Consider the following 111,977-nt stretch of genomic DNA (forward strand, 5'->3'; position numbering starts at 1 on the left):
CGGCCGCGTCTCCCTTTCCCCCCCAGCCCCTTCCCAAACGCAGCGCGGAATTAGGCTCGGCCCCGGTCGCTGCAGCCCGACCTTTTGTTTTTAAAACCGATGCGCATCTGCCCGGGAGCCCCCCTACATACGGAAACGGCGGCAATGCGGAAAAATAAAATAAAAACATAAATAAAAGAAAAAAAAAGAAATAGGAAAACTAGAAAACAATTCAAAATTACCTTGACGGCCCGTTTTCGTGGCCCTTATATAATTCCTCAAGGTTACCGCCGTTGCCAGGGGACGCGAAATGGAAATGAAAACAGGCGCTGAATAATCGCGGGAGCAAAACTAAAAGTTCAGTGCCTCCGCCCGGGCGGAGAGAGGGCCAGATCGAAAGCAAAACAAGGAGAGGAAGCGGCGAGGCCGCCGGCGCTTGGAAATCCCCCCGCCTCTCCGCCGGGCCGGGCCGGCCGCGCAGGCGGCGGGGGCAGGGCTGCGGTGGCGGGCGCGGAAGCGCTGCGCCCGTCACGGCCGCGCCGGGCACGGCACGGCACGGCACAGAGCGGCGCGGCACGGGCCGCCACGGCGCTCCGCCACCGCCCCCGGGCAGCCACGATCGGGGGGCACTGTTCCGAGACGCGCAAGCCCCCCGCTCAAAAGCGGGCTTTCCCGGAGACCGGGAAACAATCCCTGCCGCGCAGCTCCACCAGCACCGGCTGAATCGCACCCTGCCTCTCTGCCCTCTCTGCTGCGGTGGGAGCCGTGGTCTCGGACTGGTACACACGCGTGCTGTCTTTGCCTTTGGACAGTTCCACAACGAGGACAGTTTCAGCTCAGGTCCTTTGAACCCAGCGAGTCTCGAGCGGCTGGGTTACTTCAAGAGAGAGCTCTTGGATTCCGACATATTTTGTAAACTGCTGTTGGTCGTGGAGTCTGTGCAGAGACTAAGAGTGTTCTGCAGAATTTTGATAATCCCGATTCAAACTACAGTATATAAAATTGACTGAGGAGATGTTGCAATGTGCCATTCCTAGCCCTAGCCATAAATGCTAAAGAAAAGGCCCCAGCACCCGGGGACTGGAGGAGAAATGGAATGTAGTCATTACAAGAGGTCATATATGGAGACACAGAGGGGTATGCGTGTTTCTCATATCCACACGTGTCTATACATATGCTATATGCATGTACATACAGACATTTGGGTAAGCCAGTGATATAGCTACACATGCAGCCACATGATGCACGGCCATCAGTGGTAGGAGGAACGCTGGGACACAAGGGGTTTGCAGGGGGTGGCACAACGGGGTGGTTAAGGAGCTGTGTACTCTCCAGCTGGACAGCAAATGGAGTGGGATGTGTTGACCGGGTGCTGTGAGTTGTGAGGACCCTCTGTGGTAGCAGCCCTGGCCATGCAGAGGACCACTGAGTTAATGACAAGGCAGGGAGTCCAGCATTGTGGGTGACCAGTCCTCCTGTTTTGAAAAGGCTCTCCTTGCACTGAGGAGAACATAACCACAAAATAATTTAGGAATCTACCACCCCCCAAAAATCACTGGGGCCTAGAAGGCAGCTGTGGTCCATGTGTGCACCAGGCAAGTAGAAAAGGGCAAGAAAGAGGTTTTGGAAGCAATATGTAACGTGCCAGGCCAGACAGTAAAATCAACCATCTCCTTCAAAACTTCTCTAGAAACATTCCCAGCAGTATGGAGAGGTCCACACTGATGCGGAGGGACACAGTTTCCCAGAGCAGCTGCGCAGGAGAAGCAAGGAAATGTCATATTCATATGGCAGATACTCCCAGATACTTCCAGAAGAGAAGAGACCAGAGGGACTGATTTCCACGAAGCCACAGTGGAACGAGAAAGAGGGACACGGGACACCTGGCTTCAGATTGGCATGCTGACTGAAGAGAGGTGCAGGGAAAGGAGATAATCAGCAGGACATGGTAATGACAGGACACAGTGTGTATAGGAGGGTCAGACTAGGCTGTGGCTATAGGGAAAGGTGCTACGTACTTCATGCCTATAAAAGGAGCAAAATCAGCAAACTCCAGCAACTAAAGACAAATTGTTATAGACTTAAGGTCTAACTAGGAAAACAGTAGCATGTTGATGCCCTCTGATCAGGATGGAGACAGTTACTATGCCAAGGTTAATTAGACAGCAGTAAAGTGATTGAAAATTAGAAATTTCTAACCAACTTGTTGCCACTCAGAAGTACAATCTTGCAGTCATAAAAACTCATGGAAGAATTGGTTCAACATTTGAAAACTGTCACAAAGCCGGTGGAACATGCCAGGATGGAACACAAAGAACAGAACGGGAAGGGCTGCAATATGCCTCCCAATGATGACTCTGGCCCACATGTAACAGAAACAGCAAAGATTCAGAGAAGAGCAACAAACACAACAAAAAATATGGAGTGACCCCGATGTTAGAGTGATTCAAGAATTCATGTGACCAGGATTATTTAGGATGGAGAAGTGATAAACAACGGAAAACAGTCAGACCAGAGAGAATACGCAATCCTGAGTAGAGAGGAGTAGGGGTGGATTATTTACTTTCTTTTCAAATATAAGAGAGCATCAAAGGAAATTAGCAGGTGGCATATTTAAAGCAAACTGAGGAAGGTGGATCTTCATGCAGCAGGTAATTAAACAGTGGGACATCCTGCTTTGAGGTGCCAGTAGTTCACGAGGGATCCAAAAAAAAGCACATGTACACATTCACAGAAGGAAAAAAACCCATGGGATCTATTAAATGTAAAGACACTGACTCTGCCTAAAGTAGCTCCTAAAGCCACAAATTTCTAGGAGCTAGAAGCTCTTTGGTAGCCTTGAAAAAGGCCTGTCTGGAAATGCCTGCAAATGGCTCATGGCAGGGCAGGTGTCCAATGCTGATCCAACACCTCCCTCCGAGCAAAGAGAAGAGCATCTGAGGCTGGCTCTTGCGATGCTCAGTGACTGTTGTTTCTAGTATGTCCTTCTAATTTGTTCACAGAATGAGCCAGCTGTGAAAAAGACTGTAGTTTATGTATCACTAGATTGTGTGGAAAAAATGCTTACCATCAATTAAATAAATTAATATGACACTCAGAGGACTGCTTATTCATAAAATAGCACTTTCATGAATGACATTAATTGGTTTTGGTCGAAGAAAACACAGTTTGCTTCCCTGAGAAACACTAGCCAAATCACTAAGCAGAATTTGCCACTTATTCTTGCCATTTCCTCCTAACCTTCACCTGATCTCAGTGGAGCATGTTCAAGGGTCTTGATGGGCTGCATTCTGTGCATTAACAAAGGCATCTCCTTCCACATCTTCTAGCGTCATAAGTTCAGAGGATATACAAGAAGTTTAATCTCCTATTGTGATTTCTTTTTCAATGTTGAATGGTAATGGGGAAATGGGCAACTTTTGTTTTCTAAACTTAACTTTCGGCAAGCAGTGACCCATTCCCTCCAAAAAGAGACTTTTACCTCTTGTGACTTGACTGTTTCAGTAAGACCTGGCAGCTTTAAAATTAGAAAAATTAACCCAGAAGCATCATATATCCACAGCTTTTTCTCTGCAGAACTGCCAAAATTTGCAACTCACTTTTAACCACCGTCCTTAGGGATTCAGCTACTCGAATCAGTTGTTTGCATTAGCATCCTGCTTTCCCTTCTATTCTATTCTATTCTATTCTATCATTATTCTGGCCAGGCTTTCATTTCTGTGAGAAAAAAAAACCTTGAAACTGGAAATTCCTTCAGTTCCAGAAGGTAAATTAATAAGCCATCCATCTTAAAGTTTAATAATATTTTTGAAAAGGTTAATAACATTTACGACATTTTCTCTTTTTGCTGTTGTTGTGGTTTTGCCCTGTCTTTATGTGGAGCTTACTATACCATCATTTTGGTTCTTAAAACCACTGTCACAGGCATTGGGACTATTCACACGTACAATTGGAGCAGTTGAATTTTCTAATGGAGCTGGGCCCCAAACTTACCTACTCACATACAGCTGACCTGTTTATTTTTCTAGTATGTTAAAGTGGGAAAGCTAATTTGCTTCACAAGCCAGTACCAAGAAAATAAATCAGTTGCAAGAGTCCTATAATTCTTACTTTAATAGTATTACCCACATCATCCTGAGTGCCTATACCCATTTTTAAACATAATGCACAGTTATATTTATTTCCAGTTTTAATTTGTCCTGTCAAAAACATTCTGATGCTGATGTAATCTCCTGCACTGACATTTTAGACACTAGATAGTAATGACACCTTTCTAATTAAAAAAAAAAAAACAAAAAGCCCCATGAGATTTCTGAATACAGTTAAGAATTTGAAGTAGTTGTATATTACTGTAATACAAATAATCATTACTATTATTCCATTATACTAAGTATCATGGAAGAGTGTTGGCTAACCCTTTAACAACTTGTAATAGTTTCTTCTCTGAAAAAAGTTTTATTTGTTGGAGGGTTTCTTGTGGTTGTTTTTTTTTTCATTTACTCTGTGTTTATACTGTTGTAAATAAAAGGATTGTCTGGGCTTTGGTGTTTCTGCAGTATTCTAGAAGTATTTATTCTCATGTTAAAATTCATAGAAACTAAAGCTTGTTGCTTTTTGGCTGCTTTTGTGCCCCACCCTTACCAAGGGAAAGGGAATGGGCAGAGCAGTGGACATCAGGAAGCATTTGCAAACTGTTGAAGGTGGAGACCTGGAGATACAGTTGGGTCTCTTCTTCCTCACCCATCCTCTGAGGGAAAAAAATACTTAAGTCCAAACTGAGGAAATAGGCCCTTAAATTCAAGGACATGAGCAATTCCTCTTGAGTTCAGAGAGAGCTTTCATGCATCTGAAGTTCCATATGCATGCAGGAGTGTGTATAGAGAGAGCCTCCTGCCTTTCCCCCTTTGCCTTCATTTTGCCCAGGTTTCTTAACTCAGACTTTTTATGGTCTTTCCCTCTTTTTTTCTCCCACTCTAATGGCTGCAGGGTAGTGTGTAGCTTGCTCAGGCTGCTCCTATGGGATGTGGACCCCTGACTCTTCCTGGTGGGGCTCAGCCATGTCATCTCAGGGGTCAGAAGCATGGGCTGTGGGCCTCATGGCCAGCTGCAGCAGGGCCTCATCAACAGTGGCAGTGTTCTGTGCCCGCGGCACCACCCCAATGCTATTCAGGCAGCACAAAGAGGGAATTTCCTCAACGCCTTTCTGAGCAAATCCACCCGTGGGATAATTCCTTTGTCTTTGGTTGGGCTATGCCTGCAGGGACATCTACCCCTGAGAGGTTTAACTGGGTGTCTAAATTAGTGGATACTACTCAGCTCTCATATTCCAGCTGTGCTGTTCTTCTGATTGCTAAGAAATGAGGTGGTAGGAGGGTTGCTTTGTTTTCACTGGTAGTAATTAAAGTAGTAATTACATAAAACTGTTCCAGGATGGAAAAATCTATTTGCTCAGACCAGATCTCTGAACAGTAGTTTCTCTAGACTGCAAAATAAAACTTTTCCATCGCAACTCAAAGCCTCAGACACTTTCAGGAAAGCCGTGTCCTCATTAAGGTACTGCTTTACCCAGCCCTTAGTGAACTTGGTCAGAAAGAGGCAAGAGATAAAATAATAACCTGTGACAAAAATCTCTTCTACTAAGGAATTTTTATACCTTCCCAGTCGTATTGGTCTGGCGACAGCCAGATCCTCTAAGAGGATGGATAGGTGGGAAGAGCTTGTCTCCTGAGCCAAAAACATATATACAAGAGAGAAGAACACTACTGAGAGCTATAACACCTATTCACGTTATCTGTCATTGCTTTTATTTGGCTGCAGTACTTCAGCCCATACCTCTACCAGCTCAGCTGCTGTACACCATTTGTTTTCTTTAGTAGGAGAGAAGAAAGGGTACAAGGAATTTGCTTAACATCAGCCTTGTGAGGCAGTTTTGGCTACTCATGTCTTTTGGCCCTCACAGCAGAATTTAGGGAGGAAAGAAGTCCTTTAAAATCGTGTACAGCATCTTGACATTTCAGGACTGGACTGGAGTTTGGCAGAGAAAACTTGGATGGGAGTCAGGCTGCCTCAGCAGATCATACCTGAAAGTGATCCTGCTTAGCCCTGCTTTAATAGAGTGTTCTGCTGAAATGGAAGCTTTTATGGCAATTTTCCCAATGAAACTGAGGTAGAATATAAAGATAAGTGATATGTCACCTATTGGCTTGACAAAGCAGAACAAATACTTCTTCTTCAGGATAATAATGAGATATTAAGAGCTTTGCTTCTTATCATGTGTAAACACATGATTTATTAATTCAAAACTTGTTTATTGTTAAAGTCAAGTCAGTTCTCTTTATTGAGGGGAAAGAGACTTTTTTCTTTTCACCTTCCTGTTTGTAGTGCATTTTCACATGTAAAGAAAATTTTCCAGGGATACTCATTGCAGAAATGCTCACCAGGCACATTCCCCCATCAATCACTGTCTAAAGCAGATGACAGCCTTCCTTAAATCCCGCCAAGGCTCATGGCTTTGTGGGGAGGAAGGCCCCACTCCATGCTAGGGGTGTTTTCCTAGGGGTGTTTTCCTCTCCTCCAAAACTAAGGAGGACAGAGGAGCCAACCCACCCATGCAACTTTCTCCAGATTGCCCTGGGCATCCCCTGACAGATGTGCCCACGTGCATGAACCAGCACCCTACCTCCCATCCCCACATCTCACAGTCCAAGCCAGTGCACTCCTGTGCTGGGCAATAGGAATTGGCAGGGAGGTGATGGGACATGGACACTTTACCAATCCCTCAAGGGTGGTAGAGGCAGAGGGATGCCAGTAAGGGGAGGTCCTCCTCAGGAGGTCTCCTGCTGACAAAACAGGCAGTGCTCTGTGTGCCCACCAGCTTGTCTGACCCTGCAGCAGCCTCTAATGCTACATGTTTGGGGGACTGTTTAAATATAGCTTGAGCCTCTCCTCTTTGGTGCATTTCCCCGCTCATACAGTAACACAGCCCAATGTGACCCCAAAAAGAAAAAAAAAAAGGGGGAGGTGATTATAAGCATTCAATTTAAGGCTCTTCTCCCCGGTGTTAAGATGGTGACTACAAGTTACAAATCCGTTTCCAAGTCAGCACCCTCTTTAAAGCTTTGGCTCTTTCATCTTTCCTAATCAGTGTTTAATTATTAATAGAAAAGTAATTTTTGAATGAGTCCTGTCTGCTGACTGCCTTCATTGTATGTGGCAATACTGATCTCCAGAGAGCTTCATCATAGCCTCTGCACATCCAACTGACCATCCACTCAAAGCAAGAGCAGATACAGCATCTTCTGAATGCACTGGACTAGCTGAAGCTGAGCTCCTCTGCTACAGAAGGAGGCTCCAGTACTAGCCTGTTGAGTCCAGCAAGTTCATTTTCTGAAAGGCAGCAGCTGGCCCTGCTGAGCTGTTTCTGGAGTGCAGCTCTCCCATGACTCATCTATCCTGCAGCCCATCTTGCTGCATTTCTCTTTTGACAAGTCATTTCTGCCACTCTGGTCGTTGCCCTGGTCTCAGGTTTGCTAAGCCCATGTAACTGGGGAGAGGCTCTTTCAGAGCCAAGTGGATAATCACTGTCAGGGGGTGAACAGGAAAACCTTTCATGGCATAGTAAAAGCTGACATCAATTTTAAGTCATCTATTCCCAGAATCTGCTGTTGTAGTGCGATCTTGTTAGGATTACTGGGGTGTTATGTGGCAATTTTTTGAGGAAACTGCCTTGAGTTCCCAAGGAACTGCTGTAATGCAGCTGGAAAGATGCTGAGTTGGTATGTAAGTGCGAGACATCTCAAAATTCTCAAAACCCTGGACAGGGTTGCTTTATCACTGTGAAAGAAAGAGGTCTTGGGAGGGGAGGGAGGAGGGAAGCTGTTGGCTATTAATAGCGAACATGAGTAGGAGCTTTATTTTGAATAGCTTCTTTAACTAGTGACATGTAATGCAGAAGCAAGGCCTGTGATATACTCTACCTGCTGACTTCCCAAGCACAGATCAGACAGAGGCAGACAGATAAAAGACCATTGCTGTTCAGGGGAGTTTTAAATGGGTGGAGCTAAAATGCCCAAGCTGAAAAATAACCAGGAGATCAATCAATCTTGGTCTTCAGAGGGACTGTCTCTGAAGGTATACTAGTGGAGTCAGTGCCAACTCAGACTCAGGAAATTTAAGTTACCTTCCTAGTCTTACCTGCCTGCTGTGAGGTTTCCTCATTACTCTTATTTTTCTCAGACTTTGTCTTTTATGTCCATGTCGATGCTAAGTTCCCAGAGATAACAGCTGTCTCTTCTTACTCAGTGTTACAGTGCCTGGTACAAATGTGTCTTGCTTTCTCAGGAACCCTGCTCTTGTACAGCACTACAAGAAGTAATATTTCTCTGTATAGTGGTTCTCCAGTAGCACAATTTATTTGTACTCGTGTTTTCAATATCTTAAATAAATCAACAACAACCAGAAGCAACTATTTAGGCAATTTAAAGCTAGAAGGCTTGCTTCCTTAGTTCTGTAAGTCATGGCATGACACTTGGACCCATGAACTCAACTGGACTTCAGTACTACGTTACAATAGTGGGACTGTTTTGAAAAAACTGAGATACTTGTCGTTACTATTTGCACCTTGCTTTCAATAATTTCATGTGGGGTGGCAAATCCTCCTTCTAATGAAAGGAGTACTCCACAGGTATGCATGTTATGGTGCTTATAAGCAGTAACCAACCTTGCAGGAAAGTTTTAGTAAGCAGATACCAAAAGCAGAGGCAAGGACAAACAGCTGCCAGGCTGAGGCAGAGCTCCTCTTTTCACAGTAAAGTAGCTCTACGGGAATGCTGACTCACCTGCTCCCTGTACAAATAGAGGTGAAGAAAAAGCAATTATGTATCATTTTGCTGCATTTCTTTTCCTCCCGCACTGCCATTTCACTTGTGAAGTGGATCTGGCTGAAGAGTCAAGAGTTCTCTGTGTGGGAAAGCTTTGTAAAATTATACCTTGGGCTATATGTAAGAGTCTGATAAGCAGGTGTTAATAGTTCTCAGTCAGCTTCAAAGAAAGGATAATGTTTCACTGCTTGGCAAGCCAACACTTAATGCACATAAACCAGTTGTAAATAGTTTGTGGAATAGTTGCAGAGAACATTTACACAAAAGCTGTTACCAGATCTGCTGGTGGTGGTTGCACAGGCTTCCCCTCTTTTTTTCTGACTGTACTGTGTATTTAAGGTTTTCATCACAGTATCTCCCCTCTCTTCCCAACTTGGGGGGAGAGATGAATCTCATTCCTTAAGAGGAACATTTCAACTCATCTGCAAGTACTTGCTTCTCTGCTAGTGCTGGTCCATGACCAGTTGCGCAAAGCAGTGTGATTTGTAGCACCTGCCCCTCTCAGCACCATTTCACTTTGCCAATCAAGAAGTCACAGCCTATCCAATCTTCTTCTGGCTTCTTCTCCTTGGCCAGAGCCAAATGTCACTGCATTAAATGGTTTTATGTGCAAAAGGGAACAGACATGGCAGATAGCTCTGAGAAGAACTTCATTACATGGCTTGTCATCCCATCTGATTACTCATTTCAAGTACTTTAACTTCACCATTGTTCTTCTGTCCCTTGACCTGACAGCACAGCTAAATTTTAATATCAACCAAAAACATATTTTCTCCTTAAGTCGCAGGCTCTGGGTTCACAGAATCAATTGAAAGGCTCGGGTTGGAAGGGACTGTAAAAATTATCTAGTTCCAACTCCCCCTGCTGCTGTGGACAGGAACACCTTTCACTAGACAGGTTGCTCAGGGCCCCATACAAGCTGGCTTTAACACTTTCAGAGGTGGGGTATCCGCAGTTTCTCTGGTCAACCTGGTGCTTCACTACCCTCACAGCAAAGAATTTCTTCCTTACATCTAATCTAAACCTACTCTCTTTCAGTTTGAAGGCATTCCTTGTTGTCCTGTCACTACATGTCCTTGTAAAAAGTTTCTCTCCATCTTTCTCATAGACTCCCTTCAAGGTACTGAAAGGCCTCAATTGGATTACCTCAATCCCAACTCTCTCAGCCTTTCCATTCCTCTAATAATCCTGGTGGTCCTCCTCTAGACTTGCTCCATCTGGTTGATGTCCTTCCTGTGCTGGGGACCCCAGAAATGAATGCAGTACTCCAAGTGGGGTCTCACCAGAGCAGAGTAGAGGGGCAGAATCACCTCCCCTGACCTGCTGGACAGGCTTCTTTTGATGCAATAGTTGCAGTAGTCCTGATGAGCTGAGGATATGACAAAGGCAAAAAAGACAAGTTGCTCAAAATGCCCCTTTCTCCCACTTTATTAGTGGTTCCGGTGAAAGACATGACCTCTCTCTATAAGCTTGGTGATGAGAGGTTGCTCTTAATATTCTCATCTCCCACTCTATACCAGAACTCATATGCTGTTGCTTGCACACTAAGCTGCTGTTTAATTTGCTGACTTGAAGGAAGTGCCTAAAAGACAAAACCCATGGAGCTTGGAGGGCTTGTTGAGTGTCCATCATCACAGGACTCCTTCTGTCCACCTGCCATTTCTGTTACTCCATGTTTATGAATAGCTGGAATCAGTGGATGCACAACTGGCAGCCCACATGACCCAATATGGCTGTCTTGATTTTGACAGATCACAGCCAGCTAATGCCTGCTGGAAGTTAAACTTCTGGAATACAGTAAGCCCTGATACACTGCATGGCACTAAGAGGTGGCAGTAAGACCTCTCCTCACTGCTCAACACCATGCTGTTGAGGCTGGCAGGGTCTGTGCCTTAAAACAACGTTGAAAATCCTGGACTCTTAATTCTCTTTGATGTTTCCCCCCCTGCCCCTGCCTCAGGATCTCACTTTATCTCATTAGATCTGAGTTTCAGTTTTGTCATTTCCCAATCAAATCCCCATGGGACCTCTGCAAGTTGAGTTGCAGAGTTTGGCCGTGGCTGTGCTGTCTCCCATATACGCCTCTGAGACGTGTAGCTAAAGCAGCCTGGACATGGGTGGCACCTGCAATGCTGTTGACTTAGGCCTGCAATCAGTGTTTGGAGTGTTTTGCAACATTTTACAAGATGGCAAAACCAAACTATCCTCTGTTTTAGAAAGGAAGCAAATAGTGAACTCCAATGCAAATATCTTATCTCTTGCAGTTATGGAGAGATCAGGACACAGGTGAAACAAGAACCCCGAGGCAGAGGAAGCTTGCTCTGTATTTTTACAGTTTTTCAGCTCTTATCTTTGGGTTCCAGAGGTTTGTGGCATTTTGCTCCAGTCTTTTGCAGGGCCCTTGCACAGAAATGTCTTGTTACTCAGTGCCACACCTGCATGTATGTCCATGTTGGAATCTCGTTTCCCACCTAACGCATGATGCCACCATGGTTTTATTCCCCTGCTATCCAGCTGCAGGTGTGACTACAAGGGACACAGCTTATAGCTTAAACCCAGAGTAAGGCAAATGAGTGAAGTGGCTCCCAACGAATCTCCCCAGTGCTTCGTACTTGTAACCTAAATGCTACATATCAGCAGATTTAGTGGGGTTACTATCAGTCCTGTGAAATGCAGATTTGGTTTTCTTTTTAAATTATCTCCAGCACTAAAATTAAGGAATCCTAGAAGGTTGTGATTTCTTTTCACTGCTTTCACTCTGCTCAGCTGCACATAGGTTTCAACACTGTGTTAATCTCTGGGGTGCTAGAGACCCCTGTGATGATCAGTGTAAGAACAAATCACCCACTGCAGCTGCCACTGTCACCTTCTCCCCGGTGAAGAAATGTGCACAGGAGTCATTTGCCACAACCACAGGTACCCAAAAAACCCCGAGGAGAGCTCGCCCCTTCGTACATGTGGCATGAAAGGAACATAAACAGGAAGCATAAAGCCACAGGAAATTCAATAACTGAAGTTCCTCTGTTCATAGAAGCATTGTATTTTTTTTCTCTAGCTCTATTGCTATGTCTTATGTCAGTAAAAAGCATTCAGTTTCTCACTCTGCTCAGACCTTGGGTAGGAAAAATACTGAAGGTATTATCCCTTTAGGTTATGGATTGCTTTACGTTCTATTCTGCTTCCCACAGTGTTACAACCTGGTAACACCGAGCTCTAAAAATTCACACCAGGGGATGCTGAAATCCAGCTGTAGGCACACAGCTCCAGCCAGAATTTGGGAAGACAGTATCCATGGGAATATTGTATTTATTTAAATGGATTTGTAGCATTTGCCATATGTGGATGTTGCTACTGTCACACTGTGCATGCACTCACGCCAATATCAAGATATCCTTCAGTTGCTCTATATGTTTCAGTCACTAGGACAAGGCTGGTAACTACTATTTTGTTTTGAAGTAAGGGGGAGAAAGTAATGTGCTTTGTAGCATCCCTCGGAGCAGTCCTTTTAACCCTTCACAACACTTCTTTTGCTGCTTCTCTCAGTAAAATTCTCCCATCTATCATTTACACAGATGATCAGTTTTTCTCCCAAATACTCCAACTTTCAGCAGTGAATGAGGGGCACTCCATACTTAACTCCTCCTCTTGTCCTGACTCACTTCTCCTCAGGAATTTCTTCATCCACAGACACACCCCCCATTCCATCCCTCGTGCTGCTGATCCACTCTCTGCTCCAGCAAAAGTGTCCTGTCAAACTGAAAACCAGGTTGTACTCAGAGGCAGGACACAGAGAAACCTGAAACTTCCAGGTCAGTCTGTCCTGAATAATCTCTCTGTCTGCCTTCACTGTGACCTGGTAGGGAAGCAGCATGGGGAGACCTCAGCGCCTTTCCAAAAGTGGAAGCAGCCTGTGACTGACACTGGCAGAGCTCACCTTACCTATACACTAGCCTGCAGAGGATCCAGTGACCTGGCTTTTCCAGTGTATCCACACAGCTACAACTCTTGCTCAAGAGCTCCACATCTTGGCCACCGCCAATGCTTTGCTGGGGCCTCCTGCAGGTGGTTTTCCCATGGACAATTTCCTGGAGATGGCTGTACTGGTGGTTTTCCCAGTCCACCATTGGTCATCACTCTGTTGCTCTTGCATCACTTCACTGTCCTCTTCCAAACAGTTTTCTAACATAGCCTGTTTGTCTGCTTCCAAGGCTTTTCCTGGTCCCCCTTGCCCACCAAAGCCATCCTTGTTCTGCTGACGAGCAAGTGCTCCTCTGCTTTCTTCCCAGCTGCCACCCCCATTTGGACAATGCTCTAGAGTGGAATCATACACAGCTCCTGGCATGTCTCCAATTACTCTTTACAATTTTTCTATAGTAACTTCAGAAAAATCCATAGCAGGTTGATACCACCTCTTTCTACACTGCCAAGCACCACCTCCTTGGCTCCTTTTCTGCCCAGCTGGTCCTGCCTGCTGTTTCTTTCCCTGTCCTTTGCTCATGAAGTCACAGAATAACAGAATCATTTAAGTTGGAAAAGACCTCTAAGATCATCGAGTCTAATGCTTGAAAGATCACCATCTTGTCAACTAGACCATAGCACTAAGTGCCACATTCAGTCATTTCTTGAACAACTCCAAAATCTTTGAGGCTGTAAAGTTTGAGGCTGTAAAGTTTGGGGCTTTCCAGGTGGCAGTAGCTTTCCTCTACTCTCCGAGGCAGCACAGGTCTCGCAGCAACTCCTGCTCAAACTCATGGCTGATACAATCAGCTGTTCCTAGGAACATTTTGTGCCCATCTCATAGTGCTGTTGCAGCTCTCACCTAGAGCAGGTGCCCTGACCTTCTGGGTCACTCACATCTTGCACTTCTCCTTCCCCACTTCCTTTTCATTCTCTTTCTGCCAAGTTCCATCAGATGCTGCCATCTGAACACAAATTAGCACCAATGGTTTACCTGGAGGTTTTTACTTCTGCTCTTTAGGGCATTCCCTTGCTTTAGGGTTTTGCTGATTTAGTCTTTTTTATTGCAGGTCATTGTTGTATTTTAGCTCTAAGGTAAGTCTGCCCCATGCCCGGACTGTGATCCTTTGCAGTGACTGTCCTCCCTCCTCCTTAATTTTCTCTGCTCCCTGGTCTGTTCCCTCTTGTTTCTCACCCCGTTTTGTAAGCCAGGCTACTTCCTCTTTCTCCCCTTCTCTGGGACCATTTTTTGAGTATTTTTTTAGCACTTCCCCTTTTCAGACTTGCTGTGCAGCAGTAGGTGATGGGGGTACAGCATCCTGAGCACACACTGGAGTAACCCTCTGCTTCCAACTGCCTGCTGCAGCACATTTTAATTTCATCAACAACTGCACAAACTATTTATAATCAGCTCTCTGATTACATTCCTAAGGTCAACAACCAAGTTAAAAGACTCAGCATAGCTGATACACTGCTTCAAAACCTCCTCTCTGCCAGAGGTTTCCAGAGCTGGTGGCTGGTATTTAAAGGCTGCAGACAGAGGTGCCACCTTCTGAACTCCTGCTCAGGTCTCCCACCTCACTGCTGCCCCTCATGCTTACCCTGTGCTCCCCACTGCCTCCCACAGTGGTATCTTTGGGGAAAGCTGATCAAAAAGTGCCTATGTCAACATGCCTCAGCTGGTCAAGCCTGCATGCCTTATTCCCCAGCAGGGTCTCCCAAGTTCACCCAACCTGTGTCCGGCCTCGAGGGGAAATGGATCTTGCAGCGCCCAGCTGGTGACCAGAGACACAGATGACAATGTTCACCATGCTGCTGTCCCTCCACCTCCCACAACAGGAGGTGGCTGTTGTTCTGCCACCATCACAGGGCCATATCACTTTGGGCAGCTAAGCCACCTGTCAGTTTTGAACTGATTTCAGCATGACCCATATTCCCACTCTTTTTCTGTGACTTACTTAGAAAAGTAAGCCAGCACCATCCTTTGGACTTGCCTACAGAAACCTGGAGTCCTGTGGGCCACTGAGCCCTGCAGGCCACCGAGCCCTGTACAGTGCTGGCCCTTAAAGCTGGTCTACAAGGAAGCCCCACCAGAGCAGGGTGCCAGCCAGGAAGGTTTATACATCACATGCAGCCCCTGGAAGACAGCAGGCATAAAACATGGGGACTAGTTAAAGAGGTGGAAGAATCTGGTTTTCCTTTTGCCTCTGGATGTGGGTTGGTTGCCCTGGAGAAAGGAATGGTCTGGGATGACCTTACTGTGGCCTTTTAGTACCTGAAAGGGGCCTACAAAAATTGTGGAGAGGAACTTTTTACAAGGGCATGTAGTGATAGGACAAAGTCTTTCAGACGGAAAGAGAGTATGTTTAGATTAAATATTAGGAAGAAATTCTCTACTGTCCAGAAACGTTGTGGATGTACCATCCCTGGATGTGTTCAAGGCCAGGTTGGGGATTTGAGCAACCTGGTCTAGCAGAAGGTGTTCCTGTTCACGGCAGGGAGCTTGGAACTAGATGGTCTTTAAGGTCCCTTCCAACACAAAACATTCTATGATTCTGTATTTTCACTCAGTAGCATTTCCGCAAACAGAAACTACTAAGCATAAGGCAGAGTTGGTACCAGCTCTTGGCATGCTGCTAGAGACTAGGTAAAGCTGGATCCTTCTGATGCTTCTCCCATCTTCCATAGATCTCAGGAGACAATTTAATCATAATAGTGCATGCATTATAATTTAATCATAATAGTGCATGCATATATATATATACTGCCCCATCCTGGATAAGAAAAGGTTAACCAAGAATTATGGACTATTATGTGAACCTGCATCTCCCTTAAATGCCAAGCCTGAAGGGCAGGGAGACAATAGCCCACTTGGGGTTATTTATTGGCTTCCTGAGGTCTTAATAACAGGCAGGCTGAATGGAGAAAGCTACACCCATGGGGTCACCAGTCTTACCAGCAATCTGGGCAACAGGACTAGATTTCAGGTGGGGAAGCCACAGTCCTCAGACTGCATGTCCAGGCTCAGGCCTTCCTGCAGCAGCAGTGTCATCCCCAACACCTGAAGGTCAACCCTCACCCAGAAAGCTCATAGCCTCAGCTGAGGTGAGGTGGGAGAGCTGAGCATGGGGAACCAGCTGAGGATGAAGAGGCAAAGAAGGGTGAAGGGGCTCTGCAGGAGAATCACTCTATGCCAAGAAGGTTACTTCTGCCTTTAGCCAGTCTTTCTGCATTGCATCATGCAGGAGAGGTATGGGCTGTGCAGTTGAGGAAGTGGGTTTTAGCTGAATGGGATAAAAGGGAAACACAAAATGTTCTGGGTTTAGTACCAGAAGTAGACAGAAGGAGAAAGAGGAAATGCTTGTGTCTGTTAAGAAGGATCTTACAAATATAAATCACACAGTTAGTGTTTACTATTAATCATGGTTTTGTGCAGATGAGTGTAAATTGCACAGTGATGGTTTGTCCCCACTGCTTTTTTTAAAGGTCTTGTGGTTAAATAAATAGAACCATTATTTTCTTAATGGTCATGGAGTACTGCGGTAGTACTCTTCATCCACAGGTAAATCTTTGTACATCAGATGCTCTCAAACCACTCAGATACTATAGCTTTAGGCATATGCAGGAAAACCGGTTACCTGGTCATTTTTCAAAGGTAGTGAGATGGTTTTGTATGGCCCCTTTCTTTATACAATTTGAAGCCAGGAGGACCTATAAATCATGGTCTTCTATATACCCCATTCTACAGAATTTCAGTGGGTAAGTCCCTGCGAAGCTCACCATGTTCAACCTGACAGAAATACTCCGGTCTTGTGCACAGCAGGCAGAGGCAGAGCAGCGTCACTGGTCCTCTGACACTGGGGGCAGCAGTGGTGAGCTATTGAATCTAATGCCAAATCTTGCCTGCCAACACCAAACAACAAACACTTTTGGAAAATGACTGCTGTGTTTCTTGTTTTCTTTTGAGGCACTTCAATTGAAATTGTCTTCAATTGATTGTCTTCATGATACAACATCTTGGTCTCTAGGAAGAAAAGAACATTGTTTCATTTGTTTGGAAAAGTCAGGTCTTAATTTTTTGTTTTGTGCTTATCTAGGAAAGTCCAAACTTCAAAATTTGATTTTAAGACATAAAAATAAAATTTAGGAGCTTACCAGGCAAGTTCTTTTCTTTGTTTCCACTAATTGACTGTCATGATGCAGGCAAAGCAAGCTATTGCACCACTCTTCTGTTTAAAGACCATCACCACAGGTATGACAGAAGCCTGTTTAAGGAGATGCTGTGGATTTTTTTCTATTAAACATTACAGAAATATCAATGATATGACAGGGATCTGCATGGGGAGATGCTGCATAGTTGGAAGTGTTCTCTGGGTAGGTTTAGGACAGCAGAGACAAGCCTTTTTGCCTCAAAATCAGCTGATTCTGGTGTATTCTGATACGGAATAAGACAGGAAAGTATTTTTGGGAAACAGCAATGTGATGTTCTTGCATACCTTGGGATGCAAGTCCCAGGATGTAATAAACACGCAAGCTGACAGACAGCGAGCAACCACTGAGAGCTGAGAAAGGGTTGCTTCATTCATGAGGTTTTGATCTTGAATGACTCATTAATATGAGTTTTGGAGATTATTGTGCTGTCTGCAGTGACACCCTGTGGTGATGAAGCAGTGGTTTATCTCTGACCCCTGTTATCTGAGAAAGCCAGAGTTCTGCTGTGACTGTCCTGCTGCCTGCAGCCAAGAGCAGGAGGAAATATATAGCTGAAAGGCAGTTTTTCCTAGTAATGAGATTCCTTATAGGATAAGAGGTGACAAGTCTTTTGGTATTACTGTTATAATTTAGCCATTATTATTCATATCGTTAATACTTCTAATCACTACTAGTGATTTCATATGCATACTGCCTGGCTTCAGCACAAAATAAATAACTGAAATTATAGTTAAAAATACAGATTGCATATGAATGCATAGTAAACCAGCTTAAAATTTAAGGAGAAACCATAGAGACTTCCAAGAGGAATGCATCACGTATAAAGAGATCTAGTGCTTGTTAACAACTGTATCATCATAGAAGCAAAGAATGGTTTGGGTAGGAAGGGACCTTCACAGGTCATCTACTCCAACCTCCCTGCAACAAGCAGTTACAACTTCCACTAGATCAGGTTGCTTAGAGCCCCATCCAATCTGACACGGAGTGTTTCCAGGGATGGGGCATCCACCACCTCTTTGGGCAACCTGTTCGTGTTTCACCACCCTTATCATAAAAAAAACTTCTTCCTCAAATCCAGTTTGAATTGACCCTCTTTTATTTAAAGCCATTACTCATTGTCCTGTTGCAACAGGTCCTGCTAAAAAGTCTGTCCCCATCTTTCTTATAGGCCCCCTTTAGGTACTGAAAGGCTGCTATAAGGTCTCCCTGAAGCCTTCTCTTCTCCAACCTGAGCAATCCCAAATTTGTATTTTGAGTAAATCACATGGGTTTTCTTCTGTTATGGAGCAGAGTACCCAAAGTGTGGATTCTTTTTTCAAGGATGGATTGTTTCCACAGGACTTACCAGCATTAGTGTCTGACATGCCTTTTTCTTTCTTTTTTGTTTTAACAAAACCCTGTTTGAAATATGTACTCTCAGAGGTTGTTGTGGGAATAAGACAGACAGACTGCATTCAACATAAGGATTTGATTAGCTAGAAGGGAGTACTTGACCTGGTGTAAACTAGGCAGCATGAACTGCCTCCCCAATTTCAGCCCAGGTCTATTTTCTTCATCCTTCCATTGTTTAGCATCAAATGCATTTAGTAACAAAAAAATAAAATTGGTTTTGGGTTTTTTTTCAGTTTTACTAGAAACAGTAAAAATTGTTAGGCATCTCATATGTCATCTTTGTTAATTTCATAATTGATTTTTGAAAAGTTCATTGTTCTGTTGGCTTTTCAAATCAGAAAAATAGTAAGGTCAAGCTTTTTAGAAGTCTGCTGGACATGACTTAACTGATGATCCAGTTAGCCATGCAAATATATGTATCTGCAGGTGAAAACAGAGCTCTGTGCTTTCCAGCTCAGTTTGGAAACTGCAACCACACTTGGCCTGAAAGCCTCTCCCAGGGAGGTGATGGTGTGTTCCCCTCAGTGTAGTATATTCAAAAGTGTGTAACACTTCCATAAAGTGTTTTCAACCAGCCTTCCACTACTGGTGACTTTGTTTGGCAAGGAGGTCTGACTAGAGGTGGTGAGCTAAGCTCATGGTAATTGGGAAAACATGATCTAGTTGAAAGGTTGAATTTGGGTAAGAGGCAGTGGGATAGAATATTGTAATAGAGTAAGTGTTTAAGAAAGTCATGAGGAGAACGGGACAATGAGACAAGACATGAGGAAAAAGGACATTATTACCTCACCCTCTGCCTTCTCTAACAGGCTTCATCTCTACCTGCAAGTCCCACCGACTGGAACACTAGCCCTGAGCTAGAAATATATAGATGCCTTCTTGGCACCATGAAGGAATTTACTGACTTGGAGTAAAATGCAGCTCTTGTCCTGAAAGGAATTGATGTGAATATTACCCCTTTCCCTAAGCCCTAACTCTGTGTCTTCCTAAACGACAAGTGTTAAGAGTGTAGAATTTGGCAGAAAATAAACTCCCATGCTTTCCAGCTCCTCCTCAGAGATTTAGAGGGGCTGGGTGTGGCTAGGTTTAATTTCTGACTATAACCAATTTGGCACTGTCAGTCTGGTTGTGTTCAGTAAGATTCCCAAATGCATGTTATACTGTAAGTCTGGTCTCATTTGCAACCACAGTCACAAATTGTGCAGTTTATTGGAGCAAGTGATCAATTCACTAGGCCTACAAAATCTAAGTGTATATTGGTAGGTACAAGTGTTCCCAGGTATGCTACAGCACAGGTGGAGGTGCAAATCTTACTGAAGAGACATCCCTGCTTTAGGGAGGAGAGAGGAGCAAGCCCACTGACTGGTCTTGCATGGTAGTTGTACTCTCATCCTCTGCCACAGAGGATTTCAAATGCCAATTTATACTTTTGGGAGAAGTGTTATTGCCATCATAAATGGTGGGGTGGAACAGCCACTTTGTATGTAAAAGAGGAACATCAAGAGTTAAAAAGTGAGACTACAAAGGCTGTGGGTCTTCCTCAAGGGAGGCACTTCCACTTGACCAATTGCAGAGATAAAGGTTAATCTGGCTTCTACCTGGTTACCCATCACCCCCGTCACGAGGCCATCATGCCCACTGTAATCCCTCCACCACATATCTACTGACATATCTCATGGAAATCCCTTTACCACGTATCTCATGGCTGTAGGCCTCATTCCTACAACTGGCGACTCATCGTAGCTTAGCTTTGATTTTGTTTTGCTGTACGTTAAAGACTATTGGAAAAGTTGTACAGTAATATTCCTTTAAAGGACCAAGAAGAATCAAGACCAGAACCTATTAAATCTAAGGGAAGAGCAAACTCTGTGACAGAACTTTTTCACAGCAAAATAACCAAGAACTCCAGGAACATCCCTATCCCCCATTGCTTTGAAGCAGATTAATGGCAGTCTAGTCAGTCATTTACAAAATATAACTGTGCAGATGCTGTAATTCACAACCTACAGGAAGAAGAGGCCTTTTTAATTTTTCAACAGAAGCACGAGCGATAAATCTACCTGGAACTGCAATTTCAATGAGCTAAAACAGACCAATCCTCTCTCACAAAACATTTCTACAAGAGGGTGAAAAGATTCTTCCTATCCAGCATGCAGTCATCAGAGAACTCACCTGTTTAAATTTGCCTCCTCTGCATCCCTTTTGAACTGGCATTAGCCAGGTCTCAATCACTACTATACTCTTATGACCTGGCTATATGGCACAGAATGCTTTAAAGGGGCTTCTTTTCAACTTCAGGTGGTAAGGAGAGAAAAGGGACAAGAAAAAGGGGGAAAAGGGACATAAAGTTAAAATTATTTTGCAAAAGCTATCAGATCCTAAACAAATAACATACATAGAAAAGCCTGATACAATTTAGGAAACAGTATTTAATTTTAAAAAAAGTACCAAATGCCTCTGGAAGTGAACATCAATTTGCTAACATTGTTTATGCTACACAATCTGAAGAGTTTCAAGTCTTGTTTTGCAAGCACCCTATAGTCATTTAGTATTCTGTCTTCCTCTGATCTTAAAGAGACTGCTACAAGCTGAAACATAAGCAGAAATGTTTTACAATTTTGTAGAAGTCTGTTTTACAAAATTCAGTCGAGAAATTTACTATTTGTTAACATATTTTAGCTAAAGTTTTGTTATTAACTCAAATTGGTATTAAAGAAGTTAAATTTCTCCAGTACAACAAATCTAGGTTTTCACACAGATTACATATGGTATACATGTAGCACAGAGCAAACCCACTCTTATTTAAGGCCAGAAAGGTGAAAGCAGACTATTCAGAATGCAGACTTCCTTTTGCATTGATACAGCCCCAAATATGCCCCAACAGCTCTACCCTTTAGGGAGCTGCAGAAAAAGAAATTTTGGAAGACTGGTCCCTTAGGCACTCAGCTTCAAGGTCAGAATACAAAATTTATTTTGAAACAGCTACCGTGTTGATATAATTGCTTTATCAAATATTCCATGCACAAAATTAAAAAATTATCAGGAAAAACTGACTGTATTCTAAACATGCTTCCTACTTGTATGTAAAAAAGTGAAATGGCTGTTTTCCACAGTTTATGCCCAAAATTATAAAAATAGTTTAGGTTAATTTATAACCTAAACTTCTAGAACTTGAGTTAAGGAGAAACGTGTGACAATGCTATCATATAATCATAATTAATACACAAAGCACATTCTGAATCTTCTTTGTAAGATATGAAACCAAACTATTTACAAGAACTGTTTTTCTCTGCCCCTTCAGCAAAGAGCAATGTAGCACCAAATAGTTCTGATAAACGATGTGATCTTTCTTCAGTCTCCCCTTCCTAATTGTTTGCAATACTCAGAGCACTACTTTGAAATCTGCCTGCGCTTCAGCTACTCAAGTTTGCATTTCTAACATAGCCATAATACTCTTTACTTCTAACCTTGAGATAGTTCATTGTGCCACACACAGTAGTAAACAGTTATTCAGATTTAAAAGTGTTATTTTGTACTAACACTGCATATAAATTGCAGATAAAAACATGAACTGAAAAATTGTTTTAGGAAGGGAAATAAAATTCTTTGGTGAGCATAGAGACAATACATGGAATCTGTTTCTTTGCATTAAAATCTTGTCGAGTTGAGCAGGACTCATACTCTGCCACTCTGCGATTTACACGAGTTAGAATCTGCATGAGTTCAAGCTTCCTTGCATGTTCCTTCAGCATTTTACACAGTGACTGAATAAACCAGGAGCCTTCAGCTGAATTCCTCCAGGAGTAATAGCCTGTGGAAGAGAGCAATGTCAAAGTGATCAGATGTAGCAGCCTTTGATACAGGACAGGTTAGCAATTAGGGGAACAACGCATTGTTTCCAATAGCAGTCAATGTTGTAAAATAAAAACTCAAAACCACCAACAAATAAAATTTAGGTTCTTCAAATTTCAACTCAAAAGATTTTTCTAATCCTCTCATGTTTTATAATCTAAGAAAACTTTAAGTAGGTAGAAAATCAAAAGGCAGGAAAACTATCTTCTGCTGCAACAATCTTAGCCATTGATCACTTACTACTTCACAGAGTACATGAACACAAAGGAGAGGTGACAGTACAGATGGAGCCAAGATGCAAAATGGATTTCAGTGTCACTGTCTTCAGGACTATGCGCATGAATTAAAGACTGAAACCTACTTCTGCTAACTGGTAATGTAAAGGGCATACCAAAGGCTCTGCCTCTACTGATTTTGCTTAAGGATGCAATGTAAATAGAGATGATATGGAAATAATATGCTGGTGTTTATCATCCACTTCTGGACATCTGATTGCTTTGTTTTCTCAGAATAATACCTTTTCCTCCTGCTGTAAATTATTTGTACAACCCTGATTAACTCAATTTCCAGCATATGAATATTTGAGGATTTGCTAGGGAGAAAGATGTATATTCAGGGTTTGGTGGGGGTTTTGTAGGAACTGAGAGTAGCAACTACCTCAAAAAGAAATCAAATCAGTGTAAAAAAAGTGATTGAGAGAAGAAAATCCATATTTCCATGAAAGAGTGTATTGGGTCTGTCTGAGATGGAGTTCATTTCCCCACAGCAGCCCTCACAGTGCTGTGCTTTGCACTGGTAGCTAGAAAGTGTTGATAACACAACACGGTTCTGGTTACTGCTGAGCAGTGCTGGCACAGCATCAGCACTGTCTCCCCAACATCCCTCCTGCCCCATCATTGAGATTGGGGTGGACAAAATCTTGAGAAAGGACACAACTAGTACAGCTGACCCAAACTGAGCGAAGGGATATCCCATACTAGTGAAATCACCCACTGACTGGATACAACTAAATATTTTAATTTTTAGCATCAATAGAGGCTCACATATAGACATAATCTCTCACCTGGAGCTGTAGAATATGCATACAGAAAGTCTGCTTCTACAGGTATTTTTTGACACATTGTTTCTTCTGATCCACTGTCTGTCTCAATACCGCAATCTAATTCGGTCCCTCTACAAGCCTATTTGGTGGAAGAAGAATGGAAAATAAAGGCAGGGATAACGATCAGAATACTGATTTATTTTTTTTTCAGGTTTTCAGATGATAATATTCTGACTAAAAAACTGCAAAAATAAAAAGAATTTACATGTCACATTTCCATTAGACTGACTCAGAAGAAAAGTAGCTAGCATTTATTTAAATCAACTACACATTTTGGATAAGATAGATATTCATTCAAAATTATATTCAGAAACTCTTTAAAATATTGGCTAAGTTTTTACTTAATCCATAGAATCAAGATAATGCAATCTCATCTATTACGAATACTGCCTACCTACTAGGGCAGATTGTGCCACTTTTAGACCCAAAAAGAATCTTATTCCAAAAGTAATTCCATTTAAATCAATTCTAGAAAGAATTAACTTTTTTGCACTAATAATTAGTGGGAAATGGTATTTTTTTAAGTATCTGACTGATTTGATGATAATTGTTCAGCTGTACATCACCTGAATGAAAAAGAGCTTGGGTTTTCCTGCTAAACTTCGGCACCTGTCACCTCTGAAAAGGCTTGTTAGTGCTTTCAGTTCAAGAGGGCCATCTGTACCATAGATTAGTCCTTCATCACCATGGCTTAGCAACACACAAACAAAACTGCTTCGCTTGCTGTGATCTTCTTCAGAAACTTGAAAGAAAAAAGAGAATTACCTTAACTTCCCGCATTCCCTAAAAATTTTGAACATTTGATCCTTCCTATGTGACAGAAGTCTTTAAGAACTAATTCCCACATTTAGAAACATCCAACCAGTTTTCACTTCTGAACAAAATAAGTCTGCCTACTTTGCTTACGGACGTTGGACACAGAAAACCCCAAATTAAAGGCCAACCCTACCCATTCCAAGACGTGGTCACAGAACTAGGCCAGGAATACCATGAGGAAACAAAGAGAGTGTTTTGAAGACAAACCTCACTCATTCAGTAATGGTCGGTCTTGTGATCTGCGATGGGATTGATGGAAAATTCTGAGTTTTGGGAAAGGATGGAGAAGTCCGATATCTCTCTCCTTCCAATTGGAGATGCTTCAACTGCTTGGATTACATGGGAATTGAATGCAGCACGGAAGTTGCTGCTGCTGCAGGGACCTAGGTACTGGCAGTACCCCTCTCCTCTCACTTTTGACCTGTAGCGAGGTCTAGAACGATTTTTCAAGCTCTTTAAGTAAAAAATTAAGACATTTAAGCTTGATATAAAGTGTCTGTAGATTTATATCTTTATTCCCCTTCATCTTGTGGTAGACAAAGAGCATAAAATAGATATTCTTCAATGTCTTTTATTGCCTGACTTTGTGGGAATTGTACTTGAGGGCCAAGATGATTCTTTTGAATTTATGAAAAGATACAAATGTGGTTTAAAGGAAAGGATCTAAAAGGAACTCTGAGTGGTAACTCAATAAGATGCAAGAGTTTGTACATGAAAAATGTAACAGTCTGTACAGCTGAAGTCTTACTGTTTATTGCTTACCAAAACACTGAATCTCTATTCTGGAAAAAATCAACTATTTATATTTTTCTCAAGTGATGCACACTCAGGCATTTCTACAATCTATGGACAAGCACTGCATTTAGAAGAGTCACACTTTCAGCTACTGTCAATAGACTGGTTGCAACTATACTAACAACTTAACCATGCCTGGGAACATTCTCTGGCATAAACATTAACCAGCACCAAAGAACCTACATCTATGTTAATAAACATTTCCATTAAAAAAAAACAAAAAACCAAGACCAGGATTGCTGCAAGCTAACTGGCTGTTGGGAATTATCACTGGATCACTTTTACTGTTGAACTGTGACCTGAAATAGTCTGGGAAAGCACTAGTAGGCATGAGTCACAGTCACAGCAGAGAACCTTCCAACACAACAGAATAGGTTGTGTTTCAGGGCTACCAATACCTCCAGGCACCATTTAATTTAAGGGTCTAGAGGTAGCCAAGTTCAAACAAAGCAGGATTAACACAGTAGTATAAAACTCTCACTTGGGAGAAGGGTGTTTTGTTTCACAAGTTAAACAAAACTTGAGTTGTTTCTCTAGAAGAGTAATTCACTCCACACACCTGCAGTTCTGGTCCCTCAATCAGAACCTCTCTTGGGCCACACCACTAAGCATGTAGCACAGACCCCCTCTACCCAGTCAAGCAGGTTTCTTTCCAACTCACAGAGCTTCAGTGATCCCAGGGTCAGAATATAAATCAGTCTGCATTTAAGGGTCAGCCTTTTTTCCAGCCTTCTTTAGAAGACGAGATAGAATACGGAGACAACAGTCATGGCACAAAAGATGGAGAGACAGCAAAGATGAATAAACATAGAAACTATGATGTACATGTCATCCTAGCAATAAATCACTGGAAGGTGTGAAATGTCATCTAAGGGAACAATGGAAGAAGAGATGTGAGGGCTAGAGATGTATTTGGAAACAGTTGCTGATTTAATACACACACTGAACATATTATTACTTACCTTTTTTCAATAGTTTAAAAATGTCGTCACATGAAAGATCATTGTTGATCTTTATTTTATATCCCAACTTCATAAAAACCTCTCTGACACTTGCAGCATCCGCATCTGTACCTGAACGGGGTAGCATCCCTATACATAAAAGAAATGTGTTATTTTTTTATATGATACAGATGGCATGGTCTGATTGAGCCAAATTCTTTTCTCACTTATACGGTATCAGTCTGAAATATTCTATTATTCCAGATCCACTCAAACAGAAAAAACATTGTACTGTTACACATGCACACCATCTCCCACTCTCTGTACCTGTATTGTAGATTTATCTACATCTTATTTTTATATCTACCTATCTATGTAAGGACATAAAAAGAATTTTATTTGCAAAATAGAATTCATGACTTAAAGGTAAAGCAGACTTGTACTGCTTATCAATTTTTCTCCTTGTTACTGCTATACCCTAATATGTTCCCTCTCGGCACATTTGGAAGAATGCACCAAAACTAATCATACCCATTCAAACGACCTAATTTTTTAATGCAATCAAAATTGGTCTGCATATTTAGTTTTGAAGAATAACACATGGCACTAATTTATCTAAATTAAGGAAAAAAATTAAAAACTTGAAAGTAGTACCAGTACATCTGTGGAAGTTCTTATTGTTTATTATTATACATTCCCCCATTTCTGGATAATCCATTCTGTAACTGTAGTCTGGCAGAATTCCAGAGTCCATAGACTTGCTAGCAGGTAGGTTCCTTCTGCACAGAAACCAGACAAAATGTAGGCGTTAATTCCTGATCTCTCAATTTTCAAAATAGTAACAACAATAGGTTATTTTAGCAAATCCAATGAAACTGGTAATGTTTGCTACTTTTTCTCTAGAAGTTCCCTCAGCAAGTTTGCTGATGACACCAAGATGAGTCAGTGTGGTTGATACCCTAGAGGGAAGGGATGTCAACTAGGCTTGAGAGGTGGGCCTGTGCCAACTTCATGAAGTTCAACAAAGCCCAGTGCAAGATCCTGCACCTGGGTCGGGGCAATCCCAAACATGGATACAGGCTGAATAATGAGCGGATTGAGAGCAGCCCTGAGGAGAACTGGGAGGTACTAGTCAAAGAAAAAATGAATGAGCTATCAATGTGCACTTGCAATCCAGAAAGCAAATTGCACCGTTGGCTGCATCAAAAGGAGAGTGGACAGCAGGTCAAGGGAGGTGATTCTGCCCCTCTGCTGTGCTCTGGTGATACTCTACCTGGAGCACTGCATCCAGCTCTGGGGTCCCCAGAATAAGAAGGACATGGAGCTGTTGGACTGAATCCAGAGGAATCCATGATGAAGATGACTGGGGGGCTGGAGTACCTCTCCTAGGATAGGCTGAGAGAGGTAGGGTTGTTCAGCCTGGAGAGGAGAAGGCTCTGGGGAGACCTTTTAGTGGCTTTTCAGTACCTAAAGGGGGCTACAGGAAAGACAGGAGGGGCTTCTGACAAGGACGGGTAGTCATAAAACAAAGGGGAATGGCTTTAAACTGAAAGAGAGTAAGTTTAGACTAGATATTAGGAAAAAATTCTTTACTGTGAGAGTGGTGAGGCACTGCAACAGGTGGCCCAGAGAAGTTGCACATGCCCTACCTCTGGAAGTGTTCAAAGCCAGGTTGGATGGAGCTTTAAGCAACCTGGTCTAGTGAAAGGTGTCCCTGCCCATGCCAGAAAGGTTGGAACTAGAGGATTTTTTAGGTCACTTCCAACTCAAATCAGCCTATGATTCTAAGTTACATCTGTGAAATCAGTTGGTAGATTTAAGTGAAGACTATACTTGCCCAGAGGTTAAAATGAATGAAACTGCTTTGTACAGTTATGCTCCCAAATAAAACTTTTGTTTCGGTTAAAATGTGCACATACACAATGAATTTTAATAAAAAAGTGAAGTGTCATCTGTATTTGTAGTAGCCTTCTATGCAACCTGTAACAAGCTTAAAATTTAGAATCAAGGAAGAACCGTGTTAAAATTATAATGCCTTTGCACAGAAGAATATGAAAACTTAGTTTAAGGATGCCAGCTATTATATCAACAAGGAAGCAGTTGGGTTTTCTTACTATCATGTTTTGAAAGCCATGTACCTGGAGCCAAGGTTAGCTCTGAGCATGCAAATCTGTTCTGAATTCTAACCGAAAGTCATATTACCATTGGATTTTCAAAAGTAAACATTCAAAACCTAGAAAGATGTGGCAGATATGTGCTCCTTTTCTGCTTAAGCAATAGCCACCAGTAGTATTCATGATGGCTGCATCTGGATGAAGTTGGACTTTGGGGAGACAGATAACACAATAGCTAAGGGCCACAAATCTTCCTCAACATCTAAGGGCTAGCTGAGCATGCACCATCCCAAAACATGGCTGGTATGCAAATACAACTGTAAGTCAATTATCTTACTCCATATATAGCATAAAGCCCAGGGCCCCCTGAGCTCTCCTGCATGGCAGTGGGCTGCACACCAGGATCTCCCCTTGAACAGGGATGCCTCTCAAGATTACTCCTTGAGGCTGAGAGATTCCTTGCTGCAATAGATTCTTGGTAAGTAACTGATAGCATGCTAAACTTTAAAAGTCTCATTTGAGCACATGGGTAAGTGGTTACAAGACTGGGGGCCTATCATACTGTATTTTACAAATAAAAAGTCTGTAATACTCTTAAACCTGATTTTCATTGAAATATTAAAAAGAATGACTTCAGAACCAAATTAATTTCCCAAAGAGAGCATAATCTGATGACAGTGCTAGAGCAGTGTAACAACCAGCTGGCATCAGGAAGAACAGGCCTGTGTTTCCTCCCCTCGACCCCATAAGTTCTTCTTGCACTTCTGCTTACACACACACAGCCCCTACAGCAGGTCAGCTCAACCAGCTGGACTGTCTGCCACAGGTTCAGGTCAGCTCTAAAAGCAGTTCAAGGAAAGGGGTGAACATTTAGTCTAGGGTGAGACACAGATGTCTCTTTTCAAGAAGAGCTAACCACTTCATAATCCTTTTAAGCCCAGTCTAGCTGCACCTCAAGTATTTTGCTTTTTAGTTCCTTGTACATGCATGTGGCCTGTTCTGTCAGACACTGTACATTTTCGAAGTCAGTACAACTCTGATAGTTGTTTATTATTATAACAATTTACCATAATTGAAACTTTTCTTCTTAGCATTATTTCTTCTATGGCTCTCGCCTTCAGTTACAGCACAAGATTCTTCAAGACTTAAATTGAAGACTTAAACCAAAAGTATCTCACTTACCCTTTGAAACCTGGAATAGATTTTGCATCTGTCAGATCTTCCCCCAAATGTGGTCCATCTCCAATGTCTGCCATTATGGCTTTCAATTATCAGCTTGAAAATGTAAGAAAATAGAAATGTTATGACAATTCACTGAATAACTTTAGCCTAGAAGTATTAGCAGACAAAAAAATAGCATCTCGGAGTAATTCCTACATATTTTATCTTTGAAAGAAGAACATGAAATATTTTTCTAAATTATTGCATTCTAAAAGAACTCTGGGAAAAAGTCAGACCAAATCATTGAAAAGGCCTACAAAAAGCAGGCTAAGAGACAAACAAATGAAAAACAATCTTTAAAATATTGCAATGTTCCTACATGCACTAGAAATTGAGAACCAAAAATCAAGCAGTACAAATTATTGGATACGTGCAAAAATTAACACAGAAGATTAGATTTTGGGTCATAGTATTTTGAGAAATGAGTAATTTCTCTGCATTCTGTTTGAAATGAAACATCACTGCATCCCATTCTAGTTGGTGTATGTGAAGGCAATTGCAATATAAATTACATAAAACCACAACAATATAACTTCAAATAGTTGATGAAATGAACCCTATGCTGTGGGCTGCTATTTACTTTTATTAGAACATAGGACAATAAATTACGATGGATACCAAGCCAGAAATCAATTTAAAAGCATTAAACCTCCCCCACAATTACTCTGTGTGTATTCATGGAACACATTATCAAAAGTTACCTTAAGCTCAAGTTTTGTAAAACAATTAACCATCATAATTAAATCACCAGATAGGACAAAGTGATAAATGCTTAGAAGTGCTTAGACCTCAAGAAACAAACAAGGCACTAAAAGGCAAGAATTTAACAAGAACCTACTTAGCAGATATATTTATGGTAAAGAGAAATGCATAAACAACCAGATCAAGTAGTAAGGTTTGCTGGTCAGATATGATGAAGATTCTTATTTAAGGCTTAAGTTCTTTAGTGGCAAACTATATTTGCCATCTTACATCATCATAGTATTATTATATTAAGTCTCAACTTCGTATCTACAGAACATCAGAAACATCCATTTTCTGTGGCAACCATTACTGATGCATCAGAAGCACTAATCTGGTGATGTATAACCTTCTGTCTTTCCTTGTTTCTTAAGAAGACATTTACTTACGTTTTTAGTGACTTCAAAAGACCTTCAGGGTTACTCTGAATACTATTTCTTTGTATATTGGAGCACTGATGTAATCAAGAAATCTTCCTCACCAAATTATTCCAGACTTGAGAACTGTATTATGTAATGCAGCAAACAGGAAATTTCCTGAAAACCAAATTGCACAAGTATTAAATGAGCTCAGTATTTTAGAAATAAAATGTCTAAAATACATTCTAGAAATTTAGAAATTTACTTTACAGACAGTATCATGGGGCAGGAACTAAAGCAACAATGATAAACTTGACTGCATAGCACCATGATCTGGATTCATTCATCCTAACGTCAAAGTCTAATTCATTAAAAGTTCCCTATGAGGAAAAAAGACAAGCAATTCCAAAGGTTACCTATGACCTGTGGCCTGGCAGTGATCCAACCCTACGCCTTATAACTGTGCACTGCCAATAAAGTCTAGTTTACAGTGACAACTGGTGTGTCCACGCAGCTCTAACTGAAGAGTAGACCTTCTGATCCCTGGGAAGCAGAAATAATGGCTTCCATTGACAAGAATACTAGAGTTCCCCTGCTCCTGCACAGCCCAGCTTCCAGGAGTTTCTCTGCTTCTTTCAACCCTCTCCCTACCACAATCATCCTTGGCTTTGGTTTCCAGCTTTCCTGAGGTCTCAGCCTGAAACTTTTGAGCAAAATTTTATTTGTAGGAAAACATCCAACCAGATCGACCCACAATTCTGATGCAACTCAATGCTGTTCGTTCTTCTGGAGAAGCACTATGTGCAAAAGCACAACCCAAAAGCACAATCCCAAAGAATGGGATTAATAGGAGAGACAAGGAAAAGGTTTATTTCATTCCTCACTCGTTCTTTGTCTACCAACAGTAATAAACAACTATACCACATAAAAAAACACAGCATCGTGTACCATCTCTATCATCGAAACTTGCCAGCAGGTGTACTGACAGCAGTGTAGCCATGTCAGCACAGAAATCAACTTCTGCTAAAACCCCAGGTGTTTATCCCAGCTTTTTGATACTGTGAAGATCTGCAAGTACCTCAACCACAGGGTGTAAACTAGTAAATGTGTGCCTACATGAGCTGTGGCCAGCTCCTCTCCATCATATGAGCCAGCCTGGGCTACCAAGAGCTACTTGGAGAAAGACTCACCCAAAGTATATGGCAAGCTAAGAGCTCTGGCCAACAGATCAGATCTTGCAATCATTAGGTAGGGTAAGTGGATCACTAGGCTGTCTTGAGTTCACATCAGGTGTGCTCCAACCAAAATGCTACATCCCTTTAGGGACTGGTTTTAGTAAGCTGGTTTAGTAATGGTGAGAACACCACTGGTGAACAGCAGCAGACTTAAGTAAGCAAACTGGAGACCTAACTGGCTGCAAGCACTGAGCGCTTCTACAACATAAATGATAAAGCATGCTGCAAGCACTAAGAGAGATCTTCAACATTTAAGTGACCTTAAATTATGACTAAAACTGCTGTAATTGATCCAATGCCAAAGAAACAATGAAATTGGAAAAAGTAGCTAGCAAAACCCACAATTACAACAAACTATAGTACTTTGTTTCTGAAAAATGTAAAACACATTTTGTAATACCATATCATAAAAACATTTCTTATTAAAGCCTCTGCAAGCCTAGCTCACAGCCTACAATTTCAATTGTTTAATGAAGTGTTAGAGCTCACTGCATTCCACTTCATCACAATTGGAGCTTGTCTAAGAGACTTTACAGAAGCTAGAGAGATTGTCTAGAAAGGCTGGTTAGAACACGTTAGGTATGGAAATTCTCATGCTTTATCTTCAGAACAGAATCTGTAATTCATCTTTAATATTCATCAATTTCTGAGCACCTTAAGGCACCAAGTCATCTGCACTTGTTTAAAGAACAAAAGACATCCACAAGGAGGTATCTCTTGTTGCTAGGCACTCAAAAGCAGGTTTTAACCAGCAGCATGTTTTCTGCTCTAAAGCACTGGTCAGGGTAACAGCAGTGCTCTCTGGAGGATGATGCTGATTCTAACAGACTAAGAATTGCCTCATCTTGGTTTAGGTAATGCAGTGATGCCATGCTCTTTCAAGCAGAATACACATTTCCCTGTGGAGGATGATCTCATCCTATTAGGGATGGAGGGGGTGGGGGAAGGGGTGAGGGGAGTAGGAATCATGACAGTGCATTAAGAATTTGATGAAAAAATGTTATTCTTCACCTTGATACTATTTTCTGTTATGTAAGATGAACTTTCAACTATAAGGAAACACAAAAACAAGTAGCTGAAAAGAGCAACAGCATTTTTGTAACCCAGCAGAATATATTCTATAGGTTTTAGGAAGTTTATTTTCCAATACTTTATCTAAAAAAAATACAGGTTGTTAAAAATGCTATGACACAGAGACAATGAATATAAAGATGATGCTGCAATGATCTTTACAGGTACTAAGTAGTAAAAAACAAAGTGGTTCAAAAAGGTCCAAAGCTACACTTAGCAAGCTAACAAAAAACGACCAATGTCTCTCTGTATAGCAGTAAGAGAAAAAATATTTTTCCTTCTATAAATGCAGTTGTTACAATGCTTTTTTTTGATAGGAAAATTATATATAAAACAATTTTTTATCCCTTCCAGCCTGGATTTACTTATTCTTCCTGGACCTAATGAAAAGAAATTCACATCATCATGTATCACCACCGCCATACAAACCATCAGGTTTCTTTTTAAAGATATTTATTTGAAATGAGAACCAAAAAGACAAATGAATGACACAGTGATAAAAATAATACCAAAGCTTCTCAGATACAGAAGGAAGCAAATAACTGATTTGCAAACCAGGAGAGACAAGACAACACACCTTGAGTATATGTCTGCTGCTACAAAGCAATGATTGTAGCAGTATTAAAACACACGTCCAAAACAGACATCAGTATTGTAAAACATGTCCTTAAAGATTACAAAAGGGCAGTTTTCCACCTCACATGACTGCAAGAGAAAATGTCAAGCATTCAAAGAAGATATTTTATGTACAGAAACATATATATGGCATATTGCAATAATTTGCATGCAGACATGCAATTAAAATGCTTCCATTCTACAATGTACAATGCTAAACAATAATTATCTGACTAATAACATAAGGAAAAAATAGACTATATGAAAAACTGAAAAACATTTGAAATATACCATTATATTTTCCATATGACAATATCCCCCTACTAAATACTGCTACCACTGATGGAAGCATGCCAGTTCTGTGACAGCCTTTCCCATTACTTCTGGTCTGGATGTGGTAGTTGGAAAGCCCAGACACCGGGTCAGCACTCTGATCTTCCAAAAGCAAACAGACTTCTAGTCAGTCAGCATTAAGATGCAAAATTAGCAAGAGCTGAAATTATTCCGAGTGTAGATGGGACCCTTGCTTATTAATTCACCAATACCAATTAAAACACGTCACCAATGCAATAAGCAATAGCCTTATCGGGCTCCTTAACATCAACGGCATGATGTGTTAGTTTGAAACCTACCATCTGACACGCAGATAACTGAAGGAGGGAACTATGAGTCAAAGGGTAAAAGACTAGATTAGAAAAGGTTAGTCACAGTGTCTGTGAGAGTTTCAAACTAATTTCCTCCAGCACTGGCACGGCCGGTACACACGAGGTTTAACTCGCTTTGTTTTGGTCGATCCAGATGCAGATTCTGACCCTGCGCTTCCGGTTAGTTAATGGTCCACCGGGGGGGACACCAGAGAGCAGCTTAGAATTAAAGTGCTTTTTTTTTTTTTCCTTTCTCTTTTCTCCTATTTTTTGTTTGTTTGTTTGCTTGTTCGTTTGTTTCGGCAGCTTCTCGACCAAAGCAGGCTGAAACGGAGCAAACTGTCTACCTTAAGCTTCTGGAAAACTCATAGCCGAGGTCCCGCGCCCTGCCCCGGGCAGGGGGAAGCGGCGGGCGCCGGGAGAGCACCGCGGCCGCTCTGCCGCCTCGCCCGCGGGCAGGGCGGGACGGACCCCTGCCCGCAGCACTGCCGGACCCGCCGTGCCGGGAGCCCCGCGGGGCCCCGGGGCAGCGGCGAGGCGGCGCTCTGAGCCCCAGGCCCGCCTCCGGCGATACGCGACTGCCCTCCTGCCCCCCGCAGCCGACCTCCTCTGGAGGAGATGCGGGCGGCCACGCGGAGCTGGAGAGCTACAGCCTGGTCTACCCCACCCCCGCCGCTTTGTTTGGCCCCACCACCGCCGCGCCCGCATCCCTGCCGCCGCCAGCACCCACCGCCTCGGCCGCCCGCCCGCTCTCGGCGCTGCGCTCCAACCTGCCTTCCCCTGCGCTCGGCTGGGCTGCGCTGGGCACGGCTCGGCGCTGAGGGAACCCCGCGGCCGTGGGCCCGCCCGACGCGGCACTGGCTCCTCCCCGCGTAGGGCGGGCAGGCCGCCCCAATGGCGGCAGCGAGCGGCGGGGGAGGTGAGTTGGTGCCGGCGGGGAGCGGCCTCGGGGGGTCGGGGAAGGCGGTCTCGGGGAAGGCGTTCTCGACGTGCGGGGCGGCTCCCGGAGCCGAGGGGAGGCGGTGCGAGGCCAGGATGAGCCAAGGGGCTGCCGGTCCGAGGCCAGGATGAGCCAAGGGGCTGCCGGTCCGGGCCCCACGGGTGCGCTCCGGGACACCCTCCGGGAGGACGCTGAACCGCCGTGCCCTGCGGGGTCTGAGCGCTGAGCCGGGAACTGCTGCACTCGCTGCTCTTCGGTTTGAGTGGTGTCACCTAAACCCCGTTAGGTTTGGCCTGTTGTTTCAGTTCCTCTGCCTGCTGAGAGAAATGTAGCATTCTGGTACATTTGCACCATGCCGGTGTGGCCTCATCTTGAATACTGTGTGCAGTTTTGGGCACCACAATATAAGAAAGATATTGAGCTGTTAGCGTCCAAAGGAGGGCAGCGAAGATTGTGAAGGGCCTTGAGGGGAAGCCATATGAGGAGCCACTGAGGTCACTTGGTCTGTTCAGCCTCATCTGAACAGATGGAAAAGATTTCTCACCCAGAGGGTGGTTGGGCACTGGAACAGGCTTCCCAGGGAAGTGGTCACAGCACCAAGCCCGACAAAGTTCAAGAAGTATTTAGCTGATACTCTCAGGCACGTGGTGTCATTCTTGTGTCTGGTCCTGTGCAGGCTTAAGGGTTGGATGTGATGATTCTTAGGGGCTTCTTCAAACACAATATTCTGTGATTCTGACAGAATGGTGGTTTGTTAAGTCAGTAATCTGTGGGGACGATTACCAAACAAGCTGCCACCTTCCAGACCCTGGCGTGTGAGATCCCCACGGCTGTGCTGGCCTGTACCACAGCAGAACCTGCCCCTTGGGTGAGGTTATTGCCCACCATGCACAGTCAGAGCCTCAGGCTTATAAAATCAACAGACAGGTACACTCTGAATGTCCCTGCCTGCCTGCTGATCTGCCTTGCACAACAGCTCTCTAAAGCTGAGGGCTGGTTTTGGCTTCACTATCAACTTTCAGGTCAGTTAGTTTCATATTTGTACAGTGACCTTCCATAGCAGACGTCAGAGTAAGATAACATTGGAAACTACGTATTCCAGCTTCTCACAACAGATACTAACCTACTTTTTGAGGTCTTATATACCTGGTCTAAAATACTGAGTTTTGCACAGAAGTCCTCAAATCTTAATTTGAGGAACAGATTGCCCAGAGAGATTGTGGAGTCTCCCTCACTGAAGATATTCAGGAACCATCTGGATGCAATCCTGTGCTTAAGTGGAGGGGTTGGACCAGATGACCCACTGTAGTCCCTTCCAACCTGACCCATTCTCTGATTCTGTGATTGTACAGGCCACTTCCTCTCTTAGGAGGGCAAGATGAAAATTGGTGCTCCTTGTTGTTGTTGTTGAGGGAAGATGAGTAGTGTTTGTTGGTATGCCACAGGTCAGCTCAACATAAGGATAACTCAGCTAATTTTCACTAACATTAAGAAATTTGACAATAGAGGCATCATTATTTATTATGTTCTTCTAAGGCTGGAATCAGTAGCTGGGAGAAAATCTCATGGATTTATTTGTGTCAAGGACCATGAATTCTGCCATAGAGCTATGTTGCATGATACATACTGGCCAGGAAACAACTGTAATTACGTTATTTTGAGTAGCAATTGATTTGCATGTCTCAGCTTCAGTTCTCAGCAGGTGTGGATAGTGTGTTTTATCATAATCATTACAGATTTTTGAGCGTTTTTTTTAAACATTTTTAAAACCATTTCAGAAATCCCTCATGCTACAGGGGAAAGACAAACATAGATGTGTGATTTCATCATATGTGTCCCTACATTTTAGTAAAAAAAAAAAAATACAACCAACAAAGGAAAAAAATCTCAAACCAACCATATAACCTGGTATAAAAATACAGGATGTCAACTGTGCTCAGCAGTAACCAGACGAGTAGTCCTCCATCAAACAGAGAAACTGAAATAGCAAGTTCTTCAAGTCATCTCTCAGGAGACATTTTCCCAGGCTCTCCATCCTGCTCAGTCAATAACACTGAAGTCCAAACATGTTGGGGACAAAATTTCTTTCTGTCAAGTAAAATAAAAATAAGTACTCCCCTTACTTTTGGTGGGACAGAAGAGAGGAAGATGAAGCGTGAATTCCCCAGTGAATTCAGAAGGTTAGTCTGTAAGTGTAAATTGTACATGCTCTAAATGGATGTGCTGTGTTATAGTTCATGCAGGAACTGAAGTTACCTTGAAAAGACTGACATGTTGGACTGCTGAGAATCTGAGAGTGTTTGGACTGCAAAGAACAGTGATAGGTTTAAGTTTTAAAGTAAGGGTCATCAACCTTCTCCCAGGTTCAGATATCCTCCCAGCTGTGTTTCTCCAAAAATATAGCCTAATATAACTAGAAACTTTAAAATGAATAGAGAACTACAGAAATTCTCTTTCACTTTCCTTTTTTAATGGTCACCTTGTGGGAAAGTGCTGATGTAGGGAATGTCCTCTGTACCCATTAATTTACAACAGAGCCAACAACATGAAAATGAAATGAGGGTTTTACTAGCAATTCTGAGAAATGCTGATTGCTGTCTGTAATTTAACTTTTCATTCCCCAGGAAGAAACTAATTGCACAAAAAGGGAGTGGAGGAAGTGCATAGGTCAGAAGACTGACAAGATCTATAGAGATAATATTTTTGACCCCTGTTAGAGAAAAAACATTGACATAGGCACTTGACATAGGCACTAAACTATCAAAACACAGGCAGGCTTAGAAGTACAGTGGGCAGAAATGTAAGTGTCCAGTAACTTTTGCTGTGGAAAACTTAGAGGGGGAATTCAGAGGATCTAAAATCTGGGCTTTGGGGCCTCACAAGAATACTTAAATACTTAAACTCACCTTGTGGATCGAGCTTGTTAAAGGTTTGAATACTTTTGAGTACAGTCAGTTTCATTTTTATCTTTCATGAGAACCATGGGCAAAACAAGATTCCCCTTCATGTTTGTTCCTTCTTGCCCCTCTTCCTCTGTTTCACCGTTTCTTAGCAATACTTTTCTCTGATTTGCAGGTGTTCAACTTACAAATATTTGTACATATGTGTGTGCTTTACTACACTACTCTGTACCATTTGAATTACTTTATGGAACTAGTAGTTTAAAGGTTACAAGATAAGCAAGTGTTACTGTAGGGTGCTATTTCTTGAAAAGAGATAAGGTTGCTGTCTTGAGACTGGGAGAAAGTACATGAGATTTTAAAGCAGGTGAACGTATCACTGATCAGTAGCAAAGGTCAGCAGTGGAGAATGGAGCCCTCGTTTTAGATTTCAGTTCTTTTATTTTGAGACATAGAGCTCAGAGCTAGAGTCACTGAAATCTTAATTCTTCTGAGGAACTCAAGTGCTGTACTACCCACACAAATTAATGATCTCATTTGTCTCCCCAACCATAAAACAGAAATAATACTATTTTTTCATCATTACTGATGTTGTGTGGCTAGTTGGCAGAGTTTGTATACTTTTTGAGGAGGAATGTAATACCATTCTGTAGATAGAAAGGAAACTTCCTAGGCTTTCCCTTATTGTGATTTTTCTGTTGTGTTTATTTTTGATAGCATTAATATGAAGCTCTTGTACTTCCAAAACAGCGTAGATAGATTTAATTAAAATGAGTATCATAGCAAGGTTGGGTGTTGATTTGAATATCAGCTCCTCCCGGTTAATTGATAAATTACATTCAACAAAACAAGAATCAAAAGCAGTGATGATTAAAATTAAAATTGTCGTGCAAACAGAAATTGAAACTAATTTGACTATTTGTAATTGCTTTAGGAGACATGAAGAGAAAATGGGAAGAAAGACTGAAGAAAGTGGAAGAACGAGCATCCTACTATGAAAGAAACCCTCTTCCTACAGTTTATAGACCAAGACTGTCCAAACCCTTTCAGCCATCTTCTGTTTGGAAAATATTTTCTCGACAGGCTGAAGCTTTTAATTATGTAAAAATCTGCAAAGAGGTATATTATGTTTTAGGTGAACTACTCTTTATGTACTTTCAAGGTTGAACATCACTTAAAATCTTGGTTGACAGTGAAGTCTTTATCAGATTTATTTTTTTTTTTTCTTCCCAATCCTGAAACAGCAAGTTTAGGTTTTTTGTCTTTGTAGGAGATCATGTTGCACTGGAGGTATCTCTAAGAAGTACTAGCTCTAATTCTACCATACACATATCACAGTGATATGTGATGTTAACATCTAACAGTAAAGTGCTTTTTGGTAACATTGTAGTGCTAGGTTTCTTCCCTCTGAAGATAAGCAAGCTGCCGGGGTTGGCAGGAGAAAGGGAAGGTAGTGAGAACTGAGCAGGAAGAAAGAAAAGGAAGAAAAAGAGAGAAACAGGAGACAGAGACAAAATAAAAACAATACAACTCTCCAGTGGCATCAGAGTAGCAAGTTCAGACCATAAGAAGTGTTGAACCAAATAAATATTATGCAAAAGTATCCTCTGCTTTCAGTTTAATACTTTTCAAATTGACTGCTCTTTTTAAAGAAAGTACTGTGTTTTTCTCGACGCTGTTTTAGGTGTTCAAGTAATCTTGGCAGCCTGTTTTCCAAAATGCACTCTCACTGGCTTGGCAGTACTTTTTTGGGGGTTTTCTTCTCAGATTTCTATTTTTTAATTTAAATAACATAATGTCTGAAAAATATTTGCCATAAAGCCATATGCTGCCATCATATCCATGAGGCCGATCCTTTGAGAACATTGTTCCTCCTCCCGTTAGATGCACTTGCCGCTGACCAGAAAAAAGAAGACTTTACAGAGAAAGCAGAGGTTATGTTCATGCACAGCAAAGAAATGCTTCAAAGTTTCACCTTTGTAACTTATATCAGAATGATGTTCTACATTAAAACCAGGTGCTACTTAGCTTGAAAAAGGATAAGTGATCTGCTTATAGTTCTCTAGTCTTTACTAGCCTTTGATTAATGTCAAATAGGAAGATTTTAAATGGTTCTATGCAAAACTAAACCAAAAAACCTTCAATGTTTTTATTTAAAAAGGATGTTCATGTATTTGCTTTGGAAAAGAACACACAGAGTGGACAGAGGTTTTACCTTGTGACAACATATAAAGAGCTTTGGTTTTATTACACGTGAGTATGGGAAAAGGTGCCGCTGTATGTCGCTAAAAGATAGTAGTGTACTGGATATCCTGTGACCTAGTAAGAGGTATGACTGGAGGAGCTGCCTGCTGCTCTGACTAGGACAGACCTCTAATGAGTTGCCTGAGGTTTCATCTTGGCCGTGGGAAAAATGATGTGGTTCCAAGTATTGACAATTTGATCATGTACTGAACTTTTTTCCCCATTTGGCTGTTTTACAATAAGACATCCAGTTATGAAGTAAAAGAAATCTGAGTCAATTTTTATATGAAAAGCCTGATTTTTTTTCTCAAATTCAAAATGAGATTATTTTTTAATTTAGTTAGACAAACTCTGTATAATCTCATTGTTCGTGTTTAAGACATATGTGTGATAACTTCATTTTTTTACTGTAGTTTTCATAGTTCCTTAAATGCTCAACAGCCTAGAGTGTGCATTGTAAGACTTATGGGGGCATGGGGAAAGGAATATTTTACAAAATTAAATTTTAGGCCAGACAAATAATCTTTGTTGATATTTGATGCTGAAGTTAGTTACAAATTTTTTCAAAGCACTATAGGGCTGATACATTTTTTAATATGGGTGGTTGATTGAAAAATAAAAAAAATATTTAGGACTTGTGGAATTCTTGTTTGCAACTGAAAAGCATGTATAATGTTTATTGTGAGAGGTTGTGATTTGTTTTTGTTTTTCCTTAGCAAAGGTTACAAAACAAGTCTTATGCATTGCTATGAAGTAATTCCTGAAAAAGATGCTTGCAAACTTTATTTTGATTTGGAGTTCTACAAACCAGCAAATCCTGGTGCAGATGGCAAGAGTATGGTTGCAAAGCTAATTGAGGTAAACTGGATCAAAGCCGTGTTGTAGATGAATATGAATTTCTTGTTGATTTAATATGAAACAAAAGAATTTACTACTTTACAGCAGGTTTTTAGAAGAATATCTTCTAATAAAATCTCTTAGTAAGTGGACATTTATTTGTGAGACTTCTGTCACCTGCTTTTGTACCTGTTACAAATATTGTCATTGTGGGTGTGAACTACTTTGTGGAGGAAAAAACCCTAGATGATAAAGCCACTAAATCAGACTTTGACCTGAAAAACTGAAAGTCTGCTCAGGTTATCAGTGGTAGTATAATTAGTGACTTGCACATTTAATTAAATATGGTCTATGTCAAATTTGGTTAAAACTTGATATGAGTTAGTTTGGAATAACTTAATTGTATACTTAAAATGAGAAAAAAATCCCAAAAAGAAACCTTGAGAAAACGTAGAATCTGCGTTTTTGTTAGGTTTTATAGGTACCACTACTAAAAATGCTAGAGAAAATAACGTAATTAATGTTTATGATTTCAGCTTGTCAGCCAAAAATTAAAAGAACTTTATGATGTAAATTGTTCAGCTAAAGATGTCTTGAATTTAGATTCCAGTACCGATGAAAAATTTAGTCGGCACTTAATATTTCTACCCCAAAAGACTGTATTTAAGGATAATATTCATGTTGGTAAGTGTGTTCTTTTCTCTTACACCTAGAAATAAAAGATGAAGTTTTGTCTTCATACAGTGCCATCTGACATTTGAATATTTATTTTAATGGAATTATATGTGGAAACAAATATGTAATCCCAGCAGAAATTACTATCAGTTTCATCAAGCGTCATTTTTTCTCATCTTCTACTTCCTTTTCCCATAATTAGCATGTTTCTTTTATTTATAAAAGTATGGACAAGACTGACTTCTGTGAAACTGGCAAGTCTATGACTCCTTAATTTGCAGGTTAATGTCAGTCTTAACAATTAAAGCTACCATTATGTGCTCTAAATACAGTTCATTTGTGCTCAGCATAGGGTCAGGAAGGCAGGACAAAGATGATTTCAAGCCAGCTGTGCATAAGCGTGATTAAGAGGAAGCTGAAAGCAATTTTAATTGTTGATGTAGGTTGGTATTTCTTGGGATATGGCAACTCTTAACACAAAGAGTTGCCAGTTCAGGATTGTCATGACTCCATTTTTAAAATAAGTAGAATAATACCTCCTCACTTAACAGAAGTATTTTGAATATACTTTTAAAATACTGCCTCTGAAGCACTGAAGTGCTAGTGGTGAACAGTAAGAAAAGTTAATGTTGAAATTCATAATTTCTTTTTCTTGTATGTATATTCTCTGTAGTGTGCAGTAAAGCAGTCTTATAGACATACTTTGACCAATGAGGGCACGGTAGAATATCAGCTAAATTTTGTCTGAGTGGAGCAGGAACTCATGGAAAACAACTTGCCGAGCGGTGGAATTAAAGTCTGTATCAACCTACAAATGCAGAACTCTGGGTTCATTAACATTGATTGCACCTGCAACCTTGATTTTGTAGTATCTTAATATTTGAGTGTTTATTTTTGTAACCTTTGTTCCTTATTGTGTTTTTTTTCAAATAAACAAAAAAGATGAGGGAAAATAAGCAGAAATGCTGTTATACAGAGATTAGTATCTCAGGGGTTATTAGAAGGGATGAAATTTAGATTTGTGACATTTAGCTCTACTGTTTGTGTTCAGGAAGAACTGTGACAACAGCAGTAGGATTACAAGAAATTATGTGCATTGTTACTGGGTTTCCCCCGGCAGTAGAATAGGAAGAGTTCAGGATGTTTGGTTCAAAATTTTGATCCCACTCAGTTTCCCACTTTTATTCTGCTGTCTACTTGTCACAATCTGACTGTCTTCATGCCCAGTCCTCCCTTTCTCACCCTTACCTCTTTTTCTAGCTCTGCACCCTCCTTCATTCCAGTCTTGAGTAAAGTTTATACTGTATTTCTTATTTTTTTAATACCTCCTGTGTTTTTAAGTAGATTCTTACTAGGCTCTGTATGACCTAGCAGAGTCTTGTAGAGAGTACAGGAAAGATGATCTCTTTGCTTTTAGTACTTAATGACTGCACAGTGATGCTGTTATTAATGACAAAGTGCTGGAGTTCTGTCTAGCCCAGTACAGCATTAGAGAAAATCTTATTTCCCTTTTGAATTTGTCTAGTTATTTCATGGAGACAACACATGTACTCCTGGATTGAAGTGTTATTGGGTTGACACGTTTTGTGTTGCTCTGAGGAATCATTTACGGAAGGTCTTGTCAGCATGAACATCTGGAGGAATAGAGCAAACTGTAAGGACAGGATGGATATTGTAAGCCTGCATTTACATATAAGTTTTTTTCCCAAGTATTTTTAGTGTAAGCATTTGGTCCATGGCCTAAGCACCACTTCAGGCCAAAATTCAGGTCCTAACTCTAACACAAAGAGGACTGAGTATTACCAGAACAGAGGATTTTTTTTTCCAGCTTTTTTTAACATTAAAAAAACCCAGTTTCTCATTCTTGGGAGTAGTGGAATCTGTGTCCCTAAATCTTTTGAGGAGTAGCTCGAGGAAAGCCGAGCAGATTGTCTTGGTTATAAGCAAACGCTGCCTGTACTATTGGCTCCCAAATCTAAGTGTGACACAGAGCAGTAATTTCTTACTTGACACCGTGGTAGCAGTTACAAACCATGAAGCCTTAAATGAGAGTACTGCAATTTTTAGTTCAGAAGTATGGCCTTTTAACTTCTCTGCCAGTATAAACACCTAAGTGCTTATGTACATGGATGATAAATAATATGGTATGACAGCAATTTTAGCCTCTGATCTTGATAGCTAAATTACATTAGTCAGTTCTTTCAGTAGAAACTGGAATTGTTTATTCTGGCCCATTGGTTTAAATGTTCTGTGTCTCCACTGTGACGTGAATTTGACCTGTTTACAAACTGCCAGATTTAAAAATACATTTCTAGGTTGTGTATTCATATTCCAGCTTTGCCTTTACAACAAGATATTGAAGTCACAATAAAAATCAAATTTTTATAACTGTAAATGCCAGTGTTAAATTCATGCATGTTACCAATAATATTATACTCGAGACTTTTCATTAGTGCATGTTGGTAACCTGCTTAACAAACTTGTGCTAAGGTGTATTAGATTTGTACTTTGTGCAAAATACTCTGCTGTAGTAAAGAAGTAAAAATGCAGATAACTACATAAAGTAATTTCCCAAAACCTATATGAAAAAAAATATTTCTGATGTGATGGAAAGATTTTGTCTAATATTAAACTTGAAGGGATTAATATATTTTTCAAACATATGCAAGTGATGGCTTTTTTTGTATTCAGCACTGTGGTGTTCTGCCTCATACAAAACGTTCTTTCAGATGAGTTAGTGGTATTATGTGGGATAAACTAGAATACGAAGTATCACATCTTGGATGATATTGTATCATAAGCATTTTATGTCAGGAGTCATGCACAAAGTGCATGGGCTTAAAATTAAATATGATTTAAAACTTCTAGTATATAATATTGGGAATTAGTTACTAGCTAGAATTAAAATACAGGGGCTGAGTTCATAGCTCACGTAAGAGAGAGATCATGTAATGTCCACAGGAAAGCTGTGGCGATCAATGAATTTGCATTGATCAACTCAGATGACAGATCCCACATACAAAAAATACATTCAAGGATCAAAAGTATGAAATGTACGCTTTGTTTCCCACATCTGACCAGTTAGAAGACATTGGAAGAGAGAAAACAAAGGCATGTGTGAATGATAAAGAAATAAGTCCCAAAATAATCTTTCACTAACAGAACCCTTGCTATTCTGACACCAGAGCGATTGTTACTCAGTTACAGACACAAAAAAGTGAAGTGGTCAACCAGGACTTCTACAGGTACTCTAACTTTTATCATAATTGAAATAAACTTCAGTTCTGAAATAGGTCCATTTTCTCCCTGAACTGAAGATCCAAGTAACTGTTGTTATAAAACTAAGAATTTCTCTGTGCGTATTTGGACACACAGGGTTAAAACGCTGTCTGTGACTGTGACTCATTTGTGTGCCTCAGTAGTCCTGTAATGAATTATGAGGCTAATGATGATATTGATGCTTGATATGCTGAGTCACTCTGTTGATATGTAGCATAGGAGGACTTATATTTCATATTCTTTCATGTTCCCCACTGAAGGTTCGTCCAACAACTGCAGAATTCTCCTTGCCAGTATTCCTTTGACTTCATAGTTTTTTTCCCACATGTGTATTTATTCTGTTCTCCGCTTTCTTCCTGGAAATATTATGGCCATGGTTTTTATTTGTTTGTCTTTAGTTACCATCTAGCAGAGCCTGGAGGTACAATGGATTTGAATTACAATAGTGGGAGTTTGAAAAGTCATTACAAAATACTTTTGTAAAAATAATTTGTTGTTTGAGTATCTTTTTGATCAAACTCTTAGAGCAGTGAGCACACTATGAAACTGCAACTAAACATTTTCAGTCATTCTGGAAATTATATTAGGGAAAGCAGCAGTGAGAGGGACAATCACAAGCTTTTCAGAATCCTAAATCTGAGCTTTTTCGTGTCTTTGGGGTTTTTTTTAAAGAAGCTTAATACAAATTCTTGCCAAGCATTGGTTTCTCATTATTGGCCAGAACCATTTTGTACAGTGGGCTGACCAAAAGGTTTTTTTAAAAATGCAGGAGGGCTAAAAAGACTCCAAACTCCAACCACTTCCATCTTGGCTATTTTAAAAAATGTTTGCACAGAAACTCTTTCTTTCTTGACTCATAAACAACGTTATCTGCTTTTGGCCTTTTTTGTTTGTTTTTAAGGTAACTTTGTGAGAACCATTTTGCAGCCTGCCATAAGATTAATGGAGAGTGAGGCTGCTGCTGCTGTGATTCCAGAAGAAGAAGCAGGATGTGTTTTCCAGTCTTCTGCAGAAGCAGTTGGATTAGATGGTTCTCTTAGAAACCTCACAGCTGTCGAAGATGCTTCCAAAGGCTGGCCAACCATTGCTCACAAAACAAAGGATACGGAAATGTCACACCAGGGAGAAAATTTGGAGTTTTCTTTTCTAATAGTAAATGATACAAAAGGCAACAAGCAACTTTTTGTGGATCTAGGTAAATATAAGTGCTTTTAAACTTCTTTGGGATGCAACAAAGTTAAGAAATTAGATGTTTCTTAATCTCCTGTTACAGACAGTAAGAATTGTGGTGTTCTTACTGTTGTCCCTATGGTCAGAATTTAAATGAAATACAATACATGCTGAAACTGTGATCGTAAGTGCTATCCTTTAAAGGAACCTTAGATTCTTGGTCTATGGAACTTCTTATATTACTACATTTAATTATTTTTTTTCTGAAATTTGAAGAAATTCTTGCCACACAAGACTCTAATAATTTTTTTTCATCTAATACTTAGTGCTCCCATTTGAATTAAAAGAGAATAGCATATATTGCATTTTTTTGTTATTTCAGTTGAATTAGAAGCTGCTTAATTATGGAATAAGTCTTACAGGCGTGGCCTTCTGAATTGTTCTACGTGTATGAATTGAGCCTTCTTTCTCTGTTTGGAATGGCAGCTGTTAGGTTTGTGATGGAATAATAGAAATTTTGGGTTGGGCACTTCATGGCCCAGCTGGGCTTAGCCTGTTGAAGGTATTAAAATGTTACTAATCTCCAGGAGCACAACACCCATAGTCAAACTAAAGTTTGAAAGTTCCACCCTTCTTCATTCCTGTATCTTTTTTCTGCTTTTTGCCTCGTCTCAGTGAAATGAAAATAGCTGAGCACACTTTTGCACAGCAATGTGTTATGTACTTCAAGACTTTACTGTCTTTTTTTTCTCAGACTTCTGTGAAGAACCCCCATTCCTTCAGATTCTTCTCATGGAATTCAGGATCACTTTCATTGCAGGCCTCCTCAATATGTCTGATCTATTGAAATGTAATCCCAGAGTGGGCCCTACAGTAGGCTTCTCCATTACTAATTCAGAAGGATTACTTTCACATAATCACAAAATTCCTTCAAGCATATTCATACACGGAAATTAAATAAAACCATATTTTTTGACTGTGTCACCTTCTAAGAATTCGATGATAAATGTGCAGCTTTTTGTCCTCAGTTGTATTTCACAAAATTAATTTGAAATCATGGGTTTCTTATACTGAAGTGAAACTTTTAGCAATTATAATGTCAGAATCATTAAGATGCCTGTGTAGGGCTGTTGAGTGTTTGTCTTAATTCTTCTATGACATAAAAATGTACATGCGTTACGATCTTGCTTTGTTGCATTTCAGCTATGGGGTGTGAACTGAAGTCAGTAATAGTATTTGTCCATTCATTAGACTCTTAGCTGGGTGTAAGGAAAATTGTTTAATTTACAAGTGCTAAGTAGCCTAAATCCTAGCCAGCATTGTTATGTTACGAAATATTTGTTTTCCTGTAGGAGTTTATACAAAGAATAGAAACTTCCGGATGTATAAATCATCAAAAGCAGGAAAAAATGTGATTCTGAAGATAGCAGAGGATAATAAGTTTATCCCTCGCTATGAAAAGGATGTTTCCTTGGAAGAAGCATATTTTCTTTCCTCTTTAATCTGCAACATTAGGTAATTATTTAATTCCAGTGGAATTTACAATATTTTTAAATATGTATTTTAATGATAATTCTCCCGCAGCAGTTACAAAAAGCTACTTCGAATGAGCAGTTATTCCATTAACATTGTTACAGTGTAATTTTGGAGTTCCTAGTAGAATTTCTTGGTTTTGAAGAAAAAACAAGAACAAAACTCTTGAGAGTCTTGGTTTTTGTTTTTTTTTGTTTTTTTTTGAACCTACCTTCAAGTGTTTAAAGGACACAGAACACGTGGTACGGCTCCTGAGTTGTGCCTCATTTCTCTGTATGCACTCAAAATGCCAAAACTTAACCATTATTAAGTTTGGTCAGATTCTGTATCTGAAAACAAAAATTACAGATTTCCAGTCAGTTAAATATGAAGAGTCTGAATATTTTCCAAAGTAGGATAAGAAATATCCTGTACGTGTTTACTTGCATACCAGATTCCCCATTTGGTACAAATACCTCCTTACGTTGGGTACTCGTATATACAATAACCAAGTTTTCTGTAGCTAATCTCAACTTCTGATATATCATATGCTGTACTAAGAAGATCCTAATCATTGCTGCAGCAGAAAGAGGGTTAAAATGGTATAATATTTTTATTCAAAACGTGGATTTGTTCTGACTTCAGGTTTTATATCCTGAAATATTCATTATCCTGAACTGATGCCAGCAACCCCGTAGCATAAATCATGTAGTGTATTCAGATCATAGGCATCAGCTGAGTCTGTCATAAATATGGCTGAGAAATTCTGCTGTGTTGAATTTAGACTTCTTTGATCATCTGGCTTCAGCTAGCAACATGGCAAAAAAAAGTAGTTCATTTTAGAGAGACAAAAAAATTGAAACCTTTCAAAGGGTATATTTACATAAATACGCTGTAGGAGTGTGGACCAGCAGTCGTTAAATTGCTGGGTCCTGGGACTTCCACCAGGAACCAAATGTTGCTGCTGAGGAGGAGGAACCTCTGCCCTTGGTGCCAGTCAGGGAAACTGCCAAAGTGAGAAGAGAGAGTGCTCCAGGGATAGGGAATGGTGCACACTGAATCATGGGCTGGTTGAGGTTGGCAGGGACCTCTGGAGGTCTCCTGGCCACCCCCTTGTTCCAGCTGGGCTCCCTGGAGCCAGTGGCCCAGGGCTTTGTCATGTTATGTTATGCCATACTGTGGTAACTTATATGCTACTGTGTTATGCTGTAAGAATCACACATTTTCCTTTGTATTCTTTTCTTTCTTCAGAGTGAGTGATGACACAAAAGTTCTGTCATCTGGCTTTTCAGAGGAGGAGAGAAAAATGTCTGCTTTTTTAAACAGTAAAACAACCAGAAGCAGCCAAGGTACCTCACGCCTTATCTCCTGTATAGAAAAAAAAGTTCTCTTTAATTATATGTACTGTGACTTGTACACCTGATAACCTCTAGGAGGGCTCTTCTTCAGCTACCCTTCAGCTACCCTTCTGCAGGAGGCAGAGTACATCTGTACTGAAGGATGCTCTGCAGCCCCTGAATGCCATTTACCTTCTCCTCTTGAGGGTGGGAGTAGCAGTTTAAAGATCTACAAGAACGTAACAGTGGATTTATCCCTGGTTTCACATTTGAGGGTGCGATGTGATTCATGTGCATTTTCAGTCTATATAATGTGTAATGTGTGATAATTACATGTTGCCATGGCAAAGCCACTAACAGTATGTATATGTGGCCTTTGTTTTAGATTCCATGGAAGGCTATCAGGGTTCACCATATCCAGAAATTGATAATTTTGTTCATTCTTTGGTTAATAAAGATGGGCTACAAGGAGGTAAAGAGACCACTTGATTATTCACAAATGAGTGTTCTGCATCACTAGTTTTAAATAATTTAAAGAATTAATTTTTTTTCCCTCAGGGATACGGCAGTGGAATTACTTCTCTCTCAAAGAAATACTTGTATATGATATTTCTGGTTACCGCTGGTGTGAAAATATTGGAAGAGCTCACAAAAGTAACAACATAATGTGTGTTTTTTATTCAGTTTTAAACAGCTTTTTCTTATTCTCCTGCTCAACTGTTATTCTCTAAAAATGCTGAAAAATCTCTTATGGATAGAATTAGCACCTATTACAATTTCTGTTGTCTTGCTCTGTGAGGATACAATGCTTCAATTAAAAAAAAAAACAAAACACCAAATCCAAAAAAACCCAGACAAAACCAAACTTTTTCCCTCAAGTTTACTTTGTGATAACCGGGCTTGTATTTCTAACAGTTCTATGAAGTAGGTATTCATGGTATTTAAAATATGTGCCTAAAGATGCTAACATAAAAGTCAGAATACGTTAAAGCTATTAAGCAGTACTATGCATTTATACTTTACAGCTAGGAAGCTGAAAAATCACAAAAAGAAAGCAGACCACTTTTAAATTAATTTACAGTGCACCTTAAATTACGTTATTATGTTATTAAAATGACTTTGTCATTTTAATAATTGAGAATTACCATTTTAGAAGGGTAATTCCTGCTGCCGCTTTAGTCAAGATGAGTTTTGCCAGTGACTCTGGAAGGAGTTGGACTTTGTGTAGTTTCAGCAAAATAAGTGATGGAAAATCAGGTGTTTTAGATTACATTAAAATTCCAGTATATCATTAGTAGAAATATTTTAACTTAAAAATAACTCTGTGTAACATTTAAAGTCACTGAAACATAAGGAGTAGGGTTTTGAGAAACAAGGATGCTCAAAAAAACCTACAGCCACTACACTAGATGGTGTTTCCCAAGCACATTGCTTGAAGTTTGGTGTTCGTAAAGCACAGCTGAAAAAGCTGGGTGGTCTAATCAGCTGACAGGAAATAGTGATTTTATGTGGCTTTTATATTGAAATTATCTGTAACAGCAGCAGCAACAAAATCTTATCTTACAGTTAAATCCCATATGCTAACCTTATTTTAATGACTGTCTTCCAAGCTTAATTTAATGAAGTTAACTAAATTTCACTTCCAGATGTTAGTCTTAAAAATTTATTTCTTTTAACTTATGAAGCTAGAAGTTTATCAGAAATTGTACAAAACATGTAATTAGTATGTCAGAGTATGAAAGCAATGTCCATAGTTGAGGATAAACAACACCTGTTCATTTAGTGTCAGAGTTTCCTACTGTATGAATTCATTTCATTTACTTACTGTTACTGAAAAAAACTAAGTGATTTCATTCTTAGGATTCTGGTAGATCTGAAGAACGAAGTCTGGTATCAAAAGTGTCATGATCCTGTCTGCAGAGAACAAAACTTCAAATCACAAAGTATGTAGTCTGTCATCTCAAAGCAATTATACTTAATACTTTTTTGAATGTTAATTTTAATGCCATATATTTGATTTAGGTTTTCCATTACCACCAGGGATATGTCTCCCGTCTCTTTTCAAAGAGGTATGTTTTTGTCCTATCGATATGCTAAGGTTCTTGTGAGCCATGTTGTCTCTGGAAATCACTGAACATGCCCACTGACACAGTCTGTTGAGCTCCATGCACTAGTTAGAGTGGTATAGAAGAGGTTCTGGTAGCACCATATACTCATTTTTAAGTTACTGGAATCACCTAACTTCACATGGGACTAAAGACTTCCTTCTGTTTTGATCTGAACAGCAGTTCCCAGTGCATAAGCCACAGGGACACTGCAGGGTTAAGTAGAATGGAAAAACTGCCCGAGTTTGATTTCATGCTGGGCAAGCCAAAGTGGAACTGCTCCTGGAACACTTGAGTCAATCAGAGTCAAATGTAGGTCAGTGACCCTCATATTTGAAGTTCATTTATCTCCATTTTAGTGTATCAACACAGTTACCTTTCCCCTAAACAGGTAGAATATTTAAGCCAACCTAATACTGCACCTAGATTCTAAGGCCTGAACATACTAGTTTTTCCACTGCTTAGGCAATAAGAGTTGGCATTTTTGCGACTTTTAAATTTAACTTGACAGCTTTAAAGGCCATACTGCAGCATGGCACGTTGAGCTCTACTTAAGCAGAGCATCAATAGCTATTAGTACTATTTCATAGAAAGTGCAATTTAAGTGCACTTTCAGATCCTGACGGTATCTTTAAACGGACCTTAAAATCAGTTTTAACCTTGTATTACTTTAAGAAGCTGTATACAACAGACTGCTTGTAGGTTGCTAGAAAAACAGCAAATTTCTTCTCCTATTGAAATAGACTTCCAGAGGTTAAATGGTTATAAATTAACATTCTGGAAAATCTGTCTTGTTGGCCAGCTTTCTGTAGTATCCATTATGTGTGACAGTACAAGTTTCAAACTTGCAGAGCAGTTAAAGGTATGAAGACCATTTTCATATGGAGTAAGTAGTACTCTTGTTTCTCAAAGGAAGAAGAGTATACACCAATGGATGAAAGGGGGAACACAGAAGAAAAGGTGAAACCACATTTTAATGCATCAGACTTGTCAGAAAGCTCAGGATCTCTGGCAAACAGCTTGTCTCAAGACTTCTTGCTGTCAGACAGTGAGTGGGAAAATGCAAGCGACGATGCCTGTTTCCTGGAAGCTGCCGAAGATGTGGAACTCGCTGAAGCTGCAAATGATAGTCTGAATTATGCCATGGAAGAAATCCCAGATGAAGCTCTTTTGGAAGCTTTAAGGAAAGAAGACTCTTGAAATAGAGAAGGCAGCTAACCACTGGCTTGGCCAGCACACAGACTGCCAGCAGTGACACCTGCGTGCTTTGTGCCTCTGGAAAGATACTGCGATGTAGTTCAAAAGCACTATTCCAGAGGTGTAGGACAAAGAGCAGATTAGCTGGATGATCCTGAACAGGCAGGAGGAGATCATGGAAGATTACGTCGAGTCTGAAGAGTGCTGGACTGAAACACTCATCATGAATGCTGCTCCGAGCTTACCACTTTTAACGCTCTCTGCTGTACAGTTTCTATTTTGCTAGTTTTATGTCCAAGTTTTACTGATAAACCAAGTTAAACAGACTTCTTTAGTTCCAGAAATGGGATGAAATTATTTATTTAAAATACAAATTTAATAAAAAGATGTCTATGAATAGTTCAGCCAAAGTCTCTGTGTTCTCTTTAAAAGTGTATGTTGCTGTCAAGATCACATTACTTTAATAGCACAAGTTTAAAACCCAACATTGTTCCCAAGCACAGAAAAGTTTTATTACTTTAAGTGGGATTGCTATTTCAGTCATTTCACTGACATTGAGACTATTTGACAATAGAAAGATACATCTCAATCAAGTCATTGACTTTTTAACATTGAAACAAAAAAGAGCAACAGTGACTAATCATGCTTTAAACACTACCATTCTAATAACTGTTTTTAACAAATGTTAAAAAGTCTTAAAAAACACTTAGTCTTTCTTTGATAACCTCTCTCTTTGTACAGCCAGAGCCTCTTCCAGTTTCAAATTAATATTCTGAAAGTGTCTTTCTGCTCCTAGAATTCTCCGTGACTCCATCAGAAGAGCAGGGAGGCTGGAAGTTCCATACTGTTGATATGGAAATAAAATTACAAGGCAACATTTTTAACTCTTGGAAAGATCACTTACATGTCTGTAGTTATTTTTCCTTTATCTGGAATGGCACAACATGATTTTTAAAAGTGAAGAACGGTCAAAATTAATAAGAGTGTCTTATGAAATGCGAGGATTTCCCTTACACATGGCAGGCATGTACCTTTGTCAACAGAAAATACCACTCCAGGTCCTGGGTAAAACGGGAAAGAGTTCTAAGGCTACAGGAGAAGTTGCTCTGGCCATGTAATAAAAGCACTGTTCTTAGCATTAAATACCTTACAGAACAGGCATGGAAATACCAGAGCTTTTCCTTTCTTTGAACAATAACAACAAAAGAAATTAATTACTTGTTTCTCAGTGTTAATATTTCTTCAATTTCTATAAAAAAGTTACAACTGAGAACAACTGTTAGGCTTTTATGTCCTTTCAACTCCTGGACATAGAGAGCAAGGCAGCAGAATCCTCTCTGAAATACTTTAGCTTTTAACATGAGACCAAAAAGAGTGAGATACTACAGTGCAGTTACAGCAGTGATTCTCAAGTTGCTTCCACAAAGACAATTAACAAAATATTGCTATTTAATATAACTTAAACATTAATACAAGTGCCCAGCAGTCCAGGAAAGAAAAAATGGGGAGGAGAGTTGTGACCCAGAACTGTTCAGAAATACATGCAAAATTTGTACTTACTACCACTTTTTCTTTTGGGTTTTCTTCTCTAAAATCCAAACAGTCTTGCTGTAGCTCCTTTAAATCAGTAAGTAATTCAATTGTTTGCCTCAAGGAAGATTTCCTTTCCTTTATCTCATCATATTCTCTTTGTAGTTGTGTCAGTTGTGGTTCAGCTCTGAAAAAGAATCAAGGCTTTGATGTTTGTATCTGCATGTTTTTTGCATGAATAACTATGAACATATTTCCTCTGAAGAAGACTTGAAGGAAAGGTTGCTCAGAAACACAAAACATAGGTTAGTATAGCATACTGTTTAATTAGAACAACTAGCATGTTACTTAAATAGGAGCATGAGTCCAAATCCACCAAAAAACCCCAAACCTCTCTTTCTCAAAGAGAAACTCTTTTTGAGAACTCTTTTTTAATTCTCAAAAAGAACATTCTTTTGTCAGACTCAAAATTGTCTTTTGAATCTGACAATGTAGCTCCTCTCTCTTAAGCATTTAAGTTTTCCAAATATAGTTTCTTTAGGTGTTCTCCTTCTGCACACGCCTGTCTGCAGGCTGAGGTGTTCAAGTGCTTATGCTGAAGCATACTCAGGATCTACAAACTACCTACACCTCTGCCTAAGTAAACTGGAGGGCTCAATCCATTACAATAGCACTCCAAAAACTGAACACCAACAGCCATTTTCATTCAACAGAAAAAAAGCTTTCTTAAAATGACCAAAGGATTACAACAGAACACATAAAAAATGCGAAGACAGCTTTCAGTCTGTGAGGGGGGTTCAAACCATATTGAGGGATTAGTTCTTTGAGCATAATTTGTCCATAGTACTGCAAAGTTACACAAGCTCTCATGGCCATAGAGAAAAGGCTTTTACACTGTTCTTGTCGATCCAAGGCCCTGGTTCCCTACAGAATTAACTTATGGAGTGACGTTATACACAGCTTCAGTATAAAACTTGTCACTAGCAACCAATGGGATGTGGGGAAGCCTAATGGTTCTTCCAAATAACATGATTTCTATGTTGTTTATCTAAATGACTCTTAAGATTAATGCCAAGTTAGAGATGGGGAATTGCATGGCCACATGAGATGAAAGCAAATCAGGTACTGAGAGGAACGCTTGTCAAATTGCAGAGGTGAAATACAATCTCCCACCTCAAAACCAAAAAAGTCCTATGTATTACCTTTGTAAATTTATGATACAGCACCTTTGCAATTCAAATTGTAACATTAGTATTTTTCTTATGAACACATGGTGTGAAACACCATCCTAGTAACTATTTAGCTAAGAGAACTTGCAAGAATGACTATCTAGGCAACTGATATATGTAAAGGAGAGGTCATCACAAGCTTTTGTAAAAACAGAAAGCAAGACAACAAATAAAATGAAAAAAAACAAAAAAAGTTACTTTCCCTTCTGAACTACAACATACAGATTCTTTAAGCTCTTCAGGCTATTATTGTGCATCATTAGAAACATACCCAATTAGCTCTTCTCTGAGTTGCACCAGTCGCTGCCTTTTCTTTTTGATGTTTGTTACTGCCTGAAACAAATAGTGAGCAAAGTCTCTGAAACAGTTTCTGCAATTTCAAAGGCAAACAACTCATATTTGATTGGCTTTTTTTCTCTGGGATTTTATGCTTCTGATTCTCCTGGAACATTCCAAGATATCCTTATAAACTGCCATATTTTACATTTGCATTTTAAACACTTCAAAGCTATTTAAAATGTCAAACTTTTATCTCCATCCAAAATTTCTCCTAAGGAACACTCAATTTACAAGCATACAAAAGGAGTTTGTGACATTTTGAACACAAACATGACCAACTCTAGGAGTTGACTCTAGGTCAAAATGAAAACTAACATGAAGCTATGTTCAGTATAATTGCCATAACTAAGCTTTCTTTAATATAACATCCAATTTAAAAAAAAAAAAAGCAACACCCAAAACTGATCCTAAAATTAAATTCAGCAACTAAAAATCTGATTTTAAACAAATGTATATGAGTCAAAGTAAGGATAAATGTGAGTGTCTGTGAATTCTATATGTGTATTATTTTACATGCTGAGTAGCTTGCCATATCACCTCAAATCAACAAGACTTTAGCATATTAATTGCTACATCCCAGAATAAGCCTCATGTTGACCTTATTTGTTGAAAGCTATTTTGTCCTTGAAAAGTTTGCAGAAGATGTTAATCTGGGCAGAAAGCCAGACAGTGCCTATGCTTCTCTTAAATCTCTCTGCTCTAGGGCATTCACCTCTCCTTGCTAAAACCACTGCAACGTTTTTCTGCTCTTACACTCATTCCTCCTCCTGTCAACATTCCCCAACTGCATTTTCAGTAAATTACTACTCACTCTGAATGAACAGAGGAACTGCCTTCTTCTGAACAAAAATTCTGCATATATTTAGGGAATGCAGTTCCCATAGACTTCTTTAAACTAAGAAATCCAATTCTATCCTCACAGGTCACCATCTTTGCTGCTCTCCTAGATTTTTATATTCATTTGTGTTTCTTGAAGGTTAGCACTCAATATTTAATTAGCTCTCCAGAGGCCTCACAAGTACTCATTAAAAAAAACCCCACCTAACTCCAAAAAACCAAACGAGTACTTCACATGCATAGACACCTACACATCCTAATGTGCATTCCTTCTTTTTACCCCCTATAGCAGTAGATGTATGGAGTTTGCATTCCATCATATTTACTCAGATCTTTTCCAAAAATACTCTGGTGGTTCCCTATCCCCTATTTGTGCAGTTGATTCTGTAGTACAGTACACCTTTTTGTCAATTATTTTATTTCTTCCAGTCAACTTCTTGAAATTTCAATGCCCACTACTGTATGCCATACAATCTACTGATATATATGTATTTACCTTAGCATTTTTCCTCTTCATATTCTTTAATTCCTGGACTCCTGCTATCTACAGAGGAAAAGAAGAATTACAGATTGACTATGGATCTTGAATTCATCACTATCCTCCTAAAATCATGGCTGCAAGAATTACTTGGGAATAACATAAAAAGCTATTTAAAAAACCAACACTGTTTCAAAGTGAGATTACAAGTGTATCACTTGCGTATCGAGTCTTTCCTCTCTCCTCATGCCAGAGAAAGACTGTTGCACAAAATTAGTGCAAGTAATACTCGTACCAATTACTGTAATACTACCTAGCTTAAGTTTTCTATAACTTTATATATATAAGTATAAATCTAGTCTTTTTAAAACTTATTCCTTCTCATGAAACACTTAGAACTATAGTTTTAGTACCTATCCATTGTACTTATCACAAGTCCTACAAAGTTCTGAGTTCATTTAGCTCCTTACAATTAGTGAGAATAAATCTTAGTCTTCCTAACCAATAAGCTTGTTACAGAATCCCAGAATCGGTCAGGCTGGAAGGGACCACAGTGGGTCGTCTGGTACAGCCTCCCTGCTCAAGCAGGGTCATCCTAGAGCACATGGCACAGGACTGTGTCCAGATCGCTCTTGAATATCTTACAGTTATGTTCAAACTGCTAATTAAAAGAGGATGATTTTCCCTGGACTATGTTAGAGGCCTTACTCAGGCCTCTAAACAAGAGTCACTGAGATGCAGTATAAAAGTTAAATCATTGGCCTTTTAAAACTCTAGTCCATGAGGTTTTAAAACAGTGTTTGACACAGCTGTTATGCTCATTCAAATTATGCAGCCCTCCAGTTTTCCTACATAATGATTTAGATACGACAAACACTTCAGGATTATTAGATGCTCCCCTATTCTCAAAAGCTGGCAATTTTGCCAAGTACCTGCATGACAGCAGTGTTGTGTCTGGAGGCAATTCTTATGAAAGCCTGCACACAGGCAGCAAATCATAACCTGCACGCAACAGACTCTGTTTTTGTATTATTTATACTGACAATAGATTGGAAAATTTTATGTACTGTAAAATAAGTGTGTAATGGACAATATAAAACCATAGGCATTTCTGACCACAAAACTTGATTTTATGTCTGGTGTACTTACAAGATCGGTGATTTGGCCCTTGAAAGCAGAACAGAAGTCATTGACAGCCTTTCTGCAAATGTTTGATTCTATGCTTTGTCTGGAGAAGTCAGAGGGACAAAACACAACCCACTTAGTTCAGTAAAGGGGAAATCTCATCCCAAAACATTTCTTTAAGTAATGAATAAAACCCAGCATTAAGCAGCTAGGCAACTGCAGATCTTTCATATACTAGCAATAGTTTAATTTCTACCTTGAAAAATGTCAGCTGAGATGTGGCATTGTTTGAAAAAATATCAAATCCCTGCAGACCACATCAAGATCACATATGAAAAAACATTTGTATCACAGAAACTGAACAATCATTAAAATAACATTACAATGTAACCATGCAATACTGCATTCCCCAAAGGACAGCCCACTAGCAAAAACACAGGTAAATCCTTTTTAAAACTTTGAATATTCAATCATAGGAAAGCAGAATATTTACCTGTAATTTGCTGCTATCTTCTCAACTTCAGCCAGAACAACATCCAGTTCTGTAATATCTCTAGGAGATCTCTCCAGCTCTTTGGGACACCAAACCTGTACAGAACGTGGGCTGTCCACTGAAACAACAGAATAAACATAAGTCTTGCATAACTCAGGTACATGGTCTAAAACAATTATTGTTCCCACGATCAAAATAACCATCCAAAAGTTATGAATATTTTAATATTAAATCTGAGAAGAGTGATATATTATTTCATCTGTCTTTGGCTGAACAACTATGACATTTATCCAGAAGCCCTTTAAAATTGGGATGATCAATTATATACAACTTACTCTTAATCATTTCAAGCAAGTCCAGAAACACATTAAAAAATAAACTACACACTGACTGTAGACATAATTTTTTGTCTTGTAAAAACTATTAGTCTGAGTTTGAGCAAAGAATCATGAGCTTTTATATTTGTATTTTATTTATATTTATATAATTACATTTATTTCATATTTGTATACATTTTGCATTGATACCATATATGCTTCAAAAAACCCTATATACATATACATTTCCTTAGATTTTGCAACAGTATTATTAACTGATTAAACAAAAAGTTAAACCATGTTTCTTCACACACTCTCAAATGTCAGTCTAGTACTAAAATATGATGGGTTCAAAGGAAGCAAGATGACACAAGGGGCATTCCAAGTTCTGCCCCAGCTGCTGCTCCAGGCTTCCAGACCAAGGAATGTACTGACACCTCTTACAGCTTCACATCCACGGCCCCAGACTTCCCTCCAAAGGGAACCAGTCTGCCTTAGAGGGATAATGCACACATGTTTTACCCCTTCAGGAGTGGAATAGGCAAACCATGGGGATCAAATGTGGGTCTATGACAAAACTGAAACTAAACCCTTCCATTTCTTGAAGCAATATCGCAGAATCACAGAACATGCTGAGTTGGAAGGGACCCACAAGGATCATTAAGCCCAACTCTCGGCCCTGCATAGGACCACCCCCAAGAGTCACACCATGTGCTTGAGAGTACAATCCAAACGCTTCTTGAACTCTGTCAGACTTGGTGCTGTGACCACTTCCCTGGGGAGCCTGTTCCAGTGCCCAACCACCCTCAGGGCGAAGAATCTTTTTCTGATATCCAATGTCAACCTCCTCTGACACAACTTCAGGCCATTCCCTCAGGTCCCGTCACTGGTCACCACAGAGAAGAGATCAGTGCCTGCCCCTCCTCTTCCCCTCACAAGGAAGTTGTAGACTGCAATGAGGTCTCGCTTCAGTCTCTTCCAGGCTGAACAGACCACGTGCCCTCAGCCGCTCCTCACACGACTTCCCCTCAAGGCCCTTCACCATCTTTACTGCCCTCCTTTGGATGCTCTCTAATAGCTGAATATCTTTACTATATTGTGGTGCCCAAAACTGCACACAATATTCAAGGTGAGGCCACCCCATTGCAGAGCAGAGCAGGACAATCCCCTCCCTCGACCAGCTGGTGATGCTTTGCCTGATGCCCCCCTGGACACGGTTGGCCCTCCTGGCTGCCAGGGCACTGCTGACTCATATTCAACTTGCCATCGACCAGGATCTCCAGGTCCCTTTCCTTGGCACTGCTTTCCAGCCTCTTGTCCCCCAGTCTGTACAAACATCCGGGGTTGCCCCATCCCAGGTGCAGAATCCGGCACTTCCCTTGTTGAATTTCATATGGTTGGTGATTGCCCAGCCCTCTAATTTGTCGAGGTCTCTCTGCAGGGCCTCCCTGCCTTCGAGGGAGTCAACAGCTCCTCCCAGTTTTGTGTCATCTGCAAACTTGCTTAATATCCCTTCCAGTCCTGCATCCAAATGATTTATGAAGATGTGGAAGAGCACAGGGCCCAAGATGGAGCCCTGTGGAACCCCACTAGTGACAGGTCACCAGTCTGATGTTGCCCCATTTCATTATTACCCTCTGTGTTCCACTCGTGAGCCAATTGCTCACCCACTGCATGATGTGTTTATCCAGCTGTGTGCTGGACATTTTGTCCAGAAGGGTCCTGTGAGAGACTGTATTGAAAGCTTTACTGAAATCCAGAAAGACTACACCAACTGGCTTCCCTTGATCAACTGGGTGGGTTACTTTGTCATAAAAGGAAATCAGGTTTGATAAGCAGGACTTCCTCTCATGAAATCGTGCTGGTTGTGACCAATGACTGCATTATCTTTCAGGTTTCTTTCAATACCTCCCAGAATAATCTTCTCCATAACTTTATCAGGCACTGAAGTGAGACTGATGGGTCTGTAATTTCCGGGGTCCTCCTTCTTGCCCTTCTTGAAAATCAGGACAACATTCACCAGCTTCCAGGCAGCTGGGACCTCTCCGGATTCCCAAGACCACTCAAAAATCATCAAGAGAGGTTTTGCAATGACATCAGCCAGCTCTTTGAGGATTCCTGGATGAATCCCATCAGGCCCCATAGATTTGTAGGGGTCCAGCTGGAGCAGCAGGTCCTGCACAATTTCAGGGAGTTGGTCATTCTCACAGTCATGGTCCTCAAGCTAGGGGAACTGAGACCCCCTTTGTCCATCATCTGAGTTGAAGACAGAGGCAAAGAATGCATTAAACACCTCTGCCTTGTCTCTGTCCCTGTTTGTGAGGTGACCATCCTCATCCTGTAACAGGCTGATGATATTTCTGTATTGCCTATTGCCATTAATGTATTTGAAAAAACTTTTTATTGTCCCTCTCATTTCTGGCAGCTTCAACTCCAGCTGAGCTTTGGCTGCACAAATTTTCTCCCTACAGTGGCAAGCAGCATCTCTGAGTTCTTCCTCTGTCTCCTGACCTTGCTTCCACTGGGCATACACCTTCCTAATTTGCCTTATCTCCAAGAGTTTGTTGCTAGATACCAGAAATTAAAAGCATGGAAAAGCATTCATCTTGAATGAGGAAAAGTTATATGAGAGTTTTGAAAAGTCTACTTTACCAGAAGGGTCTGATGTGCTCTCCTCTGAAGGCTGCTTCTTTTTCGCCTGGAACTGAGTAGCATTCAGACCCTTCTGTGATACAAAAAGCAGATTAACTTCCAAAATAAACCCTTATTATTAATTTAAAATGGCAATTAGGCAAAATGCATTTCCTGACTGAAACATCTGTAACATTTACACAGGCTCGTTTCACCAGAATCCCAGCACAGTGACCACACTGCTGCAGGACAGCAGCTGCCTGACTGAACTGACCAACTGACCCGTTGGCCACTGGCCGTGCAGCAGGACTAGGAACACGTTAAGGAGCATAAGGACCCTCAGTTCAGCACAGTCATTGCCCAGTATTAACATTTCTCTGATCAACACTGCCTGCTCACCTTCCTTTTCACCCACATTCTGTCCCCATTCTTTCTCTACTTTGACTACTTTGTGACACCAACAGCACTCCTACAAAAGTGCTGCATACATCCAGTTTAACATTCTGTATTGAATTTCACAGCATCATTTTCAGCAATTCCAATAAATTTCAATATGTAAAAAACCTTTTATACAAACTACTGCACAGCTTCTTTTATCACAGGTCTACTTTTGAGCCTGCAGATGATTAACTTCCTCTGTATGTCTGGAAGTGGGCCAAGAGTATTTTACACTAGTTGTGGAGTAGGTGTGGAAAAACACTCATTCAAAACTGGATGGCTTTTAATTCTAATACACATTCAAAATTAATTTTATCAGTATTCTTTTCTCTCATAAATTTGTTTCAATACTGAAAAGGCACAAAGGATTCATATTCCATCTGGTATGCCATTCTTCAAGCACATGTATTCTAGATACAAAGAAGATATTTGAAAGAAGGAAAGAACATATTCCCAAATGAAAAAGAGAACAGGCTACAGGATCCAGAACATCTGCCTATTATATTATATTCCATGCTGACATGATGACTGTAGCTTTAAGCATTTCACTTGGCTATCTCTCAGGAATACTTTGAGGATTGATTATTTTGGATACAATTAAATACTATGGCAGTACTAAGAAACAAATGGAAGGTCTTCCTCTCACCCCACCCTCTAATGCAAGCATGGCAAGAAGTAAGCTAAAATTAAATTGACTGATAATACTTAGGCAACTTTTTGTGTACCACAGTCTCCTTAAGAGGTCCATCTCCAGCACCAGCTGTTTTGAGTGTCTGCTTATCACCATTAGATGTCTTTGATAGATGCGTTTTTTTACTAGGAAAAGAAAAACATACACTGCAATACACAGAGAAAGAATGATCTACACAACAAAACAAAAATCAAAGTAACAATATTCTCACAACATACTCTCATACAAGCACTATTACTGTCTTGCTATTTAATTCAAATTAGAACTATTTCAGATTTAAACCAAATTTGATTAAACAAATGAGAAACATACAAAAATTTGAATTAAAATATTTTAAAATAACTTTCTCTGTTATATATAAATTAACTGGCTTCTACCCATTTTTCAATTTTTCCATCTTTTAACTTTAGACACCAGTATTTAGAGAACTAATTAATACCTCACAGAGACATTTTAAAATCCTTTCAATATAAAAACTGCAGTAAGTACTGTACTGCTTACAAAAGGCAGACTCAGATTTACTCTACCATTTGTTTTCTGCAATCCTCAACCTCACTCTTTTGGTTTCTGATCTTGGGAATTTTAAGTTAGAGCATCTGGTTAATAAGCAGCTAGGGAAACTTGACAAATAGAACGTTTTTCCCACTTAAACTAAAAATCTAAAGATTAAATGCTGGCAATTCTATATTTTTTTTTTACCAGACCTTCTTTCTGTATTTTGCCTTTGCAGTGCTGAAACATGACCAAGTGACTCGTTTTGTGAGTGTTCCTCTCCATAAGCATCCACAGCAGTACTGTGCAAAGGGTGATCTATAAAGAACAGAAAACAAATTGCATGAAAACTGCTCCCATCTCTTAAGGCAAGGAGCACTGCTTGCCATTAAGCATTTAGTTAGGGTATTTGTGGTTTGCTAGCTATTAAAAAGGAAGTTCTTGTTAAAAGTATTATTTGAGGATTAGAAAAAAATATGTAGTGAAAAGTTTTACATACCCATCCACCTGCTATTTCTTTACAAACTCAAAACAAACGTGCAGGAAAGCTGGGCACGTACATATGGCACATAGCAGGCAAAATATTTTGTACAGTGTCTTTAAAGTCTCTCTTTGCTATGGCATACATAAACCTTCTACATATTCAAACAACTACTTTCTAATTTTTGTTAATATAGACTTTAAGCTGCTTTATTGGATGCTATAAGAAGACAGTTACAGCTGCTACAGAATATTTGTAAATGTAGAATTCTTAAAGGTAGCTACCAAAATAGATTAGAACTCTGGTAACTTTGGGTTTTAGCATGCCCTCTGTAGTACAAGTTTTTTTTTCAAGCACATTGCCACATAAATTTTGTCTTAGTTTACATTAGTGTCAGTGGGCATCATTTTTATAGTCTAAATATGTAGAACAGAAGTGAGGAAAAGAAGAGCTTTTCATCTTTCTGTCTCGCCCTTATAACAACCCTCTTGCTAAATTATTTATAGCTCATTTTCAATGCTCTTTCTAGTAGTCACATGTATATTTCCATGATTTTCTTAGACTAATAACAATTACAGTTGAGAAATAACTCTTAGCATTTTCTCTACAACTTCAAATCACGCAGTTTTTCAATTATTTATATATATATATAACACAATAATAGAGGACTTCACTCAGGAGCACCTACTTCATCTAAATTGATTCTCTGCCTCTATACTGAGGCCTCATTACAGAAGGACAATACAAAGCATGGAAATGGTTTTAATCCTTCACCAAAAATTGTATGGTTTTATGTTATTTTTTTAAATAAGATTTGAAACTGGCACAACAACACCCCTGTGAATGTCCAAATTTGCTGCCATGAATACTCTTACAATAGCAAAAATTTCACTTCATAATTTCTGTATCTTAATAGAGAATAACTTAAGATATTGAACTTAGGGTTTTAAATGTAAATTCTTACACATCTGCAATATTATAATGTGTGAAATTCTACCATTCAGATATAAAACCTGAATAGCCAGTATTTTTCTGTTACCTTTTACTTGTACATATTACAGCATTATTCTTGTTACTTCCTAAATTATAAAAAATAACATAAAAAACTCTCTGTCTCTCCTGTCCATTACTTTCTCTGCCCTTGTGGTTTGTTTGTGAAAATCATATATTAAATGACATTCAAGTTAATACTAACCAAAGGAATCATCAAGCTCCTCCAGGTGTTTTGTTTCCGCTACCTTCAATATCCTTGAGACATCAGGTTCCTCAAGCAGAAGTGATTTCCAGCGAAGATTGGAATTGGCTTTGTGTTCCTGGATGGGTATGAAATTAGCAGCCAGTTTATCCAGCTTTTTGAATGCACAACAGATTAAATATGACAATGAATTTCAAGAACATTTGACTCGAAATACATTTAACCAGGACCATCTTAACTACTGAGCCATGGCATAAAGTATTTGAAGCATGTTTTTTCCTCAGGCTATGGGTTTTCTCCTCTAAGAGAAGTAATAGTATAAAACGTGTACGTTGCACTATTTGATACTGTACTCTAGTGTGAGCTTTGTCTTATTTCATAAAAATAAGTATGCAAGCTTAGAAGTCTTATAACAGTCTAGTATCTGATTTCTATGATCTGTGTCCTTTTTCTTCTCAGGCATTAAAGTATTTCTTCTTTCATCTCTATAATACATAAATTTCCATCCTTGTTCAATTTAATTATTGTCACTTTAAAAAATTGAAGTTATAGTGTAGCCTTATAAAAAGGGGAATTTTTAAATCAAGGATTACATAGACACTTCTGTAAAACAGAAGAGTAAAGGGAATGACACTGGTTTATGAAACAGTTGTGTGTCACTCTTACCACGTGAGAGTGAATTTCTCACTGATTTGTGTGAGTGCATGGAGAGTGAATTAGAAGCAGAAAACACCAACTTCCTGAGCTTTTTAATTTTACTAGTGCTTAGCAGTGCCCCACAAGTTCTGTTATGGTACAAAATACAGACACATTAACTCTTTCCTCTACAAATTGTTTTCTTTTCTTTTATGAGACTGTTTTTAAACTTTTGCCTGTTTGAAAGTCACTGGTCCATTTTGTACTACTCCCAGAAGGAAAAAAAGAAAACCGCACGCACGCACCCCCAGCCTGCCCCAGCGGGGACTGCACAGCAGTTCCCAGTGCCTGTGCAAAGCAAGCCCTGCATTAACTCCTGTGCATCCACCTCCAGAGACAATGCCCTGACTGCACGATAACACAACACAGAATCACAGAATATCCTGTGTTGGAAGGGACCTAAAAGGATCATTGAAATCTGACCCCTGACTCTGCATAGGACCATCCCCAAGAGTCACACCATGAGCTTCAGAGAATCATCCAAATGCTTCTTGAGCTCTGTCAGGCTTGGTGCTGTGACCACTTGCCTGGGGAGCCTGTTCCAGTGCCCAGCAGCCTTCTGGGTGAAGAATCTTTTTCTAATATCTGACCTAAACCTCCCTGATGCAACTTCAGGCCATTCCCTCGGGTCTTGTCACTGATCACCACAGAGAAGAGATCAGTGTCTGCCCCTCCTCTTCCCCTTGAGAGGAAGCTGAGACCACGATGTGGTCTTCCCTCAGTCTCCTCTTCTCCACCTGTACAAGCCAAGTAACCTCAGCTGCTCCTTTTATGGCTTTCCCTCTACACTCTTCACCATCTTCTTTAGCCTCCTTCGGATGCTCTGAACAAAAACAAAACACCGGCTTGTTTGAATTCTGCCCAACCTAGCAAAACCTACCTCTAATTTATAGCTTGTATGAGTCTTCTTTATTTTCTTCTTCGAGGACATTTCACTATTCAGTATATGCTGAGGATAAAGTCAGTGAAAAATTGTCCCCGACACAAATCAGCTTTCTCTGTGTCAGTACCTGGGAGAGAACGGGAAATCTTTGTTACTTCAATTTATTAAGCTCAGCTCACTCTAAAAGCAGTAAAACCCACTTCATTAGCCTAGACCGACGTATAAGTTCTAAATAGCATGCATCAGTTAGTAACGAGCCAGGCACATAAAAGAGATAAATCGCGACGATGCCGTTCAGGACCGTACCTTCGCTCCGCCGCTGCAGTTCCCCTCACGCAGGAGGTCCCAGCCCGCCTCGCCGAGCGCCCCAAGGCGGGCAGGGCAGACCCTCGTCCCGCCCTCCCGGCCCCGTCTCCCCGCGAACACCAGCGCCCCCCGGCCCGACCCCTCAGGGCACACTCCTGCTTTTCCCGCCGCCGTTCGAACCGGGCGCGCCGCCGCCGGGAAGGAAGGAAGGAAGGGAAGGCGCGGGGAGGAGCCGCCGCGCCGGAACAGGAACAGGGACAGGGACAGGGACAGCGCCGCCACAGCCCAGCTCCGACGGCGCTCGGGGCCGAGGAAGGGAGGGGGTCCGCGCCGTTCATTCCGTGTTTAAAGAATTCACACAACCATCACTCTGCTGAGTGTTTTTCCATTAATTAGTCTGACTAAAAAAAAAAAGACCAAACAACCACAAAACTCCACGTTTTCTTCTCCCCGCCCCCCTTCCCTGAACTGATGCTGTGCATCTGGAAAAACAAGTGGACGAGATTACTTCTGTAACGATAACCTGAAATGTAAGATCAAAAACTTGTGATAATTTATAACACACAAAACCAGTACTTACTATAATACCGTGCAAAAAAAAAAAAAAAAAAAGGTAGGCTTTACCTTGAACACTTAATTCCATCTCTGGCATTTAAATTAACAATTTAATTGTTAATAAGGGATTTAGCAATTCATCAAAAGTCTCACTAGTTGAGAGGGGCCCTTTTGATGTCACATCTCTTCATCCACAGTCAGAGTGTTCTTCTAAAGATCATCTGCCCAGCTACCCATTGTTACCTAACCCAATAAGCTAAAACACAGTGAAATAATGACTTTAGAATTAACTAGTGGCAAGGTCTCTTTAGACTTCTAAGTTGCTGGCTATAACATCCAGCCTCACTTAGCAGTCCCTGAGGCAAGGCTAATACAGCACAGCTTTGTTTCAGTAGTCATATGTGGCTCTTCCAGGAAGCTTTCTTTGATATAATGTGTTATGAACCTAAACCTTAGATCCAGCTGTCATCCATCTCTCAGCTATCTCCATTAGTGACACTTCAGTCTGTCTTTCCAAGCAGCATACACATACTTGGTTATTGAATAAGTAACAAAAATTTGGTTTAGATTTTTTTCAGTACGGAAGAAATGTATAAAGGAACATACAGGATCACTTTGAGGAGAAAGTCTACAATGGCTAGGAACAGAAGTGTGCTTAGTATCTCACAATGACATCTGTATTCACATTGAGCTCTAAGTAGTGTCCTGGTAGTGATGCTTCATCTACCCTGGAGTGGTAACGGCCCATGAAATCTTTCACACCATACCCCTGGCTGAACCCAGATGCACAGTGTAAGGGCAGGAAGAAGGAAAACTACTACCACCCACAAGCTACATAAGAGTTTTCTTAAACTCCAGCTTTCATTCAAGTTATTTATGATGATGGTAAGAACACAACTGTCAGAAACTATACTGAAAACAGACAAACAATACAAGATTTGTTTGTTTAGGAATATACTGAAAGAGCAAGTTACATTAGCAGCATCCCTTTCTTACATATATTGGCCAAAAACTTTAACATAAGAAGTTACTTTCCAAAAGTAAAAGTGTAAACAACCAGCCTTTATACTCTATTAAGTATGTTTATAGCAGTGGAGTTTTACAGCATGTCAGTTCCCAAATTATACCTGGGCTTGTTAGTCAGCAGCATTTCTTTGATAAACAAACAAGTCAAGGAGTTGAAATGCAGAAATATTTATTTTGGTTTCCTTCATTGGTTTTGAAAATTGTTTTGGTTTTATAAAACATAGAAATAGCCAACACTAAGCAAACATTTGAATTCCAATGTAACAAACTACTGCTCTAACAGTTGACTTGGATTTGTGTACCTTAATTGCACACATGTATGAAATTATGCTACAGAGTAGTGCATTACAATCACACACAAATCTTAGTGCAAACCTTGTTGTGCTTGTATTTTACATATATCCATGTTTTCAAAAAAACAGCAATGAATGCTAATGCAAAACCAATTCTATTAAGGATAGCAAAAGACTTATGCTGTAATAAGGCTTATTTCTGCTGATTTCTCAAACAAAAGGTAACTAGTTATTTTGCAATTTATCTGGGAATTAGGTTTTTATCCCTGAACAAATACCTATCCTGGGCCAACACACAGTTCTGTTGGCATATATAAATACTTCCAATTGCTGCAAAGCATCAGGCAAAAACATTCTACCTGACCTATTTTGCTATTCAGTGAAGAATACTCAGTGGCTCATACATAAAGCATGGAAAACAGAGGTTATGTCAGAAGCTCTTCCACTTAGAGGACCTGGCACATTTTTTAAAAATGCATTTTAAATACAAGGTCATTACAGAGAAACAAGTGGCTAGTACAGGTGCAGTGTTTACCCTGACTGTTAGCATAGCCCAGCCTCTGAATGGTTTGGTTTTTAAGTCTCTAGTGTTCTTGCCAGAGTTAGGATCAGCTCATTTGCAGGGCTGGCACCATGTAGCGAGGCTACACCTGCTGATTTAACCACATCCACACTTCCGGTGCAGAACCACATCTGTAGACTTATTCTGACGAACTTCTATTCATCAGTCTCCTTTGAGTGGAGTGCTGACTTCTACCTTATGAAAGTACATCTCAGAACTGGATGCAGATATAGAAGGGAGATACAACTCAGATGCCTTGCCCCAGTTAATATTAGGACTAATGAAAGATGTGATACCAGCTATACAACTGTAAGGGCTTGGGCTTTTTTGGTGGTTGGGTGGTGGGGTTTTTTTGAACAGACTAAGTCATTTTTCTGAAGATGCAAGATACTTAGAGGCATTTTCATAGCTGCCAAATCCTTTGTGGAATTGACAACTGCAAAACACACTGCAGACAGCAAACATGCTGGCAATAAAACCTTAGCTCCTTGGTGAAGGCAAGTCCCATTTTTGGCCAAGGAAATATTAAATAACTTACATTAGAGTTACCATTTATAGTTAAGGCTCTTTTTGGAAATTGTAGGTCACCATAAAAACAGTATGCAACACAACTTGACAGTAAGGCAGTGTTCCATTTCTTCAATGTTCCTATGGCAAGTACCCATTTTTGTACAAGTTAATGATTGCACAGTTTCCTTCCCTATGTTTGCTGTAGTCAAAATACAGATATGAAGACCAACAGTAGACATCATATGCGTGCCACTTTCCTCATTCCATTTGCAGTTACATTTTGGCATTAGCATAGAGTTCATCTATCTGTGACTGGAAGTATTTTCGCAGTTCTGGTCTCTTCGCCTTCAGTGTTGGTGTCAACAGGCCATTCTCAATAGAAAACATTTCACTGTGCAGGACAATGTCTTTCACCTGGAAAATAAGAAGTTACTAGCCAAGCTGCATTCCTTGAAATAGGAAAGGCTTTTAAAAACTTGCCCAGATATCATAAAGCCCATCACTTTAAAAGTTTTCCAGATGCAAATTAAAAGCAGTTTCTGGAGAATCAGATTATATTGGTATTGAGAAGTTTAAAGAATTAGGTGTTTGGTTCTCACAAGTGTCTTACCTGTTCAAATGACTTCAAACCAGATTCTTTCCCAACTCTCACCATGTCTTCCAGAATGTATTTTTTGACATCCTGTGGATACAGGAATACGTTGTATAGCTTCATGCTTGTATAAGCATCAACTTGAAAAAGTTTATGCAGAACAGCTGTTTAGTTAGATATGTCTCACCTTGTTTTTGCATAGCTCTTGATAGGAGCCTTCAATTCCCTTTTTCTTGGCCCATTTGTGAAGAGAATCAGGATCAGGTACCACAATAGCTACTAAGAAGGCCTAAAAAGGAATTTTTTTCGAGTTTTTTTTCTTTACGCCAACACTTTAGTTCCTACGCATTTCTTACTAGTCAGGTTTTGGAGTGAGTTTCTGATCCTGCTGTACAGTCAGCAGCTTTCTGCTACCTGAACACAGGACTGCAGTTCAGAAGCTTGCACTTGAGAGAATTACTCTTAAAGACCCACACTTCTATTTACACTTGAAAGAACCTGGGTTTTTTGTATTTTTTTTTCCCCCTGCATACTCTGAGCAAATTTATACAGTCATTAATACCCAATTAAATTAGTTCAGCTCCCCTACCAGGTCTGAAACTAAATACAGAAACATGCTATGTAACTGCTGAAATCCATTCAGAACCAAAATGTACAATGATAAAAATTTAAGATAAAAATTTAAGATTTCAGTCCCAAAGCTTGGGGGGGGAGGAAGGAAGAAAAACTTTTCTGCAATCTCCTTTTGTAGTAATTTTTTAAATTACCTGAAAAATGCTTACCTGCAAGCTCTCTCCATGAACAAATACCTGTGCAAGTGCTTCACATCTCAGATACACATTCTCTATTTTCTCTGGTGCTATGTACTCTCCCTGGGCTAGTTTAAATATGTGTTTTTTCCGGTCAATGATTTTCAACGTACCATTCTGTTGACAGAAATAACGTTCACTCAGAAGAGGCACTTCAAGTGGAAAACCAACCTATACAGCTTAAGCATGCTCAGTAAAACTGCGCTAGAGCCAGAATACTGTCAAACTAATGGTAGAAGGGAACAGGTTACACATCCATCTAATCTAAACTAGGGAAAGCCTCAGGACTGATACTGCCAATACTTTTTTAGCCTCAGGCATACAGATTTAGCTACAACAGTAACTATCCTCCTCCTCAAATTACTTATCTTTCACCTAATTCACTCTGTTCAATACCAAATGTTTTCAATTTTATTTGTTAAATTACTGCTGACAGCTATAGAACTTACTGGCAGCCACTTCCCAATGTCTCCCGTATGAAGCCAGCCATCTTTGTCCAGAGCTTCTGCCGTTTTTTCTGGATCTTTCAGATAGCCACGGAACACAATTGGCCCTTTTACACACACCTGAAAATAGCAGTTTGTAAATGTATGAAGCAAAGTTAATAATCACTATTTGCAACAAATGCTTTCTCTGACGGTTCTCAAAAAACCCCACTAAAAAGACAAGATGAAGCTCCTGTGTTTGTGCAGATCTCTACTTACGGGTTTTGGAGACCTAACATTTTCCATTACTATGAAGTATACTAAGAAGTCATTGGAAGCATCTGTTCTCTTACATTCTAGCAGCAGTGTTCCTACCTGCTATTTGAAAAATCTCAACTCATCAGAAAAAAAAAATGTTTTTATTTATGTGAAGAAATTCTGCTGGATCCAGAAATACTACCCCTCAGCCTGGCAACATGTTCATTTCAGCTTTTTGTGCATTGTTTGCTAAAACTAGTGGGAAAACAAACAACAAAAAGTTGTGTGTGAAGCAAATGACATTTGTTGTCCAAAAGTAAACCAGTTAACACCTAAGGACTTAGAGCACTCAAGATTTTTCTATAAAGAAACCCAGCCATTTCAATTAATTGAAGTTTGTATGTGTGTACCAAGCAGAAAACCAAGAACAACATCTCTGAATATAACTGGATGCATGGGAATTGTTAGGATCAAAAAATGTGTCTATAAGATATGAGAAAAGGATCAACATAATTAAAAGTTTATAGGTGAAGAGGTTGCCACAATTAGGTCAGACCTTACACACTAAATTAAAACAATAGAATATGTGTCAGTAAGAGAACATAAAAATAAAACAATTATTCAGGAACATGGAATAGAGCCTGAAGCATCCAGAGACACTCCCAGATTTAAGTATTTTCTTCGCATATATAACACCCAAGGTTGTAAGTCTTCTTTCGTGGGGAGAGGGGGGACACAGTATACAACTCTTACTATATAAGGAACGGCAGGACTATAGAAAACCTTCCCTAAGAATGAGAACACAGAGATAGGCAAGATTAACAAGATTGAAGCAAAACTTAAAGTGCCCACTGCACACAACTGTTGAGGAATCAGGAGTCCAAAAAACTCCAAAGCTCTACAAAATAGTCCTCAGAAGCAACAAAGGATTCAAACCATCACACTAGCATGGGAGTGACTTGGCACACATGATGATAGGAGACAGTAAGAAGGGTCTGGTCTGGGGAATAATATCAGAACTCGAGAACAAAATCTAGAAGATATGGGATAGAAAATGCAGTTTTAAGTTAAGCACAAATGGAGAATAAATATCAATTAAGGCCAATACTAGGCCAACTATTATTCTAGGGGATTAGTACAATTGTTAAATGGGCAAGAAACTGGCTAAAAAGTCTTCAGGCACTAATATAGATTCTCAGACTAGAAGAAATTACTAATGTAGTTCAGCAACCAATTCTTGAAAAACTCATCCTAAGTATTTCTGTGCTTACTGCAGCATGCTGGTCAACTGTAGTACAATGAACATGAGATGTTGACAGGAGGGAGATCAGTGTTAGTGAGGGTTATGATGACCTTGTAGAGACAGTACCAAACTTGGAACCAAACCAATATCCCAGTAAATTCCAAAGACTGACCAATCCAATGTTTAATTTTTCATGGCTCCTACTACCCCAGGAAGGCAGTAGGTGACAGCTTTTCCCAGTAGAAACAGCAAACCATTTATCTGTATCCTGCTAACTAGCACCAAGACCTCATTTTCATATGATCATATATAACTCTATTCACAAATTTAGCCTTCTTGAACATGGATAACTGACAAAAGTGAAAGCAAGGCTGACAGAGCAGAGAATATAGAAAGCTTACTCTCAGAAAGGAAGACTAGGAGTATTTAATCCTCCCTACTGTTGGCTTTTCAGCTGTAAGACTTATTTTAGGCAAATGGATAAGTAGAGCTAGTTCCATAGCCATGGGCTTCAAGTTTTGTGAAACAAGTTGAAACACTTTTTTATATTCAGGATAGTTCACACTGAGGAAGTTTGTCTTTCAGGCCTAAGACAGTACCTAATATATTAAGGGGCTACCATTTTTATTCTGGTCCAAAGTAACTCCTAATGCAGCAAACTTTTACAGCAAGTGGAAGCAAAATATATTTAAGAATTAAAAAAAAAAAAAACAAAAAAAAACCAACAAAACACCAAACAAAAACAAAACAAAAGCAACACACACCAAAAAAAAACCCAAACCAACAAAAAAAACCAACCAAACAAACAAAAAACCCACAAAAAAAACCCCAGAAAACCCCACAACTTAACTGTTTCTTATTATAAGAATTTATACTCAATTCCTCTAGCAGACCAGGCTTTAAAAGCATGCCTAAAGTGAAGTAAAAATTGCTGATCAAGACTAAATATGAGGTGATATGCAAGACAGTAAAGAATTTTGACATTGCTCTCCACTTGCAAACAGTTTCTCACTACAAAGTTCAATAAAATCCTTGAGTATTTCTCTCTCTAGTCGCATACAAACTACAACCAAAACAAAGATTATAAATTGTTTGTAGCCACAAAGCAGTCAATTTCTCAAGCTACTTTTTTAATTTCTCAAGCTACTTTTTAACTTATTAATTTCTCACTCCCTAGCTGCCCTCACAGTTTCTCAAAAGCATATGAAAGACACCACAGTTCATTTGCTTTCACAGCTTGGGGAAAGTAAATTACTACATAGACATCTGTTCAAAGTATATACACAAAGTTCAATCTGTATTTATTTTACTTGGAAAAAATATTTTAAATGACAGTCTATAGCATTACATACAAAGCTGAGTCCTGAAAGTGCAATTTGTAAAACATGTTCAATTTGTGCAGGCTGCATTAAAAAAATGCAGAAAAATGTGCAGGCACTCATCACAAATCATCAGCAGCCTTCATGGCATTTTATCTCCATTTCTCTTAGAAGTGTTGCAGCCATTTTAAATTACCTCATCTCACACATCAAATGCTAGGTAACCAGCTACATGCATCAGCTGCTCTCCAGCACTTGGCAGTAGCGTGGCAGGGAAGTTCTCTGCTAGCGTTCTGCTGAAGTATAAATGCAGTATGAGATAGCTACTTCTACCTTCTCAGCTATCCTACACAGCTGGAAGACAGTATGGTGGTCACACAACCATTACTATGTAAGCTGCTTCTTCTCCCCTCCAATATACTATTTCTGGGTTCGCTTCTGTGAGTCATTAACTGGTATTGCACACAGGCATCTTAGATTTTAGGTAACAGGCCATGTTTAGCACTTTTACTAAACTTACTTGTTATTTCAGTAACAAAAAACATTTTCCAAGATTTCACAAGAGGCTCATGTTGACCTTCTGAAATTACTTACCTCACCCTCTCCTTTGGAAGCCAAGTAATTCATTTCTTGTACATCAACAAGCTTGATGATACTGCATGGCATTGGTGCTCCAACATGACCTATTAAATAGAGTAACACCTCCACAGTCTGAACTGCTTTTTAGCCAGATTCTTAAAAAAATAAGCTGGTTTCACACTGAAGAAAGATGGAAAACTGATTTCTGGTAGCTTAAGACTGCTGGCACTGAAACATTAAATATCCAGATATCCCTAGAATGTTACAAGTTGAACCATCTACTTGGGCCTGCTTTTTCTTATAATCAGGATCCTCACTCTACATACATATTTAAGCAGCAGAAGCCTCATTATAGTTTCGATTATCAATATTATTTCAGTTAGGGAGGTAGAGATGTAACAGCTGACAGAAGTGCAGACTCTTCATTCCAACACCAAAAACTGCCATTTAGATTTCCAGCACAGTCATTTTCCAGAACATTCATAGCTATTTAGGAGTAGAAACTTCAAGAGATGCCTTCAAAACTTTTTATTTCATTTCAAGAAAACTAATCTTCTCCTTCATGATAGGTGTTACTGAAGATTAAATAATATCAGGGACCTCTGAAAAATTTCAGCACCCTGAAATTTAACAGATAGGCGGACTATTAAACATCATACCTGCTGTCCAGTCACCAGGCAATGACAGGGAGCATCCAGCTGTGCATTCAGTCTGTCCATAACCTTCATAGAACTAGAATGTGGAATCAAAATATTATCAAAATATTATCTAAATTAAACATACAGTTTCTTCATTAAAATGAAATTAATATTTTGTTTCTTTTTTCTAGTTGTTTAAATTTGAGTGTAACAAGATTCCCAGCATCTTCTAAAAAGAATATTAGTTTTATCACAATACATAATTTTAAGTGCTTATATTCCACCTTCAGTTCCAATATTTACTCAAAGTCTCCCTCAATTTCACATAGTTTATGACACCTGTTTAGATTAAAACAGAAAGCACCAGAGGAAGCAAGAAAAAGAAATAAAGAACCATAGCACTAGCAGTGACTTCCTTCACATCATTTAAAGACAGGTTTGTCCAAGACAGCCAGGAATGGAATCCCTACACCCCATCACAGCTCTGTGATTATTATATACAAGACAGGCTTTTCTATGCAAAATGCATTGCTACACCAGCACACCACTGAGAAACTTTAAGTTACAGAAGCCTGATATTTTACAGTATTTTTGTTTTCTATCCTTGAAATTTATTTCAACACATTTGTTCCATTCTGTACCATTGTTACTCAGGTTTCACCTCCAAAACATGCTCTGAAAAGGCTTTGAAGATAAATGCAATGTGTGCAAACCGATTCACCCCAACCTCATCTTCAAAGAAACAATACTACCAATATCATCACATGGATTATTAGATTCTCTAAAGCTGCAAATACTTCTGTAAGCAAGGCAAACCCCAGAAACTTAATCCAGATGTGTAATTTATTGCTTGCAGCAGCCCCCTTGAAAAAAAAAAAAAAATCTTCCCTTTAAGACAGGTCAGTTGGTTACTTCATTTAAAAGATTTTGGGATAAATGCAGAAATTTCAGAGGACTGAGAGAAACTCAGAAAAAAAGAGTATGAACTTGTGTAATCTCCAAGAATATCCGAGAGTTATCCATATAATCAGACTACTGGAAATGCTCTAACATCAAAGCTGGAACCAGGCATTAAAATCTTTATGTTTTAGGATTAAGGCCAAGCAACTCACCTGACAACCAAGAGCTGTTCTCAGGAAGGTCAGTACACTTGCAGATACAGGTGCTGCTCCTGTAACCATCAGCCTTACTTTTCCTCCCAAACTTGCCTACAACAGACACAAGATACTGTGGACACCAAAAGCATTTTAGAGATATTTCCAGAGTCGCCTCCTATTCCACCCTCAGCCACTGTTCACCTACAGTGCCACCCACAAATGTTAGAGAATAAAGTTTAGTCTACTATTGCAAGCTGTCTTTCTTGCGGTGTTTTTACTCTCATTAATGGCTGGAAGACATGATATCTCAAACAAACAGTATCAATACAGACTATGCTGTGGTGTCGCTGCAATGCAGACTCGGCCAAAAGTTTGAAGAGCTTAAGCCATGGCCTTACAGAGATGGCTTTATTTTTAACTGCCTTCTATCAGCTTCTCATACATACTGAATGCTATAAAAAGCAGCCAGGAGTATGTTGTACAACCAAGGTTAAGGCCATAGCAAGTGAGTGTCAGATATAACAGCAGGCATAATGTACTAGTAACCAACAGGGAGGAGACAGTAGGGGCTACAGGTGGCACTGTATCATATTTAGCATTCCTCCTTCAGGAGGACAGTGTTTGCTTTCAAAGCGATAAGAAAGAAGCACCAGACTGTTTTAGAGTAACTTCCTTAATACAGTTAGCTGATACTATGAGAAGTAAGGGAATTGAAAAAATGAGGTTGAAAATAAAGACAGCTCTGATTTTCATTCTGAGTAGCCACGTAGTCTTTAGTCAGTGATGAAAGCCATACCAGATTATAAACATTCATATGAAATTCAGTAACTGCAAACTTCAACTCAGAGGCTTTCAAGCATACCTGTATTTTGCGGAAGATGACTTTATCCCAGAAACTGTTATTTCTAACTATACCACTTCTGAGTTCTGCTTCTTTCCTCTTGGAAGCAAAATCCAGCAGCCACCTCTTCAATGAAGTATCTGCCTGTCCAAAAATCTATTAAGAAAGATGAACTACTGTTAGAAGCCTGGCAGACTACCTACTATTCCCTTTTACTTACAGATGCATGCATAGAGACTATTAACAGTGAAAACCAAGGGAATTAAAACAACCTTTATTGGTAGGCATCTTAATTCTAGTAAGAAATACTTGAGTATTTTTATTTTAACCTCTACCTCAGTTCAAGAGTTGAAATAAGCACTTAACTAATTCTTGATATCCAAACTGTGTGATGCTGTTTCAATGTATAATTTCTTCATTAAAATGTATGAATGAAAACGGATGGCTTACTTTTCTATTCTAGTATCATCAAAATTCAAATTGAGCATAATCAGTCAATGCTGAGGCACTTTCTGAAAAGCACCCTATCATAACATGTAAAGTAACGCGTGGTGTTCCGAGGAGATGCAGGTAACTTCAGAGACAACAAATGGAGATCTGTCTTGCATTCACAAACTTGCACTTTAGATCACTTGTCAAAGGCTCCTTCTAGTTGTTCTCAGGAAGCCACAGAGCAGACTCAACAGCAAACCACACATTAGTATATTCATTTGGAAATAGGAAGACCCAGCCACTCTTCAGCATTATGCCGCCCCCCCACCACCACTCAAGTTCCCCAACTTGTTCACTTCATATGCCAGGTTACTGCGAGGCTGGATGAGGGTGAAACAGTGCTGTAGCAGTGTGAAAGCCTCAGGGCACCAGACTTCACAACCAAGAGGACATCATGAGAAGAAAGTCCCAAGCTTTGTCTCTGCTTCCTAAATTCCAGTACAGAATATGTGTGCAGTATGAGGCACTGCATTTGAAGCACTATAGGCTGGTCTCAGGATTTCCTCCCCTCCAATGAATTTTTGTCCTGAGGCCAAACAGAACCTTGTGTTACTTGATGTTCCTCTAGTCTCATAAGCAGAGAAATGTCCCAGCTAAGGCAGCACAGACAGTTCTGCCATTTCTTTAGCAGTCACAGGACTTAATAACTTTTAAATCCTCTGGCTGTATCCTACAAAGAGTCAGTTGTCCAAATGCAAAAGGACAACTTAAAAGCTGAAGTTCAAGAAAGAATCTGCTTCCAAATTCCCATCTCAGATGACCCTGAGCAGGCAAGCAGCACACACAGGAGAGTGGAGCTACTGACACACCTTCTCTCTCCAGCACTCCCAACTGGCTGGTTTACAGTTCTCCCAGCTAGAACACACTGGGTGCTGTGTAGGAAACTTGTATGTGTCCATACAAACACAGGCAAATACCTAACCTTGCTTAGCAAATTCCACTCCATGAGTCAGATGCTAAAAGTGTGGCATGCAGATGCCAAGCCTCATTTTCATGTTGTAGACGAGACTTAAATAACTTGCTCAGAGCAAAACAGTAAGTCATTTATCAAGACAGAGAGAACCAAGTTCACTAGTCAGACTTCTGAACACTAGTATTTGCTGCCTGAAAGTGTTGTAATACAACCAGTACTACTCCCTGCACTTTGAGCTCTCTTTTAGGAAGAGAAATACAAATTTCTTAGCATGCTCCATTTAATATTCCAGAGTACAGCCAGTTACTCCTACCCTGGCAGCACAAACTTCATGAAGTCTCTTAAAAATCCTGCACAGGTCTAGACATGCCTGTAGACTTACCTTGTCAAACATTCTGTTCAACAGTCTTGGTACTACAGGAAATACAGTTGGTTGCAGTGTTTTTAGGTCATCCATAAGTAGTCTGATATCCCCTTGAAAGAATCCTATCCGAGCTCCATGGCACAGAATCACACACTGTTAGAAAAAAGTAAACACTCTGAAAACACAGGAAGTACAATGTGTTCTAGCTGTATATGTATGACATATCCTATGCAGTGTGGACTGTGCAGAATCCACCTTAAATCCTCTCAGCTTCTGGACTAGTTCTGCAGCATTCTCAGATTATAAAATGGCACTAGAAAGACCAAGTAGTTTGAGGGAATTGCATCCTTTCAGTAATGTATAGCACTCAACTATGGGCTCAGAGGTCCTCAAAACCGCCAGTATTAAACCAACCTGAGCCCCCTCATTCTCAAAAATTAAGCCCCAGATTTTTCTGTACAATAAAACAAGTGATCCAAGAGAACTTCAAAGTTTGTCACTTAAGGGGCATTAAAAGCCACTTCTGTTTCCTAGAAGAGAATTCCACAGAAGTAAACCTCCTTCCTCCTTACAGAAATTTTTTGGAAGCAATGGTAAGTTTAAACAACTTAAAATTAGTTTTCTGTAAGCAAACAGGATGCCACATTATAAAACAAATTTTTCAAGTTTGCAGACTTAAGAATGGCATGGATTTTTAACAGTGCACTGATTATATTGGAAGGAACTTCTAGGCAGTATACATGTGCTAAGGGATTGTCTCATGTTCTAGTAAACCAGTTTCTTATTAACCCTAACTGTAAGGTTAATGCTTATATTTTATCATGAAAACCAATGGTTGAGTGCTCACTGGATATGGGACACTGTTTTCCTGAACCTTATTTCAAGCTTTCATATGCATGTGCAAGAGTCAAGAAACAAGACCATGTACCACCTGGATCCAAGAGACATGCATTCTGTAAGACAAGCAAGCTTATCAGTAACTCAATACAACAGATGCTTACCTCAACAATCCTCTCAAACATATGAGCCAGGGGCAGGAATGATATCAGAACATCATCAGAGGAAGGCATAAATGTTTTCTGAAAGTGTTAATAAAAGTTTAATTCTCATTGATTCTCTATTTTGCCTAAGAAACACAACAGTGAAATCTAGCATCTAAACTCTAGAGCACAGCCCTCGCTTTAGTTTTGTTTGTAATGAAGCTGCTTTGTCTTTCCTTCATCAGGAAGACTGCAGCAATGACTTCTAGCATGAGTAAAGACACACTGCAGAAATTATAGTCTTTTAGAGTTGATTACAGTGACCAGATTATTATAATTTACTATTTCTATTCATAGACCTATGAATAAATTCTGATAGAAGCCACAGAAAGTTCCACTACACACACTGGGGGAGGGGAAACAAAAAAAGTTAAAAGAGTATGCCTTCGGGGTTAAAAAAACCCCCACTTTCATCTTAGATCAGTAAGTTTACTTGAACAATTAACACTAAGGTTGATATCAGGAGTGCCTTACTTGAGCTAATTGTGAGACCAGTTGCTTAGTTTAAAGACAATTCTATTTGCATAGTACTTGGTAAAAAAAGTACAAGTGTACTTTTAATTGCATCTGCATTTGTTAGAACCAGCTTCTTAACTAGCCTACAGATGAACTTTAGTTGTCTACTGTAAGCTATAAGTTAACACTGTATCAAGTAAAAATACAAAGTCATGCTCCTTGCTCCTTTATGCAAAGGCTTTAAATATTTCGAGGGTTTAAAATACATGATAGCTTCTCCCATCCTCAAGGGAAAAAGGTTAGGTTCTACACACCCCTTCTAACAGAGCTTGCACTAATGAGAAACATTATATGCCCAATGTAATGTCCATCCAACATCAGGATCTCTAACATTCTGCTTAGGTCAGAACAAATTGTAAACCTGTCAGTTTCCTGACAGTGCCAGAAGAAACCAGTAAACGTTGACTTCTAACTAGCAGGGACAGAGAGCTGTCAAGTTACATTTTCACTTGTCTCTTACTAAAAACTTAAACCCTAAGTTAATGAGATTTTAATGTTTGTTTTACTCATGAGATTATTTCCCTTCATGCAAGTCTACAATGTTAATCTTTGCAGTTTACCTCTGTAGTTTTCACAAAAGCTGAAGCATTGCTGACTATGTTTTGATGAGTGATCATAGCTCCTTTAGGGTTTCCTAAGGAAGAAGGATGTGAAGATTCAACAGTGAAATTTAGATCCTTTAAGTTCAGCAGTGGTAAAACTAATCTGATAGCATTCCTTGATATTAATACATTTCTTATGTATCAACTAAACAAAGGCTGAAAACTTACTAACACTTTCAACGACAGCTGGCAACAGTTAAGTAGTAAGTTTATCCTGAAAGCCTAAATTTTTTTAAGGAGAGTAAATCCTTAAGAAATTGTTGTGTTTCTTGGATAAGCTTCTCATTCAAAATTCAACTGTTCTGTGAAGATGCTGCAATCAAACCCAGACTAATTTCTGTTCTCATGGAAATTTAAAAGCATAGCTTGTCATTGTACTCCTTCCTTTTGCTCTGTGCCAGTGTTGGGTATTAACTCACAAATGTCAAGCAAGCAACAACATCTTGAGAGTCTCTCTTTTGGTCTTACAGCAAGGCTGCTTAGAGGTATGGAACAATTTTGCTAATACAGTACAAAAAAGACTAAGGAAGAATTGATATATCCTCTGAAGTCTGATGCATAGCCCTTATCACTATGCAAATACAGGTTCAGTACTTAACTTATTTCCAAGACCAAAAATGTAACACCTCCACCCCCAATTCTGCAATCCCATATTGATGGGGGGGGAGGAGGAAAGAAAGACATCAGCGGGAGCCTTATCATAACACTTCCCCAGCAACTACTTGCCAAAAAGATGCAGCAGTAGGGGAAAGTCTTGGAAAAAAAAAAAGTAGGAGGGCTTCTGAATTAATTTTGCACACACAGGACAATAAATTCTGCAGAATGTAATGAGGTGTACCTGTCGTTCCACTGGTGAAACAGATGACTGCTAGATCTTCTGGTTTTGGAGGCTATGAGAGTTAAGAAAGTATTAGTATGGTTAAGATAACAAGGAAAAATATTTTTCTGGACAAAATATCAAGATACTAGTGTTACTTTTGAGCTATGGGAGATAGGGAGATTTGCTAGTTTGATCTAAAGAATGCTCATCAGCTTCAGATTGTCACTTGAACTAATTTCATACTTACCATAGGTTTTTGCCTGTGTGCTCTTCCCAGCTCCTACAGAAAGGAGAGAAAATGGAGAGAGTTTAGACGTATACACGTAACTTTCTTGCTTTAAATATATTAAACATTACAAACACCATAATACTTCACTATTTAGACTGTCTCTTACGGCATTTTAACTTGTTTAGGAACCTGATCCTAATTGGTGGCATCCCTGCCTGTGACCAGAGGGTTGCAACTATATGATTTTTAAGGTTCCTTCCAACCAAACCATCTTATGATCACTATAAGAGTAACAAAGACTTTAAAAGACATTTTAAAAGCGTATGTAATAACTACTATGTTCTACAAATACAAAAGGGATAACTTATCTAAAACTCACCAAGGTTTTTTCCAGCTAGTATACCAGAGGTCGTGCTCAAGGGGATGCTCAAGGTTTAGCAGTGTTATGACAAGATAGACAAATCAATCCTATACTTCATGCAGAAGATGTACCACTGACAATTGTTGAATAGATGAAGCAATATCCATCTCAGTAAGCACCTCACACTATCACTGCTTGTGAGAAGGAAGACACTTTCCCTACGGAAGGAGTCATTGGTGGTTTGTACTCCTTTTATACAGGAGTGGAGGTACAGGAATCTCTCATGCAGAACCTCTTCCATCTCCCTCCTTACTTACTTAGGCCTGAGCATTAATGTCAGGGGTCTTTAGGCAGAAGAGAAAGGACACCAAAACGATCCTTTTATCAAAGGATACAATAATTAAGAAGAAATATTTGCAAGCTGACCTTCAGTATCTATGAGCTTTCAAGTTTCAAATCGAGAAAGACAATAGTAGCTTAAGGATTTATGCAAGTTAAAGTGGACCTTTTGTTAAGTATAGCTTTGAAAGCACCCTTTGAGGACAGACATCAACTTCACCATTGCCTTTACATTCCAAGTACACAACAACAGCTCCATGCATTCCTTTACTAGCCCTAGAATTCCTTTAGTATGATGTACCTCTCAGATCAGCCCAAGAGGTTTAAGACGAGGAATGTCTGGAAACAGTTAACATTCCCATACCTGCAGGCTTGTCTTTTTGAAAGGGTGCATTATGCAAAGACTTGCCATTACGACAACACAGTTGTCTGCTCAAAACATCATCTGCATTTCAAATATCAGGGTAAGCTCAGTACCTCCCTACAACCAGCTTTGAGTAAGATCTGGTATTTAACTGAATATATAGCTAAGATTTCCAAACACTTCTTTTGGTCTCCTAGAACAGAACTCCACCATCTTTCCCTACTAAAAAACCATTTATTCCTAGCTACTCAGCAATAAGTAGCCACAGGATACATACAGATACTGGGCATCAAAAACCAAGCTGATGGTATCTGGGGGATACATAGAGGAAGTGGTCACATAACCCAAACACAGTTGAGAAATACACTCAAGACAGAAATCCAGAAAATAAGTACATCAAGCTAGAAACAGTAATTCTATTGCAACCTAAGCTCCTAAACAGTTCATAGTTACCTTCCTGGAGAAAGCAAGTCTCTATCCCTTAAAAAAAACTGATAAAAACTTATTCCTGTTCAGTGAAGCACTGTTAGAAATATTAAAGTTTGCCTCTAACTTATCTTCAAATATTTAAACAAAAGGCTCTTGGAGCACCTGTTACTTACAACGTGATGTTTTGGATTAATGCAGTAAGAGCTACAAAGTACTACTGAAAGTCCCTAATTAAGCATATAAACTTCTAATGTGAAAACAACATTCACTGCCAATTTTGGTTTTATGTAGCTGAAAGATCCAGTGGAAAGCATCTTCCTCTGTCAAAAGCTGCAGCTAAACTTACAGAAAGATGCTGATTTTAGTGTAACAACTTATAGTCGGGCCAACCCTTTTCCAACCCAAACCTTTGGCCAGTGAGGTCGTCACTTACTCTGCATGATGTTTTTAGCCCTGTTTCAGCCTGGCTGCCTTGCTGAGGCTACTTAGCTACAATATAGTCAATCAGCTTTTAGCAAGCAGACGTTTTTGTATCTTTACCAGAAGGTGGCCCTGTTAACATAGCTGTCTTAACTGCTACGAAAACAAGTTCAGTGAAATGAGGCATTTCACAGGAGTTACTGACACCTGCACAGAACAAGCACACTTATGTGGTGATATTCAAGGCCTGGTGAGCCAAGCCTTTACCAGAACTCCAGCTGAAACCAGACTAAATTCAGTTTCATAACCTCACAGTAAAGATGTATTTATGCAATTTGATCCTGGGAGAGCATTCTCCAAGTAACAAGTGAAGTTATGAAATACATTTGCATAAGATCTATGCAGTCAAAATAACTACAAGCAAAAGTAAAACTTGGACATTATGTGGTTAAGCAAAATGGTTTCTACTTCCAAAACCTGGAAATCTCATTCCCCTACATCATAATCTCATTCTGTAAAAAGTTTACTGACATTTTCCTTCTCCCCCAGGAAATTTCTTGTAGATTCAGTGTACAGGGGAAAATGCCATTTTTCGCAAGACTAAAACCTACACAAGCTCTTTTTAAAGTAACTATTTCTGAAGTATTAGTCATGGTATATAATTATCATGTTGTGCTTCACATGGGCAAGCCTTAACACTCAGATCTAATGTTGAGTCTGGACCACGTTAATCAGCTTTCATTCCGTCATCTTGGCAGATCCACTTTTATACTTCAAGCACTGAGAATTACTATTACCAAGTTGTTTTCTTTCTACTATTTTCTATATTTTTGTGTAAATGTCAATCCAAGAGACAGCTAAGTATTTTGAAACTAATCCATTACAATGGGATGAAAGCAGTAAATGAGGTTAAGCATGCTTACCTCTATTTCTCTCATGCTGAAGATTTCCACGCCACACTTTTTGCCACGTTCCACGAGATCCGCACCAAAAGACTCCATGATAACAATGGTGTTGAGTATTGGAGTTTCTCCCTTTTCCACACCGGTTAGCAGAAGTTTGGCCTTGTCAGGTTTGTCACAGAAAACCAATGACAAGTCAGCTGATGGAAGAGAACTACATTATTAATGTGACGAGTTTAGACTAGATTCATACATACTTCAGTACATCATAATAGAAGACTTTTCTGCAGAAGGCTATAATTCTGCCCTCAGTCAGCTCTGTCATCATATATTGACTTGCTGAACTACTGAAAATGTCCTACCTTTGTTCACAATGTATGTGATTGCTTCAGCTCCCAGTGTATCATAGAGTGGTACCACCACCATGGAGAATGCATAGCATCCCTGTTCAATGATGACCCACTACACAAAAAGAAGAAATGCAAGTCACTGTTTTGCTTATTGTAACAGACTGCCATGAAAGATTCATATTTAAATTCTAACAAGGAAGCTAATAGGACAGAGTTTATTTGGACAAGTCTTTCTGTAAAATAAGTGTCAATTTGTATAATTTATTTACTTTGAAGGCCTACTCAGTTTTTATCTGTGAAAGGAGGAAAAAAAAAACCCAAATAATAAGGAGCTATGGGAAAGAATTATTGTGTTTTCTCAATCCAAAACAAAACTTACTTCCAGAAGAGATGACTTTCTTAATAACTCAAAGAGAAAGTAATATTTTTATTGTATTTATATTTATTTTCTTTTTCAGTGAATATTTAAGCAATTAAGATGCTGGAATTTTCCCTATCAGGGGTTTTCCCCAACAGTTGTTCCCTGAACTGACAAATGTGAATCATTTCACAGAAAAAAACCTTCACATAATCTCCTGTCTGGATTAGTGATTATGTTCAGGATGTCACAACACCCATCCAGTATTTTTCAGAAGGGAAAATCCCAGATTTAAAATTGCTGGTTTAAACAAGCCTTTTCAGCTCATTCCTGACCCAACTCAAAGCAATGCAACTCAAGCACATTTTGTCTCTGTGGTCCAAGAGCAAACCACATTTCTGTGCTCTTCTTCAGAAAATCCAGTTACCCAGCAGTCAAAGACTTCACACCCAAAGATCTATAGAGAAACAGTTCAAATGGGCACAACATAAACATTTGTCTCCCTTTTTCACTTCCAGTTAAGCATGTTATATGCACAGGAGACTGTAGAGTGTCCAACACCATGTAATTTAACAGCTTCCTAGTTGTGTATATTGCGACTTTTTTGATCACAGAAATAAAATGGTAGCTGTTAGAATCAGAATTCCAGCAAGAAAATCTGAGTGGCAAACTACTGAAGGCTTAGGAGACTGGGAAAATTATTTTTTTTCATTTGTAAAAGACTAGACTTAGGGGTTTTCTTGTGGTGTAGGCTGGGAGAGGAAGAAGGAAGCCAAAGTCACTTGTCACATAGCTTGCATTTCAGTGACAGCAAGAGACCAAGACACTGACAGAGCTTCTAACCCTGTCAGCATTGTAGAGATGGCCCTTGATAATGGCATCCAGCTGGCAGTGTTTAATGAAGAGGGACAGCATCCTTTTGACAAAACAGAAGAACCAGTCTCCTGTCTTAATACACGTTTAGATTGAACTAGCTTAACGCAGCAAGTACTAACTCAAGCTATTAAGCACATAAACATAGGTTAGAGAAATTCAGTCCCATTAAACAGATTTAATAAACAGGTCTAGAGAATATATACTTACTAAATATTTCATAATATTTTTTAGAAACAGCAATCTAGAACCAATTCTAGGTTAAAATGGATAGTTGCTAGTTAATCAATCTGACTATCCCTGTAGTTGTTTCAAGGTTTCTTCTTTAATTATGTCACTTTCAGTCTTTCTACCCCTTTTTACTAAATTAATTTTCAATTTTTGCCTTCATCAGCAGTTGATCCTCCCAGAATCTTTATGCCCAGAGCCTCTGGCAGAGACAGGAGTGGGCCATTTCAATAACAGCTAGACCACAAATGGAAACACTGTCAATTAAGTTACCTCAGGTCTGTTTTGTGAAAAGATTCCTATATACTGAATGTGAGATGGTTTGAAGCCTCGGTGGAGTAACGCAGAGCCCACACACTCAGCTCTGTCTGAAACCTGGAGGGGTAAAAAAAAAAAAATAAGAGCAAGCTTATAATTGCAAAATCCTCTCAACATTATTTTACTATGGCTTGCAAAACAACACCAAAAATTGGTATGAATGAGACAGAAGTTTTCTAGGCTATTTTGAATGTCCTCTGTGACTCTGACAACCTAAATACTGCATTGATTATAGATACTACACTTGCACTCAATATGCAGCAGAAGAGACACTTAATCCAGTCAAGACTTGAAAGTGTTAAAAAGCTAAGCCACATACACAGAAAAGGGTGTTTTGTTGTGTCCGTGTTAAATGCAAGAAGTGACCCTGGAATGATTCAATATTTTATTTCTGCTCAAACACAAGCACTACATATGCCATCCTTCTGCTGCATTCAGTGTCTCTGGCGATAGCATTTCTCCCTTCAAAAAGCAGGAGAACAAGGAGGCAAAACCCAGTTAGTTCTATAAACAAAGCTTGGGAATGCAATTTTCTAAATTCTTTCCACATAACATGGATTCAAGTCATATGCTAAGTCACGTGACTCAAACAGAAAAGCTTTAATAGAAGAGAGGTTGTACCTAAGTTCCCAGCAAAGTCACCTTGGCAAAAAGTGAGGTCTGCTACATACAGGTGTTTAATGACCTTAACAGTATGCAATAGGCTAGGTTGAAGACAAACTGATTTAACTGGAACAATCTAAAAACACACAGTTGTTAAAGGAGACTTACATACAGATATTTTCAGGGATCATGAAGCAGAATGCTGCTAGTTAGAAGTGTGTCTATTAACACTCTATACAACCATCATTCAGCACTATGGAGACAAGTTGTCCCAAAGCCCAAGCAACACCTGTAGATAGGACTTCTAATGCAAAGTGAGCCTCTTGAAAGCAAGCACCTAAAGTGGTAGCAGTCTGAGCTTCTGAACACTACTTCAAAGCTGCAGCCCTCCAGAGGCAGTGTCCAATATCTAAACAATTGAGCATCGAGATGCTTAAGACTGCCAAGATAATCAAAAAAATTCTGAAATAAAACTGTACTAAACCAAGTGCAGGAGATGCTCTTTTCTCTCCCTTGCACATATTTGAAGTTGTTCCTCTAAGCCACTGTAATAGGAACTAGAACCTTTCAGCAATATTCTGCTACTACTTTAAAGCATTTATAAATAATTCATATTTGTTATATCACATTACTGGATGTTGTATCAACGGTCTCAGCAAGCAAAAGCAGGTCTAACACTAAGTTAGAGACCACTTACCTCTTTATAGGAGATCCACTCATATGGCTGGTTTGGTTTTCTAAAACCTAGACATGGACCATTATCTAAAAAAAAAAAAAAAAAAAAAAGTTAATCAAAAGTTACTCAAAATTTAACCCCAACTCCTCTGTCCTGACACCGCTCTGTGTTAAGCCTCTACATTCTCTGCAGATACCTTCAGATAACAAACATGGGTTTTTATCCTGGGAAAGGACAGAGGCACATGTTCATTTAGGCTAAGAACACAGCACAGACTTCATTCACACAACTCTTCTTCACAAGAGGTCAGTTAAATTTGCCTTCAAAAAAAACCTCACATCCAAAACATTTTTTCGTATTGCTAGGTAGAGATCCCCTATCCCCAATTGCATTTCAAAAGAGTTCAAATACCTAGTTCCTGACATACTGAAAATATTATCTTTAATTTTAAACTTACTTGATACTTGTAAACCCCTCTGGAAAATATCATAAGCTGTTCTCACATCATCATAGTAATAAACCAGCAGTTCATCACTGTTAAGAAGAGCGGACCTTCGAGCACGTTCACTGCCCTAAGAAAATCAATTAGAAAGGTTACACACACTCGTTGGCTATAAATGAACAGGAATTTCTTCAAGGAATAAAAATACTTCATCCATTAAGTTTTTTTATAAGCCTTGGTATATTCTTCTTGAGAGAACTTCAGAGATATGCAAAGTTTCCCAGGACATTGTTTCAAGAGTCAGACTGCTCCCTGTGTTACCAAAAACCTGTCAGGCAAAATCTTATTCCTCAGCTACCTATTATAGGACAGAACATAGGAGAATACTAAAGACTGTCAAAGGGCATTTTGTCAGACAGTTTTTCTTAAGAAATGTTTTACTCTATTAGTGCAGTATATAGCATAATTAATTTCATCAAGTTTTCTAAAAAATCACTCCAGCCTCAGAGTTCTCTACACAGAACATTAATGCTGCAATCCTCATCTCCTTTTCTAATTAAGATTACAGAACATAATCACATTTGAATCTGTGGTTTCAAAACCTAAATGATTTTAAGGGTGGTCACCAACACCCTAAACAAGTGTTCTCATAAGTAAAATATTCTGTTCCAGACAAAAATAGAGCCCTTTAACCCAATTTAAGTTCCATCTTACAAAAAGGGTTTCCTCCTGATCTATTTAAATGCAGTCAAGACAATATACTACCTTGAGAATTAACATAATTTTTCAGCAGGTGAACATTCACATAGGCTATAATTGGAAGTCAATACAAGAATTTAACAGTTCAGTTTTAACATTTTTTAGAGTGACTGATTGAATAATCTCATTTTATAGCAATCAAGTTTCACAAATTGCAGCTATGCAATTACTATTGGGCCACAGTTATTAGTCCTGTTATGATGACAGACACCTACAAGCAAGTTCTTATCAAAAGAGCCCAGCTGGTTAAACAGAGGGTCTTGAGTAAACACTTCATAAGATTTTTCTCTCTATCAGTGGTTGTAGTCAATATCTGGCTCTTTCATAAAGTCTAGTCCTGGGCTAACTAAATCTGTGTCTGGATTGTCTATCATCCACAACATCAAAAATCTGCTCATATGCAGTCATAGGTTCTTCATGGTCATTGGTTTCTTTTCCTGTTTTTGAAGCATCCTGGAAGGCCAGACATCATCTGTATGTATAAGCTACATAAACACAGTTTTATCTGCAGAAGATATCATATTGCCCATGTCCACAGAAATGAGCTAGCACATTAAAGGCACAGAGAGAGGAAAAAAATATTTTTACACTAAAACAAGTCTAACTTGTTCTAGCAAAACACTGTGCGTAATGCAGTGCTTGCCACTCCTTTGACGGTGAGCCGAAACGTACATGTGAACATGACCCAGAACAAGTTAATGAGCGGCTCACCTCTAAAAATTTGTAGCATTAGAAATTCAAGAGTCCACTTGCTCTCAGACCAACATCTACTCTAGAGGAAATTAATAGATCACTAATACATGTCTCAGCCTGGAAAGAAAAGGAAGACTTTTGCACTGATTTCTCAGATATTGGATAACCAAGGTCAGCTTCTAGATTTTCCCAGTTTTGCCACCTCTGGAGCTAAACTGAGGAAGATCACTAAGTAGTTTGTTGTCACGGCCACAGGTAACATCAACAAGTGCAGTATATCACATGTACCATGTTTGAGGTGCTGTAATTTCTGCATCAAGTGAAATACAATATCCTAAGCCATTCCTTAGCAACAGTCAAGAAGTATTTCTTTCTCTTCATGTGAGCTAGTACCGTTTTGTTTACAAGCCCTATTATGCAGCACCACAAAAGCAGTTTTTGCAGGGCCTGGGTCACTAACCAAATTTGAGGATGAGAGTTATCAGACAGTACACTGCTTAGACATAGGACTGATAGCACTGTCCTGAAAAAAGAGAAACTATAACAGACTACTATTGAAGAGATCCCATCAGTTCTCAGGAGTTTTCAGTAAAGGGAAATATAACCTTTAAAGTTTTGCTTACTTTGTTCTTTTTCCCATAGTAAGGTAGAATTAACTGGATTTTCAATAGCCCTAGAACTTTGCTGAAAAACACGCAGTTCCTTGTGTGAAGACCATAAGGAGTTCAATGTTATTGACGCAGCAAAATACTCCCAGATATGCTGAAGGTCAAACTAGGAATGTAAGGCAAGGTTTAAATTAACTTATCTACTAGAAAACAGAATTGGTCTACATTTTGCTTGAGAGTAGCAAGAGCTACTATTTTAAGAGCTTGTCCAAATGGTCCTTATCCAGAATATTTGTGCAATATCAAGTTCTGTTTGCAGCAAACTTGTCTAAGAATCACTGGTAGTTACAACCACCAAACATCTGAACCTCAGGACTGGAATACACAGCTGACTTCACACAAGTTATCTGAATGGGATCTAACAGATCGGTCCAAAAGAGTTGCCAGTTTTAACAAAGTGTTCTTAAGGAACCAGGCAATAAAATCTGATTAATGCAAGAAGAGTTTCTAGTTAACTTGTGTAGAGCAGCCCTTGCAGCAGCTCAGATTGTTGCAGGAAATTAACCTGTTAGACATCAAGTGCTGGACATTAAGTAAAACCTTGGCATTGGTTCAGAATAGCAGCAGCTAAAGAAAACAGATTTAGTCTAGAACAGAAGTATATATCACTCTATCAACTCCTACTCAGGTCATATAAAATAGCTGCTTTTGTTCAAGCCACAGGTTTGCTTCTCGTTGACACAGGATGACACACTGTTTAGAATTCGCAGTAATGTCAAAATACACTGTGGGTTCCACCACACCTCAAAGGAAAGAGACTGACTGAATTTCCCTTTACCTGAGAGGGAAGGTATACTAGCAAGTGGTGCTTAGATCACCAACATGCATATTCTGAGCAGCAAGTAGTATAAACCAGAGTTTTCAAAACAACCATGTAACTTTAGGCATGCTAATCCCTAGGTGAGTGTGCACCACTGATCACTTCATAGGAAGACAAGCACACATCTAAATCAAGTGATTCTTGAAAGACAAGGCATGCTAGAATTCTGGTAATGTATCAGAACAATGTAAGAAGGTTTAAAAGCTTCCATGAGCTGAATATCTCCCTCCATATTTGAATGTCTTAAGGGAACAAAAAAGCCAGTCACAAATCCAAAATCTTACTCTACTAGAAAATACTGACATCCTAATATTTATTTCTATTCTATTCCACTACATGCTTTAGCATAACTTGGGACAAATAGAAGTTTAAACAAGGTTTAATATATTTGACAGCCATACACTTGCACTCAAAGTCAATAGCCAAAGACATTCAGCTGTCCGTCACCAGTGGAAAGAGCAAGCAATCTACAAGCAGACAGATCCAGATGTGGATGCTCCATCTCTGGAAGTGTTCAAGGCCAGGCTGAACGGGGCTCTGAGCAATCGGGTCTAGTAGAAGGTGTCCCTGCCACTTCTTTGTAACCACATTCAACTAAGTGTGCAACCTCTATGCTTATCCAGTGATGGATCAAATGGGTCACTGGGTGCTGGCCTACCAAATCAAAGCTTTCCAGAGATGGGAAGTGACCTGGAACAGCAGTAAATAGGATCTTTTTCCTCCTATATAAAGATTTGTTATCAGAACATGTAGAAACCCTTCTCCAGTTAATGACTTCACTTAACTTTGTTAGAGGCCAAGGAAATAAATCACAAGTAAGAATTACGTAAAAGTTTTCTTCTAGTTCAAAATTGTTATTATTAGTGAACAGGTAGATTAGATATTAAAATGGTAGAGAAGAGGCATTGCTTTCTGTCATGTCTTTTTTGGAGCACATTGTTTAGTCCTCAGTCCTTTCAACTCTGTATTGCTTAGGCAGAAAAAAAAAAGATATGAAGACAATTTGAGAGCAGTATTTGATTATTTTTTTCCCTGTGGAAGTGACATCTTCACATACTTCATTTTCTTATGTATATGTTAAGTTGAACTCCAAGAAAAATGTAGTGAGAAACTGAATCCCAAGCACTGTATTACAGTCTTGTTACCAATTCCAACATACACTTGAAATTTGCTTCAAAACATAGGTTCTCATTTGATCAGTTTGGTACAGTTTACAAATTATTAATACCTCAGATGCAGCCCTTAAAGTGAACAAAACTGGACTGATCTTGCTCATTTCAACATGTTCTCCAAGTTTGAACTCTTATCACCTGCTAACACACCAGCTGTTTTCCATTTAAGTTTTATTACTCTTCTATCTCCTTATTAAAATGTATTTTCTAAAGAGGCAATGAAAAATAATGCTGTTATACCTATCTTGCTCTGATCAGAGAGCCAATGATAGTTAGTATAATATGGATCAATGATGCATTAAGTAGCTTAGTGAAGTTTCATAGCACCAAACAGTTATTTCAATCTCAGAATCCAGCAGTGACACATAATTTAGCTTGAAGAGATAAAGGCAGTGAACTGAGACTGCTGTAAAGAGTCTCAAACAAATATGCATTTGTCACTGGGTTTATGGACAGTTAAGAGCCACTGTTTTACCATCTTAAAATGCAACACCCCCCCCCAAAATCTGCTGAGGTCTATATTGACTAGTGAGGCCCTGCACAGTGGAAACTTTTCACTGCTAGTTTATTCCAGCAACAAAGATATGCTGCTTTACAAGACAATTCAGCCCACTGTCTAAGTGGCTGGTGTCAGGATTGGAAAAGGTCACCAAGAGAAGTAAGATCTAATATCTAGATCCTTACTCTACATATGTTGCTTGAAAAGAGGAATTTTGGCAGTTATCACATTGCCAGAGCATCTTTTTGTACTTTGTGTACTTCTAGAGGCAGACCATTACTTGCTATAGTAGCATGACTGTTGTGTCAGTAAGCTTACTGTATGCTTACTGAGAAGATTAGGGAATAATGGTACTTACTAAACTTCTGAATGGAAGGGCCAAGTAATGTGTCATTCCTCCATGTCAGTATCATGAAACATCGAAAACCGTGCCCAATTTGAGGCTATGACAGGAGTTTGCTTTGCTGAAGTTCATGAAGTTGACCTACTGTAAATTTCAAACTGCTCCACCACATTTGTTTACCTCAGGTTGTAGTCACATCTACTATTAAGCATTTGATATAGGACAACTAGAGGCTGTCTATTCACGCAGAAGAATGTGCTGTAAAGAGAAACTACAGTTGAAAGTATATATATATATAAAAAAAATCTATAGTTTCTGACAATAAAGACTACTTCAAAAAGCTGTCAGCTTTTCAATCCTACATTTTATAAGTATCTCCCTTGAAGATCACAACCTTTCAAAGCTGTCTCCTTCCTTCAAAAGGAGAAGACACCTTGTCTACCCTAAGAAACACAGAAGTACTCTTGAAAGAAAAAGTAGTCTTGATGCTGTAGTGAACAAGGGGAATCAATATAACCACTGCTCAAGAAACCTCAACCTTGTAATCAGTTGTCTATATTTGCTTATAAAGCAACAGTTTCTCCCAGTCAGACTGTTTGTGTGTTTAACTTCACTTTTAAATGCTACCACCTAACAGTAACTGTCTACCTCTAAAAAGCATAAGACAAAAGCTAAGCTGGCATATGTAGAGTTTAGCGGGTGGTTGGTTTAGTTTCAATTTACTCTACGGCTGAGATCTCTTGGCAGACTAATATTTCTTTCCACAGATCATCTGAGGACAATTAGTACTCTCTTCATGCTTGTAACCCAATATAAAGTCTCATATGTCAGCTATTATACACTAAAAATAACAGTAAAGTATTAGCGTAATCAGTATATACCAGCATACATACTCTGACCCCCAGACCTAATTTAATAGGTCATCACCTAAACACACGGCAAGGAATTGAAAACTACACTGTGCTACTTCTAACATGAACAAGTTACCTGCTTGTCAGATCAGAAGCTTAGTTGTCTCAGCACAGTCTTTTTCTCCCATGCTAGTTATTGCCACTATGACCTCAACCCTCAAGCTGCTTTCAAATTCAGAAAGCCAAAATAATGAATTCAAGCCATATTTCAGAAATGTATCGCCCACACACTATAAGTTTAGAAACACTTATGTAAATCAACTGTTTGGTCTCTTTCAATGCTGCATCTAAGCTTCAAATTTCAGTGAACTACAGCATCCATCAAGTGACACTTACCTCTACTTCCACAGACTGCATTGCTAAATCACATGGTGGTTTTAGTGCTTTTGGTCTTGTTGCATACCAGTAGGTCGTGAGAGCAGCAAAAGCACCGAAGCCCATCAGCGTATTTGTCGGAAGGGTGCGCACATACTGTCTGACATCCCCAAGTTCTGGCATTCGTAGGTATCTAAACAACTCATGTGCTTGCATTGCAGTTCAGTGCAGTTGTTCCAATGCTGGAATCTGTTGGTATAAAAGAAAGTTGCACAAAAACTAAAAAAAAAAATTCTGAAATCCCCGTCTGATTCCCTGTTGCTGTATGAGCACAATAAATGCTTTTTCCTACTGGCTTCCCACTACCAAAATAACTAGATCTGCTAGTAGACAGGCAGTAGGTTTAGACTTCTGTGCTGCTACGAAGTAAGCGAGCAATTATTGGTTCATACTCTAGAAAAACAGGTGGGGATGAAAGGAGGGAATTTCTTCAGGGTTTTAATATTGCTTTTAACAGAGACTGCATTAAAATTAAACAAACCCCAAAAGTTTTGGTAAAGGAGAGCATTTCACAAATGTAAAATAGTTATTTGTAGAGTAGCTGTACTGTAAGATTATTTAAACAGTTAAGTGTCAAACAGGGAAGTCTGGGAGAGGACGGGCAGGGACATAGGTTATCTTGCCTGCATATAACAGAGAGCATCCTAATCCTATAGTAGCATAGCAGGAGCAGGATTTTTCCTCATTTAAGTCCAGGAAAATAAACTTTTTCCTACTCTCCCTTCAGTCACACACAGAAAGGTCAGCACAGCAAGCTGCCTTCAAAGCCAATATCCTCCCATAGCTCCCCTGTGCTACTAGCAAGTTTCCTATTTCTCCCAGCACCATGCCAGCAATTTATCTCTGGTCATGAGGCAGACTAAAGCAGCGTCAAATGAGGCCCAAGGCAGCAGCACACGACAGTACAATCAAGCACAGGAAGCACATTTAATTTGTCACGTTCACACAGAAGGAAGAGCTGCAAGAGGCTGTTCCCCGCCAGCACTCACTGACACGGATATTCCACAGCAAGAACCAGCTGCAGGGAAAAAAAACGGACTGCAGTCAGCTCAGCTGGTGCTCTCCTCTACAGCCAAGGTCTCCCGGGACGTTTGTCACATGCCAAACCCACCAGCCCGTGCCCACTAGGGGAGAGGTGAGCAGGAGGCCCGCCCGGGGCCAATGGGAGCCGCAGCCGCTCACCCCACCGCCGGCCGGAGGGCACTGGCGCGGGCGGCAGCGCGGCTCGCACCGGGGATCAGGGCCCTCACTCCCACGGCCGGCCGGCAATGGCCACTGTCAGCGAGCAGCGCTTCCCTGCTTGCTTGAAGAGCAGAGATGTATCTACCTCGGCAATTTAGGTCCTAGCAATTTCCTACGGACGATAAAATTAAACAAGGCCCTAAAGAACGTCAGAAGATGTGTTTAAACAGCTACAACATACTGTGTATCAATGCACTGCTTCAGGATGGCAGCATAGGAGGCTCCGAAATCCAAATAGGTAGAATTATATGTTTGTTAGTTTTAAAACCAACCGTATCAGGTTAAGATTTCATAATTCTACAGGAAAACCTCTAGTTTACAGTCCAACCTTGAAATCTTTACTGCTGCAGTTTTTCAACCAGGCAACAGAAGAGCAGTCTAGCTCATATAAAGTCTAACCAGTATTTGGACAAGGATTTGCTAGAGACAGCAGAAAAGCATAAAATTAGTTCAAAGGGCCCATGGTTTCACAATGTTAACAGGACAGGCTGAAGTAAGGTCATGGATGGGGGTAGTGTCAGGATAGAGTCAAGTTCCACCTCTGGAACAGTACTGGACCCATGGAGTGTTCCCCAGCCTGCAGACATTGCCCTCTCCCCCACCCTCCCTTTTCTTTCCTGGCATAGCTGTACAGCACAGGACTGCATCACCTAGATATGCAGTGCAGGGCCACTACAGAAATGCCTTTTGGCTATTTGCACTGTGATACACAGCAGACTGTACTCAAAATCCACAACACATCAGTGGATGGAAGGTAGAAAAAAACCTGAATATATTAACAAGTTCTTCATCTTCCCTTGGTATTAAATTTTATTAAAAAAAAAAATCAGTTACTGGCTTAATAGTTAGAATATCATACTGTTGCTTTCTATGCATCAAATAATGTTCATTAGCATTGCACCATGAAAACTACTTCTTAAGTTTTAATATACCCAGATGAACAGTAAGACCAAAAAAAAACAAAACAAATCACAGCAACAATGAAGTCTCTACTTACAAGTTAAGTTTTGCATATATCATAGACACCGTGTCATGAAACTAGAAAAAAGGGGGCTCTGATGTGTGTAAGGGCTAAAAGCAAGCGTAACTTTTTCTTCTTCAAGCTCCAAAGCACGTTGGACTTTTAAAATTGCTTTCCTATCTGCATTAGTCATGAAGTGTCCCACACACACATTATGATTTAGGAATGCAATGTAATTCTAATTACTCCTTAAAAAGGCTGTGGTGCCATTACAGCTAATAAGAACTGAAGTAAACATCATCATTTCATTCATGCAAGAGTCCCACTGTAGTCAAGGAGCTGCTAAGATTTCAGCCGAGGTGAAGAGAAGGGATGCACACCACTGCTTTTCATTTCCTTGACCAGCTCTTTGTAGAGCAGCTGTAGAGCTGTCATAAAAATCCTTCTTGAGCAGCTATACCACAGGTTATCTGGTACATAATAATACATTTTACGGCTTATGTTTATATTGATTATATTTTATTATACCTTCTGCCTCATCAGCACAAAAAACAAGGTGAGGGCAGAGTTTTCTGCAAGACTAAGCAATTCCTGGCTTTAACACTACCTGTTAAATCACATCAGCTCTTGTTTTCTGTATTTAAGGCAAAGCTAGATGGAACAGGGAGAATAAATTCACATTCTTAACATATGCATCTAAATATGGCCCATCAAGAAAGGAGACTTCAGTGCCTCCCAGCCTTCTTTCAGCCATCTCAATATTTACTTGGCTCATACTCCAACCACATCAGACATCCAGAGTTTTCACCATGACCAAAGAGAGTGGTTTAGAGCCTTTAGATTGAGATACAAAGATCACAGTGGAGTGTGGATCTGGATTTCAGTCCTTGTCCTCAAGGAAGGACCCAGCTAAATTTGCTCACTCAAGACAAGCATAAAAGCCATGATCTCTTCACAAATTCAGGTCTTGCAATTGCATCTCACCAGACAGGATCTGGACCACAAGGTGGATGGACTCAGTAGCTCTGCCCCAGTTTGAGACACAGCTGAAGACCCAAAGGAAGAAGATCCAAATGAAAAGTCTGTGATACTCAGATTGCTACATGTAGAAAAAAAAAAACACCACAAAACCAAAACAAACCCAAACCCTGCAGAATTGAGCTCAAAAGCACTTTTTTCTCAATCCAACCAGGAGACCTTGGTCTCTCAGAAACACGACCAGACAGATATGGCAAAGTGGTTTTGATAACAAGGCAAAACTACTTCAGAGATAGCTACCTCTCCTGACCACCTCCACAGAAACAGTTCCCAAAATCCAGCCAAAGAAGGCATCCCTCTGAACTCACAGAACTCCGTAACTGAATTGATATGTGAGGCTCAGACAATGCCAGCTCTCTCTGCTCACACACGCACACCCTGCAGCACCCAAGACTCATTCTTTACAGCAGAGCCAGTATCTCAAGGCAACGACCCAAGTTGGCACGACTGTGCCGTTCTTTGCTGCTCCTACTCTCGGCGTACAATGGTCTATTTACAGTGGGCAGCAGCCTGCCTATTGTCTATCCATAGCCAGACATCGTTCGAGTGCAACGGAAGAGAACAGGAGCAGCCGTCAGCTTCTGTATAGCAAAGAAAACAACCCCAAGGACCAATAGCCTCTCTTCCTTTCTATTCTTATATTTTGATGAACAGCCCAGAGCACTGCAATTGCCTGCCATAAAGGTAAAGGCAGGTCCACCACGTGGTGTAGAAGAGGCTATGTTATTTCTACAGCCTCTTACAGGCAGGAGAAAGCTACAAGACAATTTGCCTACCTCTTATTGTGAGCAATATGGCACTAAAATGTTTTTACTATGACATGCTGGAACAGGGAGCCAGCCACCCATATACCTTTGTGTTGTCCTGGCAGATACTGCCATCGCAGTTTGTTGTTTTCTTACAACTGTTTTCTTTCTTTTCTTGTAACTCTTACAGGTTACACTGCACAGCTCCCATAGATCTGTTTTACTTAAGCCTTTCTCCACTCAGCCTTTGAAAGAGCAAGTGCAGAATCATGTTCTAGCTCCTTTATTACATATCAAAAAGGGTATAACAAATAGCTTTGCTATTAACCAGAGAAATCCTTTTGTCTGAATAGAATACATAATCCTAATATCAGCTGCATTTACAGTCAGCTTAAATCTGAGTTAGTCCAACCTGTCCTAGATAAATGCTCCCACAACCCCCTCCATGCTGGCTAGGCAGTCATCTGATGGCATCACTAGGGAGGTGATCTGGCAAACACCATTTTCCTGAGTTAGTTGTGATGCTAGTTCTCAACTAGATCAACTCTTGTCTCGATGACCAGACAACCATTAGCTCTCAGATGGAAACATGACAGCACAGCCAGGGAAAGTGATGGACTGTTGCAATAATACACATTAAGCCATGCAACTCCAAACACTGCATGCAAGTCCTCCAAGGATTTTCTGCCTCTGCCCTGCAGTCAAGGCAGTAACTCGACTGAGGTCTTGCAAACACCTGTGACTTTGCCAAACTGCAGCCAGCAAGCAAACCACAGTCACCCTCGAGATACAGCAAAGGAGCTTCAGTATTTAAGATGTGAAGGAGAAACCCCAGTTTAAGTCCTGTATAACACAAATAGGACAGCAAGATGCCTCCTCTGGTGCAGCCTCTCATATCATGCATGATGTGACAGTCCCTCCTCAGCCACAGAAGACTTTCCTGAATAAACCAAGAACTATTGAACTGCCTGATCCCATACTCTGCCCTCCTCCTCCAAGTATACCTCATTCCCTGCCCCCTCCCCAACTAAAAAAAAAAAACAAAACAAAACAAAACAAACCCAAAAAAAACCCCAAAAAAACCCAAACAGAAAACCACCAAATCTCTCATCCAGAATTACCAAGTTCACCGAGCCAAGCAACAGAGCTATAAATCCTCCTTTTAAAGCAGTAACTGACAAATTTCCTTTCCTGCAGGAGTAAAAAGGGAGGAATTAAAAAGCTGTCAGTAAGGAACATATCCCATGCTCAGAGAAGAACCATCAGGTCCTTAACATTCATTCCCCCCATCCAACTCCTGTTCAGTCTGGCTCTAAGCAACCAGAGGGCATTCATGTAGTGGGGTTCAGGTGCCTCTGCAGGTTCAGCTTGTGTTTCTGCATTTAGGACAAGGCAGACCTGCAGTGAAACACCCTAGAAGCTGGATTCAGACCCATCAGTTGGGCCACAATGATTTACTTCATAAGCTGCCACTGAAGTTAAGACTCCTGCTGCAACCTTTACAGCGCACTGCATCTGATAGTGATGTCTCAACGCTCTGTTCCTATCTAAAAGGAAAGTCACAGCCCTGTCTTCAGACATTTGACTGCAATCCTCTTGCAATCAAGTGGAACATCACCTGGAATCTTGCATCTTAGTGATGTCCAACAAGTAATCTGAGTGCACACTAGTGAGGTCACTGGAGTTTATTCAAGTTCAGGAGCAGAATCACATGACAAAAACCTGCTCAATGCCTTTTGTGCAATTACAGTCCTCCAGCAGCACTTGGTAACCCTGTGCATTAAGGAAAACCAATACTTGCCACTAAAACCTTTCAGACAGTGATTGATTTAAGTTACTTTTAATCCATGCCCATACACACACAATGTCACTATACAGCCTTACTGGTTTCTCACCTTCAAAAACCAGAGAAGATGCTTACAAACACTTATTTTGCAACCTAAACTGCTATCCATCAGAATTACATCCCTACAACTCTGATTTGCAATTACATCATAGTACTGCTCTGTTAATGTAACATCAATCCAAATACAGTAAAGATGAAAACCACCCTACAGAAGCACATTGCTACAAGCCAGCAGCTTTCTTGTGCCGTAACAGCTTGAGTAGATCATACCAACTTATTCATTCTACTCCTCCCAGGAAAAAGCTACTACTCAGAAAACCCAGTATGCAACATCAAGTTAACACATGCTTCAAGCGCTCACCTGAGACTCCATGAGAATGAGTTTCTTAGTCACACTTATGACACCTGAAGTCTTGCAGAAGACAACCTGGGTCAGGCATACTAAGCCCCATTGCATCACACTAGATAGTGTTTACATTCAGAAGGTTGTTTTAAAAAACATATTCCTTAACTCTACGAGACTGGACAGATCAATAATTTATGAAAAGCAATTGGTTCACTGAGTGACCTCCCAACAACAGCAGCACAAGGAGTATAACAAATCAAGTAACTTTTTGACCTCAGGTATTAAGGTCCTCTGCATTTCCTCTGAGTCAGTGATAGTAAGCATTTTCTTCTAGCTTTCCTGGGAAACCAATTCAACCTTACCAGCCTATTATTGCAATCCAACTGCAGAGGCCAGGTTTTTAAAACATGGCACAAGCAGTACCAAACTAAAGCTTAAGAGTTCTGGGTTCAAAAACAGTAATTCACACAAAAAGGCAAAAGTTATCTGGTGGAAACAGGACATTACACTGTTCTGCTATAACCCTTAAATGGTCCAACTACAAAAGTAAAAACCATTTTTCCTCTACATCTCTATAAAACCATGCAAGCTGTTTTCAGTCAACAAACTACCAGTAATACTAAGATTCAAATCGTAACCAAAAAGAAGAATTTTACTGTCATAGAATGGTTTGGGTTGGATTATTTAGTTCCCAGCTCCCTGCCATAGGCAGGGAACCATATTTTACCCTATGTAGATGAATAACTCCCAACATGAAAGGCAGAAAGAGAGCCTTATGTTATTATCAAATGTCCTTGTTTGAGGAGTCAGGTAGGATCTGCAGAAATGAAGCCCCCCCATCTGCAGCCAGGGTCCCCTCTACAGCCTGTAAAGGTCAATGCTGTACAGCAAAGCTTCCCTGAGCCATACAGCGCTGTAAACTCCCATGCAAAACCATTTGCCAATGAACAAACATTTGTCCCTCTTACTTGCGAGGATTTCTGTGGAGTTACCACTGATTGTATTTACCAGAGTAAAATATTTAACATATCTGAACTTGTAATTTAGCACAGCAGGGAAGCAGGATATGGCAGGCAGTCTATTCATAAGACCACCAGAAACCCAATTTATCAGGCAATATATTCCTTGGGCCAGAATATCTCTCTCCCTCTGCTGCACATTCAGAAAACTTCATGCCATTAGTCTAGTTGAGTCTACCCAATTCAGTCAGCCATATTACTAAGATCTAGAAAAGCAAAACAAAGTACAGAAACCTACTATTACCTTCTGTTGCTCACATTAGTCAAAGTGTTGTTTTCTTGGAGGGGAAAGAGAGAGAGAAGAAACTGTTTATTCTTCCCCACTGGAGAGCAACACATGCAGGACAGGGAAGGTATAACTCACCTCTGTCTCCTCCAGAAAATCCCATGCAGTATTCACTTCTGGTGGAGTGATGAGATAGGATAACCAGCTACACAGACTTTGCTCGAGAAAAAGAAGAGTCACTTACCCAGACAACTATTTCAAAGTTGTCTTTCCTTCCATTTCAGATTGCTGGCTGTTTTTCCACTGATACCAACCTTATACTTGTCCTTGAATCAAAAGGCTATTTGGGGGTTTCCTCCTCAAGAAGGGAGACTTACTTCAAACCTCACGTTGGCCAATTTGTAGTTGTAAAACAACATCTACCAAATTTAGAAGCTGCCTCTGTAAATTCATTATAGTCATGCAGTTCTCAGACTAGGCTAAGGCCGTTTGCTCAAGACCTAGAATTGAGTACACTTCACACAACAGTTACTTGTAATGACAAGCTTTAGGTTTTTCCCGTCAGCCATCCTTCAAATATTTTCATATCCCAATACAAGCAAGATACATATCCTTAAACTTTAAAAAGTCAGGGAGTAACAGCAAACAGTTCCATGAGGAACTCTGTATATCAGTTTTTGCATTATTAATACTGCTATTGTTGCAAGAGAAAAAGAAAGGTATTTCTCAGTAACCTCGATGCCCTCTTAAACTCAGGATTTCTTGATCCAAGAAGTCTGATCCAAATCCTCGAGCTGAGAAATCTCAGCTTGTGAGTTTGAGAGCACGTTCCAAAGCAGAAAGGCAAACATAAACACTCCTGAGCAGACTCAGGAGACAGCATGATTCCCTGTAAAGCAACGTCGATGAAAAAGGAAATCTGCTAACATGGAACAGTTCTGTGGAACAGGTCTGGGTACAGACAGAGAACCATGGGGTATCAATAGCAGTTGCTTTAGAAGTCACTCTTTCCTATCACAGGACCTGACCATCATATCTCAGACACTAACCCAAGTGAGGCATATGTTTAGATGCATTACTTAGTCCAAGAGTGTGTCCGTAATACCCCAGACAGCTCACAGACATGCCCTTTAGAAATTCAGAAGGCTTCAAGTGTTGCAATTCCTGTTCAACAGGAACAAGAAATGTATGCATCCTAGAACAAAAGCGTCGTGTAACCAGGCTAAATCCCTGCGCTGTAGCACTGCAAGTCCTACCTAACAGCAGAGGAGGTCTGCAAAGTCAAAGCCCCTCAACCTTCCATTTTAGGCCACTTTGCCTCACGCTGCGTTTCCATACGCGCCCTAAACTGCTTAAAAAGAAGAAAAAAAGAAAGAAGCTGCTTCAAGTACATGCTGCATTCGTGCCCGAAAGAACAACCTCACTGAGGGCAAGGTCCGGCAGCTGACCGGACGCGAGCCCCCGGGTCAGCCCCACTACCTGCTGCTCGGCCCGCCCGAGCCGTTCCCCCGCCAGGCCGGGCCGTGCGGGGCGCGGGGCAGCGCCGGCCCGAACAATGCCCGGCCAGCCCGAGCTGCCGCAGCGCCGGGGGGAGGCCGGAGGCAGCTGGCTACGGTCTCCTGAAGGCTTTTGTGCGAGGGGAAGCCGAGCCGGCTCCGCGGGACGCTGGTCCCACTGCGGGACGGGAAGGAAAGCGGCAGCCTACGGGGATCGGCGGCGGGACAGGACGGGACCGCCCGGCCCCGCGGGTGACAGCGGCCGCGCAGGCCACCCCGGCCCCGCGGCGGCGGCCCCGGCAGGCCCAGCCCGCCTCTCTCGGCGGCGCGTCCCCGACAGCCCACGGCCCCTCAGCGGGGCCAGGTCCGCAGCCCCGGGCCCCGCCGGCAGCGGCGCCCCCGAACCCCGCTCACCTCCGGCGGCAGCGGCGACCACGGCTGTACGCGGCTTGCACCGGCGCCGCCTTATTTAAGCCAAGCACGGCGGGAGCGGCGTGTGCGTTGCCGAGCCCGCCTCCTCCTCCTCCCTCTCCGCCCCCTCCACCGCCTCCGTCCGCCGCGCCGCCCGGCGGGCGCTGGGGCCCTGCCTGCCCCGCGCCGCCCGCCCGCCCTTGCCCCCGCCCTACCCTGCTCCCGGCCCTGCCCCCGGCCCTGCCGCTGCCCATAGGAACGCACACGAACCGGCAGGGAGGCCGCGGAAGTGTAGCGCTCTGCGGGTACGAATGACAAGGATGCACAGGGAGCTGAGGGGAGCGTTGGACTGCAGGCTGCCTCGCTTAACACCTTCCAAGTCTGAGGTGACGGCTTGCAAAGGGACGATTTTCTTACGGCTTCCGAAAGGACATCTGCATCCCGTGTAAATATCCTAAAAGGACATACGTTTCAGTATGAAAGTGTTGGAAGACGACAAGGGTCTTGTTGCAATTTGGGGAGTCATCTGCTTATCTCTGCTAAACTTTGTGAGGGGCTGTGGGTTTGAGGGGCATGTTGGAGCAGCAGGGGCAATGTCAACAGCCCCTAATAGTTGTCACAGAATCATAGAATGGTTTGGGTTGCAAGGGACCTTAACAATCATCTTGTTCCAATCCCCCTGACATGGGCAGGGGCACCTTCCACTAGACCAGGTTGCTCGAAGAGACATCCAACCTAGCCTTGAGCATTTGCAGGAATGGGGAATCCACTTCACTGAGCAACCTGTTCCAGTGTCTCACCACCCTCACAGTAAAGAATTTCTTCCTCATATCTGATCAAAACCTACAGTCCTTCAGTTTAAAGCCATTACCCCTTGTCCTATCACTACATGCCCTTGTGAAAAGTCCCTCTCCAGCTGTCCTGCAGACCCCCTTCTGATATTGGAAGACTGCTGTAAGGTCTTCCCAGAGCCTTCTCTAAGCTAAGCAACCCCAACTCTCTTAGCCTGTCTTCACAGGAGAGATGCTCCAGCCACCTGATCATCTTCATGGCCCTCCTCTGGACCTGCTTGAAGAGGTCCGTGTCCTTATGCTGGGGACCCCAGAGCTGGATGCAGTGCTCCAGGTGAGGTCTCACCAGAGTGGGGAAGAGGATCAGAATCACCTCCCTTGACCTGCTGGCCACTCTTGTTTTGGTGCAGCCCAGGACACAATTGGCTTTCTGGGCTGCAAGCGCACATTGCCAGCTCATGTCCAGCCTCTCATCCACCAACACCCCCAAATTCTTCTCGCCAGGGCTGCTCTCAATCCATTCCCTGCCCAGCCTGTATTCATGTTTGGGATTGCTCCAACCAGCTTGCACTTGGCCTTGTTGAACTTCATGAGGTTCACACAGGCCCACCTCTCAAGTCTGTCTGGGTGCCTCCGGATGGCAGTTGTTACTGCAATTGGTTTTGGTTTGGCCATGTGCTGCATCAGTCTAGTAGACCTGTAAATCATCAACCCACATGTCAAAGTCCCACAGTGTTGCACATTCTGCATTGTCATAATCTTCCTGTGTCTCATGGGTATTGTTTGGGTTATTTTAAGAGTGTAATGTGAGGGGGGATTAAGGCTGTACACTTTCATATATATATATATATATATATATAATATTTTATGAATTACCAGAGGTACTTTTATTTTATATAAAAGCAACTACTGTTTCCTGATGCTTCCGTTTATACTGGAGTATACCACGCAAAGGATTTCCTGCAGAACAGATTTTTATCAAAAGGAGCTTGTGTTCACTTTTTAGCACAAAGGAGGAGGGCACTTGTGAAGCTGCTGATAGGCCCCACTTAACTTCACTTGGGTTCACACTGTGGAGTGGCTCAGAAATGCAAAATAAATTCCTTTCTCAGGAAAGGAGGTGGAAGCACATGATCCAGGAGTGCCTCTGACTGACTGCAGCTGCTCATGGGCATGGAGTCTATAGCACCATGCTAAAGCTAGTTGAGTAAGGCCCCAGAGCACAGGCAGCATGGACATCAGCTGCTCTGCCACGGCTGCTTTGCTCCTGTTGCGCCACATTTCTTGCTCATGTTGACACAGCTAGACTCTGCCAAGTGATTTTTGCGTTTTGTCCAGGGTTTTGGATGAAGGAAACAAGTGATGAAGAAATGCAAACACCATTTCACTGGTAATTTCATGTTTTGTCCTGAATGCATCTAGGTTCCATCTGCCAAATGCCAAAACTTATTATTATGTTATCTACTATGCTAATTAATCCTTCATTAGGACATCTTTCTCCACATCTGGGTTTCTAAAGGCCATAAACCACGTTTCAGTGCTTTCTCCAAGAAACTTCAGTGAACTGATTTTCTCATCTTTCACTGGAAAGAGAGTGTCTAAAAAAATCTCTTTTCATGAATTCTGTCAGCAACATGAAATTGCAAAAGTCCCAGCTACACAATATTTAAATAGCTATCTCTCTAATGCCAGGTATCATCTCTCTGATGCTCCTTGACACTTACCACATTATACATCCAGGGACTGCATTACTCTCTGAAACTGGCTTTTTTCCGGCTGCTCAGAAAAGATAGGGACCCAGTCTCAACCGAACTGTGTAGAGAAACATACACAGACCAAGTGGAATAGGAGCTGTACATAAACAAGGTCTACTGTAACAGTATTGGACTGTCTTACACAGGGGTACTAAGGAACCGGGTGTTCTTGTGGACCAGCAGGGTTTAGGATCCTTTAGCAACTACATAAACATTTTTAATTATATTTGAGGTGTAACCAACTCTTTTTATTGGTGTACATGGTATACAGACTCTAAATCCATTTAATTAGGGAAATCTGCTCATAAAATATGTCAGATAAAACAAATGAGTCAATAAAGACATCCAAAAGGAGATTCTGGCTTTCTTGTTTAAAGGAAATTCCCTGTATTCCAACCTGTGCCCATAGCCTCTTGTGCTTTCCCTGAGTATCATTGAGAAGGGTCTCTGCCTCCATCTTTGGCCCCAAAACAGGTATTTACACACACCAAGAAGATCCCCCCAGCCCCAAATTTTTCCTTCTTGAGGCTGAATAATCCCATTTTGCTTGGCCTCACCTCTTATGACAAAAGCTCCAGTCCCTTTACCATATTCATGGGCTCTCTCCAGTATGTCCTTGTCTCTTTTGTATGGAGGAGCCCAAAGTGGACACGGTGCTCCAGATGTGGCCTCCCCAGTGCTGAGCAGAGGGGAAGGATCATGTGGGGGTGGACTACTCTTGAGCTTGGAGAAGATGATCCTTAAAAAATAAATCAGCTTTCTTGGACCTCTCTTCTCTCCAGGACCATGACATTAACAGGGCAATTATCCCATAGATTACCCAAAACAGAGGATTTCCATTTCAGCAATATATGGACATTATAGAATTTTCAGCACTGTTATTTGCTTTTCCCAGTGATGTTGATGTCAAAGTACTGTTCTTGTATAAATGTATTGGTGGTCATTGACAAAATAAAATAAGCATCTGACAGAAAAAAAATCTCTTAGATGTGTTGTTTTTATTTTTATTTACAGACTTTGCACATGACTCTACTGAATATGGCAGTCCCAAGTGTATCATTTCAGAACCATCCTAAGCATATCATTTTTACACAAAACAGACTGTCTAGCCTACCATTCTGTATCTGCATCTGCTAACACTTGTGTTCAATCGCAAGAGAACTAAAACAAAGATGTTATGTAAATAAGCACTTCAAAATGTCTAGCATATATAGCAATTAAAAAACATAAGCAACTACACCAGTCTGTGGAGCAGGAAGTTACTTATGTCTTGTCAATCCTCTTCCTAGTAGGAAATGGAATAATGTTGATTTTGCATTTGTAACTTTCATACACTTGAGAAATGGAATGTCTGTGCTGACAGGAAACACCAGGGAGCAGGAAAGGGGAGTGGGGTCCCTCCATAGTCAGGGACCAGCAAGGAGCTGAGTCCAACTCCAGTAGAAGCAAAGCTCTTTTCCAGGACCAACAGCCTTGGGTAATTTGAGGCAATAAGTCAGGTCTGGGGTCCATATGGAGACCCAGTGGGGAACAGCAGGAGCCAGCACCGGGGAAGACAAGGCTAGGACATATGTCACCTCCCTTGACTTGCTGGCCACACTTCTTTTGATGCAGCCCAGGATGCAGCTGGCTTTCTGGGCTGCAAGTGCACGTATTCCTGCCACGCATTGAAAGACATTGAAAGACACGGGGACCTAAGTTTCTTGAAGTTATATGACAGTTACATAATGGTTGGACTTGATCTTAGAGGTCTTTTCCAACCTAAATGGGACAAAAAGGTACTGTGTAAAGAAGATACTAGAATAAGATATTGTGGGCTTGAAACAGACAAACTGGTTTGTTGAGGACAACTGAATCTGGTTATCTCTATGCCAGGTCTATGTCATTGTACAAGTGCATTTTGCTCTAAGAAACAACACATCATATTGGGCACTGCAGCAAATAACCCAAAGGTAAGAAATGCCCAGAAGTAAGAAACTCTGTCCTAGATCAGAGAGAAAAAATATATGTAGGGAGATTCTTGCAAACTACAGTCATCTGCCTTCCTTACACATGGATGAACACAAACCCTAACATACTGGGGTCATGAATGAGCTGTACTGGCAGGACTCTGGATAAAGGTCTGTGCAGAGCCAGCCTAAACCATGCTTCAGTCACCCTCCATATGTTACCTTAAATAGTTCTTCAGCTTAGAAAGACAGAAGTAAGGAATTAATGAGTGTACTGAGTTCCATGAAACATAGGTCTTCTGAATGTTGAGATACCTAATGAGGAAAATAAAATGTTTATAAAATCCTCTGTATAAAAGCACAGAAAAAAAAATTGTGAAACTTCTATTGCACACTAGAAAAGAGACATGAGATAGATAGATAGATAGATAGATAGATAGATAGATAGATAGATAGATAGATAGATAGATAGATCTACACACATACATACACAAATATATCTAGAGAGACTTAAAAAACAAAAAGGAAACAAAACTAGAAAGCCAACTTAAATAGCAATTCCATGTTTTTAAGCATGTAATGACTTTGTTGTGTTTTGAGGATTTTGTGGGTTTTTTTTAAAATACAGGAAGGATTTTTTGGCTATACTTACTATTCCTTCCACTTTCTATTACTGTCTCTGTTTATCAAATAGTTTTCCTTCTCCTGCTCCATACCTCTTGTAAGATAAATGTGTAGCTTATGGTTTAGAATCTTCCAATGAACGTTTGTACAAACTGACAAAGTCTCTGTTTAGTTCACACTCAGCACACAGAAACTGCCCTTCTCAAAGCATTCAGGTGTCAGTTTGAACCCCAGAAAATATGAAGGAGAGTGAGGAGTCCTATGGAAATAGTATTCCGTCCAGTAAAAACAAGACAACCTGGCTATAACTGATTCAGCTTGCTTATGTCAGGCTAAAAAAAATGTTATTTCCTCAAATGATAAGGTACCTGTGTAATGACACAAGGCTGGAAAAGTCAGCCTAAACCAGCAACAGATTAAATTGTGTCAGCTCGTTTGCCACTAGTCCTTCTTTTTCTGAACTTTGGTTCGCAGGCTGTGTTTCCACCTCCTTCCTCCTCTAAGCTCTACATGTGTGAAAGTTTACTAGCAAGTTTACTGCTTGCTTAATCAAAATTATCAACATAAAGCTTTTCAAATTTGAGAGTTATTTAAGTTAAATCACAAACATAAGAAGAATGTTCTGCTAGTTGTTTCTGTCAATACAATATGAACAAGACAACTTGTTCGCTTTTTTCACTTGTAAAGTATTTTCCAACTACCATTCCACTGTATATATATCTTTTTGAGGGTCAAAGGCACCACACAAAAAAAGATAAAGTTTATGTTCTTTACTTCTAAAATCTATTTGAGAACAGAAGCTGCAATATATAAAGCTATATTACTGAAATATATGAACCAACAATAACGTTCTGTCTGCTTAACTGAGTATCAAGCAAAATATTACACAGAGATAATCAGAGCAAGAAAGCTCAGAAATTAAATATTTATTGTGTTTAAACTGTAACTAAGAAACAAATTGTCTGTGTCAAAAAATAAAATACCATCTCTTCTGCTGGAACATATCCGGATTACATTTTCTGGCTCCCAGAAGGAGTAAGTTGTTTTATCTGGTAGAATTTACAGTTCACCAGCACATGTTTAACACAAAAATGAACAGCAGAACCCCAGGTATTGCTAGCCCACAGTATATTGAATGTCCCTTGCCAACAATGACCACTAAATGCACAGCATGTTCTCACATTCTTCACATACCCACACCTTCTTGCAACTATTTCTAATGAGAATTGATGCACAAGTTCAGCCTCAGGAGGAGTCTAGATGTCATGGCAAGGACCATCTGCTTTTCAAGGATATCTCAAGTTGAGTGTGCCCATTTCCCCAAAGCTGTCAGCTAAAAAGCATGTTCCACCACTGTAAGGGTTCATTTGGACTCAGAAAGGGAAACCAGAAAGAATTAGCTCTCTTTCCCAAGGCCAAAGAGCTTGTATGTAGTGATTTTGATACTATGATTTTAAATTAGTGCCTAGCGTTCAAAAAGGCTTCTACAAACCTTATTTCTTACAAAACATATCTGCAGACTGAACACGCACATTAATTCTGTTAATTGCATTTTCATATGACACTTATGTCACAATACTTGAACCATGTGTGTAAACAGAACTCTGCTTTCAAAAGGTTGGCCCCACATCTCATCTGCCCGAGGCCATCAAATGCCAAACAAGTTGAGCCTGAAGATGCCAGACCAAAACAATGGGCGAGCAAATGTTGGAAATTATCAACTGCCTGCCTTAAACAAAGGGAGAAGATCCACAGGAGCCACCCATGTAAGCATAGAAAGATGCCAAAGCACAGGCTTCTGGACAAGACTTACAATTTCCACATGTGGCAAGCCATGTTCCAGTGCTTGGCTTCTGTGGGAAAGAGGGACTAAGTGCAGGGAGCTCAGGTTGGAAGTTGGAGCAGCTCAGACTTTAGTTAATGCTCCTTCTTGTCTACAAATCTGAGGTTGTGCACTCCTTCCTGCTTCAGTGCAAAGCTGTGTTTGGACAGGGAGAGAGCTAGAGCCAACTCACAAGTTGATGGTGTAGTGAAGACAAGTCCTGGGAATACTTTAAATAAAAGGCTTGAAGAACACGGATAAGATCAGCGTGGCTAACGTACAGCTCATTAAAGTATTCCACAGCAAGGTACATCAGTAAACTACATCTTCATTTGGGATAAAAGCCAATCCAGGGATTAACTGAACAACCTGTCAAGGCCCTTCATCATAAATCACCTGTCTCTGGAAATGGGTGGAAACAATTCCACCCTCCTTCCTCCACTGTGATGGGGTAATTCATAGAGTTGCTGCACAGGAAAACAAATAGGTCTGGCTTGTGACTAACAGACCTGCCTATGCAAACTTGAGTTTATGGGAAATAGACATGAAAACCAGGCTAAATATGCCTCTGCTTGGTAAAACATTGATTATAAGAGGAAAATAAGCATTGTTTGTCCATGCCTATGTTAGAAGGAACCATCATTAATCAGATTATCTATTGAGCATGTATCCAGTTGTCTACACAAAATAGCTACAAGGTATTTGCACGGTATATATGGGCCTCTAGTGGTCTAGTGGTTAGGGTGCTGCACTCTCACCGCTGCGACCCGGGTTCGATTCCCAGCCCCCCGGGCAGAT

General features: G+C 40.3%; 5 protein-coding genes across 8 annotated transcripts in view; 1 reads left to right on the top strand and 4 right to left on the bottom strand.

Annotated features, from left to right (window-relative positions):
* IRF2 (interferon regulatory factor 2) overlaps nucleotides 1–463 on the bottom strand; it is a 41,243-nt gene extending 40,780 nt beyond the window's left edge. Inside the window, exon 1 of the mRNA XM_017804748.1 lies at nucleotides 222–463. The gene's annotated coding sequence lies outside the window, so the exon portion shown is untranslated. The remainder of the gene's footprint in view (nucleotides 1–221) is intronic.
* Nucleotides 464–20,889: 20,426 nt separating this feature from the next.
* CASP3 (caspase 3) lies at nucleotides 20,890–34,784 on the bottom strand. Of its 2 annotated transcripts, none has more exons than XM_017808927.1 (8): nucleotides 34,696–34,784; nucleotides 30,391–30,537; nucleotides 29,222–29,314; nucleotides 26,580–26,704; nucleotides 25,947–26,075; nucleotides 23,940–24,115; nucleotides 23,335–23,452; nucleotides 20,890–22,230 (listed from the first exon to the last, which is right to left on the bottom strand). In XM_017808927.1, the coding sequence occupies exons 3-8, from the start codon at nucleotides 29,293–29,295 to the stop codon at nucleotides 22,004–22,006; spliced, it is 849 nt and encodes a 282-aa protein (XP_017664416.1). In that variant the 5' UTR covers nucleotides 29,296–29,314; nucleotides 30,391–30,537; nucleotides 34,696–34,784; the 3' UTR covers nucleotides 20,890–22,003. The 2 variants fall into 2 exon arrangements, with proteins under 2 accessions (XP_017664416.1, XP_017664322.1); XM_017808833.1 differs by having other exon boundaries at nucleotides 34,656–34,765.
* Nucleotides 34,785–34,801: 17 nt separating this feature from the next.
* Nucleotides 34,802–52,345, top strand: PRIMPOL (primase and DNA directed polymerase). 2 transcript variants are annotated; one of them, XM_017808499.1, is made up of 13 exons: nucleotides 34,802–34,844; nucleotides 38,700–38,884; nucleotides 39,927–40,018; nucleotides 40,726–40,867; nucleotides 41,383–41,530; nucleotides 45,702–45,995; nucleotides 47,323–47,485; nucleotides 48,734–48,831; nucleotides 49,205–49,291; nucleotides 49,378–49,486; nucleotides 50,680–50,762; nucleotides 50,842–50,888; nucleotides 51,837–52,345. In XM_017808499.1, the coding sequence occupies exons 1-13, from the start codon at nucleotides 34,820–34,822 to the stop codon at nucleotides 52,122–52,124; spliced, it is 1,761 nt and encodes a 586-aa protein (XP_017663988.1). In that variant the 5' UTR covers nucleotides 34,802–34,819; the 3' UTR covers nucleotides 52,125–52,345. The 2 variants fall into 2 exon arrangements, with proteins under 2 accessions (XP_017663988.1, XP_017664074.1); XM_017808585.1 differs by lacking the exon at nucleotides 50,842–50,888 and having other exon boundaries at nucleotides 51,837–51,982.
* A 118-nt stretch (nucleotides 52,346–52,463) lies between these two features.
* On the bottom strand, nucleotides 52,464–66,399 carry CENPU (centromere protein U). Its single transcript, XM_017808711.1, has 12 exons — nucleotides 66,283–66,399; nucleotides 65,974–66,103; nucleotides 64,398–64,515; nucleotides 62,934–63,039; nucleotides 62,264–62,354; nucleotides 61,122–61,194; nucleotides 58,153–58,270; nucleotides 57,684–57,762; nucleotides 56,553–56,600; nucleotides 55,152–55,213; nucleotides 53,682–53,838; nucleotides 52,464–52,965 (listed from the first exon to the last, which is right to left on the bottom strand). Exons 2-12 carry the CDS (start codon nucleotides 66,022–66,024, stop codon nucleotides 52,828–52,830), a joined length of 1,041 nt encoding a protein of 346 aa, XP_017664200.1. The 5' UTR covers nucleotides 66,025–66,103; nucleotides 66,283–66,399; the 3' UTR covers nucleotides 52,464–52,827.
* Nucleotides 66,400–67,878: 1,479 nt separating this feature from the next.
* Nucleotides 67,879–104,373, bottom strand: ACSL1 (acyl-CoA synthetase long-chain family member 1). 2 transcript variants are annotated; one of them, XM_017808304.1, is made up of 21 exons: nucleotides 104,243–104,373; nucleotides 94,870–95,097; nucleotides 88,684–88,798; nucleotides 88,248–88,312; nucleotides 86,903–87,004; nucleotides 85,183–85,282; nucleotides 84,842–85,020; nucleotides 82,024–82,056; nucleotides 81,795–81,846; nucleotides 80,915–80,988; nucleotides 79,800–79,877; nucleotides 78,817–78,951; nucleotides 77,051–77,185; nucleotides 76,204–76,299; nucleotides 75,113–75,185; nucleotides 74,469–74,557; nucleotides 71,079–71,195; nucleotides 70,603–70,746; nucleotides 70,008–70,109; nucleotides 69,839–69,910; nucleotides 67,879–69,642 (listed from the first exon to the last, which is right to left on the bottom strand). In XM_017808304.1, the coding sequence occupies exons 2-21, from the start codon at nucleotides 95,062–95,064 to the stop codon at nucleotides 69,502–69,504; spliced, it is 2,097 nt and encodes a 698-aa protein (XP_017663793.1). In that variant the 5' UTR covers nucleotides 95,065–95,097; nucleotides 104,243–104,373; the 3' UTR covers nucleotides 67,879–69,501. The 2 variants fall into 2 exon arrangements, with proteins under 2 accessions (XP_017663793.1, XP_017663871.1); XM_017808382.1 differs by lacking the exon at nucleotides 104,243–104,373 and adding an exon at nucleotides 103,589–103,662.
* Nucleotides 104,374–111,977: the final 7,604 nt, after the last annotated feature.

This window comes from Lepidothrix coronata, unplaced genomic scaffold (genome assembly GCF_001604755.1).
Source record: "Lepidothrix coronata isolate B3197 unplaced genomic scaffold, Lepidothrix_coronata-1.0 Scaffold0, whole genome shotgun sequence".
Classification (NCBI taxonomy): Eukaryota; Metazoa; Chordata; class Aves; order Passeriformes; family Pipridae; genus Lepidothrix; species Lepidothrix coronata.

Excerpts from the sequence above, each read along its gene's own strand:
- PRIMPOL (XM_017808499.1), top strand. The coding sequence starts at position 34,820 with ATGGCGGCAGCGAGCGGCGGGGGAG. Across the intron at positions 45,996-47,322 it reads GCAACTTTTTGTGGATCTAG|GAGTTTATACAAAGAATAGA; the intron begins GTAAATATAAGT and ends GTTTTCCTGTAG. Across the intron at positions 50,889-51,836 it reads TCCCGTCTCTTTTCAAAGAG|GAAGAAGAGTATACACCAAT; the intron begins GTATGTTTTTGT and ends TGTTTCTCAAAG.
- CENPU (XM_017808711.1), bottom strand. The coding sequence starts at position 66,024 with ATGTCCTCGAAGAAGAAAATAAAGAAGACTCATACAAGCTATAAATTA. Across the intron at positions 61,195-62,263 it reads GACCTCTTAAGGAGACTGTG|AAGGGTCTGAATGCTACTCA; the intron begins GTACACAAAAAG and ends TTTGTATCACAG. Across the intron at positions 57,763-58,152 it reads AAGATAGCAGCAAATTACAG|ACAAAGCATAGAATCAAACA; the intron begins GTAAATATTCTG and ends TGACTTCTCCAG.
- ACSL1 (XM_017808304.1), bottom strand. The coding sequence starts at position 95,064 with ATGCAAGCACATGAGTTGTTTAGATACCTACGAATGCCAGAACTTGGG. Across the intron at positions 77,186-78,816 it reads TGAACAGAATGTTTGACAAG|ATTTTTGGACAGGCAGATAC; the intron begins GTAAGTCTACAG and ends CTTTCTTAATAG. Across the intron at positions 70,110-70,602 it reads TTCATGGAGAGAGCTTGCAG|GCCTTCTTAGTAGCTATTGT; the intron begins GTAAGCATTTTT and ends ATTCCTTTTTAG.
- CASP3 (XM_017808927.1), bottom strand. The coding sequence starts at position 29,295 with ATGGCAGACATTGGAGATGGACCACATTTGGGGGAAGATCTGACAGAT. Across the intron at positions 23,453-23,939 it reads CCAAGCTCTTTTTCATTCAG|GCTTGTAGAGGGACCGAATT; the intron begins GTGATGTACAGC and ends TCCACCAAATAG. Across the intron at positions 22,231-23,334 it reads TGCATATTCTACAGCTCCAG|GCTATTACTCCTGGAGGAAT; the intron begins GTGAGAGATTAT and ends TCTCTTCCACAG.